This window comes from Lonchura striata, chromosome 1, assembly GCF_050655825.1.
Source record: "Lonchura striata isolate lonStrDom1 chromosome 1, ASM5065582v1, whole genome shotgun sequence".
In the NCBI taxonomy this organism is placed as follows: Eukaryota; Metazoa; Chordata; class Aves; order Passeriformes; family Estrildidae; genus Lonchura; species Lonchura striata.
The window spans coordinates 25,529,966-25,648,578 of NC_140703.1; the positions used below are offsets into that span (position 1 = coordinate 25,529,966).

The following is a 118,613-nucleotide window of genomic DNA, read 5'->3' on the forward strand; positions in this document are numbered from 1 at the left end:
TACATGGCAATTTAATTTGTCTTAAGTCTCAGGCTCTACACATCTTCAGAGCATTATTAGGAATGACTGTATCATAGAGAGTAATTCACCCCGGACTACATTCACCAGCATAATGCCAAGTGCTACATGAGTACAATCTTTTGCTGCTGCATCATGATATACAGAACAATTAAGTGAATGTGGGGGAGAAGTTATCTTCTTTTAACCTCCAACCTTTTTTCTGCTTCAAACGTGGACTGAGACTGCTATTTATCTTATAATTGTATGGGAATACATTTATTGATATGCCTCTAAATATTTTTTTAATCTGGTTATTTATATCTTGGTATATGAGACCACATAATCTTGCCAATGTTCTTTCTCATGTGTTTATTACATGTAAAACCAAGTAACAGTTCTAAAATATGCTATCTATTCTTTAATCTCTGTCTTATGTGTCAGGCAAATAACAGCACTTATCTTTAAGGGCAGTCAGAGAGTTTAAACTGAGCCAAAATGGCACTTGATTCATTGTGGGGATTTTTTTGGTGTGCATTTTCTTATTGTTGGTAGACTTTAGGGAAGACTCAAAGGTCTTTCTAAATGTTGAATCTGAATATTTAATATTAAGTCATTTTTGGCTGAAGCAAATTGAGGCATTCAGAAATTCAAAATACATCATAGGGGTATTTCCAGCACTGCAGTTGTATGTCAATGTCACTGTGCACTTATTTTGCCCTTACTTTTCCAGCTTGTCCATAGGAAGGTTGTAGGAGATCATGCCAAAAGTCTTTAGGTCAAGGCACACAACATTGCCTGCTCTCCCTGCTGCACAGAGCAGGTCCAGTCACTACCTTCATTACTCAGTCACTGCTGAAGCCCATGTTATTACTAGTTAGAATGCTTCAGTGACAGCATGAAACACAAAAAATTCCTCACAGAAGTAAACTTAGTTAATTTTCTGGAGCGCACAATTTTCTCTCACTTACAATGTGCTCTTTGTCTTCCCCAGAAAATGCTTTTGTTTTTCTGGATGACACCCAAATCCGGTATGTTTTATTGAAGGCATGTGACTTGATCTGTGTCTCACTGGGCAGGGGCCCCAAGCCCCTGGATCTTGGATCTGCAGTCTGCTCCAGAATAACCTCCTGTCCTCAACTTTACATGTCAGTAAAAAGCACAGTTTGATGATTGCTCTGTGTAGTTTCAGTTATGAGATTTCCATAATCATAATCTTTGCCTACCTTTTTTTTTTTTTTTGAGGAAAATCTCTTTATGAGGGCCCGAACACAGACAAATCATCAGTTTACATCAGGCCAAAAAGCCACATAAGAGCAACTGGATGCATGGATATGTAGCTGGAAACCTCTTATTTTCCTGGAAACCTTCTTATTTTCCTAAAAAATTATGAACATTTTTCTAAGCTGCTCCCTGCCACTTGTTGCCCCAAAAACAAACCCCTATGACATTCACTCCTTTTTCCCCATTTCTTCCAAGAGCAGATGAAGAAAGGTCATTGTGATACTTTCTCTGCTGTGAGTTTGCAGTGACAAGGAAATCTGAAGTCAACCCCTGTAGGGAAGGCTGGGCTCCAGGACAGCTTTGATGTTTGGAGACGAGAGATCTCTGAAGGCTGCTCTTAGAATATAAGGTTTATTACGGATGGTGAAAGGTCTTGCTTGGAGCTGCCAGACGCAGCATGTGGCAAGGCCTGAGGGGATGGGGAGAGACAAGGGGTAGAGAGGATGCTCTAGGAGAGGGTGGAAGTTCTAAGAGAGGGGAAGATCCAAGCGAGCGTCTGGCCCCTTGGAGACCCCTTATCAAGGGGCTTCAAGGTGGGCTGGAGCAAGACTTGGGCCAATGGGGTCACAGACACTTGATGTTTCAGGGGAGGATTACAGGTGTAGGATGAACCATACATTTTGGGGATTGAGATGGAACAGTCCATTTGACTTTTGGACTTATCTGTAGGTAATAAGGGTATTGTCAGCCCGTAGGGGGGATTGTTTTCATCCTGGCTGTATTATTGTGAGTCTTCTGCCAGGCAATTATATTTATTCATCCTTCCCAACAAACCCCCTGACTGGCCCTGTCCTTCTGGAAAACTTCCAATTCTTGGAGAACACCGGCCAATATCATTATATTGTAGCTCCTGCTGTGAATATTCTTCCTTTATTTTTCCATTGAGCTGCTGATTAGCGGCCTGCTCCTAATGCAAATGTCCAACAGCAGTGGGGATAACAACACTCAGAAGCAATTGGTGTGCATTTCCCTGACCTCCATGTGTTAAGAGATGGACAGAATGGAGCTGGGTCTGTAAATGTGAAAGGAGAAGTTTCATGGTGCCGTGCCAGCAAAATCATTGTCTGAATCCTGCTGGTGTCCTGCAGAAGCCTCCTCAGGCAGGGATTTATACCAGTTTATTGGCTGCACCAGGGAAGGGTGAGAGACAGCAGGACAGCAGTAGAAAAGCTGCACAGGAGAGGGAGTGCAGTGACACAGCATTTCCTCTGAGGTATAAAGCTGGATAACTACTGCAAAGGTTACTGTGCTAAGACTGAAGAGCAGGATTTTTTGATCACCACTGCTTAGATGAGGAGTTTGGCCATGGTTCCTTCAGTAGCTGATGCAGATCTGAAATAAGGCTCACAAAGCGGGAGAGATGGGGTCCGGCCTGGGTAGAAGCAGTGAAGGAACAACAAAGATCTAGGTCGTGTTCCAGCTTGGACTTCTCTGGTCTCTGCCTTCTCCTTCTCCTTGCACTTGTCATGCAAACTAACTCAGCCTTAAAAAAAGTATTCTTCCATGGTTCAGAGGCTTAGCAAGGGCAGTATGTCATCAGATGAACAACTGAAGTCAAGAGTTCCCTTGTGACAGGACCAGTAAGATGTGTTTAAAGACACTAACATTCAAGACCTGTGTTCTGTGGGCTGCAGGTCTCTGGATTATGCTAAGAGATAAATTAGTGTGAGGATTGAAATAATTCCTCAGAATTGAAATAAGTTCTATGCTTCATGTAGCACAGAAATAACTGTTCAAGATCAAAAAGATGATTTTTTTTTTTTTTTTTTGTAGCTGGTGAAACACTTCAAAATTTTTATAGCAAAAATAAGAGTTGCTCAAATTTATCTTCAGATCTGTGTGGTCATCCTGGGAAGGCTGCTGCTCAATTATTACACACAAACATTCTTTTTTTTTTTTATTTTTCTAGAAGGCATGCTACTTAATTACTACAATACAAGGCACCAGAAATGGAATTACCTAATTTTATATAACATGAGTTAATTTCCAATTGCATATATGTTAGATTTGACCTTGTACAGAAAGGTTGATACTTGCAAGCATGGTAACAGCATCTGTAGTTGCACTAGAGAGAGGATGGAAGACAGAGTTGACAGGGTTGGAGAGGATCCAGCTTCCATGCTGTTCTTCTGCACAATTACACTGGCTGCACCGTAGATGTCTGCTTCCTTCTTCTGAGTGCTCTGCTACTGCTGAGTTCTTGCTGCAGGCCACATCACTGACACTTAACAGGACTTTCTTTCATCTCTGCTCAAGCCCAGACATCTCTGCAGGTGGAAGCTGCCTCGGTTTGCACAGGTTTGACATTGTCCTAGGAAACAAGGCACCAGCACTGTAAGTGTGAGGACAAGGCTGTTGTGTGAATGCAGTTTTGGTTTCTAGGAGTGTAAAACCAGAATTCCTCCCTTTTATTTGTTAGAGAAACCCAATATCATAAGGCTTCATGTCTGTGGTCTCCAATGAGAATGACCAGAGCTGGCCATGCTCCAGCCAGCACCCAAAGGAGAGCTGCCAAGAGCCCTGGCACAGAGTGGAGCTAAAGTGTGTCTCAAATACAGTAGTTCTGCCTCTGTGGTGTTTGCAGAGGAATTCAGGGCAGCAACTGCACCTTGTGCCAGAGTCCATCTTAGGCAGAACAATCAGCCAAGCTGCCAGAAATCCCCAATAGTTACAACAGCAGCAGACCTGTTCATCTCTCATGTAATACTTCCTGCTGTCTATACTGACCCTACCTTCCCTGGCTTTCTTTACCTAGCACAAAAGAGACCGAAAGTCTGCCTTTGAGCTCAGATGGGTATTTTGCTGCTTCTTTAATCTTCATAGCCTGGCAATTTTTATTCAGAACCCTCCATCAGGTGGAAAACCCCTAACCATTCCCTTTGTATTTTTTCTTCTGAATAATTTGTGGGAGCAGGAAGAGCCAGGTGTGGACTCCCCTCCCTCCTGTCTACCTCAACGAAGCTGTTCCAGTCCTTGGACAAACCTCCATGAACATGTGCAGGACTGATGGGTTTGGGACAGACTGAGGTGACTGTGTATGCCATGAATTAGCACCAGAAGTCCTTCTAAACTTCTCTGGACTGGCCAAAGGGGTTTGTGTATATTGTGTCCCATACATACCTGTTAAAGAAGATGTAGAGCTCAAAAGCAGCCAGCAAGAGGAGACTCATGAGGCCAGAAAGGCTGATGACACAGGGAAGAAAGCATCCACTTTTCTCTAAGGAGAAAAAGATGCTCTTTTAGGTACATCTCACAGACCCTTTTTCCCTTGTGCCTTTGCCAGGATGGCATCTCCTGGACAGTGCTCTCTGTGTGCTATACTTTAGAGGATGATCTAAGGCAGCTGGAATACAGTGCCAGACACACATCTGGGAAGAAACAACATCCCCCCAAGTCTTTGATAGAGGAAGCTTGTCTTTCACTGTATGGACACTCCTGCCCACAGCACTGCTGAAGGCCTTGCATGTGCATCCCAGCAAATCTCAGCTCTGATTCTCTTCCAGCTGAGTATTTCAGTCAATTACCTATGGCTGCCCACAACATCACAGTAACATCTTCAACTTCACTCCCTAAAGCCTTCATCTACCAGCCAGCTTTGGGAGCTGTAAGCTGGCTTTCACTCCTCCTGTCACAACCAATGTGGAACCAAACACTTAGGAACATGTAATGGCACCACTTGATTACAATACATAGATCTCGGTAATCGTACCATTGACACATTTGTGTGTCATGACTTTTTGAATTAATCCCACCTTTCCATTCATCCCTGGAGGTGGATGTAAATCCACTGCATCTGTCTCCTTTACAAAGGGCCTTACAGTTCTGACAGTAGCTGTGTTTATCTTTCCCCCTCCCAGCAAATTTCTTGCTGGAAACTCAGCTGTACATTTCCTGCTGCAATCCTGCCAGTGCCACTCCTGTTTGCTTGGTGCAGGAACAGAGGGCTGCACAAGGCTCTGAACACCAAACACACAAAGAGAAGTTCACCTGAGGGACAGCAGCTATGGACTGGCTCCAGTTCCCAGCTGGGTGGGACACCATGCAGGTGGTCACATTGGTGACATTGGGGCTACACACCATGAACTTGCTGAGAACAGTCACTGTCCCATTGTCGTGGCACTTCTCCTCTGGAGGGGAGCTGCTCTCTGGGAGCCACAAGAGCTGAGCCGGTGGCTTCCCCACTGCTGCCTCGCACACGGGGCTGCCCTGCTCATCACAGGACAGGCTCAGCCTCGGTGGGGCTGCAGAGCACCAGCAAGGGGACATGCATAGAGTTACTCTGGCATAGCTGGGCTGGGCTGCTCTTGTTCTCCACCCAAAATGAACCCAAACTGAACCCAGTGAAAAGAGGAGAATAAGGCTGGAGGTCCCATCCCATGCCATCCCATGCCATGCCATGCCATCCCATCCCATCCCATCCCATCCCATCCCATCCCATCCCATCCCATCCCATCCCATCCCATCCCATCCCATCCCATCCCATCCCATGCCATCCCATCCCATCCCATCCCATCCCATCCCATCCCATCCCATCCCATCCCATCCCATCCCATCCCATCCCATCCCATCCCATCCCATCCCATCCCATCCCATGCCATTGCAGCAATGTGGGTCCAAAACACAAGAGAGGAAGAACCACTCTCTTTTTCCCTTTTGCACAACTCTTCCCCCATCCAGCTGAACCTCATCACAGCTCTGTGATGAGCTCATATCCTCTGTGTGTACACGGGAAATTGCTTCACACCTGTCTTTTCTAACTAGACAGTGGAGAAAGGGAACAGCAGAAGGGAGAAGAGTTATGGGGAATAAGGAGAAAGGAGACACAGAGATACTCCCAATGAAAGGCATGAGTTTATCCCAGCAAGAATCACAGAATGGCTTAGGTTGGGAGGGACCTTAAAGATCCTCTAGTTCCAACCACCCTGCTGTGCAAAGGGACACGTTCCAAAAGACTGGGTTGCTTCAAGTCTCACCAACCTGGCCTTTAATGCTGGGATTTCTACAGCTTCTATGGACAATCAGTGTTCCAGTGCCTCACTGCCCTCACAATACTGAATATCTAATCTAGCCCTCCACTCTTTAGTTTAAAAAAACCAGCTGCACCTTTTCACATTCCTTACCCAGCATGGTCAGGTGGTAGGTGTTGTGGAAATTCCCTTCTGTTGTTGCCATTTCACAGCTGTAATTTCCCTCCTGGGTGATTCCCACTTGCCGTATCTCAAGGGCAGGAGGCAGACCTGCTCGGAATGTCCAGTCTATGTTGTCACTGCAGTTTGTTCTGTGTGTCCTGTTTGTATCAACCCTGTATACCAAGATGCAAGGGCCTCCAGCCTTGGGGGTTATTGTCCATTTTAGCATAGTCATATTTCCTTTGAGAGGGCAGGTGAGAACTGAGCTGTTACCTACAGTCATCACTAACACTGAGGAGTTGTTCCCTGAGGAGAAAAAAAGAGAATGTGTGAGGGGGAGCCCAGGAGTTGTGGTCTGGACTTCACAGGGAAATGTCTGCAGTGCTACAAACAAGTGTGAGGCCATGGCTGTGCTCATCTGCACATTATCTGTCATCTCTCACTACAGCTGTGGGTTATGGATTATCAGCTCTGGATTATCACAGCCAACGCTTGCAATACCAATTTCCCACTGAGGGTCATCTTAGTGTGTAAGACTGGATACTGGAGGAAGACTCTACTCCTGTCCATTGTCTTCAGCATTTCCACATCCGAAGACTCTCCTTGTGTGAGCAAATCCTCCTGTGGGTTGCTCACAGGACCTAAAATACAGAAATATGACTATTGCCTCTGGCCACATGACAGTGGCTTTTCTCTGTAACTGTCGCTGCCAACAAAATAAACTTTTACTTCTGCATTCATGTGAAATCCAACACTGTGTGCAAAGGCCTTGTCTACACCTCTCAGGCATTACACAGGTGCACATAACACTGGTGTTGTTCTGTGTAGGAGGGAAGGATTTGCCTCATGTCTCAGGGTTTTCTTATACGTGCATTAGTGTTGCCTCCATGTACAAAGGCAGCCTCTTTTGTGAGGCACTTGTGAGACTGAGAGGAAAAAAGAGAGAAAGAAAGAGTGAGGTTATAATCCAGTGTAAAGAGTAGCTGAGGAAATGGGACTTTTGTGTCCTCTGGCTTCTGCTGAAGTGAAAAGCAAGCAATCCCTTGATTTCACAATGTTTGTGAATGAAACTTCACAATTAATGGGTTTATAGGAATAATACCCATAGCTGTAGTCCAAACAAACCTCTATTTAGCACTTCACTCATTTCCTCTTTTAGTAGGTGGCCATTAAACTTTGGGACAGTAAACCACTGATCTCTCAGTTCTCTGTGTCACTGGTGGGACACAAGTTGCTGGTTTTTTTTGGCTGAGTAATGGTTTTAGTGGCAGTCTGAAAGCTGTGTGTGAGGAGAGTATCTCTCAGGTCCCTTTTCCCTCAGCATTACTTCCCAGTCCAGCAGCAGAATTAAAGTGTGAAAACATTCACTCCACTTTTGTTCTGTGTTTGTTTCCATCAAAAAGTTCCTTCAGCAATTTGTAAAGATCCCTTCTACCAGGCTTTTATTTCCCAGAGAATTGTTGAGTACATATCACTCTAGCACCCTGCCTTTTCCTCCCCTGCCCTTATCAGAGAGATGGTGCCAAAGTACCACCAGAAGTACCTGCAGCTCCTGTGATTGTAGCTGGTGAGAAGGACAATGGTGCAAATGCTCTTCCTGACAACTTTCAAAGTAGTCATTGCTTTTGTGTGTGAGAAGGATTTCTTGCACTGTCCAGCTTGCTGTGAGTTCTCCAGCATTCCTGAAGCCAGAGCCACTGTTCTTCCTCTGCTCCTTAGAGCCCCACAGTACAGCTACAAAGAGACAGTTCTTCCTAGCATGAGGCTTTTTCTGGTAAGAGTTGGAGAGCAGAGAGAAAGTGGTATTGGTATTTGATCTCTTTCCTGTGGCTGTCCAGCCTACTGTCTCCAGTGTTACTGTGAGAAGACAAAGTCTACAGCGGAACTTGCACAAAGCCTGACCAGTGTGATTTTTCATGTTTTGATTGGATCTTGCTGTTAACAAAATTTTTAACACAAAGCTCTCATCTATATTTGGCAGGATTATTGGCACAGATCAATTATGACATCAGGCAGCTCAAGCTAGGGACCTCAAAAGAGGGACCAGGAACAAAGACACCCCTGGACAATTATACCCTTACAATCTGATTCCTTATCCCTCACATGACAGTCTGGATCCACAGCAATATTAGGGGCTGGGATCTTCTCACTCTTCACTGGCTCCCTGCTCCATTACCAAGTGGCTGCTACATGATCATCTTCACATCATCCTAGGTCAGTGCTGGTGGGGATGTGTCTCGGTCCCATAGTCCTTGTTGTAATATGGCTGTTACAGGTCATAGCACAGAATCATGGAACCAATTAGGCTGGAAAAGACCTCCAATATCATTGAGTCCCACCTGATCACCACCTTGTCAGCTACACCATGGCACCGACTGCCATGTCCAGTGGTTTCTTCAACACCTCCAGGAAAAGTGACTCCACCTGGACAGTCCAATTCAATGTCTAATCACCCTTTTTGTGAAGAAATTCTTTGCAATGTCCAACCTGAACCTCCCCTGGCACAGCTTGAGGCTACATCCTCTTGTCCTGTGGCTTGTTGCCTGGGAGAAAAGGCCAATACCCACCTGGCTATAACCTCCTTTCACATAGTTAGACTGATAAGGTCCCCCCCACGAGTGTTTTCTTCTTCAGGCTAAACAACCCCAGCTGCTTCAGCCACTCCTCACAGGATTTACTCTCCAGAGCCTTCACCAGCTCTGCTACCCTGCTCTGGACACACCCCAGCACCCAATCTTTGGGCTGGCCACTCTTGCTATTAATATTAAAGCAATATTTAAGCTCCTAGTTACCTGCGTAACTGTCATGAATATTCAGATTATTATCTCCACGTTTCACTACAATCCATCTTTGATTTACACAGCATATTTGTATAGTTAAGATAAAGCTCAGCTTGCAGCCTAACAACTATGTTTATTTCAAGCAAACACCTATTCCAAATAACACCAAATTTTCAACACTCACAGTAAGAATTTTATCATCAGGAATTAGGGGAAGGATATTTTTAGTTAACCACTTAAAGGATGCTCAACATATTAAGAGCAAAATCTCTTGAAAAAAATTCCTCATTCTGCCCTCTCTGTTCTTCCCAACATATGTAATAGACAAAGACATTTTCTCAAAAAGGTACTGACAATCACTTCTCCCATGCAAGCAGTAGGGTAGCTAGGGATGATGCACATTTATATTACAGTTCTTTTCCTCTGGTAACAGTACATCTACAGTTACACCAAGGCTGCTTGTTTTGTTTTGTTTGTTTTGTTCTGTTTTGTTTTGTTTTTGTTTTGTTTTTTTCAGGTTTTTATACTGTTTCGTTTCTCAATATATTCTGGAGAATATACACACATGAGTGAGCACTGAGCTATGGGATTCTGTGTAGAGCCACAAGAGTGCCTTTAATTTATGCAAGATCCCTAAAGGCCTTTCCCTAAACTACTACTGTGTGTCTTGCCATGTGATTAAGATTGCTGCCTTATACCAGCAAAGACAGCTTTCCTAGATGTAAGATGTACCTCCCTGGAAATTAATGTACTGAGTTTAATTTTATCAGAAAAATATTCACCTCCCCTGAAGCCATCAAGCTGAAATGAGATGTTGATTATTTGACTGTTCTAAGAACAGAACTGTCCCCCTACAACTATGGTCAGAGCAGATTTATGTATTTATGTGACTGTGTGAAATGTGATTGCAAGGGCTTCCATTTTGTGGTCAAATAGATGCAAGACACCCATAACTGAAGGGATTACTGGCAGGCAGACAACCATGACTTCCTTCACCCCACCCTTCACCCAATTTGTGGGTGCTATTTAACTGAGAGGAGACATAGCATCCATAAATGACTCCAAGAAAAAGCTGGGTGAGTCCAAAGAGAAAGTTATACAACCTCTATTTATACTTCTTATGAAAAGACAACAGCAGCAATATACAGAAATCCTCATCTCGGATGTCTTGTTGCTTCAGTTATACTTTCCAAAAAGTCAATTAATCTCAGATAGCAACTCTGTCTATTAATCTCAGATAGCAACCTGCACATTGGTCAACACTCCTGCTTCTGCTGCAGTGCCAGGGGTTTGGAAGTGAAGTGCAACAGCCATTACTCATGTTTCAAGGCAGGTCCAAGATGCAAAGATCACACGTACATCTGTGTGGTGTGAGACATACCATAGTTTCAATCACACAGTCTGTAGGTAAGGTAGTTCAGAGCTAACTGGCAGAGGCAGCATGAAATAATGGTCCAAGTCATGAAAATCAGAAGATTTTAGGGTTCTAATCACTGGGGGTTTAATCATGAGCAACAGACCCAAACACCTGGAGAATGTAGGGTCATTTTAGAAATTAAGGCAGGAAAACTCCTGATAAATGGGGAGAATTCCCTGAAGTATAGGATGCAACCTAATCTGGTTATTTCAGGGAAATGCCTAATGGTTTTGGGTCTGGGGCTTTTTGCTAAAGATTCTGCCTCATCTCTGATATTCAAAGTGATGTCTGGAAAATCATGTTTGTATTTCTTTTATTAGCCTTTTGGGATTTGAGTCTGTCCACAACACAGCAACTTAGTTCATGACTGCGTACAGTGGAAAGGTTGTTCATGGGTGATTTGGCAGAGGGAGGACTGGCAGATTTTTGGCTTTGGAAGTCCAAATTCTCAGTCCAACACCAAAACTGGGGCCAGACAGCATGGCAGTATTGTGTCAGGAAGACCACTGCTGTGAACTGTCCCAGGCAGTGGATCCAAGCAGCTGTGCTGCTGGACCTGGTGGTTCTCCAACCACTGCCAGCACAGCCCTGAAGCTGGTTTCAAGTGTCCTTTGCTGTTTGTTTACAGCTCAGCTCAGAAGGCTTCTGTGTTCTGAGACCCTGTTCTAGTTCAATTCATAGCTCACATTCAACATGAACATGACATCCTGTTTCCTTTATGCTCCTTCTGGCTCTGGATGTACATCACACCTCCAGAAGAGCAACCTAGCCTCCCCCTGCACCCCCCATAATATACATAACAAATTCTGGGTTTAGCTGCCATCCTGGACATTTCAGAGCAAGCTGCTAATGGTCATTAGTGGTTCAGCCCCCAAGAAAGCAGAGTTTTGCAAAGATTGGCTTCATGCTTCTGCTGGTGTGTCTGCTGCTACAAGGGTTTCTGTCAGGACCCATGTTATACCTGTGCTTTCTTCTCCATCTCCTGCTCAAAGCAAGGAACAGCACTCACCTTGAAAAGTTCTTTTTCTTTTTACTTAACAGTCAAAAACCCCAAAGCATTTAACTTTCAGAGATGTTAATTGTTTGGTTTTTTTTCCTAGTACTGATGTAGTAAGTTTGGGTCCAGGAGGAAAAAAAAAGATCAAACTTAACACAGATATTGAAAAGAGAATTTCAGTTCTGTAAAAGCAGTGGAAAGGACTCTTCAGCTGTGGCTAGCAGTGTTAGCTGCCACATGAATAATAATGACTCTCTCTTTCATTACTTCACTATGGAACCTTTAAAAAATATTTTCCACTATTGTTCATAATGAGTATTTTAATTTTTAAACTATTTTTTGTTACTATCCAGCCTGTGAGACATCTGTAGCCCTCTTGAGACTAGAGACACTTTTTCCTGTCCCCAGTCAAATAGTTTGCATAGAGGAAAATGCAGAGCTTCTTAGCATTTTATATAAATAATTTGGCCTTTAAAACTCCATATCCCAGTAATTCTAGTTCCTAAGCCATCTTCCAAGTGAAAAGAAGATAATATGTACTTTAAGGGGAAGCACAGATTCAGATGCAGTCAGTAGTGCTGTTAATGTCACAAAAGAAAGCAGGCAGGCTGGTGTGTTCACCCTGTCCTTTGCAGCATGCTTCCTGGTGACAATATTTGGTCCACATTTCTCTTGGTGGAAATGAAACTCAAGACCTCAGCTGGTTTTGGTTCACGGGACTTGAACCAACCATCCCAAATGCACCTCACTGCTCTCCCTGAACTCCACCTCCAGCTGGTCTCACAGCTACTCTTCAACAGATATCTGAAAGAAATGATGGTTTGGCCTGTCTCACAATGCTGGGATAGACAAGATCAGACAAGACAACAAGATCAGACAAGACAACAGCTCCGTGCTCTTGACTATTGTTTGGGATTTAGGTCAGTGTCAATGGTTATAGATCCCTCTTTCAAACTCCAGAGGAATGATTGTCAGAGTTTTTAATGTGGACTAAATTACTTTTGTAGTAATTCCCTAACACTTGAACTACATAACCAGCAACTGAAAAGAGACATCTGCTACCACAGATATGAGCCATAGGCAATGTCAGTGTGAACGCCTGATGCTTGGCAATAGCATGCACAACAAAATGCAGAGTCTTTCAAGGGAGATACAAAGCAGGCTTAAATGTTTTTAATTTACCATCTCTGTCCACAGTAATCTGCCATCTTCCATCTCCATATGGTCTGCCCCAGAGAACCTAGGCTGCAGTTTGGCCCAAGAAAAAAAACCAAAAACAACAACTTTTGTTGAAATGTACAGTTCCAGTCTCCAGGTTTTAGATGTGGTTTTACTGAATGCTCTCTGCTAAAATTAGAAGTATTCAAAAGGTCCTATACCACCTTAATTTTTTTCCTGCTACCTATGTAGTTACATTAAAAAAAGACTTAATTAGTGGCTGGGACCCTGGCCAGTGTACTAGGCATCCCTGTTCTCATCATCACACCTGCAGATGTGGTGTTAAATGAATAGTTCTGTTTCTCTGCTGCCTTCCCTCATGCATCTGACCAGCTGTTCTGGGTGTAATGTGCTGCAGAACATGTGCCTGGCAGTGGTAACTATTGCAGGGTACTTTGAAGCAGGCAAGTCTGCTGCCTGCAGCTGTGAGCTGTGTGGGACTCTGAGGCAAAAGTAGCTGAAAGCACTTGTTCTGCTTCGTGTGTCACAATTTGGCATAGAAATGAGGAAATCTGGCTGCTGGTGTGGTTATAAACATGTCTGTCTCCAGCCAGTGATTTTTTTCTGTTAATAGATTCACCACAGATTTCAATTAAATTAAGTTGCTGCTTCCGTACCCCAAAAAAGGAATAGCAGTGTTCCTGAAGTAATTCTTGAAAGTTTAGCCTTTCTTTTTCCTGCATTTATAAGTATTTGTGCCATAGGCAGCGGCAGGAGAGAGGTCTGTCCTGTATAAATAAAAGTCATCTGTAGATTTTTTTGGGAGCACTCTTCTAAGTATGCATGTAGCAGCCAGTGATTGTTGTCTGTCCTGAGCTACACACATTTGAGCTCTGTCTTACAGTGAAACAAAGCAGGTTTTAAGAGGACTTAATTTACAGGACTGAGGTAGAATACAGGGGTTTTTTCCCTAGGTTTACCCTATTAACCTCTAACTGTTAAGCACTTTCACTGATCATAAATTTGAGAAACAGCTTATGGATTTCAGTATAAGTTTGTCTTACTACAAAATATTCAAAGCTGTCTCTGAGAAACATGTATCTTATTGTATGCTCTTTTCTTAAGGGATCAAAGTTCTCTCCCTATAGCTTTGTAACTGAGCTCAATACAAAGAAAGTAGGATATAGCCTCTGTTATCTTCTAACGGTCCTTCCTGGCCTTGAATCTATTCATTGTAACAATTAAAGCATCCAGACTTCCAGGCCTTTAAACAGAGAGCTGTTTAAAGAAAAAAAGGGGTCTCTGTCTCAAAGGAAAGGCAGTGTTCCGCAGGATGTCCAGGCTGGCCTGGGTGTAAGGTTGAACATCAGAATATTTTCATATATTTACTTTTATAAAGATAATGATGACATTTACTTTCATTTGATGGTGTTAAAATTGCAGTGCTTTGAAGCTGAAATGTTTCAAGGACATACATTTATTTCTGTGGTTTTAAAGCCCTATGAATTGTAGTCCTGAAGGAGAACAATGTAAAAAGCTTTATGTGTATTTTTTGATAGGAAAACAGCACTCTGATACATATCAATTAACTAGTAAAATTCAGGGGTCTTCTTACTATAGAGTGAACACCAGTGCCAACAGTTTTGTGGTTGCTTTAGGTCTATTTTATTCAAAATAGAATTGACCTCTACATAGTTCTCCTTGAAGAAATGTTTTTTTGGGGGTTTTTTGGGGTTTTTTTTCTCCGAAAAATTTTCTTCACTTATCAGAAGAGCGCTTGGAAAACTGCATTTTCTGGGAGGTGGATAGTGCTATAGGACAGGGCTGCTTTGTCCTACTACCTGGCCAAACAGGGCATCATCAGCACACTGAGCCCTCAGCAGCTCCACAGTGTGGCTGGCCTTGGCCTGAGAACAGACGTAAGACACGGAGCTGAAAACATGATACAAAACTGGGAGGAGCTGTTGACTCGCTCAAAGGCAGACGCCCTGCAGAGAGACCACGATAAATTAAAGGACTGGGCAATCACCAACGCTATCAAGTTCAATAAGGGAAAGGGCCAGATTCTGTATCTGGATGGGGCAATCCTAGATGTATGGACAGACTGGGGAATGAGATGCTGGAAAGCAACACCATGGAAAGAGACTTGGGGGTCCTGGTCGATGGAAAGTTGAAGCTGAGCCAGCAGTGCCCTGGAGCCAGGAGGGCCAACCCTGTCCTGGGGCATCAGGCCCAGCATCACAGCCGGGCAGGGGAGAGGATTGTCCCCTCTGCTCTGAGCTGGGGCCTCACCTGGACTATTGTGTATAGTTCTGGTCACAAGATAAGAAGGGTATAAAGCTGTTAGAGAGCGTCCAAAGTGGAGCAATGAGGATGGAGAAGGGCCTCAGAAGGGCTGAGGTCACTTGGGCTGTTCAGCCTGGAGGAGACTGAGGACAGACATCACTGTAGTTCATCCTTGTGAGGGTGAAAGGAGCGGCAGACACTGAACTCTTCTCTGTGGTGACCAATGACAGGACCCGAGGGAATGGCCTGAAGCTGGGTCAGGGGAGGTTTAGGTTGGATATCAGGAAAAGGTTCTTCCCCAGAGGATGATTGGACACTGGAACAGGCTCCCCAGGGAAGTGGTCACAGCACCAAGCCTGACAGAGCTCAGGAAGTGTTTGGACAACGCTCTCAGGCACATGGTGCGATTTGGGAATGGTGCTGTGCAGGGCCAGAAGTTGGACTTGATGATTCTTATGTGTCCCTTCCAACTCAGCACATTCTGTGATTCTACAAGCAGCCGGGCCTGGGCAGCACCTCCGGCTCCCGGGAGCCGATGCGGACGGCGAACGCACGCCCGGTACGGGGCCCTGACAGCCCTCGGCGGGGCGGGGGCAGCTGCGGCACCGACCCACAGTCGCGCTCCGCCCCGCCCGCCGTCCCGCCCGCCGCCTTCCGGGGCGGGCTGGGTCCCGCCTGCAGCCGCTGGGATGCTGCTGGCCCGGGCTGGGGGTGCTGCGGGCTGGGCCACGCCGCCGCTGGCCGCCCTTTCCCAGGTGCTGCGGCTGGAGCGGAGCCGCCGCACCGCGATCGTGTTCCCGTTGCAGAAGCTGGAGCGGTACCTGGCGCCCGGCACCGACACGGCGCCGTTCCGCCTCTTCCAGCCCGGGCTGGCCGCCCTGCAGCGCTCCGAGGCGCTCTTCAGGTCCGACCGCGGGCACCCCATCGATTACGTGAGCTCCGCCGTGCGCATGGACCATGCCCCGCCGCCGGCCCTGCCTGAGGTCAGGCGAGCACTGCTCCGCGCCTCTGGCCGGGACCTTGCCGGGGCAGCGCCTTCCTCCCTCCCGGGCCACCCCGACCTGGGCTGAGCTGCGCTGCGGGGATAAAGGGGTGATGGAGTGGTTGTGCGGCTGTCAGAGCGCTGCGCAGTATGTGCGGCACTTACTGCTGTTTTTTTAACAAGTCGTTTAGTTGTCGTTGTTCCCCGTTGTGCAACTCGGCAGCCTGACATGTCCGTGGCTGGGAAGTGACCAGGACTGGCTGCAGCGAGAGGTGTAGATGTGCCCTCTCTGCCTCTCCCCCTGCAGGTGTGCTTCATCGGCCGAAGCAACGTGGGGAAATCATCTTTAATCCGGGCCTTGTTTTCACTGGCTCCAGAAGTGGAAGTTAGAGTGTCAAAAACTCCGGTGAGTGACTTTTTTAACTTCCCTCCCCCTGGGTCTTAGGCTGGTACCAGTCCAGAGGATAGGGCTGAGAAGGGTGGGAGAGAAGAAGCTCTTGAGTAGCCAGAAAAGAAGGAAAGTGCCAGCTCTGGTGGCCATCCTCATGGCTGGCACTGGCCTTGCTCTAGCCCAGGAAGAGGCAGAAGGAGCCCAGCCTGGCTCTTCAGGCAGACAACAGAGCTGCACAACTTGAGCAGGTGTGCTGTAGAGACCTTTGAGAAGAACCAAGCTCAGCGACCCATTAAGGTATTTTTAGTCCATTTTATTATTAGAGCCACGTAGGATTGCTGCACAGGTAGGAGACCGGGCAGTTTAAAGCATTCTCAGGGGGCAGGGATCTGGTATAAAGATACTTTGCAGAGCACCTCCTAGTGTATTGCTTAAAGCAGCTTTTTTAGAAACCACCTCTGTGCCTTCATCTTGCCTAAATCCTCTCTTCAGGGCCACACCAAGAAGATTAATTTCTTCAAAGCAGGGAAGTACTTTACTCTGGTGGATATGCCAGGATATGGCTATCGCTCCCCGCAGGACTTTGTTGAGATGGTGGAGGCCTATCTGCAGGAACGGCACAAGTAAGGGACCTACCTGTACATCAGCACAGGGCAAGCCAGACAGACACCCCTATACCCCTATACAGTGTCATGTAATGAGGGGAGAAAATGCAGAGGGGTAGCTGCTTCCATCCACTAGTTCTGGCATCATTTCCCTGGAATCTTCTGCAGTGTCATTCATTTATGCTCAGACAGATCAAAACAGCAGAAAAGATTGAGATGCTGCTCCATGCTGACCCTCAGTTTCCATGCATGACTTTTCTTGGCTCTTCCTATCCCCAAATCCCACGTTACTTATTTTTGCTTATGAATGTGGAAGTAGCAGAGCAGGCATGAAATAATGGTGACAATTACTATTGCTTGTATTTCTGGCAGCTTGAAGAGAACTTTCCTATTAGTTGATGGTGTAGTTGGACTTCAGAAAACAGATCACATTGCAGTAGAGATGCTGGAAGAGTTTGGGATTCCTTATGTGGTAGGTAATGCTTCATTCTTGGGTTGGTTATAAGGTACAGGTAATCTAGAAAGGTGTGTACCCTCCACCTGAGCTTAGGCAACTTGTCCTACCTAAGCAGTAACCCTATATTGTTAATAAAATAGGTTTATAATGTGTTGAGGGAGACAAATAGGACCTAAGAGGGGGTTTTATATGGTTTATTAAATATATTTTTTTCAATGCTCAGCTTGAGCAGCTGGAAAAGGTGCACTCCTTATGCAGGCCGTAGTTTTGGTGAACTGTGTTAGACTATTTTTTCCCCTAGATATGACCTTTCAGAGCTTTCAGACTGCTTTGTAAGACCGTTTAGGACTCTTAGAGATGTTCCAGATTAACAGCAAAATCATCTTACTTTCTTCTTTGAATCCTCTTTTTCTGGATCCATGCAGGTGGTGTTAACAAAAATTGATCGAGCTTCCAGGGGATTATTGTTAAAGAATGTACTAGAGATCCAGGAGTTCGTAAAGAAGAGCACTCAGGGATGCTTTCCTCAGCTGTTCCTGGTCAGGTAAAGCTCCTCTCCACTGCTGCTGTTGCCTTTCTGGTGATGAGTTCAGTAGGGCAAGATACCTAAAACAAGTCTGTCTGCTCTAGAAGCAGCACCTCTCTGCGCCCCAAGGATAGAAGGTGGGCTGCTGATGGGGAAATATCCTTTTTCTTCTTTCCCCCTTCTCTGCAAGTGAGTGAAGTTTGTTTCCAGGTGCTTCTTCATTTGACCATTCTCAAAGCAGAGCAGCAGTTCCTGTGCAGAATGGTAGCAGGCCTTCCCATTTTATTTGGAGTTCTGGTAACAGTAAGAGCTGTAATTGTTGGATTACATAGCCAAAGTGCAGGCTTTTCCCAGGGTGTACTGTGGGACATGTAACTGAGCACAGCCAGTGGCTATTTGCCTTTATTACTCCAAGACACGTCAGTATGTGGCACTGAACATCTATGACTCTTTTTCTACAGCTCTGTGGAGTTTTCGGGGGTTCACTTGCTCAGGTGTTTTGTAGCCCATGTTACTGGAAACCTGCCTACTGTAGAGGCCAGCTGAAAAGACCTGCTGATCTGCTTGGCTCATCAGGAACAAGAGGTACCAAAAACAGGTCTCGATTTTGTTGCAAATAACCCAAGTTACTATTATGGTATTTTTGAATAAATTAGTATTTATATAGCTAATTTTTTTCTTTATTAAGTTCATCAGTTCAGGAAGTTTGCAGTATGAATTAATCCAAGTTACTATAAAACTGTTTCATAAAGCCTACGTGATTGTGCCAAGGAGAAAAAAAGTAGGTAACCTCCATAGAGAATGGAAGTTTTAATACACCATTTCCTCTCCCTACACTGAAATGTTAAAAAATCTACTACTCCATGCCTTACCTCTGCTATATTTAAGATACTAGATACAGTCTAGTAATATTAATAAAGAGGCATTTAATCTAGGAAAGAAAAACTACAGCCCTAACATTAAGCAAGCCTAGTTGAACTGAATGATACACAGAGGCTTACTTACTTCTCTCAGCTGGGATTAGGATTAGGATAGCAGGGACCAAAAACTACCTCCTCTGCAGCCTACCTGCTCTGAGGCCATGCATTGTGGAAATAGCTAACCTGTTGTCTGTGAAAGTCTGTTTAACGTCTTGTATATTGTACTTTTGTAAGTCCTCTGTGTCCATTAGGTGCAGCAGGATGGCATGCCTTGCTTGCAGACATTGAATTGTCCCTGTTCCACAAGGATGAAGGAAAGAACACATCTTCTATGGGATCTGCTTTTCCATGAGTGTTGACTTGAAACAGAGTGGAATAAAAGACTGACATCTAGAGGAACCCTGTCCTGCACACTTGTCATGAGTCAGTGCTGCATTTACCTTCTGTTTTGAGATCCAGCATGAATTTCTGCAGCACCACTTGGATGAATTGCCAGATCTGAGGCACAACATCCATGATCTGTAGTGGCTCTACTCTGGCAGCTGAAGCACAGCACTGTATGCTTTAGGGGAACTCTGTTCCACAGCAGCTAAGAGCACCTGAAGCTGTCCAGTTAAAAGGCAGAACTGGACAAAACGACAGCCATAAATAGCAGCAGTCATACAGGAGAACTTAATCTGAAGCTATGAAGTGCCTGTGTCAAACCCTGGCACTCAATCTTTGTCAGGTCAAATGTGGTTATGCAGTTGTCAGTTATTTGCATTAAGTGTTTAAACCTCAAAAAGGAAAGTTCTTTTCTAAACCACTCTGATAGTGCAAAAGGACTAGAAATACCAGTTTCATTATGCAATTTCTTGTAACACACTAGTTATGAGACAAGATCTGTTTTCAGCATACATGTAAGAGGAGAATATGAGGAATACAGTAAATATGGCTCGCTAGCTTCTGCGATTAAACCTGTAATTCTGTTAATATTTTATCTCTAATCCCAAAATGCTGCAGGGCAAACCAGCCCAAGGGATGCATGATCCTAGAAATGCAGTAGTAGCTATATAGATGGAACAGGTGAAAGTGAACACTTCAGGAAAGGCCTTTTTGTAAATCCTTTAAACCAGGATCTTCCAAAAACATCGGCCTTGTCAAGGCTGTAATTTTCAGGGCCTCAGCCTTGACTGAAGGGCTTCTGAAAAGAACCCTGAATATGTAAAAAAGTGCAGTTCTGGTTTTAGTCCCTCTTCAGAACAAAACCCCTTACATTTCATTACAGTGCTAGGAAGTCTTTTACTAACCACTTAAATACATTAAATACGTCCAGTTAATCCATTTTTATAAACAAGCTGGATGTGTGTGCATGGAACATTAGGTACCATCTTCTCCAGAAGAACCAACTTTACCTCTGGACACATCATGGTTTTATTCGGAAGCGCTTCAGATACTGGAATAACTCCTGCATTTTGCTCTTAGCTATTTGCAGGAGAGAACACTAACAGTTTGATTCTTGAGTGTGACAGTGCCCCTGTGGCAAAACAATAAATAAAATCAAGTCCTCCCCCTAAACAGTAAAATTTATTTCAGTGCATTTGTGGGAACAGGGATTGGGTACACAGGTGCCTTGACACACTACTGGAGGTTTTTTTGCCAGGTTCTTAAGGTACCGGCTGAGTTGCAGAGTGAGGAGCTGCACTTTCTCAGCCCAGAGACACAAAAGATCTTCCTTTCTTTCCCCCTCATTAATGAATGGTGGGGTGGGCTTGGCAGCATGCTGATACAGTAGAGCTCATTTCAGTTTTAAATTCAAATGTCTTTAGTTGTTTGCAGTGCATAAGCTTCACTCAAAGCTCCTGTCATTACCTGGTAAAGCTTTGCCTCTTCTACAGCTGTTACTTACAGAAATCATGTTGAGTATTAGCTTCCATGGAAAAGGATTTCATCTTGTGCGTCTTCCCTGGTCCTTCAGCAGTACTTTGTCCATTTTCTTCCTCTACCATGTCTTGGGTCTGGTCTGGTTTTGTCTGTTGCCATAACTGACACTACAAAGGCAGTATTTTTGCAATAGTGTCCAAGATGAGAACATTGCAATCTGGACAGGTGCACTAGTAGATCAGTAAAAACTGGTTGGATAATCGAGCACAGAGCATAGGAGCCGGTGGCTCATACTCCAGTCGCATGGCAGTTAAAAGTGGAACACGGCAAGGATCCATTCTGGAAGGTGTCCATTTTAGCATTTTTATGAGTAATCTGGAGTAGGTGCATTGCTGGATTCACCTACTTGCAAGATTAAAGCTAATGTGCCTAGGGCACCAGAGTGAGGGGAACAGTGGGCATGCTCAAGGGCAGGGCTGGAGCAAAGGGGCTGACAGCAACTGTATGAAATACAACAGGACTGGAGCAGCTCCCCTACAAAGACAAGCGCCTTTGGGCACTGTCCAGAAGGTGGAAACCTCACGGCAACCTTCCAGTATGTGAAGGGAGCCTAAAGAGAAGCTAGACGGGGCCCATCAGGAACTGTGATAGGACAAGGGGACAAACCGAAAGAGGAGGCTTATCTTGGGCAACTTGGTCTCGTGGGAGGTGTCCGTGTCCACGGCAGAGGGGTTGGGATTAGATGATTTTTAAGGGCCATTATTCCAAATCTTTTACATTCCATGATTCTGTGAACATGGGCAAGTGTGCCTCGCTGAAGGGAAGGAGAAGCCCCTGCCAACCGAACAAACCGACTGTGCAAAGCCACCCTTTCTGACCTGGTGGCTGACCCTCTGTGGAGCAGGGGGGTTAGCAGACACTCCCGAGCTCTCCTTCGAGCCCCGCTATCCCGATCTAGCCACCCGCCACTGAGTGTCGTGGCCAGGTTGGGGCAGCCGCGCCCGCGGCCGCGCGGGGCCGACGCCCGCCCGGGCAGGCCCGGCGGCGCCTCCCGGCGGGGCCGCGGGGCGGGGCCGCGCTGCCGCAGCGGTTCCGGGCCGCCGGGCGGCCATGGCGGATGAGGAGGAGGACGTGCCGGTGAGTGCGGAGGGCTGCCCTCCCGGGATCCGCGGCCAGCCGCGGGAGGAGAGGCGGCGGGAAGGGCCGGGGCCGGACGGGCGCTGACCGCGGCCTCCCCTGCGCTGTGCCCCTGTAGTTCGAAGAGGACGCGGAGGACGCCGGCGGGGGCCTGGACGGTGGGCAGGGCAGGAGGAAGCGGCTGTTCTCCAAAGAGCGTAAGTCGGGCCGGGCCACTCAGCTGAAACCCCGAGCTGACAGCTATGGGGTCCCAAAACTCATTTCTTAGCAAAACAGCGGCTTTCATAATATGCCTTGGCTGCAATTGCAGAAATCTGCCATGTAGACCCTCCCCCTCAAAAATACTGCTAGTGCATCCTCTAGACATAGCTGTGCCCAAAGTTAGCTGCACTGTTACTGTGCAGTGCTTTGCAGCCTAAATGAGAATTCAGAGAGCCTGTCCTCAGACATTATTTTCTGTATGTACAGCTCCTGTACCTACAGGAGGGCTTTTGTTGTCTTATGTTTATTTCCTGTATGTTTCCTCAAGATTTGTCCTGCCTGACAGATGAGAGTGCCGTCCTGGTGCAGGAATGTGCAGGCTGGTAAGCTCTAACTAGATGTGTGCAGCACTGAATGGATGAAAGCCTCACACTGAGTGTTTCTTTGTGCAGTAAGGTGCATGATGTATGGATTTGGGGATGACCAGAACCCTTACACAGAATCAGTGGACATTCTTGAGGACCTGGTAATAGAGTTTATCACTGAAATGGTAAGTCAACTCTAGATGGCACAGTCAAAACATCCTCACCAAACTTTGCCTTTTTTGAAGGTTAATACCTCCGACTCAAATATTGCATTATTCCAGGCCCCAAACTCATGGCATTAATAGGAGAAACTTAAACTTGGATTTTGTTTTCCCAAGATTAAAGTAAAATTTATGCATCTTGCTCCATGTGGATTTAGAACACTGAAGGCTTTAAGCAGCATTTAGATTAATATTGTAGGAGGGGAGGTACCCATCTGACTTTGGTGTTCACTGTATGTGCAGCTGACAGAAGACAAGGTTCAGATTTGAAAGTCAGGTTTTGTTTGCCCAGTGCCTGTACATGGATAGGAACTTAGCTCTGCCCTCCAAAATGAATGCATTCTTGGGCCTGAGCCCATTTCTCTTCCAGACCTAAATGCTGTTTCTAAGTATCCAAACATATCCCTTTGTTTTGAAAGGTTGGTCTTTCCTATCTTATCAAAATGTTCTGCACTGGCCTCTTATACAGTTACTTCATACTGCTTCTAAGTTGTGCCTAATTTTCAGCCATTCTGCAGGCTGAATGTCCTATGTGTAATCTGTCCTTAGTTTTGATACCATTACCTGATACATTTGTAGTGGTTATGTTTGGGGTGTAACTGACAGGCAGCTCGGGACATTAGACTAAGTCCATGGTTTACTGGGAAGTTCTCTTGTGACTAGGATGATGGTGCCCAGAATCAGCAATTGCTTACTCTTTTATTATAAAATGTCAAGGAATAAAGTGGAATTGAGACCTTAAAAAAGCACCATGGCAAAGGAATACTGTTGCCTTTTTTTTTCTCCTCTGACAGACACACAAGGCCATGTCCATCGGGCGCCAGGGTCGGGTACAGGTTGAGGACATCGTCTTTCTAATACGCAAGGACCCCCGGAAGTTTGCCAGAGTTAAGGACCTCCTAACTATGAATGAAGAACTGAAACGAGCCAGAAAGGCTTTTGATGAAGCAAACTATGGGTCTTGATTCTGTGCACAAGCTGTACTGGGGCATTATTTGGGCACCTGCTGCCAAGTAAGAATTGAAGATCGCGCGTGTTGTTTGGAAGGGTTTTTTAGGATGGAGGTCACTGTTGGGATGTCTACCCTCACTCCCAGCCTTTTCTGAGAAGTATTCAAGCAGCTGAAATGTTACGTGACTGTATGTGGTATATTTAGGTATTTTTATACCATTTGATGAAATGAGAAAAAGCTCTAAAAGTTCCTGCAGTGGCAGGAGTCTGTTTCAGGTAGGCCTGTGTTTTATCAGATGGCTCAAGGGTTGATGGTTCATGATTTTCTAAAATTGTTTAAGTTGTCACTGGGTATTCCTGTGATAGGAAACCCTGAAAATGGATCTTGGTTATCTGTATAAAGACCTTAAACTCAAACTACTATCAAAGTTGTGCTCTTTGCTCTGTACATGCTTTTTGAATAAAACATATGTTTGTGCCCATGTTTTGTAACTAAATGTACATTGATCAGTTCATACCACGTGGGTAATACAGGCCACAGCTGTGCTTTTCCCTACTTCTGGAACAGCTTGGGGAGGTAGGTTCAGTTAACTCCTGATTTCAGAGCAAGCGTAACAAATGCTGTAACAGCAATAATACTGCACATCAAGGCTGTCCCCTCTACAAGCAGCACAGAAGGAAGGGTGTAAGGTTTGGAAATGTGTTGGCAAGTCTTTTGTCTGAAGCAGCAGTGAGTGATCAGCTCTGCAGCCTTTCTTCCATGGATGGGAATTATCTGCACTGTGGATTTGACAGCAGCATTTGACACGTGGTTAGGCAATAGAGAGGGGACATTGAGTAAAGGTAACAAAGTCAGTGTTCCTGGACAAGGGTAGGTAAAAGGATGGTGACTATCCCTTTATTTGGAACACCCTTAAAAATATAAAAATCAGCCACTAAAAAAAAGCTGGTTTACAAAAACATAATAAAATGGTTGTTACTTTCTTAACAGAATTCACAATGTGAGTTACTGAGACACCATTAGTGTTCAGAGGAGTTTACTTCAAAAACCAAAATGAAACAAAACACTAGAATTACTTGACCCCTTTCCTCCTTCAAGTCCAGGTTCAGACACCTATTGCTGCAAAAATAGAATCAATATCTGTGTTCTCAGCAGCTTCTTTCCACACCGGGCCAGGGCTTCCTTCCAGCAGCAGCCCCTTGGGGGTCCCCATTGTGCTTAGTCTGGCATGTCCTGTATCAGTGCTGGAATGTTCTTCCTGACTTGGAGACCCATCTTGGTAAGCTGGGAGGATGAGTGATGCACTGTTCTCACACACCCCAAAAGGCTCCAGAGACTTTTGCCCACCAGTCTTTGGAGCTGTCTTCAAGAGTGCAGATGATCTGATCCTCCTTCGGCACAGCCGTGCCCTGAGGCGCTGCCTTGGCCACTGCCTGTGTTGTGACCCATACAGGAGGTATTTACAGACAGATGTTTTGATACAGCGCAGCTTTTTCTTCAAGCTTAAGGGAGCAAAGTGTACAAAACAGAACTTTATCAGCTACTGAAGTGTTACTACATTCAGAATTTGGAGAGATTTCATAGTTACTCATTTCTATCATTTTCCTTATCATACCAGAGAAACAGAACAGCACCTTGTACAATAGTAGCCAAGGTAGTTTTAACAGAGACAATCCTTGCCTCGTACATTTGTTACCATAAAACATGCAGATCATTTAAGCTGCATTTTCATCCTCCCTCCTAAGTACCATACATTTGTCAGCCTTTTAAATCTTTTTTAAATCACAAGTGAATTAAACTAAACAGAATGCCCATGGTGAGAGCACCCAGTAACCGGAAATAGTGACCCTGAGTTTTAAAAGAATGGCTTAGACCACTGTGTTTCACTATACTATAGCAAAATACATAATATTAAAATACAAAGTATTAGACTCAGAAATCCCACACCCATACAAAAATACCTGCATCCTTGAGCCTCCACATGGTGTAGCCGGTTGCTTTTCAACAACTTGTTACGCAGAAAATAAGCTTCTGATTTGAATTTGTTGTTTTTGCACCACAGAATAGCTTTTCTGAGTGCCTCTGACAGTTCCCCAAATGATGCAGCTGTTTTGACCATCTGTACAAGAGATCCAGCATGCTGTGATTTTGCTATCTGAGATGAAAGTGGTGATGACTTTGCTTTAAAAGGTGTTGATGTAATGCTTAGACCCTGAAAGAAACAGTAACAGAAGGAGTGTTTTAAAAAGATCATGTGTCTGATCCTTTTTTCTGGAATTTTTGTGAGAACATTCCTTATTTTCTAGTTAGAAAAGGGAAGTGCAATCTTGTTTCATGGAATACAAAAAGAAAAGGCAGATATTTAGAATTTGTATTCCTGTCTACTACTGACTTGGTCTCTGGTCATTTCACTTGACAAACAAACAAATGGCCAAATTCCTAAGCAGAAGTAAGTAGTGATTGATTTCTGTGCAAAGTGTCCACACTAGCCTGAGTTGTTAGACAAGCAAAAATAAGGCAGGAAAAGGGGACATTTTCAATCAGGGATATCATGTTTTAAGTGTTAGTCTTTAAAATACAAAAAAACCTACTGTGTAAAAAAAAAAACCAAACCACCAACCTAACATGTAAAACAATACCATACAAACCTCTTGTGTTGGATGTCTGGATGGCCTAAGCAAGCTCTTCACATCAAACGCTGGGTGCTTCCCTACAGAGAGAGAAGAGATTTCCCATTACAACACTGAGATAGTTTTATTTCTTTGCACAGAGATGCCACAGAGCTCTCAGCAGGCTCCCACCTGTACTCAACATTTCCAAGCAAACTCAAGGGGACTACACTCGTGCATTGCAGCTGGCAAGGAACGAAGAGCATGCGGAGGTTTACAGATGGCTGCAAAGGAGAACTTAATGGATAAAAGGTTCACACAAGCATGTAGATGGCTGCAGTCACTGGCCATAGCCCTGCATGCAAAAGAAGATTTGGGCACAGTTCAGAACCAGCAAGTGCAGGATACTTGCATCCTGTACCTTACAGCCTTACCTACTCTTGTATGGACAGCAGACAGCTTCTGAGGTATGCAAAAGCAGGAAAGCACAAATAACTATTTTCAGGACCTATATACTGCATTCATTACCTGCTTCTCTCCAGGCTGCATCCTGTTTGAAACAACCCCCAAAAATCATGATACTAACATTATCCACAGCTTTATAAAGGCAAGGGCACATGCAGCATTCTCTTCTTCCAAAGACAGGGAGTTTGTACTAGAACCACACTGTGGGTAGAAGTGCTTGGTCCTGTTGGACAGAAGTTGCAGACAGTCTCTGAGATGTCAGAAACAATTACACTGGCACAAGGCTTTACCTCTCCTGGCTGTGGGCACCACAACTGTCTCTCCAACGTCCATGGGGCACAGGATGCTACGGTCTTCCATGGCACTTGTACAGGTCTCAGATTTTCTCTTTTTCCCAATCTTTGATACTGCCTCTGGCATTGCTGGGAAGAACTTCTTCATCCAGCTGGTAGATTTTTTTGTTGTAAGCATTTTAGCCTTTTGCTTCTTTGCCTCAGAAGATATGTTAACCCCAAGGAAGTCACTGATATCAGAAGGGAAGGTAAACCCCTTGATATAAGGGGTCTGTTGGGTCTCAGATACCAGATGAAGCATTGTTGACAAGGCACTGTACAGGGACACGAGGGTCTGCAATACACACCTGTACTGAATCCTGTAGACAGAGGACAAAAAGGAATGGAGTCTCCTCCAGCAAAACATGATGCTCACTGAACAACTACCTTCAACTCAACTGTTGTTTTCCCTGTTTCCACTCAGTACAAATTTACCTTTTTACACTCCATCACCCTGCTTTCCTTAAGTCTGAACTTCAAGGAACTGTTCCACACCAGAATACAGGAGTGACTTGTAAATTCCTGATCAAGAAGCCCCTCCGTTTCTGTAGAGTTTTGCTGAGTGTCACACTTGGGACCCATCAGGTTCTTGGGTCACATCCAAGGTGCCATGAGGTCTTCACACCCAGCACCAACGCAGCCCTGACACCATACAACTGTCTGCTCTTTGTTTCCTGGAGTTAGAAGATTTCTTGTGCCACAGAAAGTTGCAAGTTGTTCTAACAATGTTGTTACTCCTTCAGCTACAGACAGCAGTTATTCTCCCAGATGGAGAGAGACCAGAACATCAATTTCCCTAGAAAACTCAGTGGTATAATAGAACATGTTTAACCCAGCCTTTCCATTTCCCCATGAGGCAGGACTTACTCCTTACTGCACAGAGTACCTGGTGTTTGTGGCAGGTTGACACTAACACTGTGATTTCATTAAAGCTACATACAGTTTGCTAAGATCTAAGAACAAAGCCATCCATAACAGCGTGTAAGAAGTCTCTCTCCACCTGTACAGCTTTGCAGGTGCTAAAATCGAGTCCAGAGGAATGGAGTGACCTCTCTTCTCCTACTCCCAACTGAATAAAACTCCCTTAGCAGCCAGGCCTAATTACAAGCCCTTCTCCCTGACAGGCACATCAAACAGACACAATTAAGACAGACTTTTGAACACACAAACCAGAGCCGGCTCAGGAGCCCCGAAGCCACAGTATTCAGGAGTATGAATTCCCTCGAGCAGAGATGTTTAATGGACAAGCTGAAGATCACAGCAGTTAAGGTGAAAAAAATAAACAGCATGTAATGAGACTTGCTGAACACACCAACGAGAGGTAACTCACAAGGAATAATCTGGGAGATGAGTATCCAAATTTTGGATTGCTGAAGGTCAGAATAGCTGCTAGCCAAACAGCTTGAGGTCCCTACATAATAATTTGAAAAGAAGGTCTTTGGCTGTCAAAGGAACTTAAAGTTCCACATATGAATTGCACAGTTGAGTCCATCAGCAATACAGGGCCTATATGAGGTGCTACTGGTGAACTCTAAGATCATGTTTTTGTGGTGAAGAAAGGATACAGAAAAGCTTTACAGCAACAATCCAGCAGACGTAGTATGAGCTTGCAGCCTCCCAATACCTTCAGAGCCACAGTTTCCAGCATAGGCTGGCTGGGAACTAAGCACTCTGTGTGGGCTTTGGATGCATTTTTCCTGTGTTGAGACAAGGATGAAGAGTTGGTTATGATCTAGTATCCTCTTCCTTTAGTTCTGCAGATTTGAGTTAATGGATAGTACAAGATATGGGATCATGACACTTACTTGGGAATCAGTTTTACCAGAGTTTCCAGGCAGCCCACCAGATTCATTTTCCATAGGCGCTTCAAACATTGCTCTACCTAGGAGAAAAGCAAATTCCTTTGACTGGTATTTTGAGAGACTGAGTGCCCTGGTCTAAGAACTGTCACTATATTAAATGACACCTTCTCCTTATCAGTTAAACAGCCTACACTGCAGGTTTGTGTAATGGCATGTTCTGGGACCTTTCTGTATCTGCACTACGATGAAAAACATTCCTTCATCGCTCTACTGTAAATATAGAATTAAGTGAAGGACTGGAGTAGGCCATGTTTAATTGGTGCTGCATGATTTCCCTGCTGTATACAAGGGCCTATACTACTGGATGTCAAGAAAAAAAACACATAAGCAAATCAAGAAGGTAAGCACCATTCCTGCTCCAATTCAAAACAGTTCTTTGAAGATGCTGATAACCCCTTTCCTGGAAAACTGACAAGGTCTTCATTTTTCATCTTAAAACAGAAAGTATCTAATAAGTAGGACAGGATTATTATTCCTCCCTCCCATTATTATAATTAGATGAGAATTATATCCCTGTATTGTTCATGTACGCAAAGGTATAGAATTGTACCTATTTTGGGTCTCAACGTGAGTATCGGAGACCAGGGCTGGAAAACTGAAGTTGCACTTGCTGCACAGGGCCAAGAAACCCACTGGGCTCAACCGTGAGAGAACAAAAATGCACCCGCTCCCAAACTTTTTTTTGGCACGATGCTCTGAGCACAAAGTGCTACTCCACAGGCTTTTTCTGGGGGCCGGGAGTACCCAGCTGCCGGGTCCCTGCCGCCCAGGCGGGGCTGGTGCTCACCTGCCGCAGGGCCAGGTAGGGCCGGTGCCGGAGCAGCCTGCTGTGGTACACGTAGAGCACGGCGCGCAGCACGCGGCCCTCGGCGGCCGGGCCCGGCCCCGACAGCCGCTTCCCGGCGATGCCGCACCGCCGCCGCAGCGTCGACAGCAACCTCACTGCGGGCGAGACCCGGGCACCCCCTCAGCGCCGGGCACCGGCACCGAGCGCCGCCTCGGCGCCCGCCGCCGCTCCGGCCACTCCTCCGGCTCCCACCGACCGACCACCCACCGTAAACACTCGGGAACGGCTTCAAACACCCCCCAACCCCTCGGCACCGCGCCGGGACCTGTGGGGTGCTGGGCCGCCAGCGGCACCGTGGCGCTGTTGGCGGGCCAGGGCACGTCCAGCCGGTTCCAGGGCACGTCCCGCCCGTCCCACGCCGCCCTGGGCGCCGCCATCTTCCCGCTGCGCGCGGCGAGCCCCAGCGTGGCCAGCACCATCCGGGTGGGCCGGCGGGGAGAGTCGCGGGCCGGACCAAGTCACCCCGCGGGGGTGCGCCATGGCCCGGGGCCTGGCGCTGACGCGTTGCAGCCCCAAATGCCGTAAGCGAGAAGGGAAATAACTATAAATAATGAGTGTTATTTACACTTCGAGCCTCGCAGTTCTCCACTGTGCGCCTCGGGAGCTGTGGCCGTGGTGAGCCAGCGCAGCAGCAGCAGTGGATGGTGCAGGGGTGTTCTGGGGATGACCCCAGTCCCCAGCCCTCAGCTGTGCCCTCCATGTCACACACAGCCCTCAAAGCGCTGAAAAAGCCGCGGGATCGGCTTCACACCTGGAGCCATTCACATCCAGACCAGACGATAAGAGTCTGAAGATGCACCGGGGAGGGTTCAGGTTGGACACAATGAAGAGTGTATTCACAGAAAGGGGGATCAGACACTGAATGGACTGCCCAGGGAGGTGACGGGGTCACTGTCCTCGGGGGTGTTTAAGGAAAGAGTGGACATGGCGCTCAGTGCCAGGGTGTAGCTGACACTGGTGTTTGTCACAGGTTGGACTCAGTAATCTCAGAGATCTTTTCCCACCCAGCTGATCCTGTGATTCTGGGATATCGGCATTCTTGGGCAAGGAAGGGCCTTGCTGCCCGTGCCCCGGGTACCCTCCTGGCCATCCCAATCGCTCCACGCGCACAGCCCCTGCTGTTGGAATTTGCTGTGCGAGGGGCCCACTTGCTCCTTGGGGCCCACTGCAGATGCCCCAAGGAGTTGATTGCTGTAATTTATTAGTGCTATTGGAATAGTTTCCTATCAAAATAATTTTTGTGGTGTTCTGAGTTCTCCTCCCTCAACTACAAGACATTTCCTGCCTCTTTCCTCCCCTGCCTGAAGTTGAATGTACTCTTTTTCTACTTGCAAATATTGGTATAATTAATATAATTTTTAGGAACTAGTTAAATGGAGCACAATTTTTGTACACGCTTACCTTCTTTGGATTCCATTTTGTTGTATACTTACTCTGTTCTTTTAAGAAATCTCTTACAAATACAAATCAAGTCATGTGCCTTTAAAAAGAGCAAAAATTGGCATAATTGGTTGCACCTGTAGGTAAGAGAGATAAGAGCAAATCAAGAGCTAGTACTGATAAAAAGCTGCTGTGAAAACTTGCCCAGTCTGGAAAAGGAAGTTTTAAGCTCCCTAGGCTAAAAGTGGAGGTTAGAGGTAAAAGGAAAAATGGAGCCTCCAGGCTGTGAGCAGAGGATCACAAAGGTCTCTGTAGCTGAGCTTCTGAGGTGTTTTGAACGTGCTTTAAGTGAGGAGCAAGCCTGGGCTATCTGCTTCCAGTGTTGCAGGAAAATAGAGCAGCTGGCCCACAGCCCACCTCTCTGTTCTGTGTTCATAAAGGGTTCTGAGAGCATCTTTATCCATGCTGATGGTACTGCTTCCTTCAAGGTCTACCACAAGTCTGGTAAGAGCATAGGTACCTGCAGATGCCAAGGGTTCTGAAATGTGAGGACAAAGTAGAGGAAATTTCATTTCCTCTGCCTTTTTTGGTTTTCTTTCCCCCTCTCTTCTGGGTATGTTGTCATGAAGCTATTCTCCTGCCTGTACTTCATTTCAGAGGACTGTAGATGAGTGATAATACAGATGTATGACCTACTAAATTCTCTAATAGTGCTCTGTTGAATCATTTGGTTCTAGGGAATAGGTGTGATGAAAGCCTTCTACTACTTAATGTTATTTGAAATAAATAGTCTGAGGCTTTGTTATATGTACTGCTCTATTCATCTTCCAGTGTATGGTTCCTTTGTTATGATAACTCTTGATTGGTACTTTCCCTTTTTTGGTCACTATGTGTAGCCCAGCAAGTGGTAATAACTGTGTTATGTAGGGCTGGGCTGGGCTGCAGCAGAGGTCAGTGCTAGGCTAACTCTTCATGGACTAGAGTGGGTAGTAAAGAAGACAAAGATCCTGTGTCTCCCCTGGAGGTTGGATATCAATTAGCAAACAACAAAATGCAGTAGCTGTTACTTTGGCTAATGCTCACAATAACATGAGTCTCCTATAGTGTTTTCCAGGACTCCCCAAATACAGGCCTACTTTCCCCAGGTAGGACTGACTTTAGTCAGAGGAGTTAGTTACCTTAATAAAAACAATGTTTACTCTTCCCCTCTCTTGAAAAGGGCTCTAAAAGCTGGCTGCCAATGCCTGTACAGCTGTCTTTCTCCCCTTATCCTCATTTTTCTCTTTCAGATGTTGGCAGCATTCAGCAGTCAGAGGACAAGGTAAGCCTGTGTCTCTACCTTCATTGTGTGTGCAGGTACAATCCTGTTGTAGTAGAAAGCCTGCTCAGGAGATGCAGATGTCTTGTGAAAGTATCAAGGTGCTTGAATTTACTGTGAGAGTGACTCCTCTGCAATCTGGAACAGGAAACAAAGTGCTTGGACTGAACTCAAGTAAGACAATGGGACTGGGAAACAGTGTGCACAGATGCTGCCTACTGTGGCATAGGCCACACTCTTGTTGTCCTAATGACAGATATCTTAGAGGTACCAGTTAAGGCCATTTAAAAGCTTTAAATCAGCTTAAGTGGGAGCAGGGGCGGGTATTTCTCATCCTGAGAGATGTTCTCAGTCCTCAGGAGCAGAGGACTATGCACACATGGCTGGAAAGTAAGAGCTGTGATGTTCTCCACAACACTTTGTGCTGTATTGCTTCCTTGGTCTCTGTCTGTAGCTGTTGGAGTACCTGGGAAGGGTGATCTATGAAGCCCTGGACTGGGGAATCAACAGCCAAATGGAGCGAGAGCTGAGTGATCCTTTGGAGAAACTGCTGTGGCTCATGTTGAAGCTGGATGACAAGGCAACAAAACCACCAGTCGCCCTGCAGGATGTTATCAAGGTTTCCTTGTTCCCTCTTAGTAAATATAGCAGCTTTAGAGGAGTTGATGGAATAGCGCTGTTGACCAAGAGGCAAGACCATTTCTGAGAGAAAGCTGGGTGGCCTGTTTGGAGGACAGAGAGGGAACATTGGCTTTTCCATCAGAGGGAAAAAGCAAAACTATTTAAGATGTTTGTAAGTGCCCATGGAAAATAATTAAGAAGGAAGACTGAGTATGGCTCTCCCACAATTGTGTATACAAAGTCCTTCTGTACACAGTTTCCAAATTCATTACCTAGAACACTGTGGATATTAAAAAACCTCCCTTTCTATAGTATTTGGCTTTTGCAAAGGTTGGGATTTGAATGTCTCAAATCAAACAGATATTTTCCTCTCAGCCATAATTTAAAGGTATGAGAAAATTCCCATCCCTCTGTCTGATCAGGGCAGGGAAAAAGAACAGGGCAAGTGACTCCATCTGCTGTGGGTTGTTGTTCTTTGAACTGGAAGCTTCCCCTTTCGAGTGCTTGTTTAAAAGCACACTTTATGGAAAACAAGATAAACAAATTACACACCTACATCCATTATTGTACGTAAAAGATTGGATATCTTCCTTCTTTGTTCTTTTGTATCTGCAATAGAAAAACAATGTAAGTGAAGAAGATGATTTTTAACCATGGATTGAAGAAACAGAATCTTTCTTTATTCCATCCTACCATGTTGGGTTTTTTTTAAATTTCAAGATCTTTTTTAAATAGCTTCACTTCTTTCAGGCCTGTGAGGAGCACTTGTCCAAGCCTTCTGAGGCTACCAGCCATTATGAAATGACTTGTAGGAATCTGTTTATTGAATATATGGAACTACAGGAGCTTGTGACCTTCATCCAGACCTCCAAAGAGGTATGTTGTTGTGGATGATAGATAAATATGATTGTTCATAAATAATACAGCTAGGATGAGAACAGTTCTCCCAGCTAGCCGGATGACACCCCTGCCTTTGGATGGGTCCTGGGGTGAAATGGACTGTTCCATCCCACCCCCCAAAACATGTATAGTTCACCCCGCACCTCTATCCCTCTTCTAAAACATCAAGTGTCTGTAACCCCGTTGGCCATGCCTTATTCCAACCCACCTTGAAGCCCCTTTATAAGGAGGCTTCGAGGGACCATGTGGGCTCTTGGAAATTCCTCCCCTCTTGGAACCTCCTCCCCTCCTGGGGCTTCCCCTCTCCTAACCCCTCCTTTTGTCTCTCCCCTCCCCCCCACTCAGGCCCAGCCACGTGCTGCGTCTGGGAGCACGAGGCAGGACCTTCCTGCACCCCCAATAAACCTCTTTCCCCAAGAGCAGACTTCAGAGATCTCTGCCTCCTTTCATCTACACCGTTCTGGAGTGTGGTATTTTCTACAGTATGTTTAGGATTACCCATTAGCTGCTATTCCCTCTACCTTCACACACTCACCAAGTTCTAAAGTAACCTTCTCATTGATCTAGAAATGGAGCACCTGGATGAAATTCTGTTTTCACTATGTGAATAGCTGTTGTCTCTGGACCATTTTTATTTATTGTAGCATTTGAAAGTTTAAGTGTTTGGAGCTTCTTGGCTTTTCAGATAAACGGTAGTAATTTATGCTGGATAGACAGGAAATCACTGAGGATTGTAGAGTGCTGACCTCATATGCTTGCTTTTCTCAGAGACTGAGAAAAATGGATATGGAAGACTGGATGAAAAATCCCATGAAAAAGAAGAAAGCCCAAGATGTAAGAGATTTTTCTTCATTATGGGGGGCTGGGGTTTTTTTGGTCAGCATTGGCTCTCTGAGGCTTTCCATTGATTCTTCTGTGAAAAATAGAGGATGAGCACAAAGTGAATTACTTAGGTTGTTCAGGAGCCTGAGTAGTTAAAGACTTGTTTGCAAAACAAGCTGGGGAGTGAAGTTGAAGTTAAACTATTTCATATGTCAACCGCACATGGGCTTTTATTCTATCCAAAGACTGTCTTTGTGGTCCAACTGAAACCACTTCTAAAAATGAAGTTGGAGGCAGTCTTTGGAGTAAATGCCCACAAGTAGTTATGCAGGCTGTTTCTTCCCACAAATGAGCCCCAAATTCTAGCTCTTGGCACTAACTGACACCTGCCAAAAGCAATCTGTTCCTTTCTCATAGCTGGACTGAAAACTCCCAGAGAACTCTTCCGTTGTTGATAGTCCTGGGGTGGACTAGTTCATTCTTATTATGTGGGATATCTGTTGGTCAGGACTGGCAGGGACTGAAGGCCAGTAGCACTGTCTATCTTTGTGGTTGTGCAGCTCCAGCAGCTCAAACAACAGAGTGAAGGAGGGTGAGGAGATGTCACTCCTACCTTCTATGCACTGCCTTTCTTGGCTTTCCTTCTGTGCTTCCATAGATGTTGGACTGTGTGTTTGGGGCAGGGAAGGCAACTTACTGTGTTTTTTTCAAGGCCCTACACAGTTGGGGCTCAATCAGAAACAAATAGCTCTTCAGGCTGGAGCTCTGCCCAGCATAAACAGATGCTCTGTAGTCTGGAGTCTGTGGAGACAAACAGCAAGCCCTGAGAGACTTGTGGACTGACTCCCTTTGTCTAAATAGCACTTGCTTTGAAGCGTGCTCAAACTATTCGTATGAAAATGTTTGTGAAATGTGTGTTTGGGCATATTCTCAATTTTGTGATCTATTAAAATAAACTGGCAAGCTATCTCAAACCACAAACTCATCAGCTGCTGTAGCTCTTTTCTGCAGGGAATACATGAATAAATACATGGGCTTTGCCGTGTGGCCTGAAGGCCAGTGTATTTGGCCTCTGCTCCTTCAGGAGGCATGAATTCCAAAAACTGGATTTCTGTTGCAAATACTCAGCCTCTAGTTTCCAAGTCCCCACCAGTTGATTGCATTGCTCTGACAATCTCTTGATTTTAAAATAACCAGGATGCCAGCTTCTCTGGGGTCCCACAGCTTAGAGCTGATGTCTTGAGTGGTGCTAAGCACGTGATGTGTTCTATGGACCACACTTTTTTGTGTTGACTGATACAAAACAGATCTTCTAAAATGCAGACCACAGCCTAACAGCATGCAGTGTTGAACAGTTTCAGCAGAGCTTACATGTCCCAAGTTGATGTTCACCTTGAAATCTATGCAGTGAGATGTGTTAGAAACACAGCTGTCTTAGCAATCACCTAAAGGGTTTAGAGTATTGTAACATTTTGTGTTGCACTTCATAGATTGTGGAAAGTTAAGGTGGCTTTTGACAATACATGGGATGGCAAAAATAGAGTAATTGCAGTGTTCCAGTCAGTAGGGAAATAAAAGCATGAATGATAATGTCACCAACATCTGAAAAATGTTTTGGGTGTGTAAGTTGCTCTGAAAGGGTCAGCTGAAGGTGATTCTTGTCCCCAAACTAATGTGGCAGTATTATAGCAGAGAAGTCTCTCTTCAGGTCATGTTTCTTAGTCAAGTTCAGCCACCATGTGAAATACAACTCTATAAAGTGCAAATGTCTTGGGGTAAGCTATTTCAAAAGTCTCTATTACTGATGAATTTGCCCAGACACTTCTGTGTGTTCTCCTATACAGTATTAAATGTAGCCTAGGAGATATGGCAAGTATTTGGTCATTCTTTGAGAGTTCTGCTTTTCTGGAGTTGAGGTATGACTACCAAATCTAGGCTAAAAGAATCCAACAAAAATACTTGCCTTCTTGAGGGCAGCCATCAGTCAGAGCTTGCATAAGACTCTTGTGTAATTATACCAAGATATCTGAAGGGGTAAGTAGAGAGAAGATGCTTCATGCTGTAACTAGAAAACAGAGAGAAGCCTAAGACAGATACTTTGTTCTGAGGCAGTTTTCTAAAATGTTTTGCTTCCCTTTCACTGTTTATAATACAATGACTTGTTCTTACTCAATTTGCCACTGGGATCTAGATAAGATGTTGATTTAGCACTTCCATTACAATATTGTCTAAACATGCTATTGAGTTGATTACTGTTTTTTTTCCTGTCTTTAGCTTTTGTTGGGTTATACTGCATGCCTGAACATCCTCAGATACTAGTACAGAAACAGGATGAGCAGATGTCAGGGTTTTTAGCTTGCGTCTCTAGGCTGAGACTGCTAACCTATGCTGCTGTTAAGTATGAGATCCTTTGTCTACTTGTCTTCCTCTTTTGTTTCTGGACAATTAAACCCTTGGTTTTCCAAACATTTGGAGGATTTTCATGGTAAGATTTGGGATTCCTAGGAACCAGTATTAAGAAAACACTCTGACACCCGGAGCACTTGCAGAAAGAAAATGGGTCTATTTATTCACCTGACAGCAAAAGCTGTATTTTGCTGAAATACATCCTTAATGTTAATGTCAAATTTGGGAATAGCTGGCCTGGTGAGCCAGCTATGAGTTTCCTTGTTGTAAATTAACTTCTGCAAATAAAAGCAATTCTCTGCTTTGGTACTGCGCTCTGATCTGGAAGTGAGTAGAAGGGCATGTTAAGGACACAATTCGGTGTTTCTGAATGACTGCAGCTGCTAAGGGTGCCCTGTTACATGGAGGGAGTGGATGCTGCTCTGTGAGTTCTAGCCAACTACTGACTTGGCCCTTGCTGGTTTCTCCAAGGCATCTCCAGAGCCCAGTGTCATCTGTGAGCTGCAGGCTGGTGTGAGGCTGTGCAAGGTTGCTGAGCGACCACGGCGTTGTGCATCTCCAAAGGAACGGATTCACTCTCCCTATGAGCTGCTTTTGGATGACATTCAGCACAAGAGGTACACCCTGCGGAAGGTGAGTGACTGGAGTCAGCAGACAGCTTTAGAAACTTCTGCTTTACTTCCTTTCTGAGCAGTATGTGTTGAGACCTCTTCTCCAAAGGTGTGTCTTTTTCAAAGGTACATCAAAGTCCAGAAGTGTCTGGGGCTCCCTCTGAGCTGCAGCTCAACATTAGATCACCCTGTTTGTCCACCCAAGTACTTAATTGCCAGTAACTTTAAGTCAGGAGTAGCCACAGTTTCATGAATCGGGACTGTAAACCTCTTCTTCCTCCAGGGTCAACCACTCACTTCCTTGCAGCAGTTTTTCTGTCCTGTGCACAACAGGTTCATGGAACAGTCTTGGTTCCTTGTGCTTTCCACCTTGGACACTTGAGCTGAGCTGCATCTGGGACCTTTACTTGTTGCTTTGCCTTCCCACATGCTAATACTTTACGTATCAGTTTGTATTAGGGAGGGGTGATATTAACCATACTTAACTTTTGAAAATATCCTCCTGCCAAACATGGTACTAGAAAAACGGCAATTGACATCTTTGTAGGAGAAAGATGAGCAATCTTCCTATTTCCTCCAGTGCTTCTTGTGTGCATGCAAGTGCAGAAGCACTTTTGAGGCTGTTCTCTGCTCAGCCTAAGGCAGAGGCCTCTGGGCAGTGCACTTCACCACTTGGTAAGTGAAGATAACCAGATACAAAAAATTGTCTGGGGTGTCTCTAAAGGCTTGTGATGCTCTTTGCTTGCTGCAGCTTGTGCTGGGAATGATGAGCAGATCTAAAACATTGGCACAAGGCCTTGTGGCATTGGTGTGCTTTGCAAACAGACGTCTTGGCAGAAGATGAGACACAACTCTTCTTGTAATAAAGAGCAGTATTACAAAAACTGAAAACTTTGCATACTGCACCAGACGGCAGCTTTTTTTCCTCTTTGTTGGTGCTGCTAGAGTGTAGTAGATTTAAAAGCTTCAGCTAAGCCATGCACCTCTATAAAATCCCAGCTCGTGCTTGGCTTGACTGTGGCTCCAGCCTCCAGGTAATGCTATGTCATGTTTGCAAATGGTATCTTGATGGATATATAAATTAATAGTATTGGTAAAGAGATAGTACATTGCAAGGAATATAAGCTAGTTATGATGTACTATGTATTTATGCACTGTGCAGTACAGGACTGTAACTCAAGGTGGCAGGATGATTTGGGTGTTAATTTTCTTGTTTTATTTTATTTTTCTTTCCCTTTTTTTCTTTTTAGCGACTCTTTCTTTGGCCCACGAGAAGTACAAACGTGTTTGAAGAGTAGTAGTCAGAAATGCTGAAAGAAAGCAGAGTGCTACTGCTCAGGTCTTTGTGAAGTCTCTTAAACTAGGATTTCCCCATCTGCAAAGCTATTTTAAAGCTTCTCTAGCAAACAGTGGTCTAATTTGCAAATGAATGAAAGCACAGCTAGTGTGGGGAGCTGTAGTGTTGTCCTACCTGCACTCCCATGTGTTCTGAAGTTGTACACACAAGTGAAAGTAAATGTCACAGCCTCAAAATACGAATAAGTGAACAAGGCAGTTAAAGCCATGCATGTGCCATTGACTTTTTTGTCAGTTCTCCCCTTTGCAGCAAGCACAGGGCTTGATGCTTCACATGAATATCTGCCCTGCAATTCTCTCTTGCTATTGTTCCTAGTTTATGTCAGGCTGTAATCCAGCCTCTCGGACTCTGCCTGCTGCTACAATTCCTGTTAACCCATTCAATTGCTCTCCTCCCTGGAGCTGAGATTTTACTGAGGAATATGATGTGACCATGGTGCTTGTTGGGATCACTCCTGACATTAATATCTGAGTGCAGGGTTTTCTAGCTGCTTCTCAGAGCAGTTGGGGCTAGAAGGCTTTGTGCTCCTTGTGCAAGCCTCTAAGGGCTGTGCAGTACTTCTGATTGCCTCTGGTTTGCCACAGGCAAGTCTTTCCCTACCAAAACTCCATATAAGGAAACATCATTATTCCACACTTCCACTCCTTGTTTTGTTTTGGGGGTTTGTTGTTTTCTTTGTGGAGGTTTGTGTTTGTTTGGTGTTTGGTTTGGGTTTTTTTTGTTTGGTTGGTTGGTTTTTTTTTTGAGGTGGGTTTTTTGTTTGTTTTGGGCTTTTTTGTTGTGTTTTTTAGTGCCTTCCCCATCTTCCCTGTTTCCAAATCCTGACTTGTATCATTCACTGTGAAGAGTGTTTAGGGAGCAGAGAAAGAGCATTACTTCTGGTCTTTCAGGTGACCATCAAACAAAAGCACGAGGCCCCCAAAGTTGAGGTAGCTGCTCTCAAGTCTCATCTAAAGCCGGTAGGTGACCTGGTGCTGTATCTGGTGATAGCGAAACAAGGTAATTCTGGAGGTAGCAGGACATTTTGAAGCAATATAAAGCAAATACTTTAGCTACTGGTGAGGGAGTTATATTAACCATACTTAACTTTTGAATAGACCCTCCTGCCAAACTGGTACTAGAAAAATGGGAGTTGACATCTCTGTAGAAGAAAGGTGACTAATCTTCCTACTTCCTCTACTGCTTCTTTAATTTGTAACATTTTTTGGTCTTGAAAGAGCTCCTGGAGTTCTTGATTTCAAATTTGAGAGTCACTAAGTTATTCTACTATGCGTAGTGCTGAAGGCTGTCTCATGTACAGGGCCCAGCACCCTCTTGGGTGACAAGCACTTGTAAAACAATGCTATTGCTGATGCAGTTGTTCTGTCACCACTGGTCTCCTTGCTCTGTCCAATGGTTCTTTGTGGTGCTATGCTTTGCCTGCAGATGCTGAAGGTGCAGCTGAAACAGTGTGTGCCACAGGAGCCCTGGTGTCATGAACAGCTCATGGAGGAAATAAAACAGCCACTGAAGGTTTGGGCAGCAGCAACAGCACAGGAAAAGAGGGGCAGGTTCAAAGGTACCTGCTATAGAGTTACCTAGTAAGCAAACAAAGTCAGCAGCATTAGCTAAAAATAATAGATGTCTTTGGAAATGAAAGCCCACTTATCTTTTCAATAACATTTGTAATGTTAGGGGTGGGGAGAAATACAAGTTTTGTGTAATAGAGCAGGTATGGCATATGAATAGTTATTTCTAAAAATTCTGCTTGTGGTTTAAGAAAACTCAAAAGATGTTTCAACTTGCCCTTGTTTTTATGAATGTTCACATTTGTCTGTCCACTAAGTGAGATTACAGGATTTTGACCATCACTTAAGAATAAAAAATTACATAACTACCAGGACAAAGCCAGGCTAAATCTTAATTTCCAATGGGTGGGTATCAAATGTATCATTTCCTTGTCCCAGCTCTAGCTCATCTAGTCTGTGAGTATGAGTTTTTTGTTCTTCCTCTCCCCTGCAGAAACGCTTGTGGCATCAAATACTGCCTTGAACTCTCCAAGCAACAATTTCTTACATCTACAAGATGCCAGTACTGAGTTTAAAACTGCCAACACTAAAACACAGCAGCTGGGAGCAGGAGCTGAGGTAAGGCTTTAGGTGAAAGGACTATGGAGAAGCATGCATACTTCAGGAATTAGAGCTGCAAGCATATACATAGCCTGGAAGGGCAGGAACAAATCCTGGTGTAGGAAAATTTGTCTCAAAAATGAACAAATGTGGTATTACTGGGTTCACTGAAGTCCTTTCCTCTACAGAAGCTCACTTCATCTTCCAACACTTCTGTTTGTGGCATGACTGCAACCTATAGGTACTGATCTCTTATTTCTGACCAGAGACAGCATCCAAGGGAATAGCCTGAAGCTGAATCAGCAGAGGTTTAAGTTCCTTATCAGGAAAAGGTGTTTCACCTGCAGGGTGGTTGGGCACTGGAACTGTCTTGTCAGCAAAGTGGTCACAGCACCAAGCCTACAGAACTCGAGAGGCATATGGACAGTGCTCTCAGGCCCACGGTGTGACTCTTGGGGTGGCCCTGTGCAAGGACAGGTGTTGAACTTTGGTGATCCTTGTGGGCCCCAACTCAGGATATTCTATGATTCTACAGAACTGAAATCTGCTCTGGTCTCTTAAAAGTAGATCCTGCAGAAGTTATAATAGCATGGGACTCTGGCCAACGTGGACCAGAATATTCCCACTCTTACCTCACAGTGAGGCATTTGATGCTAGATGTATTAATGTATTTTGATTTAATGTGGTATGTGAGCTCATGGAAGGAAAATTTAATGATGTATTTTGAGGAAGGAACTTCATGGGTGAATTCCCACTTGTCTGTCTGTTGAATTATTTTGGGAACCCCATTCTTCAGGAAACCACAATACACAGTCTTTGGGTTCTTTAACTCCTGGCTCTGTCATGAAAAGCTCGACTGCTTGGTTCTGGAATTCAGTCTGAGCATATTCTGAAATTCTGTGGAACAGAACTTAAGCCCTAACACATCACGTCTAGCACAGATGGTCTGGCATACAAACAGGAATCTGTTTTCTGTAAATATTTCTGCATGAAATGCTGTTGCCCAACTGAGGAAAACAGATATGAATTATAAAAGCAGAAAATGCTAGCTATATTTGCCCAGTCTGAGCTACTTAGAAGAATGTTCAGCATTGTGGTTGATGCATTACTGCTGCACTAGAAGGATTTTCATATGGAGACTAATATAATCAAATTTGGTTTTTGCTTTTCTAGACAAGGTAGAAACAATGCTGTTGAGATAAAGCATTGAGTTTGAATTGAATTAATTAGTTGGGTTAGTCACAGTCTCTTGAGCTGTTCTTCAGTTCCTATGTGTGAGCTGGAATCAAGAAAATGGTTCCAATGTATTCCATGGGTTATGTGGGGATGATCATGCAAAGTTGGTTCCTGAACAGATGCAACTTTAGTACTGGTATGCACTATTGGACTTGGGCAAGAGAGAGCAGGTGAATTGGAAACTTTACTAGCTTGGCTGGAATTTCCTAGCTATGGAGTTCAGGGGCAATTAACTTTATATTCCAAGAAGAAACAGAAAGTTTCTAAATGTGCTCCACTTATTTTTTCTCTGTGCTTCACTTCTGGCTGAGCCTTGAACATTTCTGATCAGTCATGAGTGTCCTGGGTTTTGTTAGGCAGCAGTACTTCCGATGAAGTGGCCTTGGTGTCTCTTACATGCAGATTATGAATATCCTGTCTTCTGGTCGACAGGAAACCACTCCCAAGCTGCCTGCCAGCACCTGCCTTTCCTCCACCAGGCCATCAGGAGTATCCTGCATCAGCACAGGTCAGTGCACTTCTGGCTGCATATCTAAACCAGGTGACAAAGTAAAGCCAGTGGCCTGATGGGCTCCCAGACCCTTGGGCTGGGCTCAATGTATACTTCTTTAATTCACCTGGAGATACTTTGCAGAAGTTCCAATACTAAATAAAGAGTCTGGAGAGGTGCCCTTATAAAATAATTTCTCTGCAGTTGACTGAAGCTTGTGTAGCTCCTGCAACTTCAAAATAATGATTGCATATCCCCAAAGGTCTGACTTGGAATTTGCAGTAAAAGCTAAATGAGTGGTTTGAATATTCAAGTAGAAAGTGCAGCATTTCATTTTATTAAACTAAATGGTGCTAATGAAGCCTCATCAGCACCTACTGACAAGCATAATTACTGTAACCTCTGCTTTTTATGTGTTCTGAGCAGATGGGTTGGAGGGGGAGAGATGTAAGCATTGCTACCTTCAGAAGGCATTGTTGTGCTTTTGAGTGTCCAGCCCTTAGGGTGAATACTTGGAAACTGACAGTGGTTTTCTGCACCCTAGAACTCTCTCTTTCTATCCAGGTCTTGCTGCAAATTGCACTCCTGCCATGAGTGCATCCACACCAGGAGACATGAAGCCTAAGTGTTTCCTGAGCACTGGCCAACAGCAGCTGCCTCCTTACAGAGGAAGGTCCAAATCTTTAGAGAGAGGCCTTCAAAGCAAGAAACTTGTAAGTCCAACATGTCAGCAAGCAGCCCTGGTCTGATGTATCTGGTAATGACTTGCACCTTGATCCTCATGAAAGCAGTAAGCATGCTTGGTTGCTTTTGTCTTAGGATATATGGTACGCCCCTCTGAAGCTGGTATGTTATTCTCTCCTTGGAGACATCTTAAGAGAAGACTGGATGCTGTAGTGTCCTTGTGGTGGCTTCCCTCTTTTAATGATATGAAATAAAGTTGTTTCTCATAAAAGAAGAGGAACATACCATTACATTACTTGAAAGTGTCCATCAAGGCTTCCTCAAGCAGACTTGTAATTGAGAGTGGAACTATCCTGCTTTCTTCATGTCCATTCCCTTTCTCTAGATTCTGATATTCTCACAAGTATCTTTTAAGCTGCAGTAAGGGACAATAAGTACTTAACAAAATGTGGATAGCACAGCATTAGTGACTTTTAAATGTATAATATATGTAGAATGAATTATGGCCACACCTGACAAGGTGTGTTGTGCTCTTGTCTCTTTCCTTCTGCATTCCTCCTTGCCCCACCTTGGCAAGTCTCTGACCTCTCTGATGCCTCTTTGTTCAACAGCGTGATGGGGGATGCAGGTGTGTTGGGGATTAAAGTACTGCTGTCTCTCCTGGCTGACCATGAGACTACAGCTTCCATTTGTATGGGGCCAGTAGGTCTTGGGAATGAGAAAGACAAGAGTGTTCTGCTGTTGAAAGGAATTTTGTATCCAGGAGAGGCCAGGGTGGCATCTGTTCTGTGGCCTATTCCAAAGGGTAAAATGTCTCAAAGGAGTCTGAAAACTGTAGCAACCATGCAGGTACCTGTAGTAGTTTCTCTGCTGGTGTTGTCAGAGTCACCTGATACTCTCAATCACAAACAAAATGAGGTTTTGGACAAAAATCCTCCTGATCCTTCGGGATCCAATTTTGAGATAACCTCCCCAGAGGGAAGTGCTTTCTTCAACTTTATCTGATGTTTGACTTCTGCCTTTCAATAGGACTGTCCCTTTCCTACCAAGTGCCCATCACCAACCATTGCTGAGCTGATTGCAACCAGATATGCAATGACGGTGCATGAAGTGCAAGGCCTCTTCCAAGGAGGTAGTGATGTTGTCTTTCTAAGACCAGAGGTATGTTTCTCCTCCTTGTCTTTGTGCTGCCCTTGCCTTTTCAAAAGCTGGCTGTTTTCATGGCCCTCTGTGCTGAACTGCAGAGACACCCTCTGCCTCAGCTTATTCTGTTCATAACAGCTGATCTGAGTTTGGCCTTAGGCTGGAAAAACTTTTCAGTGTTTTTTGTGCAGTGATGGCTTCTAATCTAGCTTAAGCTGTGTAAATTGCCTAGAAAGTAGCCCAGCCTTTGCTTGTTGCTTCTTGCAAGGAGCCTTGCTTCTGATTTTCATGCAAGGAGAGCTGACTGCCATGGCCATTGGTCAGCTCTGAAATCCCACAGTAAATAGCTGGAATTTGGTACTCCTAAACAGTGAAACAAAGGCACTTCACTCAGGCTCCCACACCAAGTTGTGCTGACTCAAACCACCTTAACAAGTAGATATGAAGGTGGGGGAAATGAGGACAGGGAAGGAGCTGTATAGCTCAGGACTGTTGGTTGTTCACGTTTATCAACTTCTGCCTTATCCCCGAGTCTCCTTTAGAGGGAGTGTGGCAACCACTCCTCCAGAGCAGATGTCCTGAGTACAGGCCCTTTGCAACACAGATAGGAGGAAGTCTGTGCTTCTTGGCTTTTGGATCACTTTTTTGCCCTCATTTATTTAGCAGTATGGACAGAGTCAAAGGTTCTACTAGCAGAGCCATGCTACTTCCACAAGCTATCTGATGCTCCCGAGACTGAATCCTTGTTTTCTTCTCACCTTACTGACCCTGCTTTAACTTGCCTACTCTATGACTAATCTAAAATGGCTTTCTTACCCACTGCTGGTTTTTTAGGTTTCTCAAGTTCTACTTCTCAAGATAATATCACTTCTGACTGCCAGCTGTGTATGAATGTGCTCTTTTTTATAAAGTTCAAGCGACTCATCAGCTTCCTTATGACTCATTTTTTGCTTCAGGATTGAATTCAAATTTGCCCTGATTTAATCTCTTTGGGATTGCTGCAGTCTACCTCAAAGAATGTCTCTCTTCTTCCTTCTCTCTTAACTGGCTACTGTTACACTCTTGCACAATACAGCTATTGTTTGCTCAAGAGCCTTTTTTTAAACTCCTGTTGTCTGGCAGCTACCCCAAACCTTTGTGTTATAAAAACACTGGCCTACAAGTAAGAATTTTTTTGCCTTTTTAGCATTTAATTCCTGTGTCTTTGCTATCCTTTATCGGACCTCTGTTATTGTATATGAATCTAAAGCCTTTAGAAGGTTTGTTTACATGCTTGCTTTTTGGCAGGCACATCTTTGGTACAAAGATGTTTCCCATTTGCATTCACAAATAACTTTCCTTTCCACAGATCTGTTTCAGCTGCCATAAGCAGATGTTTCTTAAGTGGCCTTACAAATGTTACCTCTGCAGCAGGTGAGCTGGTACAAAAGGACTGAATGAGGAGGGAGAAAAAGTGAAAGAACACTGCTGAGAATTCTCAGTATTCATCAGTTGTACTACTGGGTTAGGACCAGGTTGCTGAGCCCTCCAGCTTTGCCTTACTGCACAAGCCAGGCTGAAGTGTCTACAGCTGGGGAGGAGGTGGAAAATCTTGTCTCTGAAGTAGTATCTCGGTTTTAACTCTTAGTGTTAAGCCAGCAATAGCCAAATTTCCTGTGCTAGTATTAAATTAGTTTTTCTGAGATCACCTGCAGATGCACCAATCACTCTGTGTTTTGCTCTAAAAATTTGCTCTAACTTCAGTCAAGGGCTTGAACAAATTCTGAGAGAGGGTCTACACCAGCATCTTCTGTTGAGGACTGAAAAAGAGAACTCCAGACCTTGTGACTGAGAAAGGAGTTGAGCCTACTTGTATCCACTTACTTGTTAGAGGCTTTCTGCTCATGGGAGAGTGAGAGAAGGAACTTCAGGCTCATTAAGGCTAACTTAAATCCATTTGAAGTAGTTATGAAGCACTGAATTGATTATAAGCAGCAAGTGAACAACCACTGGAAATTGAGCAACTGTCTGGTGGTAGTGCTGGGTGAAGTGTAATGAGTATTTGCAGATAAAGCCTTGAAGCTATGATGTTGATACATTTCAGATTATTTAAACTACCAAAAATAGGAAAACTGGCAAACTGAATAGTGGAGTTCTCAGCTTGTTCACTTTGCCATCAAGTGATTATGCAACAATCATGGATTCAGACTTACTTGGGAATGTCCCCTGTAGCTGCAATACTGGTAGCTGCTGAGCTTTACTCAAATGATAATATTGGAGACTTTTGTCTTTCAGGTTTGTCTGCTGTGACTGCTGTATTAAGGTAAGTCTAGTCTTTACAACAGCATATGGGAGTTTTACATTTTCTGCTTTCCCCGCTCCTCACCTAGTCATAAGAAGCTTTCCTTCATTTCACTGATACCTCAAATCTACCCTCTAGCTTGTCTCCAAGAAAATAGAAGAGGGAATAGTATGATGTGTAAAAGTAGCCAGGGTGACACAGATATCTCTTGTCATACTCAGCTAAAACAACTCTAGTTGTCCTTTCTTTCATCCTGTGTAAAGTGGTTGGGATTACACTGGGCTCTATTTATACACAGGTCAGAAAGTTCACTGCATTAATGTCTACCTTTTAAATGCTCCAATAAGTCAATTGCATGGCATGCAAATTGTCCTGATAAGGAGGATGTGTTTCCCTGAGAACTCGGGTGACTTATGCTGTGATTCTAGATGTCCATGCCCTTCAGAACATGTGTACATCTCCCACTTCAATTACTAAGATTTTTGAGACTGTCTGGAGAGGAGGATCCAGCTACTCAGGAACAGAAGAGCTCCAAGTTGCTACATGAAATAGAGCACCAGCAGTATTTTGGGTAAGCTGGGACAGTGTTGTTCTATTTTTACCTTGAAAGATGTCACCAGTTATTTATGCACAGCTACAAACATGCAGACAGCAGTAGGTAATAGTGGGCTGATCAGCTGAGTGTTCTGTTGAATGGCTGGTTTCAGCTACTGGTCTAACTAGTCCACAGTTCTCTGGAAGTGTTGTGGATTTTGGATGACCCAAAGAGAGAAAGTGTAGGTGCTCTGAAATGCATTTTCTGTTTTAACGATCAGGTTTGTGACATGGATTTAGAAGTGTTCATGTTAGGCCAGACATAGAAGGTTCTTTGCAATAGCTTCATAGTATGAGAATTTCCAGACCCCATCACATTCTATCCCTCACAGCTGGAGGTCCACTACAACCCAGGGAGTAGCCCCTTTCTACCTAGACATGAAATATCCTAATTGTGGCTCAGGTGTAACTGACTGAATAGCGATGCCACAAATGGTTTCCAAGTCCCTCCATGTACATACAGACCCTTTCCTTTTTGTCTCCTGAAAATTAATTATTCCAAAAAGATTTTTTGGCAGTTCTGGGTGATAAAGACAACATGCATGTAAGTGAAATATACAGGACTGAAAACATTTATGTTCTTTTCTTTCCAAAATGGTTAAATTTTCTACTGGGCAAATTCATACCTTCTTTTTCTTCCTGTGAAACCATTCTTTAATGTAGCCAGAATAAAGACACAGTAGTTTCTGATTCTAAGGTTGGTACTTCAGTTGCCAAAAATCAGGAGTAGTGTTCATTACTGAAGTTAACTGCATGGGGCAGGCAGTGGTTTGGTCTGTGTTGCAATGCTGCAGAAGAGGCCTGAGAGACTGCATTACTGTCATACTGCAGGATGGCAAATAAATCCTACTGCATGAGGATGCAGCCATAACCCTGGACCAGACACACATATGCATTAGCCCTTTGGTTGATACATTGTCAATGGAGAGAAGCTATCAGCTGTTCTGGTGCCTTATAGCCTTCCTAAGTGATGCTGATTTTGAACCTATGCATTTGGCTAAATCATTTAGCAGCCTGAGAGAAGGGTGGAAGAGCACCATGCCCTCTAACAGAAACCTGGGTCAACTTTCCTGCTTTTGTTTTTCTCTGCCCCTCCAGTGTACCTGTTGTTTTGGAGCCCCGTGGCCTAGCACAGCCCCTGTGCTGTTACACAGGGACCACGGCAAACTGGCTGACTGCAGACATCTGTACATGGTGTGAGCAATACCTGTTGAATGTGACTTCCAGTCAACAGCACAGCATCCCTCTCAGGAGATTTTCCTGGGCTTGAACCAAACTGGAATGATTCTGCCATACATTTCTCCTGTCACTTCTTACATACCTGAAATAAATGAAACAGCTTTATGCACCTACTGACATAAAGGCCTGAATTAAAGGTCTCTCTGCTGGTTAGTCTAAGCAGGAAGCACAGTTAGCACTTCTATATTGTGAAGTATTCTAAAGCTTTGTGAGTTTTAAAACTGTTGTAATTCTTTTTGTGACTTGGTGAAAATAAATGTTGAAGTATTATCATGCTTCTAGCATTTCTTTCTTTGCACCTGCAGCTGTCATTGTTCTGTGGCACTTTTTGCATTCATTGCTGACCAGACTTCATCTAACGTACTGATCACAGGGAAACTTTTAACCAAAAAACCCCATTTGTGAGAGGCTTGGAAAGTGGAGCTCTCAGTTATGTGATCACATCACCATGTATTTTGCATACACTCCTTCCTTACTACTCATAGCACTTAAAGCTCACAGCTTTGCTGCATGTAAAATGGCAGTGACAGCTGCTCTGTCCACTTGCATTAGGAAGCTTGTTTTGATATTTTTTTTCTTTGCACTATCATGCTTTGGCACCAGAGCTTTCTGTACATCTCGCAGAAGTACCTCTTAATGCTGTCATCACCTGAAGGGCAGAGTTGTTCTTGAGAGATTCTTGCTCATTGCCTTGGCCTTAAGCCTTTGCCCTGGAATAAACTGGACTATTGCAATATTCCATAGATTTTGATGTATGTTTAAAACAAAGAATGAGATATTGGATAGTATGTTTATTTATCCCCAGGAATTGCCTGATGGAGTTTGCCTTGGTGAGTTTTGCAGGGCCTGGATAGACAGTGTTGAATGGACTTGTAGCTGGAATGAGTCATGCTGAAGAAAATAACAGCTGGGAAGGGCCAGTTCTAGATAGTGGAGAAGGGAAGAAAGACATGTTTAAGCTGAGCCCAGAGTCTGCATCCGAACTGCCAGAAGGGTCAATACCTGCAGCTGACTTGCAGTGGCCTGACTGCTTCCTCCCAGCTGCCTGTCTGCAAGCTGATGCCTCCTTGCAGGTTTGGGCAAGCTCTGCAAGTAAATGAATGTGGGGAAGTTGGAGCTTGAGCTTCCTTTTGGGGCAAGTTCAAGTGTTCCTCTTCCTTCAGCCAATTAGAAGGGGTGCAGCCTGCCTGCCCAGGTCCCCTCTTCTATGTGCCTGCTGCTGGGAGGCACATCCTTATCAGGCAGGTGTGCTCCTTGCAGGCTGCAGGGAATGGCAGCCAAGCCACAGGTGCGCTTGCTGGCACCATGGGCACAGTGTGGGGCCGGGGGCATGAGGCGCTTCAATACGCTTGCTGAGTGGGGCAGTTTAGGGGGCCAGAAATGAGCTGAGATCAGCCTGCTTTGAGTCATGCGTAAAGCCAAAATGCAGCAGCGGAGAGACAAGGTATCCATATGACACTGAGGCAGACTTGAGTTCACCTAGGGGGTAAAGGTAGTTCTTGGTTCTGTCTCTTGCACATCTGTTGTGGGGCCTTTCCCTGCTTGGTGACCATGACGGGGTAATGAAATGCCCTCACTTGCAGAACAGACAGGCAAAGGGGGTGCGGGGGAGCCTGTGCTAAGGGGCAGCCTGACCTTCCCTGATGTACCATGCTGCTGGGATAGCCCCTGTCCCCATCATTCCCCCAAGGACAGCGGTTGCGGTGCCGCGGGACAGGGGCAGCACAGCCTGTGTCCCCTGTGTAACCTGTGCCCGAGGGACACCGCCCTAGCCGGGACACTGCTGTCCGCCAGGGGGCAGCCGCGGGCCGCAAAACGGGGCTGCCTCAAAAGTGACGGATTTACCTCAAAAATAACAGCGATTTACTGTGAGTTTGCGGGTTTTACGTTGGGTAACTTCTTGTGGGTTCTTTTAGTAGGGGGAAATCTTTTTGAAGTAGTTTTTTGTTAGGGAAAGTAGATTTACTGGACTTTTTTGGTCTTTAGGTTTTTGTTTTATTGTTATTTTATGTTATGATTTTAGTATACTGTTTGTGTCTAGATTTTTTATGTGTGAAAACAGTACAAAAATGGTCAACAAATTTGTGTTAAAGTGATACTTAGATTATTTGTCTTTCTAACTTAATAACTGACTCTTAAAGACTCATAATGTGGATTTTTTTACTTAACTACAAGATACTACTTAAACCTAAGTAGAAGAAGGAAGAAGAAAGGGACTTGAGATAACACTCTGTATCTTCTATGTTGTACTTATTTACAATATGTTAAAAATCTTAAAACCTAAATTTCTCACTCATGTGACATACTAAACTACTCTCTACACTCTTTATAATCTATTTTACACTTTTGCGGTCTCTACTTTGAGGCTTAGGAGTCTTCTCTATGAATGAGGGTCAAAGTTAATGGTTTTTTGGGAGTCAGGGTACCCTAGGGCAGACAGGGAGATATTCCCCTTGTTCTGAGTTCCCACAATTTACCTCTAAAATAACACAGATTTTACCATCCTCATTTATTTTTATTTAATCTTGTCCTTCCTGTGGCACTTCCCCAAGTTGGGGAAGATCCTGTTGGCACACAGGGCCTGGGTGACGGAGTGGGATGGCTGAGGGTGAGGGGGAGGTGAGGCTGTGTGGGTCAGAGCCAGCTGGGACAGAGACACAGCCACACAAAAAGATTTTAGGTGCAGAGGAGAGGCGGGAGAGGCCTGACTGCAGGAACCTCGTGTGGCTCTCAGAGCAGTTTGGTGTTTGCCAGCTGGGAAAACGCACTCCTGCAGAATCACAGAATGGCTTGGGTTGGAAGGGACCTTAAAGAACATCTCACTCCAACCCTCTGCCATGGACAGGGACACCTTCCACTAGATCAGGTTGCTTCAAGCCCTATCCAGCCTGGCCTTGAACGCTTCCACATAAGGACGGTGGAGCACCTGGAGGAGAAGCCTTATGAGTTGTGGCTGAGGTCACTTGGTACAAACCTGCTTGAATAACCTCACCCAGGGCACTGCTGCCAGCACCTTCTTGTCCAGGTTAAAGCTGGCCATGAGTGGGGTTTCACCCTCCGTCTGGCTGTTTGGCTTAATTTTTTTATTATGTTTTGTTATAAAGGATAAACATAAAAGCTTCCATTTTACACATTAAATAAAACCATAGATGTAGTGTTGGGCAGGATTAGAGTTTAAAACTGGGCAAATTGGGGAAATGGTCTGGAAGAAACAGGAGGCAGTTGAATACAGAGAAGTGGAAGGTTGTACACTTGGAGCAACAATATGAGTGTACGGAGTATGGAGGAGGGAGTGATGGGTTAAGTAGCAATTCTTCAGGAAAAGGATCAAAAGCTGAATGCAAGTCAGCAATGTCATGGTGTTGAGGTGATGGAAAATAAGTTAAGGGGAGATGTGGCGTAATTGGATCCAGCCCAGCAGAGAGCAGGGAGAACAAGTGGAAATGGAGAAGCCATTACCTACCAGGGAAACCTGAAAGAACTGAAATTCTCTAACCCAAAGGAGGAGAGAACTGAAGTCTTTAAGCACATACAAAAGGCATAATCATTGCTCCTTGTCTGTGATGGAGGAGAGGAGGGAAAAAAAGAAAAAAGAAAGCTTAGGTCACAGCAGGAAAGGCTCAATTTAGATGTTAGGAAAAACTTTTTAATGACAGGGATAATAAAGAATAGACTGCCTAGGGAGTGGAGAGCTTTAAGATCAAGTTAAGCAACATCTGTCAGGCATGTCCAAGGTTTAGGTGATCCTGCTTGGGTTAGTGGAATGGACTGGTCTGACCTTTCAAGGTCCCATTCAGCCCTAATTTTTCAGTGGTTCTGTGGGCTGACATTAATCTTCTGAATGGTATTTAAACAGTCAGCAGCTTCTCTTAAGTAACTGCTAGCAAGTCTCTTCTCTTGCCTGCGGTTTAAAATTAATTTGATTTCCATGCATCACTTTCGCCCTCCAGCTCCCAAGTCCTGCATAGTGAACCAGCAGCTGAGTTCCTTGACTGCTTGTCAGTACATTCCTTGTGGCTCTCTAGCTATACACGATAAAAAAGAAGGATAGAAATGTTGCATATTGGTGGCTATGCCATCAGTGTGAGGGTGCCCTTGTTTTCTGCATTTATATGCAGGATATATGGTCCCCCTTCTTGAGATAGCTGAGTTTCATATATGGATATTTCATTTTGTTGCACCAGGGACCTTCCTTTCCATGTTGCCTGAAGCTTTCTGAGGCAGTTTGTCTTGTCCTGCCTCTGGCCAAGGTGGGCTGTTTCTGAAAGGACTCATGTCAGACCCTGGGCCTTCACTGTTGGTTTGTCACAGGAATCTGGAGCACAATTCTTATGAGGAGCAGCTGAGCAACCTGGGGGTATTTAGCCTAGAGAAAAGAAGGCTCAGAGAAGACCTTATCACTCTTTACAACTACCAGAAAGGAGGCTTTAGCCAGGTGGGGGTCAGTCTCCTCTCCCAGGTAACAAGTAACAGGACAAGAGAAATCACCAGGAGAGGTTTAAATTGGGAATGAGGAAAAATTTCTTTACTGAAAGGGTTGTCTAGCCCTGGAATGGACTGCCTGGGGAAGGGGCAGAGTCATTATCCCTGGAGGTGTTGAGAAACCCTGTGGATGTGGTACCTGAAGCCATGGTTTAGTGGTGAACAATTTGGTGCTGGGTTAATGGTTGAACTCAATGATCTTAGAGATCTTTTCTAACCTTAACAATTCTATGTTCTATGATAAGGTTTGTGTCCAAGCCCAGACACTGCCCAAGGTGTGTGGCGCTTCTGTGGAACAATGTGTACAATAACAGGCACTATAATTAACACATTGTCCACAAGTAATCTCTTTTCAAATGGTTCACACTCCAGAAAGAAGTCTGAGGTTGGCCCTGGGGTTGGGTGCCCTGAAGTTACTAACAAAGGTAAATTAGATTTTTCATCTGCCAGCAACAGAGTTAAGGGGGAGAGAAAACATCAGGCCATGATGAGCAGTAGTATCTGGTCTTTGACTAGTGCTGTTGGAAAACAGGAGAGTTGGCAAGTGTGTCTTGAAGGCAGTGTGTCTGCAATTGCTTCTTTTTCTGCTAAAACCAGAAAATATGGCATTTCCATAGCTGGGGAAAACTGTCCCAAAGGAGAGAGGGAACCACTGCCTGAAAGTCCTTTCCTTTGAAAAATAACTCCCTACCAGGCACTGAACTGCATGTATGAAGTGTGTGGGGATGTGACCCTGCTCGGTGTGACCATGAAAACTGGGTGAACATGGCACCAAGAGGACCAGCAGTACAGGAAATAGCCATAAAACCAAAAAAGGTTATCCATAGTTGGGAAAACACAAACTTTCCAAACCCGTGTTGCATAGTCCTTAGTTATTTACCTAAACTAGAAAAGGTGACATTTCTATAGCTGAGAAAAATCACCCCTGATGAGAGAGGGAACCACAAATATCTGCCCACAGAGAAGCAGTTCATTTCTCCCACTAATCTTATCCAGTGGTTTTAACCAGCCAAGATAATTGTGGGCCCGAAACAGGGGCCTTCACATTTTTTTTTTGTTAACAGAACAATATCTGCCTTATCTCTGCGTGGCAAGCATTAAGAATGTTATTTCATACGTGTCAGTAACATATAAAAAAATGAAGTGGCCACCACAGCAGCAGGTTGGAACACAGGGCCTTTCACTTTCGGCTCTGAGCTCCTTCTCCAGACCAGGCTGCCAGCTCCCAGGCGTGGGGGCTGTTAGTTAATAATGTAATACAACGCCACCCAAAGGCAGCTGGACTCCTACCTCTGAGCAACGCCAGGGACTTTATTTACAGCTATTTCACTTTGCCTCTCTTGATGATAGGAATGAGAGTTTCAGGTGTGCTCCCCTTTTAAAAAAACACTGTGAAATATGCATATGTTGAAGTGGGTTGTGCTTTTCTGAAGCCTATATCCCAAACCATATAGTAGCTGCTTTGTGCACAAATTTTACAATTCCACTCCAGTGAAAATGTATTTGTCAGAACCACAATAGCATGAATCTGACTCATTAAATAAGACCTCATTTTTTTAAGGGAATGTTGCAGAAATACAGATAGAGCAAGCTTATAAGGAAAGGGTGAAGCAAGCTTACTCCTTAACTGCTGCAATTTGGGAGAGGTGTTTTTGGAAGTGCTATAAAAATTACAGCTTTCTCAAGATATTCTGAATGCTGCTGTACCCTGGCAGATTTGGGGATAGGATGAGATTTGCCACTTAAATGTAAACTTACTTGAACAAAGCAATTTATGTGAAATGCAGCAGGATTTTTTAAGGTATGAGAAAATCATCACCTTTTTCATTTTTTGCCCAGACACCTGGGAAACTCAGGACCAGCTACACTTAAGCACTCTGCATTTCAGGCATTGCAAACTCAGAAGTTTTCCAAGTGAGGGGTGCTGCCAGCTGCAGTGAGCTTGATCTATGCTTAGCTCTGGAGCTGGAGCCAGACAGAATGCTGATGCAGTATGGCTGCAGGCCTTTCTGCTGTTTTTACTCTGTGGAGTTTTTATGAGACCATATCTGTCAAATGTATGTGTGAAGATAAATCAAACAAGAACAGCCACGGTTGTTAAATAAATGTGAAATCTGAGTGGCTTCCACCAGCACCTTGGTCCCTCCCCCTCGGCTGCCGTGTGCACTGAGTGTTTTATAGACACAGCACAGTGAAGGATGGCTGGTTATGAGAAAGGGAAAGCAGCGGAGAGGCAGCTCCAAGGGAAGGGGGTGATCTTGCAGGGGGAAGCAGAGAGCTAGAAGATGGGTTTGGGGCTCATGCCGCTGAAATATCTGGTTCTGGAAAGAGCCTGGTTTTAATCTTGATGACTTTTGAAGAAGGAGAGACTCAATAAATTCCATCAGAAATGTGGTCTGACTGCTGTGATGGCATCCAAAATGCAATGAAGATGGGGATTCAGCAGAGCAGACAGGAAAGCACTCCATGGAGAAGTGTAATGAGATAGGACCATGCTTGGAACTAAAGTGTGAACACAATGTTCCTGCACCTTGAATACCAAAGCACGTGAAGGACATTAAGCTTCTGCATGCCTCACAGCCTGCCTTCTCCTGGAAAGTAAAATCATCTTGACCTGATCACCACTCACATTTTCCCACTATTCTCCAAACTGTTCTTCCCCAGGGAGAAAGATGGTGCTTCCAAGGTCAGGGTTGAGGTTACTGACAGGTCAGGGAGGGCGAGGTCAGGCTTGAAGCTGACTCTCTGTACCAAAGCTGTCCCACATAGCAAGAGGGCCATGCAGTTTCCAAAGCCATCAATCTCCTCCCCATTTTCACCAGCTATTCACCTCTCCCAGTTTTAAGTGGAAGAAAATACAGCCAATCTCTTCAAGTCCCTGTGTCGCGCCTCTGGGAGCTGCATTCCTGCTCTTGAGTGCTCAGTCACCGAAACAGAATAGCCAATATATCACTCCCATTGTTTTATCTGGGAGTTGAAGTTGGATCCATGTATCTGAAGGCTACTGTAACCAGGAAATTATTCTTCTGATTTCTGACAATGGGGCTGCTTCTGCCACCAAGAAAGCATTTGTCACTTCTCCCTGGCTGCAGTGAGGTTGGGCTGAAGGTGCTGGTTTGTTCTGGCACACTGGAAGAGCATCCTTGCGAGGGGATGGGGACTCAACAGGAGTCAAGGCTCATGAACCATGTGGTAGCAAAGTGTACTGTGCTGGTGCCAAGGGTGAAGCAGGAGGGACTATGCCATGAGCTCTGAACATGGCCTGAAAGGCAGGAGTGTGGGACAAAGAATATTTGATGAGGCTGCTACATTTGTGATAACTCCCTCTATTTTTAACACTGATTGACATTAGGAGAGGACTTGACACATAGGAATATAATATCCTGCACATAGCAGCTTTTAGTGCAGCTCCTGGTCCTTCTGTGTATATCAGCAATGTTGAGCTGAATGAAAATAAATACTCAGAGATGGGTTTTGCCAGTAAAAATACACAAGGAAAGAGAATGTACTGTCAAGTGCATTTCTGATGATTTTCTAGTGCAATGAAAAATTATTATTAGCAATAATTAGCAATGCATATGAAACTGCCATTGAACAAATAATCTGTTAACACTTAAAAGGCCAGGAAAATACTTACAACAAATCTTTCTTCGAAAGTAAATAATTTAGATTGGATTTTATGAGCTCATATGGCCAGGTTGCTTTGTTGATGTGCTGGCACTGTTACTTTCAATAAAATCTAAATCAGCCAATTTACACAAGCTGAAAATCTTATTCCAAGTTTTCTATTGATCATCAGAGTCATTATTAAAGCTGAATATTTAAGGGAGGGACTAGGTTTTCATTCACTGTTGGAGTTGGGGATTTTAAGAGTGTGCTGTAGGTCCCAGTGTATAGCTTATACATGGAGTTCCAAGTGATTCAGCTGGCACTTACCAGCTGAAAATCTGAGTCTGTGCCTTCATGTCGAGGAACAATTAAATTCTGATCACAAAAAACAGAAACACAATTCAAAGGTCCCAAAGTATCATCCTCTGTTGACATTGCTGCGATGCTGGCTGCAGGCAGCTTCCTTCTACAACAGCAATAACTGCTTCCTCACCCCATCTCTCTAGTAGCACCAGGAGTAGCAAGCCCTACCTCCAGGGCTTTCAGTGCTGTTCCACCTAGCTATGCATCCTTCACCTTCCCAGGATAAGGTTGGTCTGGATGGGTGCCTCCTGATCCTCAGGCATTCAGCAGCAGCTGGAGAAATGCAGAAATCTCAGTGACACCTGCTGCAGATTAGGGACTGCAAGGGCAGTAAATGGAAACACACAGAGGGAAAATGAAGATTTGAGGGGCAGACTGAAGAAGGAGGAAGGAGAAACATCCTAGTATTCCTCCCTTCCTGTCCTAGTGAATACTCCTAAAAAGGCCTCCACATACAGGCCTTCCCCTCCCCCTCAGCTCCCCCAGGAGCTGAGCTCAGCTCCCCCAGCCTAAACCCAAATCTCTGGTCCCTCTCCAAACCCCTGAGGCAGGACACTGCTGTCATTCCTGACAGCTACCCAATGTTCTTGAAGCTCTCCCCTTAGGGAGGCTTCATGCCTGGACACTTTATGCATCGCCTCCATCTATTTGCCCTTTCTTGTGACATCAAGTTTGAATTTTCTTGTTTGAGTTTAAGCCTATTGTTATTTCTGTAGCTCTCTGTTTTGGGCAGGTAGAAGTGACTGGTCTTTCTCCCCTTGTTGCAATTTTTCATGAACTTACAAGACTTACTGTGCTAATTACAGTTTTTTTCTTAAGGTTAAGCTTTACCAAGACTTGGATTTTCCTCCCAGATTTTTCTCCAGACTCTGATGCTTCTTGGTTTTGTCTGGATTGTATTTATTTATTGTATTTATTTAGCCCACTTTTTTTTCTCTTTTTTCTCTTTTCTTTTTCCAAGAGTACTGCACTGATGACAAACATTTCAAGTTTTAATCTTCATTAAACCCTAAACCTAACTTTAACTGTAATCATAGCTCCAGTAATTCCATATCCATAATTGTATAGTCAGTTATTCCTCAGTTTGGACCCTCACATGGATTTCTACTACATCCTTTCCCTGATTTTTTTCCCTGATTTTTTATTGAATTTGTCAGGCTGTTGTTTGCTTTTTTTAAAAAATTGAATCCTGTCTTTGATGTCCCTGCAAATCCTTCCAGCTTTGGGCATTGTGCAAATTCAATAATCTTTCTTCTGGTCCACAGTTCAAGTCACCAACAAACTGCAGTTGGAGACAGAGACCTGTAAACCTCTCTTCAACAAGTTCCTGTCTGCGGAGAGGGAAGTCCTGCTCACAGCCTCCTGAGTACCAGAGCTGTGTCTGCTCTGCAGTAGATAGACCACACATTTCTTCCTGACTTAGGAGAATTTCATGCAAGACAGTGTCAAAGGACCCACTCCAGTCAAGATACTGACATCTGCTTCTCCTTACTGGCCTGTGAGGTCTGTCTGCTTGTTTTAAAAGGAAATTAGATGTGTTATTCAAGACCAGACTATGAAGCTAATATGTTGCTACTCATCCCATTACATTCCAGTTTCTTACAAATTGCTTTTTTCATTACTAATTCCACAATTTTTCCTGTAACTGAAATTGAATTAATTAGCCTATAATTCTACATCTCTTTCTTTTTTCCAAGGACTTCTTGATTTTAACTTCCCTAGCTTTTGCTATGCTTTCATATTAATTCTTAGTAAATCAACCTAGATTTCACTCTGTATAGATGTCTTCTTTATGCTCAAGCTCAACAGTGGCATTCTAGTCAGTTTGTTATTTTCTTGTACTTATATTCCTTTCTCTGCACTGGTGTAGAGCTTGCTTGGGCAAAACCTGTCTTGCTGCCTTCCCAGCTCAACATCTACCTGGGTGCAAAAAATCCCCTGAAGTCAGGGGACAGGACACTTGTCATTATGATGAGGCCCAGACCTGGTGACCTGTAGGCCACCCTCTGCTGTTGATACTCCTGTTTTCTCCCTGAGCTGTGTTTGCTACAGAATTTCACCTGGCAGAAGTTCTGGGCCACACGCCTCAGTGCTGGTGCCATATTCTTTCTCTCTCTTTTTTTAGACCTTGTCAGAAATTATTGACATGAATGAGACAGCCACATCTCCTGCCATGCCTAGCAATTACCCATTCAAGAGGGAAGGAATACTGAGGACCACTGGCAAACTGAAGTCTCCCCACTCAGTTACTTTTCTTACCCTTCAAAGTCAAGATTAGATCTGCATTACCATACTGGCAGTGAAGCCCTAGTTGAAGCCAGCTTTGGATAATGTTTGCTCAGGTGTAGTATCTTGGAGGTGATATCATTGCTGCTCCTTTCCCAGAAAATATAGTCATTGTTTGCCACATTTTAATTAAGTTTCCCCCTCTGTTCCCACAGCCTCCCCCACACAGATCTGAAGCTAGTTTTACAGTTTCCTCTCAGCCTTCTCCTTTGATCCTAAAGTAGCTGTCACCTCAGTACCTACAGCCCTTTCTTTCTCACCTTGGCCAGCATAAAATGTGTTTGTGTATTAATGGCTTTTTCCTCAGGGCTGACTCTCTTTACCGATCAGCTGGATGCTGGATGAAATAATTCTCTCTGCTGCTTCAAAAATATATATATATATATTTTTCCCTGCCTAGGTTTTATGTTCCATCCCGACTTCATTCATAGGAAATGGTTCTGTTTTAGTTCATTTTGTTTCAGGGGAATGTGAAATATTTCCAGAGAATAGGTCCAAGTTTAGTGCAGAAAGGTGCTACACAGACTTTGCCACCCACAGCCTGCTGCTGCTGTGCTGCAAGAAGCTGTTTCTTTCTTAAAGCCTCCTCAGCACCAGCCATACTCAAACGTAGAGTCTCTGCTCTGGTCAGCTGTGTCTGTGACCTGCTGCCAGTCAACTTGTCCTAGACCTGAACTAGAACTAACCCTTAGGTCTGCACATCTGGGAAAAACCTGCTTCACTAATCAGAGCTGTATTACAACAACTGAAGCAGGGCAGGAGCAAGCCTTCAGTTTACAGTGAAGAAAGTTTAAAATAGCAAAAAAAAAAAAAAAATAAACCCAAACCCACTTGACATAAATAAATGACAAAATATCCCCATGCTCAAGATCGAAGTGCAATTATGAATAGCACCATTTTTAGACTGTTGGGATAAAGTTCTGTAACAAAAGTTATTAATAAAATGCTTTGCCATGATTGTGGCTTCAATAGCGTGACTCAGAAACCTCAACCCAATGACAGCCTGTCTGCTGTAGAGCCTAATATGGATGCTGCATTTGGCCATGCCACAGCAGGCTAGATTCAAAGTGCTGGATTAGTTTGATTAACCCAAAGTATAAAGCAGACTGCATTTTCTCTGGTGTGCCTTCAAGTCAGAGCTGTTCAGCTCTGGTACTAGGATGGGACAGATAACAGGATCTGTCTTGTGGGCAAGAAGGATAAAGAGGGCTAAGGGAGGAGAGGGATGATGTAAGGAGGTCTGGAAGAGCAAATCTGGAAGGGAGGAGTGACAGCATGTGCAGTGAAGTGCCAGAGCAGAGTTGTGTGCAGTTGCACACAGGGACCCCCTGTGCTCCCCCTCGGCTCCTCAGAGGTAAAACCTTAAGCCTCTGTAATCAGGGACAGCTGCCGGCTGCTGAGCCAGAGCTCTGCTTCATCTCAAGGGAGGGAAGAGAAGAAGGCACAAAGATGTATGAGTGGTACACAAAGAACTGATACAGATTGCTGTCTCTGAAATGAACAAATTTTGTTCTCTAGTGGTTGCTGTAGATTAACTTTCAATAAAAAAGTAACTCACATTTGTAGGGAGGAAGGTCTAGAGAAAGTTTCTATGATTTTTGCCTTTTTTTTTTTTTTTTTTTTTTTTGTCATTTTGCTGTATTACTATGTCAACAGGCTCATTAAATCTTACTTCTATGGATCATTTTCAAATTCATGCTTAGACTGTGACCCAAAAGAATGAAGGAAAAAATACTTCCATCCAAAAAATGGCTGGCAGAGGTTGAACAAAATGTCTGCTTTGGGAATGAGCACTGTCTCTCCCTCTCTCATATGTATGCACACATACTCTTCCTGGGCAAATCACTGCAAATCAGGATTACTAAGAAGAGTTAAGGCCAAATCTGAAACAAGGAAAAACTCTGTCAGTAGAAACAGCTCAGCAGATGCACATTTATTACATTCACTCCAGCAGCACAGAAAACAAAACAAAACAAAACAATTTCTTGGTGCCTGTGTCTGATTTGCCTGCATGACCTCTCTTTCCTTCAATCCAAGTCCTTTCTTTCTGCAGATCTCCATGTATGGTTGGCATTCCACAATTAGGGAAGCATCAATAAATCAGACAAGCAAGGACCTCAGCTTTCCCTACAGCTTGCAGTGCTAAAAGTTCATCTCCAAATGCTCCCTCCTCATTGCAAGCAGCAGCCAGGGTGCTTAAGGTTTGCAAATAGGAACAGCATGGGCTCAGTGCTGGCCAGGCTCTGAAACTAGAATGGGAGGGGGCACAGATGCAGATAATATTGGGTTGAACTGAACACCATTAGATATTGGGCTACACAATGAGCCAAGAACTTGGGTGGTAGCTGTTGTTGTGAATCATGGTCAAGAAATGTTGTTATTACATTGGGCTTTACACTGGGTTGGGGCCTGATGGGAACTGTGGTGTTGGAACTCAGAATGTCTCTCAGACATTTTTAGAGGTTCCAGGCCTTGGTCAGAAGCATTTTAGACCCTGGCAGGCAGCTGGAAACAGCTGTGATTTTGAGTTTGAGCCATGAAATGAGTTACCAACTTTGGAGGTGGAACAAGCAGTCACAAAAGGTTAGATAGTATAGTAAAAGTAGTTACAAAACAGAGGGGAAATTTTTTTAGTATTGTACAGGGGGGTTTTAACACTTGTACAGGGGGGTTTTTACTTTGTACATGGGGGTCAGAAGTTCTAAGATGGAGGAAAGTGGGCTGATCCTGTTCTTCCTTCTTCCTTTTCCTTGCCTCCATGTTCTTGGTGATGCTGGCACTCACAGATTGGTTTAGAGTAGAAAAACACTTTGTAATATAGGCAGTAGGTATTGGGGGAAAAGTATAAACATGTAATACATAATGTATCATATAAAAGATAGCAGCAGCCCTGGGCGGGGGGAGAGAAGAAGAAGACAGCAGACAGAGAGGATGTCAGGGTGTGTGTGTCTCTCTGCCTGGGCTGCTGACCAAACAGCCGCAGCCCGAGAAGACAATCTTTTAGATAACTCACAAGAAACTGCCTTGAGACCGAACAGCTAAAGCCTGCGGAGTTTTTCTTTGGAAGCATGGGTTGGAGGAGAAATTTCACCACCACATGGGACCCCAGAGTAAGCCTGGGGTTCCCACACTGTGGGGATTCAGCTTTGCAGAACACAAAGACCAAAGAAACGCTCACGGAGCAAGGGGCCAGAAATGCCTGTAGGAAGAGGGTCCAGTGTGGCAGAGAGGATCCTGTATGAAGCATACTGTCAGGGTTCAGGTGCATAGGGAGCTTCTGTGGCACAGTATACCTGTCAGAGAACACCTCAGGTGAGACAGGCAGGCTCCAACTTTGGCCCCCACTCACAGCAAGGCTGTTTTCAACAGGTTGTGTTGTTTAGGTTGCGTTGTCCAGGACTCTGTCCAGTTCAATTTTGAAGATCTCCAAGGACAGGGATTTCACAATCTCTCTGAAACCTGTTCCAATGATGAAATATCCTACCAGACAAGATTTTTTTTCTTAACCTCAATGAATATTTCTCTGGTTACAACCTGTGCCCATTGTTTCTCATTCTCTCACTGGCCTCCTCCAAGAGCAGCCTGGCTTTGTCTTCTCTTTAACTTCCTTTAGCTAATTGAATACTGCAAATATATTCCCCCGTATCCAGGATTCCCTTTTTCCTCCAGGTTAAACAGGTCCCTTTCTCTCAGCTTCTGCTGATACACTCCTCTGTAGCCCCCACATCTCTTACTGAGCAGTAATTTTCCTCTGTCCCATCTATTTGGACAGTAAGATCTTTGGGATGGGTATTATTATTTGGCACATGCATGGCAAATGGAGTGGGGAGGCAAGGGACATGGAAGATCACTTTATAGCTTTCCCCTTGGAGTAATCCTATTCCCTTGCTTTGCTGGAGGTCAGAAAGGGGCTGCAATTAAAGCTGTGGGTTCACTTGGGGAGCAGGGCAGAGAAGGAGTGCAGCACCGAGTGCTTGGTTATGGCCTCGTAAATGCCCTCATCTTCTGAAACAAGATTTGCTATCCCTGAACCCTTCCTGACAAGTGTCTCTCCAACTCCACTTACATTGTACCCATGAGTGATAACCTGCAGTGTCCCTCATCAGCTCCACAGGTTTCCTATTATTACTCTGTTGCCTAAATCTATTCTGCAAATCAACCCCAGCTCTCCTCATGTTCCTTCCTTGGACTCTGCAGTCTTTAGGACAAGCCCTTATGTATTGAAGGGCTGTTAATGCTCCCTGTTAGTTTTCTCTTCTCCAGACTAAACAAACCCAATTCTTTCAATCTGCCCTCATAGATTATGTTTTCCAAAGCTTTTGTGGAGCTTGCTTCTGCACCTCAGAGGGCTCCCCAGCTTATTTACCCAGTTTGGAGAGTGCTGTGCCCAGCATCCTCAGTCCAACTACAGCGTAGTCATTTTCTCCTATGCCTGCCCTATGAATCTCTCATTAATGGGTCCCATCAACCTGTTTTGAAACAGCATGACAGTTTGACTAATTTTTTGTCTGCAATCTGGGGAGCTTTTCCTGCAGCACTGCTCTTTATACAATTAGTCCCAATTTTGTATTTGAGTTCCAACACCTCATTGTGGTATTTTATGCCTGCTCTTGTGTGATTTCCATCCTGCTGATTTGAGACCAATTCTCCAATTTATCTAGATTGTTTTGAAATCTGCTGCTGTTGCCTTCCCCTCCACACAGACCCCATGGCTGCAACTCCTCCCAGCTCAGTGGTGCACATAAATGTTATCCTGATTTCTCCACAATATCACTGATGCTGTGGTCCCTGTTATCTCCAGTTCTGTGGTCAGGCAAGCTGCTGAATCCCCTGGGGCTTGGGGCTGAACCCTTTCTGCAGCAAACACAGTTGTTAACCTTTTGGGACAGTGTTACAGTCAGCTACACACCTGTTTGTGGCAGGATTTCACATACCACAGGCTGTTGGTGGTTTATAAGGCATTTTTCCAGCACACCAGAGGCCACTGGATATTGCTGGGCCATGGTCTCTCTTGATGGTCCTCTAGGAGCAGCTCTGCTAATCGCAAAGGACTGGGGAATAAACTACCTTAAGGTCCACAGCTGTGAGAAACTGAACGGAGAAAATTATCCAGAGGGAAGTTTCAGGCAGAAAGATGCACAGAAGGATCAGACAGACTTCCCTTTATATGGCTTCATAAATGCCTGAAATACCCTGGCCAGCTGACAAGAGGGTGGTTATCCCAGAGTCCAGCCTTGGGACCTGGGGCCTTGCACCAGCCCTCCTCTGGCCCCACGAACTCTTGGATGACCCAAGAGCCCCAGGAAGCACCAGCCCATGCCTGGGATCAGGGGCTTCCCCACAGCTGAGCCTGGTTCAGGAGCCCTTCCCCGTGCTCCCTTCAGTGCCTGGCTGTCTCCAGGCCCTGGCTGCCAGGCTGGGATGTGGGTTAGCAGATTTTTTCCATGCTGTTTCTCTGGGATCCCTGACAGAGCCCATCAGAGCTGCCTTTTATCAGCACTGCACGCCTTAGTGAGCCTGTCATGACTCACACACAATGTGCTCTGTGCCGGATTAATCCGGCTGCTTTCATGCTCAGGATGTGGGCGATGGGCAAGGGATGGGGGTGGGCATGGGGACAGATGCAGGGCTAGTGGGGGCTCGGGACATGGGCAGACTTTAGGGCTCTGCAGTACTGGGGAGGAGAACTTTGTTTCAGTGTGATCTGGAGGGACAAAGAGACAACAAGCCCACAGGCACAAAAATGAAAGGAGAGCAACAGGTGGCATGCTCTCTTCCAGCTGCAGGTACTTGTTGCTCTGACTTTTTAGCAGGAGCCAAGCCAGGGGTTGTGCAGAGGTGTTCAGCCCCATCACTGAGTTTATTTGCACTGCCACACCCTTAACTTCCTTCCCTTAGCTTTAACTTCTAACTTCCCAAGTGTCCCAGTTTAAGCCTGAGGGAGCCAAGGGTGGGAGGCAACTCCTGCAGCATTCTTTACATTCTACTTATAGAATGTGCTGAGTTGGAAGGGATCCACAAGGATCATTTAGTCCCACGCCTGTGCTACACAGGGCACCCCAAGAATCACCATATGCCTGAGAGCATGTCCAAATACTTCTTAAATTCCGTCAGGCTTGGTGCTGTTGCCACTTCCCTGGGAAGCCTGTTCCAGTGTCCAATCACCCTCTGGATGAAAAACCTTTTCCTTATATCCAGCCTAAACATCCCCTGCCTCAGCTGCACCTCGTTCCCTTGAGTCCTGTCACTGGTCACAAGAGTGAAGAGATCTGTACCTGCCCCTCCTCTTCCCCTCATGAGGATGTTGTAACTGCTATGAGGTCTCCCCTTGGTCTCCTCCAGGCTTAAAAAACAAAGAGACCTCAGCTGCTCCTCAAAGGCTTCCCCTCCAGTGGTAGCAGAAGATGGCTCTTTCCATCGATTTGTAAAAAGGGGGAAAGAGAAAGGAACTCTGCCACCGCAAGAGCTCTGCAGACACTAAGAGGAGTTGATGTGCTGGGCGGAAAACAAACCTGAAGCTCCGGGACCCTCTTCCGTCCTCCCCGGTGTGCTCTCTAACCTGCCCGGGAGCAGCCGCGCTGCGGGGGCAGCCGGACTGCAGGGGCCGGGAGCCGGGTAGACTTACCCAAGGAACAAAGAGGAGAGTTTGGCAGTGGCTCGATGGACTGAGCTCAAAGAGTGGTCTGTCAGGGGATGGCATCTGAATGGAGACCAGAGGCTGACAGTGGCTGAACCCAGAGTTTCAGGGACGAGCTCTGGTTAACGGGAACACCCAGGTTTCTGGGAGAGCCAAACCGTGAAAGAATACGTCCTCAGTTCAGCACAATTTTCCACCACCGAGGAGAGAGATAGAGATTTCACCGCCGGAGCCCGGAGGGTAAATTGGGTCAGAGCAGGGTGGGACCCTGGCGGGCGGCTGAGCTACCTTTTTTTCTTTTCTGAGTTTTAACCACCGTCCGTGTCCAGATGGGGGCTGTAGCCTTGCATGTCCCTGGCAGCCGGGAGGCTTTTTCTTTTCTGAGGAGGACACAACCTCGCTTGGTCTTTTCCAGGGTAACTCATTCTGGAAAGCTCCTTCTCTTTCTCAGAAAGCTGCCTTTTCTACCCTCTCCTCCCTATTCTGGGCTATGGGGGCAGGGGGGGTCGAAAGGACGCCAATGGGACAGAATTGTAAGAGGCTACACGTCAGCTATGGGAGAATTGTTAACATCCTAAGAGAGGCCCTTCACATCCACGCATTTCGTCGGCTTCCAGCCGCATCGGGCCCCTCTCCTGTAGATTTCCCCCTCGGCTTCTGCGAAGCTTCCCCTTCCCTTTTCCCCACAGACTTCCCCGAACCTCCTCCCTTGGGGATGCCAGCAGCTGAGCCACCCCAAGCACCCTGCCGGACACTGTTATCCTCCCTTGGGGATGGCATTGGCCGTGCCTCCCTGGGCGAGGTGCAGTGCACCCTGCACCCCCTCCCAAGATGGCGCTGGCCATGCTACAGGGATCCCCTTTTCCTGCCTTGATCCTTCTCTTCCGCCCCAAGTTTTCCCGCTGGCCCCACCCCTCCCCCAATGGCCCTGCACCATCCTGCAGCGAGCCAGCCCCTGTTGGGGGGAGGTGAGGTTGGATTAATCCCTCAGTCCTTCTTCTGGCCCCCCCTCTGATGGGAGGGATTGCCAGAGGGGCCCCTCTGTTAGAGCACCTCCCTTTGTAAGAGAGCTTTCCCCTTTGCTGTGGGAGGGGCCCCCTTCGAAGGGAGTGGAGCTGGAAACCTGGACCAGAGCTTCACTGTTTTTTTTTCCCCTGAAAGAGTGGTGCCCAGGTTCACCCCCTATCCCATCTGCTAAATGTACCTTGCCCAAAGTTCCCTTATAATTTCAATACAAGTTTTCCCCATTGCTTGTAATAATTTGGAAATAACTTTTTGGATTGAGTTATATCTTATAGAAGGAAAGATCATCCTCTCTAATTATGGCCCACAATGATATGCCCACTTGGCAATCAAATAATCAAATTGGAGAAACCACATTGCTGTTCGCTGCCTGCCTCTGCTCTGCTAGAATTCAAAAAACCACAAGCATTGCATCACAAATCCTTCTTTCATCCTCAATACAGAATGTGTCTATGATAATTTTGTACCCTTTATCTTAAATTGTAATGTGGAAAAGATTTTTGCCCCATTCATTGTAACTATGATTGGTGTATCACTTTCTGATGTCTCTTTGTAACATTGCTAATTGTTTTTACCTCAGAACTCCCTTTCCTTTATGTAAATTCAAAAGACTGAGCTGCGGGATTTGTAATTTTCTCTTCTTCCCCCCCCTCCCCCATTCCCCCTTTCCCCCTTCCCCCTGCAGTCCCTTGTCTTGACCCTGCGTTCCCTTGTCCTTCCCCCTCGCCACGCGGTCTGTCCCTGCCCCCGGCCTTTCCCATCACTGTTTCCAGGGTTTCCCTGCCCCTGTCCCCTGCCTCCTGTCCCATTGGCCGCAGCTCAGGTTCCCCCTGCCCCCGGCACGGGGTATAACCGACGCTGGGTCGGTGCCCGTGGTCTCGGGAACACGCTCCCACAATAAACACGTGTCTGCACCCGAGCCCCGTGTCGCCCTTTCGTCTGTTCCCGCACTAGAACTGAGCCTCGCAGAGCTGAAGGGGAAAAGCGGCTGCTGCCTCTCCCCTCCTCCGGCCAGCGCCCACCCGGCACCGGTCTTGCTCGGCATCACTCCAGACCTTTCACCATCCTCATGGCCTTCATTTGGAGGTGTTCCAAGCCAAGTTTGATGGGGCTTGGAGTAGACTGGTCTAGTGGAAGGTATCCCTGCCCATGGCAGGGTGGTGGAACTGAAAGAGCTTTAAAATCCCTTCCAACTCAAACCATTCTGTGATTGTATGATTCTGTGAAGAGCAGCAAATATAAGACATTGCATGCAGCTGCTATTTATTTACACAGTATTTTATAGGTGGAATTGGTTAAGAGCAGAGTTAATCTTTTGTCCCAAAGCCATGAGCATGCTGTCGCTGTCTGACTTTGATTGCCTCCTGCCACTTCTTGAGTCCCTCCAGTTCCTGGCATATCCCATGTTATTTCTTCCACCAAATCATCCACTCAACCAACCATAACTTATCCCCAGCTTGTGGGCTCACATAGTACTAACCAAGATTTCCTGCAGGTCTGCTGCTCTGGAGACTCAACATGGTACTGGTCAAGCTGGGATCATGCTTTTATGTTGCTGCAGGTACATGAGTATAGTTTGGTGTTCATGTCCATTACACAGATCTATCCAACCCTAAGAGAAGGACAGACAGATTGTTTGCTAATTCATGTGCAAGAACATTCTTTGGTGCTGTTAATACTTTTGATTTAGATGTGACATTTCTTTGATATCTAAACATACCTGTTAAAGCAGATGACTCAGGGGGCTTACATGTCTGTGAAACAGGTATGTCTGAAGTCATGGTCCATGAACTGAGGGAGGACAATGTTTATAGCTCATCTTTCTTCTTTTCTGGACCGCATTTCCAAAGTAACTAGCATTTCTCAAAAATGTATTGTTTATAAAATGGATGTCTTCATAAAGGGCTGCCATAACAGTCCCCCTGAAATGTGTGGAAAGCTTGGGGAAATCTCTTCACTTCCATCCCAGTTACCTGCATGCTATGCAAATATGGGATCTCTTTCTGCTTATTTGTAGAGAATTATTTGTCTCTGAAATAAAGAACTGGGAAGCTGAGCTGAGAGAGTTACTTCTCCTAAAGGTAAAAAATACCCAGTAGTTTATGTTCCCTGCATAGTTAATTGCTGTGAGTCCATCATCATGGGCAATCAACATGTCTCCTAAATCATGTCCAAACTATGGCAATTCAAGAGGAGTGCAGAAAAGTAACATTTGCATATTCCAGACTCTCTTTGGAGCAAGTATTCCTATGACAAGAGCTGCAACCAGACTAGTGCCTTTTGGTGACAGTCACAACAGCTCAGCCAGTCACAGAGGAGGGAGCTCTACCCACTTCCGTGGTACTGATACACTTTGTAGGGCAGGTTATGGACATTGCTGCTGCCTACTCTGCTGGCACCTTCCTGGTGGGAATGCCACAAGAGGCAGGGCACTTACAGTCCATGGTGCCAAACACAGGGTATTTTGGAAGTTTTTCTACATCACATGAGGGTTTGGGGCTATCAGTTCAGCACTTGGTTAAATGGTCTAGTTGCTTTTTATATGAAGAGGTGTAAATTTGCTCAGGGGGCCCTGATCTGCACTGATATCTTGGTTAATGGTTTTGAAAGTATGCAGAATGGAAATCAAACATTATTGTGCCTTTCTGAACAGAGACATATGCTTCATATCCTAGTCAATATAAAGAAGAAACAGGAAGGAAGATGCAGAAAAGTATTTCTTGCCAGTTAAAGGTATTCAGTTGTGTAATACATCACCACATAGCTCTTTCTCGGTAGTTGATAATTTCATCTTCAGTCTCCAATTAACAAGGATTTTCATTCATCCTCATTAAGTGTAGAATGGAGAACCTAAAATAGTTCATTGTTCTAAAAGCCGCTTTTCTGTTCTGCTTTGTCAGCTTTTCCCTTTCACTTTCCTCAGGTGCAAGAACATGATTTAGCAAGGTGTTTAAACATGTCTTTAAGTTTAAGCATATAATTAAGTTTATTCCTATCCAGCAGCGCCTCTAAGCACATTCTTAACCATGTGCTTCAGTTTCTCCAGTCACAGTGAAGTAACCCAGCAATTAAGCAGGTGCTTTGCTGAAGCAGAGCCTAAATTACTACTTTTAGTCCTTTGTAAGGAGGGGTATAAATCCTCCTCCTGACAGGGGTGGGAGTGGGGAGGGATGTGTTTTATTATGATCCTCCTCTTTAAAGCTTGACTTGGTCTTGCAGACTGCCCAAGTCCTTCCTTGTGCTGGTGACCAGCTGGTAAGCGGCTGTCACCTCTCTGAGAACTGTGCCATGTACAAAAAATTCAGATTTACAGCAACATTGACAAGATCATCATCCCTTTTATGGAAATGCAGGCTGGTGGCAGGGATGTTGGGAGCTGGCTTGTGTTAACTCAGGCAGGGAGAGGACAGCAGGGCTGCCCCAATTTACACCTGCTGAGGATAGGGCAGCAAGGGAGGGAAAGGTTTTCCCTGGTTTTGTTTCACACCACCTTCCCACAGGGGCTGCAAAGCCCTTCTGTGGTCACTGTGCTGCTTCAGAATGAACACTGTCTCTGTTTAATTTTAATGCAGCCCATTAACTAAGCTGCCTCACTGCACTTTGTCCATCTGGGTCGTCCCATGCCTGCCAGAGATTTCCTTTCATATTATTCCCCATCGATTCAGGAGGCCCTTTGACTCACCCCCTCCCCTCCTCCCCTCCCCAGCCCATCAACATTGTGTTGCTCAGCCCTGGAACACAAGCTGCAGCCATTCCTTGTGTTCCACTGCCAACACAGAGAAGCATCAACCTGTGCAAGGATAAATTGCATCCGTGTTCCCCCTGCCCCAAGCAAATAGCCCTTGCTGCCTTAAGAAAGCAAAAAGCACAATGCAGTGAGAGACCACAGCTATAACAGTGCACACTTGTTAACCAGGAAAAAGTGAAGAAGAAGGAGGAGGAGAAAGAGGAGCGTAGATATAGAAACACCAGGGGCTTGGGCAGGAAGGGGTCTGGCAGCAAGGGAAGCAGCCAGACAAGTAGGGTCCCTCTGCTGCTGACATCAACGACAGGGCCCAGGGCCTGTTTGTAGTCATTGTTGGCAGCAGAGAGAGCAGGGATTTGCTTTTTTACATTCTGCTTTTCTCCTTCTTTTCCTGTTTTTGTTTGTTTATTTATTTGTTTTGGGTTTGTAGTTGTTTCTTTTGGGTTTTTTTTTGTTTGTTGGTTTGGTTTTTTGGTGTTTTTTTTTGGTTTTTTTGTATGTGTGTCTGTGGTTTATTAGGTTGATTTTTTGGTTTTGTTTCTTTTTTTCTCATGACGTCTGGGCTGCAGTTCAGCCAAGGAGGGCTGGAGCCGGGGAAGGAAGGGTGAATATGGGATTTTGCCCAATCCACTGATTCTCAATGGAGGCTCTAAGCAACACTCAAGGTGCTGTGAGGCAGCACTGGCCCAAAGGAAGGAACCTTCATGGGCTGTGGGGGAAAGGCAGGCAGTGGCAGTCATCCCTCCCACCAGGTGAGCAGGAGCCCAGCCGCTCTCCCCTCCCCCCAGTCCTATTGCCCAGTCAAATCTTCCAGTGGAGACTTTGGCCTCAAGCTGAGGCCAGGCAGTTGTGCAGCTCTGTAAGATTGAAATGGGTAAATAAATAGAGCGTACAGAGCAGACCTTTGGCTGGAGGCATGCTGGTCTATGCCAACTGGGGCTGTACGTGTGAAGCTACACATATACATGTGTATATGTGTATGAAAAAACACATTCCTGCATGGATCATGGGCTGTAAGGCTGGTGGCAGTGGCAGCAACTGTGACTTTCCAGCATGACCCTGCGCAGCTCCTTCCCTAAGCCTTCTGTCCCTGGCTAGGTGATATCATCTCTTCCAGGAAAACATCTGGTCCCGATTTCAGGCCTGCCAGCGACCGAGCTGCCGCTGGCCTTCTTGGCAATGTGCCCTACAGATTAATTACTTTCACAGTTGAAAACGTGCACCTTGATTTTCAGTCTCAATTTGTCTGGCCTCAGCTGCTGGCAGCTGGTTCTCATAAATGCCCCTTTTCTGCCAGATTAAAGAACCCTTTGATATCAGGACTCCCTCTCTCCCTTGAGGTGCCTGTAGATCAAATCACTCCTTGGAAGAACCAGGGAGATCATGCCTTTTTAAATTGCACACCGTAGGGTGGGTTGTCCAGACTTCAAACCTTTCCAGATTAAGCCATGTGGCATTAAATATCCTTTGGCATCCACACCTGTTCCTGCAGCCCTCACCAGCACTGTGAAGGGCTGCCTGCCAGCCCGGGCTGCGTGATGTCTTCAAGATGCAGACACAAGCATGCATGGAGTGACAGAGGAGCAGAGATTTGGGGGAGACCTGACAGATGCATTGGGTCATGGAGGGGCTTCTCCTTAGGTGTGAAAGGACCAAGGAAATAAAATCTTCCACTGTGTCTGCTGCTGAAGAAGTCATGGCATGCTGAGTGGGTCAGAGCAATTGAGGCTGACCCTCACTTGTGGGAGGGAGATTGCAAACTGGCCATAACATTGTGTACCAGCAGCCTTGGAGGAATAGATTCATCTCGTGGGTCAAAGGCTGTTTAGCCACAAAAGTCTGTATACGGAGAGAAAAAAAAATTGTTGGCTTGCAACATTGATTTTTCAGATTTAAACTTCTTGTGGTAGTATAGAATAAAAATGAAAAGGTTTTGAATGAAGTCTCAAGCTCACAAAGTGCAAAAACTATCTTCCTGCCCAGTTTTGCAATGAAAAGATGTTTGTGTCAGAAATGGAAAGGAGAGCTTTTGTTTGTTTGTAAGCTCTGCAGCCCAGTATTGCTGCTATGTTTATTACTCCCAGAGCTCATGCAGAATTTCACATGCACCTCCACTCAGCTGCTGGAGTGTAACCAGTGTGTAACATGCAGAGTTGGATGCTGAGACACTGCTACTCTACCACACTCACAACTCCATGGGGTTACAAACAGCTGAGATTACCGCCAGCTGGGTACAACCAGAGCTGGCTACAACAGCTGGGGAATATGAAACTCTGTCCTTGGCCAAGTCATTTGCAGAAGGTCACCCAGAGCATCTGTAGCATGTCAGGATCTGAACCCTGCTCTTTTAACACTGACTCGTCATCACAGAACCCTCTCCCAGGTGAGGCCACTCCTCAAGTGCTTTAGATCAGGCAGAGCTGTCTGGTCAGCCTTTCTCACTAGACTGCATTTCTGAAAAACAGGATTAATCTCCCATAGTTGTGTATTTTAATCAGAGCTACAAACCTTAAGCTGAGGGCAAATCAGGCCCCTACTGCCCATCTGATGAGAGTGGGAAGTAAATTCATAGGGTATCTCAGGAGAGCACTACAACAGACTAGTCCAATGCAGACCACAAAACTTGGATGAAAATTCACCTTTCAGGAAGATTTAACTTATTTAAAAACTTGGTATAGACTCCCATTCTGCAAACTAAAGCAAATGTTAAAAGTCTCTTTCGCCTACCCAAGCAGGACCAGTGCAATTCTCCATCCCACCGAGGTGCTAACTGGTAGGATCTTTCCTGTAGGCCTGTATCTCCTTCAGGAGAACTAGGGAGAGCACTTCAGTGTTGTGACATCAAACCTTTTCCTTTTTGTGTGGTGCTCAGTACTAATGGGAATGTAAAGGAGAAGAAAGGTCTTCTTTCTTGCCTCAAATCCTCCTACCCCCCATCCCAGTCCCAAGGGTCCTGTGTGATATGTGTTTTCCTTTCATCCCTGCCTGAGAAACTCAAGTTTCAGCATTAGCATGCAAGATGGAAGAGCGCCAGCATTTCTGGGAGGATTTCATCCCAGAGATTGCTTTCACCTCTTCCTGACTGCTTCCCCAACACTGACTGCAGCAGAAAACCCTGTCAGATTGTTACCTGCTCATGCCCCGAGGTGGTGAGCTGAATTTCTCAGCTCAGTCAGTGGTGTACTAAGACATGGTGACAAACACCTCTCACCAGAGGCCTCTTCCAGCAGCTCAGGTAAGAGATGCTCCACAGGGTGCATGGCAAAGGAGGGTGGAGAGGGGAGGTAGCTGCTTGCCTCACCCAGTGAAGAGGTGTTAATTAAAGTGACTATTTCAACTTTTTCAGCCCTGACATTCTTTGTCAGCCTGATGAGAACACCCATGACCCAAGTGGCCTCCCAGGAAGTGCTGTGTGAGATCCACTCTCCTCGTTGGCCACTCTTCACCATCCCCCCTTCGTCATCATCTCCCGCCCACCTCCCACCTCGGTGCAGCTAATGCATTTCCATTATTTATGAGACATCCCTTGGCGTTTCCAGCTCTGCCTTTCTCATTCTTACTGCTTTTTGCTTGCCATGTTGAGGTCCATGGCCCAGAAGTCAATATGGCTCAACACTCATCTACCAAACACTCATCTACCAAATCCCTTTAACTTTTCCTTTCTGGCATGGTTTGTTTTAAATGAGCAATGTGTGATGGTTGTACGTGGTTGCACGAACAAAGCAAAAGTCACAAGTTTTGGATTAATGGCTATGGAAGCCAGTGTCTTCTCAGGCTGGTTGTAAAATATGTAATATACCATCAGCAGTAACATGGACCAGAATCATGTCAATATATGGAAAAGAGAATTCATCTTTTCAGACACACTATTATTTTGAACACTCTCGTGTTTTGATGTTTTACCAATGAGGCAGTCAGCTGGTGCCATTGTGATTACAGGTTTCTTCTGTCTTGCTGTGCACAAGGAAACAATTTAGGACACGATGCATTTCTCATGTGACAAATCCTTGGCCATCACCAATCCCTTGCTCAGGATATAGAGCATTTTGTTACCAAGTGCTTGCTATGTGAATAACCCTTTCAGCTGCACCACAAGTAGGTTTGAACTCCTTGTAGTGAGATCACTCATTGCAGTACTGCTCCGTAGGGAAATGGGGACTATATTATTCTTTTTTACAAGGCCTGCGTTTGCACACTGACAGAGGAGGCTCAGAGGAATGCTTCTTCACCAGACAGCAGCCAGACCTTAGCTGCATGACCTTATGGCTCGCAGACAGCAGTTTTACTAGCACATCCAAAATAAACCCATCCTTTGTCCTGATGCAGAAACTGGCCAGAGGCTGTTTCATTTAGAAGCCATTCCTTGGACAGCTTATTCCTCCAGTGGCCTGGGAATGTTGTCAGTCTGTCCTGTGAACTATTTATCACATCTGCCTTTCGTAACACCAAGTTATTTTGCTGCCTTGTTCCCTCTCCAGCCCCCACAGCACAAAAATTACAGTGCACACCCAATTTGAGCCACACACAACTCTCCCAGTATCTTCTGCTGACCTTCAAGGATGTCCATGGGTTTTCCCACTGTGAGTGAAGGTTTCTCATTCCCACTCTAATAGCCCAGAGCTTGCTGTCTAAATCTGATTTTGAATTAGGCAAGGGTCCATGGTTCCATGTCAATGCCAAGATGTGGGTGGGAGCAGAGGGGAGGATTTTTTTCCTAGAGATTTGAAATCTTATGCTGTTTCTGAAAGATTTCATCTCTCCAGGAAGCAGAAGTCTCTCAAGATGAGCTATTTGTGCAAGACTTTGCCGTGTGGGCTTGAGCTGGAGCCTTTAGACTCAGCCAAACCAACAGACTGGTTTTTCTCTGGGTTGGGACCACTCAGGATCCAAACTTCAGGGGAAGATTTTGGTCCAAGACATTGAATCTGAGCTGCTCTTATCTTTAAGTGTTTCAGATGAAAGGATTGTCTGAGCCCATGAAGGCATGTGAAATGCAGTCACACTGACTTAGTTGTGGCTCCAGGCAGGGAGATGTGATGGGACAGCAAGGGAAGCTGCTCATGGCTTGGGTGGGTGCATGATGAAGTGACTTGACAAGGGACACACTAACAGTCTGTAGCAGAGACAAGGAAAAAATTATCTAAATATTGTTTTGTTATCCTTCTTTGATCCAGAGAGACTACTTTGGCTGGGCCAAATCCACAGCTGGCATAAGACCCTCCATATTATCCAAATGTCCAGGAAAGATACAAACATAAAGATTGAGTTAGGAGTGAGTGATCCCCATTTCTGACTGGAATTTATGACAGGAGCCAAAGCTGGAGTTCACATGAAACACATCCCATTTGAAATCACCAAAGCCAATGCCTGGGTTGGATTTTCTTCCATACCAAATATCAAGGCTGAAAGCGTGGGAATGGCTTCTCTTGAAATATATCTTATTTCCACGGTCTGGCTAAAGAGGTCCCTCACTCCCAAACCATTACAGCTTTTGTTTCTTTCCTAAATCTCATAGCACTGACGTTTGCCGTGAAATCACCGGGTCAACATCCCCCTCCTGGCTTTACTCCCCCATTCTCCGTGAGATTGCTGGGTTACACTCCAGGTTACACACAGGGAGATGAGCGGAGAATCCCCAGAAGTGACAGATAAAACGCTGCCAAATGAAACCCACCCCTGTTGCAGAGTCGTGTTTTAACCTTGTCCCATCCCTCCCCTTCTAGAAAGCCAGCCTGGGTGGGAAAGTCGAGGAGAAATAACATGTTATATTCATCCCAGAGAGCGGAGAGACGGGGGATTTGTAACTGGAGACCAGGATGGAGGCGGGGGAGAAAGAAACACACAGAAATATTGATGACCCCCTAGGTGGGCAGGTCGGCTGTCCCCGGCGCCCCTTTCACAGCACGCTTGGCATCTCTCGGCGCCGCGCATCTCTCTACGTGCGTGCCCCTGCATGCAGGCGCGGGCGGTGGCACTGGGGGGGCGGCTTAAAAAGCCTCGCTGAGAAAGGTATTCCTTGTGGGGGAGAAAGACGCGGGGAGGGAGAAAGAAAGAGGGCAGGCCCCCTCGCTTCCCACTGAGTCCATTTCTCCTGCTTTGCCGGAGCTGTCAGCCTTGAATCCCGGTGGCGTCCCGTAACTAATTGACAGCAATGGGGGCCTTTGGGAGTCGAAGAATACGCATCCTTGCTGGGCGAGCGCTGGAGCAGGGGCTGCGCGGGCAGCTGCGGGGGATATAAAGGGCGGCTTTGAAAGGCTTTGTGCTGCCCGCAGCGCGGGCTGTGTGTGGCGGGGCCCGGCGGGCCGGGCGGCGCGGGGGGAGCGCCGTGCCGGAGCCGGCTTGTCCCCGGGAAAGGGCCGGGCAGCGAGGGACAGGCCCCGGCTCCCCGAACTCCCCTCCGAGGGCGCTGCCAGCAGGGAGCTGCCCGGGGGCTCGCTCTAACTCCGGGGCCGTCGGGAAACTGGGGCTCTGCTTCTCATCCTGCCCCGGCCCAGACTGTAAAACGTGACCCGGCACGGCCGCCACGCTGCAGCTTCGAGAAACAAAACCCCTGCTGTGGCTTTTCTGGGGTTGGGGAGCGGGCAAAGAAATCTCCCCTCCCAGGTATAACCGGGCAGCTTTGTCCCTGCGCTTATCCTTCTCTTTCCTGAGGATGTTTTGATACCCACCACAGGAAGGGCTAGATTTTTAACGGGGTTTTTTTTGGGTAGTTTTTGTTTGTTTGTTTGTTTGTTTTTTGTTTTGTTTTTGTTTGGGTTTTTTTTTTTTTTTTTTGTTTGGTTTTTGTTTGTTTGTTGGTTTTTTTTGTTTTTTTTTTTGTCCTGAAACCAGTTGCACAAACATATCCCAGTGCCACGGACAAAGTAATGTCTGAGAGACATTTTTATGTTTTTGGCTTGACTCATGCAAAAATGCCCCATTGTCTGTGACGTTTTAAGAAGCAATATCTGATAAAAGTATTTGCACATTTACAGCTGGAGAGAAATAAATTAACCGCTTGCACTTGTCTGGGGTCTGTCACCTTGGAATTTAATAACAGAAGCAACCAAATGGGGACAAGTGTAGAAAAAACAGCTCCCAAGGCAGCTGGGCAAGGGTGCAGCTACCAAAGAAGCCCAGCACAAATGCAGAGGCAACAAGGGACACTTAGATTTTAGACCTAATCTGTACCCAGTTTTTGAGAAAATGAGTGTTTGAAAGATGAGCCATCAGTTCATAGGTTTGAAGGCCAAAAGATATTATTAGACCAGCTAGTCTGATATTCTGTGTTATAAAGATGAACCAAATTACATTTCTATTGAGCTAAATGTCTTCTATCTGACCACTAGCCACTTTTTTTTTTTCTTTGTCACAGTCCCTTTGTCTCTTTATTTCAGCTAGGCCCTATGAAAAAAATGCTTGGACCAAGCCAGTCAAGAGCTTCTGGGCATTTGGCAAAATGCATTTTTCATTCTGCATTTGCCTAACTTGAGTAGATGCTGTATTTTTGCTAGATCCTATGTGCAGTAATACAGCATAGGAAAGTCATATCCTCACAGGTTTGCTGGCTGAGCAAGGCAAATTGACCAGCTCTAGCCTAAAAGAGAGGTGCCCAGCTATTTCCCGGGTCAAGTCCAGAGGCCCTTGGAAGTACCCCAGTTCCCAAAACTGTTCATGCTATAGGTGAAGCAAAGAGTCCTCACTCCTTTCAATTGCCTGGGAGATACACACTACAGGAAATGGGAGCTCCATTTCCTGAGAACAATAAACAGCTTTTTGCTTAGCAGTAGGTCAGTATGGTAGTTACTCCATGGAGCCAGAGTGGGCATGTTAAATGCAGGGAGAAGGGCAAGCCCTGGGCAAGTGGTTGGGCTTGCTCAGAGCATCCAGCCCCTCTGGTACCCATCCAGCAGCAGGCTAGTGTCTCTGCTCATTTGAACTAATGGTATTAAAAGGCTGATCAACTTGTGCTGTTGAAAGAGGAGAAATGCTTGACTATCTGGAAAAGCAGTTCCTCATATTGTTGGTTTTTTTTTTTTTTTAAGAGGTAGAGAAAAACATTATTATTATTATTATTATTATTATTATTATTATTATTATTATTATTATTATTAGAAAAGCATACTTATCAATATTTTTGAAACATTTTTTTTCTGGTTTGTTTTTAGGAACATGGGTGATGGTGTTCATTTCTCCATTTCCCAAACACCCTTGGGGCCAATACAACTCTGTCCAAGCTCTGAAAGATGATGTTTGGCCCATCTAATAACCACTATCTTGAGCCCAAGCTCCCAATGAACTCAGGAAAAAGATTGACTCAGCTTAAAAGGGAACATGACCTTAGTCTGCACTCTGAACAATAGTTCAGGAATGGCTGCAGGCTGCAGTGACCTGTTGCTGCTTGTGATAGTTGCATCATGGGCTCTGGCAGCCCCAAGCATCTCTAGGCTCCATGTCTGTAGAGCACCCAGTGTGGAATCAGTATCAGTTTTCTGATGGATGATTCCACACATTGTGGCAGCAGATAAGTGATATAGCAAAGCCTGTCAGTGCAGGTGTGAGCAGGGATGGCACTGCTCTACCCCTGAAAGCTCTGGAATTTCAGGCAGCTATTCTGTCTGCAGAGGGGTCGCTGGTTTGTGTGGGAAGAAAGACAGTGACTGCTGGCAAAGACATCAGTTCAAGCCTACTGATTGCTCTCTCTCAGCAAAAATAATTCTGTTTCAGATAAGATAGTGTTGTTCTTTCCATGTGGAAAAATCAGAAAGGCATGCAAAACTCTCTCTCATTTTTCCCCTGCTAATTGCCTTGATTTTTGCTTCCACATTCCCAGCTGCTGCTCCTCTTCAGGTTGCCCTTTTTGACTCCCCGATTAACTTCTTTGTCCACCCATTTACCACTCGGGATATGGCGACCTTTGCAAGTAAATGTGCGCTGACGTCCCTCCCATTTGCATGCTTTTGTCGGGGCTGACATCTGCGAGATTCCTTGTGGTGGAGATGGGAGGGAGCCAGGTAGATGTGGGCTCTGAGCAGTGCCCTCCCCTGCCAGGGCTGCTGCCCACCTCCACTCTGTGTTGCTGTCTCCCCATCCCAGCTCAGTGCCTCAGCTTGACATGAAAGAATCACGGATTTTGGTCTGCACCTTCCAGATGAGACATGAGTGTAGGTGCAGCCTTCAGTCTCTGCTCTCTGCTGGCTCAGGAGCTCCCGAGTTGCTCATGGCACAGCTGGTTCTCACCTCCTCAAGACACAGACAATCTTTATTTCAGGTCAATTTGGACAGGCATTCTTGGTGAGAAAGCCCAGCCCACATACAGTGCCCCTTGTTGTGCCCTGGAGCTGCTGCTTTTTGAAATGGGAGGCTTGTTTGGAGAACACCCCCAGAGCCAGGACAATGCATTTGCTCCTTGTGTTACCTCAGGGTGCAAGAAGCCCTCTCTGCACAGCAAATGTCCTACAAGCCTTGCAGCTATGAGGGGGCCACAGACCGTTCCAGAACCTGGCTGTGCACTTCACATCTGAGCTGACAGGTGGGGTGGACACAGCACCATTTTCCAGAAGCAGGGCCTTGTAGATTTTTGAAGCAGAGACAGCTTTTTCCCAAATGATATCCCAGGCTGCAGCATAAAGGCCTTGTTTGCTGTGAAGTGGATTTTATTCTGCACAGAGTTTGACCGCTGGGATGTGGAGTGCTGCCTCCTGGGTCCATTGTGATTTTTGGCAGTATCTCTCGAATCCTGCTCTGAACCTCTCTGCTCTGAAGCTTTTCCGAAGTCCTTTAGAGCCCAGAGCCTCCACCAGAGATGTGAGATGCCAGTTAAGGTTCAGCTTTCCAGCACTACATAGGGCTTTTGGCTTTAATTACACAGAGCCCCCTTCCCCCAGCCTTCCCCTTGTTCCCAGCACAATGAGGTCAGACACCTGCAAAACTGAACTTTTAGGGAAATGGCCCCGGAGCAGGACAAAGGCATTAGGCAGTGGGGGACGGGGACGTGAGGGGCAGTCAAGCAGCTGCAGTGGAGGAGGCACAGCTGGATCCGTGCACAGCACTGCCTCCCTGCCTGCCCCCCTCATCCTTCTAGGGCCTGCTAGAGAAGCTTCTCCTTGAGAAAGCAGAGAGGTTTCTCCTTGAACTCTGTGGTAGCACCATAGCTGCTGCGTGAGAGTGCTTAGACAAGCTTCTTGCTGAAGGCCTCTTTGAACAGTTAAGGGAAGTGGTCTTGTTTGATGTTTATTCACTGGGCCCTTTTCTTCTTCTTAGTTTTACCCAAAGGGAGAGAGATAACTTTGTGGAGGTTAAAATAAATGAGCTCTACCCATCCTAGTATAGATACCAGGAATGGGCAAGTTCCAAATCCCGCCTTGCCTCATTTAGATCACAATCTTTCTTCCTTCACTGCAGGTGGAATGCAGATGGCATTACTGAGCTGTGTCCAGATGCTTGAAAGACTTGGTTCAAATACTTTCCTAAAGGAAAAGGAACAATAAGAATTGCAACTGTGCAAAGTGATATGAAGTTGTACTTACATGCTCAAGAGGTCTGTGAGCTTTACAGAGCACTCTAGGCAAATGAGTTTTAGTGAAAGCATATATGAGTTCAGCTATACCAGGGTTTTTTTTGTCTCTTCTCACTCAAGAGAAAGGAAATAAGAAGACATATCCATTCCTTAAAAATTAAAAATTATTTAGAAAGAAGCAAAGCAGAAAGAGAGCAGGACTAATAGACTGATAGGTGACCTATGTTCCCACCACTAGTCTGCTTCTCTGTGTTCCCATACATAAAACGGGAAGAAAAACAATGGGTAGATAATGAAAATGAGATGATGGATACAGTGGAGTAGGTGGATAATGAGGGGTAAAAAAATTAAAAGGGTCATCAGTTCTCATGTTTATGGATTCAGCTTAATATACTAAGTGCCAGGAGAAAATCTGTGGAGTTGTATCATTCAACTGCTTCCAACAAGATTTTCTTGTGCTTCCTACGGACATCAGGCAAGTGGATCTTGCCCAATAGCACCTACTTTCATACAGCACTTCTCCCTAGGTCATGAAGGGCATTGTATGAGTAATGCATGAGTATAAAAAAAGCATCTCTTTAATAAGCGATGATTGCTTGGAAGGGCCAAGTGAATTCCCCACCCCATAGAAGTCTACGATGCAGCAATTACAAGGCAGCAAGTTAAGCTGGACCTTCAGACCGTCTTGGATTGAGGATTTCCAGTTTAGGCTCCTTCTCCTTTTGGAAGGATCTGTTCTGCCCTGGAATTGTGTCAGGCTTAAAGCACCTCACTGGCACACTGTGGGAATTTTGCTGAGGGGTTCTGTGCCTCTCATCATCTCTCCTGAGGTACGACCCACTGTGTTGCAGCCTGGGCTGAGAGGTGGTGGTGAGGGGCAGGGATGAAGGGGAGGGGGCGGGGCGAAAAGTTGGTGAAGAGGGTAAAGGAAGCAACTTTTTAAATAAAAAAAATAAGTGATGAATAGATCTGCTAATCCCGGGAAACCTTGAGAATATAGAGCAGCGTCTGTGGAGCCTCCCTTTTTTCTTTTCTTTTTTTTTAATTTTCCTTTCTTTAATTTCGCTGCAGCACGTATAATCAATTATGGCTTGAATTGGGGATAAGGGGAGGGAAAGTACTTCAATTCATAAATCAATTTTATACGGTCATCAGTCAGGTTGTGAATGCAAATACCTCTGTCGGTTTAGGTTATTCAGAATTAATTGACTCCCACCGGGCTGGGCTGCAGATGGAGAGAAGCTTTCTCACAAAGTCTGCTCAGGCTCAGCATGGGGGCAGGCAGGCGGGCTGGCTTCCTCCTCCTCCTCTTCCTCCTCTTTCCTCTCCTGGAGCATTATACTATTGGCGTTGAGGAGAGTTTTGTGTGTGTGTGTGTGTGTGTCCCCTGTGTGAGAGGGAGAGATGCTTGAAGAAAGAAAGGGATATGCAAAGATTAAAGTCACAAGCCCCCTCTTCAGCCCTGGCCTGTGCAGACACTTTTATGTGATTAGGAATGCTTTGCTTTCAAGGGTTTGCTTTTAAGCCTTGAGCTTCTCTTGAACTTCTCCAATAAGAAAACAAACAGCAGTGTCAAAGCCTCCCCTGTGCCTGGAATTCGAGCTCGAGTTGTGTCATTAAAAAGCCACTTCGCTACTGGGGCTTTGGCATCTGAATCACTGTTTCAAAGCCCGTCTGGGGCAGGAGAGATCGAAAGTCATTAAACATCTAGTGGTTGTTTTGGTGGCCTATTGAAAAATGAGGTTTGGAGGGTTTCAGGGCCACCGGGAGGACATAGAACAAATGCTGCCACCTGAATCCTCCCTCCTCCTCCTGCACCTTCTCTCCTAGGACTGCATGGCTGAAACATCTGGCAAGCGGGGACTGTGTGGAAAAACCCCAAAGCATGGATTGTCTGGAGGGTGAAGAAGGCTGTAACCTGCAGCCCCTCTTTTCCTCCCCCATTAGCACTACCCAGGTCAGCACACATTCTGGGCTAAACAGTGGGGCAGAGCTGGCAGTGCACCACGGAGGGGGCTCTCAATTTCCTCAAACACTCCCCCACACTCCAGTCTTCTCATGGGACTGCACTCAGCCTGGAGGCTATCGCCCCACGTGGTACCCCAGGGCTATCACTCCATTCCTCTCCTAGCCCCATGACCCCTTCCCTCCTCCCTGGCCATCTCCCTTTGTCTCACTGGTTAGCTGATGCCATGAGTTCCCCCACACAAGGGACAGTCGTCCTGTTTTTTGCATGGTTTCACCAACCAGTCCAGGCCTCAGACTGGCTGGCATGTCTACCACATCAGCTGCTGGAGGTTTTTGTCTGGTGTTGTCCCTTCCCAGACATCACACTGATGGAATGGGTGGGGAACACCACTTTGTGACACTCCCTGGGAAAGGTAATTGGTAGGAACACCCAGGTACACGCCTTTCCCTCTTTGTTTTGGCTTGTCACACCTAGACTTTTTCAGACCAGGACATAGCAGCATCAAACTGCAGGAGCTTATCTAGAGAAGGAGGCTATCAGACATGCATCAGTAGATACCTGTGAGATCAATTGCCAAAACCAGACAGAGTATATAACCCTGTTTTCTTCCTGGGGAAATTGAGGCACGGATAAAGATGTGGCTCAATCCAAAGCATCCTATTTTAAAAAGCGACACAGCTGGGAATAAAGCCTAGGTCCTATTGTCTGCACTCTTGTAATGATGCTCACCAGGGCTCAGACAGCAGACCACCAGAGCTGAACACGTGGGGCACGTCCATGCCCTCTGCTGTACAATGGGCTGAGCACATCAGGCTCCAGCATGGCTGGAGGCACTGACACATTAGTGGAGTGCCAGAGATGACCCAGTGGAGCTGATCCCTACAATGCCATGGAAACAACAGGTCAGAAATACCAAAAGCTCAGAAGAGGCTGTGGAGGTAGCAATAACTGGAGAGGAAGCTTGGCTACACTCAAAGCATCCCGGGAGGAGGAGGAGGCTGCAAAGGAAGATGAAAGGAGCTGCCTGTAGCTGTCTGCAGTTAAGTGGGGAGGTGGGAAACAGTTTTGCAGTTCTTCAGCAGGAAGTGTGGGGAGCAGGTCTTGGCAAAGGGAAGCAAAAGGGAAAAGCAGAACTAAAGAGCTATGCAACTTCCACTCAATGCTTTCCTCTATTTTGGGCAAATCTGCTATTTGAACAGCAACCAAAGAGCCAGGTGCTTTGGATGGTCTTCTACAAGGCTCTGCCAACTTCACAGCACCCATCAGCTGGAAAATTCTTTGCTAGTTTTCACAGATGCAATTTTGTCAAAGTCCCTTCCCATGGCCCACTCTGCCCCTTCTGCCTCTGCTGCAGCCACAGGCACTCCTGCACACACCATCCTGCTACCCCATTTCCCCTTCCCCTTCATGATACACACTATGGACAGTCATTGATGAGAATATGAATGCCCCGAATTCCTCATCTTGTATTTTTTGCAATGAACTTGGCCCACAGTCTAGAGAAGGTAAACATGGGATTGTTAGCTCCATCACCAACCTGGAAGCCTTAGGGAATTCACTACGCCTGCCACATGCTGAAGTACAGCCCATTAGGAAGGATGGGCCCTGTGTTTGCAAGCCTGTCAAATCTTTCACACTGAAAATGAGAATTACTCAGATGAATCAGGCTCTCTTCTGCTGACGCTGTTGCACCTTTTAGGTTCCCCATGGTCAGCACATTGTCTCTGCTGCACCTTCTCCACATGGCAGTGCCAGGAGAATGTCCTGCTCTGGGGCTGGTGGTAACTGGGAGCACAGGATGGGAGCAAATTGTATGTTTTGTGCGTGGTGTGGGCGTACCAAAAAGCTTTTGCCATGTGGCTTTTCAGATGTCAACCCTGTCCTCCCTCTTCCTGTGACAAGCACCAGGAAAACCATGCATTAGATAAAAAAGTGTCATAATGGCCTTCTGCACGTCCAAGTCCCATCCACCCACCAGCCTGACAGTAACCAGCTCTGACTTGCTAAACATAGGTCTCTGGGGCCAAAAGCTGGAATGTGGGCTGCCTCTGCTGATCCTTGTCTAAATTTCCTGATGAATACCCCTGAGAAGATCTGCTTGGTGTTCATTAGGTTGGAAAGCAGTTAAAAAAAAAACAAAAACAAATGCCCTTTGGGATCTTCCAGCAAATCCGTAATATGTGAGAATTTAACCTATTTTTAATGCACTGACTGCTTTCCCCACACTCCCTTGCTGGCCCGAGGCTGGTTCATCTTTCACAGCCAAACAATGCTTTGTGTGTTTCTGTTTGCTCAACATTTAGAGGGGAGGCCTTTTCTCTTCAGTGCTTTCTTAGCATCTTTAAATCATGTTTATAAAGTCAAATACCTAAGTGACCAAAAGAGCGGCGAGAACTGCTTCTCTGCTCTGCAGGGTACTGAAATCTCCTCTTGAAGTCAATGGGGAGGGCCATGCTCTGCTGAAATCTTGATCAGAGCTGGAACTTTAGCAAAGGGGAGGAGTGAGACCCTTGCTTTACTACACAGCTCCTTTCACAGAGGCCCAGGGAAGGAGGGGAGAGGTGGGGAGGGGGGGGGGGGGTGGAATCTTTACACCCATGGTGGGACTTCTGAAGAATTTACAGTCATCTTTCCTAGAGACACTAAAGATTTTATAGCCTTGGTACCAGTGGTTACAGTGCCCTATGGAGCACAGAGTTGAGTGTATGCCAGGGACCCCTTCATCTCACCAGAGGCTGGAAGGTGGCCAGGGGCTTCACGCAGGGAAGTTTATTTCAGAGAGAGAAGGGAGTGAGGAAGCAGGAGGAGAGAAGAGGGGAGAGAGGCCGAGCAGAGGGGGAGAGGAAAAGGGAAAACAAAAGCATGTGAGACAGGAGAGTGAGGGAAAGAGGCAGGATGGAGAGCAAGGGTGGGAGAGCAGAGGGGGGCAGAGAAATGAGAGGATGTCAGCATGGGAGGAATGAGAGACCTAGAAAGGAAGAACAGAAGAGAGAAATTAAAGAGAGGGAGAAAAACGTTTTAGAAGTGGCAGAGGGAAGAAACATGAGATGAAGGAATAACAGAAAAGGAGCCAGAAAGAGGGAAAGGAAGAAATAGAAAATATAAGTAAACTTAGAAAGCAAAACAGGTTCTGAGAGCGGGTACAAGGGGTGGCTCAGAAGCACCTACAGCCCAGTCTCCCAGGCAAACCCAGCACAGAAAATGAGGCCTTCAGTGACTGTCCCCATTCTCCTGCCAAGTCTTTAAACTGAGAGAGGAGCCAGGGACCACTTCTGCATACCCAATTCTGCACAGACCTGTACACCCAGCGTCCTCTTGGGCAGATATTCACAAAAATGAATATGTATCTGTATATGCATGTATGTGTGTGCGCACATGTGTATGTACCCTTACACATATGTGCAGGCATGTCATGTACCCAATGCTATGACATCCATGCTTTCCCTCTCTTCACACTTCTGTGCACCAGCTGTGCACTCTCCCTGTGCCTTCACCTGCCTCCACAGCCATCCACACACCCAGCCTGAGCTCCACTCACTCCTCGGCTGGCTGTGAAACAAAGCATACACTTTGTGAAAAATGCTGAGGTTTGGCTGTTTGGGTTCATTCCATGCTGGGGAGAAAATGAGCCTTTAAGATGTTGGTTGTCCTTTTTTATTATTTTTTTTTTAATAAGGGAAAAAAAAATCAGACAGAAAAATGAAGCCAGCAAGTGCTCCACCCCAGAACATGAAACATGGACATACATTTAAGAAATGGTTTCTCTAACCTGGTGGTCTGTGAATGTAGATTTAATGATGATTGTGGTGGTCTATTATAGCCTGGTCATTTATAGCCCTGTGAGGCTATGCTTGAGGCCCCTAGCCCAAGAGTTTCAGTGCTGTCAGAACATTAGAGAGTCCGTTCCATGTTCTTTGTCCTAAGTCCAGCAAAATCAACATGCTGGCAATATCTCTGGGTGCAGTGGGTTGATCTCTGAGCTCTGCATCTGCTTGGTTTGCAGAGGGGAGAGTGTTTGTCCAGGGTTCCTACACAGTGGTGTGTGTCCTGTGAGCAGAGCCAGGCAAACCTGGGGCTCTTGGGCCAGAGCAGATATTGAGCTCCTGCCAACAATCCACTGCCCATTGCTGTGTTTCTAAAGCACAGTGTGCCAGCTCAGTCTCAGGGAGGGTCAGTGGCAATCATAAAACTCCCTTAAAGTGAACATCACCCTCAGAAAGGGGCTTGTAGCAGAGATTTTCTGTACTTTTATAGGTGTTGCCAGAGCCCAGAAAAGGTAGGGAACCAAAGAGTGAGAGACTTAACAACTGTGTATTGGGATGAAGAAGCAACAGTGGTTTGATATTCTATTCAAATCACTCTCCACAAGTTGTGCAAACTTTCTCCTGTTAGGAAAACACTACACAAAGACCCTTGGTGATGCTTTGTTAATGGGTCTCTCTCATAGGGACAGTAACCACAGCTCCAAGCTGGAGGATTCTGCAAACCACTAGAGGAGGTGGATCTGTGCATGCCACCACTGCAGGAGCATGTCCTGACAGCTGAGCACCATAGCAGGGCTGTGAGGGTGCCAGGGGAACATCCTTTCCATGTCAGTGTTAATGTCAGACCTCCTGGAGGACAGCTGCATGTTTTTGGACATTTAGGGGCATCCTGTCCCCTGCCATAATTTGGCAACAGTTGAGTATATTTGACTTAAAATGGATGAAATGTAAAGAGGCAAACCTCCAGTAAAACAGCTCTTGGGGAACACTTGAGGAAGGGATGCTTTTATTTCAAGACCTTCCAAATGCACATTTCCTTCAGCTTGTATGTCAGCCTTTCACTTGTTTGGCGGTGCTCATGTAATGCCATTGGTTTTTACAGCCTCCCTGTGAACCACCACTGCTTCAGAAATTCCCCTGTAACTTCTCTCCCCACACTTTCTTTGATTTTTTTTTTTTTTGCTTGAAATTCATAGTGTAAAGTGCTTCTGACAAGGCAGAGAAAGCATGAATCAATAGAATAACAGGAGTGCAAGCTGAGCACATGTTCTGTACACAGCAATGGAAGTCAAATTTACTTTATTTTTTTCTGTTCTAATTTGGTCATCTGAAGCAGCCATAAAGTCAAGGCCATCTGCTTTTGAGATGTGTGGTCATTTCTGCTAGGAGAGAGCACCAGCAAGCCTGCATGTCAGGGCAGGAATAGAAAGGAACTGGCCTTTGTGCCAAGACTTTCTTGGTAATCCAAGGAATTAACCCACAAAAAATGCTAAATTAGTTCAAACTATAGTCCAGAGGGGCCCTGGCATCCTCAAGCTATAAATAGAGAAGAGAAATGGATCTGATAAAAAGCCACATTTCTGGTAGGCTTGGAGGAATGCTTGTGTGTGTGCTTGGTACATGAAGGGAATCTGCATGGCTGTGCACAGGTCTTTACTCTGGGGCCATGCACTGCTGGCTGATTAAATCTTTTACTCCTGCTGGTGAATAATTATCCACCTGACCTGTTCCACTGCAGGCAGCAAGAATACCCCATTAGTGACTTCATCCCAAAAAAAGGGGGGTGATCACCCCTCATCTGGTTCTACCTGCCCTTTGGCAGCGATGCTTAGTCCAGAGGTTTCAGTGCCAGGTGCTGAGTGCTGACAGGAACGTCTCCAGGTCCAGGAGCCCCTGCGGGAGACCCGGCTGTTGCAGGTGGGGAGAGTGCTGCTTCCCAAAGAAAAGAGCCTGGCACCTTGGGAGGTGTGGCCCAGGGCCTTAGTTCTGATGTTATTCTGTTCCCTGATTTTGGAAGGAGCAGTGGAAATAATTAGGTCTCTTAATTTCTCTGAAGCAAGATACAAATACAGAAAAGAATACATCTCCCAGGCAGGGAGAAGTGGGGAATTAACTGCCTTTTTTTGGATGAGATCAGAGAAAGCTGATTTATGAAGCAACGAGAAAGCAAAGTGCTTTTATGGGTAAAATGTTCCCTGCTTATTTCCTTTCTGTCAGACTACGTTCCTCCCACGCTTCTGGCTGCAAGCTTGCTCCTTGGAAGCCTGTTTAAGCATTTCAGCATGTGATGATTTAACTGGGCATGGATTCTGACAGATCTTTGCAAATAACATCACAGGAGTTGCTGGAGGTGACAGCCTAACACCAACTCAGGGCACGTTCAGGAGGACAAGGCTGGCAAAGAGAAACACAGTCACCTCTGTGTGCTTCCAGCCTCTGCCAGGGCCCCTCTGAGCATCAGGCCCTGGGAGATGCCCCTGGCCATCCGCTGAGATGGGCTGTGCCTGGCAGCCTGCTCTAGCTGCTGCAGCCCTTGGAGGCGACGCGGCACCCAGGGCTCCAGAGCCGAAGCCTCATGAAGAGCGGGGGCGTTTGGTTACAGCTCAGGCGGAGCGAGGGAAAGCAGAACAGGAGAGACATCCAAGAAGCTGGGTGTGGAATGAGAAAGTTTCTGCAATCGAATTTCCACACACGAGGCTTTCAGCTCCTGCCAATGTACATATAGGAAGGGATGAACTCAGGGGAACTCAGGAGGCTTATTCCTACTAAGGGAGAATCTAGCAAGCAACTAGCCCTAAATTATAGAGTACCAGAACTACACCTGGGACATCTCAAGTGTTGATGGCCAGGCTGTGCTGCCTGCCCCGGTGGCATGGTGCCTAATGACAAAGACACCCACCTGTGACAGATCTAGCTGCAGAGCTGCATCTGCTGTGCCCACACATGCAAGTACAGCCCAGTTTTCACTTATGGAGGTGGGGGCATCAATACTGTCTGCACTGTCCAGAGGAACAAGTGGAACCACATTGGTGGAGCATGAATGTGGAGCCATTCAGTGCACATATGTAGCAGGTTTTGCACACCCAGCAAACCATTCTGGGGATTGCTGGAAGGCTTTGGTACAACTGGCTGTAACTTCTGCTCAGCCACCTCCCTGTTGATATCAAACAGAAAGAACTCCAGAGCACCCCCAAGGACACCATAAGGTCCAGGGATGAGAACAGTCCAACAGCTGACATACCTTCACAAGAGAAAATTAGCAAAGGAGGTGAAATGAAATCAACCCTCTATGAAGTCAGGCAAAACAGGAAAATATAGTTTAATAACTGATAATGATATAGAGAAGCCCCCACACTCAGACACCAAACTGCGGTAGGTTTACAGGGAGGAGGGGAGGGCAGGGGTGGGAGCTGGGGGTAGGGAAGAGAAAGCTGTACGAATTGACCTCTCTCCCCCCTGCCCCCTCCTTTTTCTTTAAATCCCCACCTAGTCAGGAGTGCTCATTAAGGATGGCTCTCGTTTCCCTAATTAGGCTGCCCCCTTCCCTTCACAGGGCTCCAGACCTCTGCCATTCAGCAATAACAAGAATAACAAGAAACTCATTATTTTACAACCTGGCCCGGGGAGGAGGGGAAGAGGGAGAAGATGGCTTTGTGATGTGCTGCTTGGAGGAAACAAGCTCAGAAAAACCTGGGTCAAGGGAGAAGTCCCTCCTGTTAGAGAGACCTTATCTCCTCTTAAACACTCTCTTACCCTCATGCGTGCCTGCACTAGAAGTAGGGCTATAAGGAATGAGGATTTGTTTGGGGTATTTTTTCTCCTTTTCTGCAGGCTCGTTCTTGAAAGGTGTATTTATTTCTAGCAATCATACATGCACTTGATTTTATGTGAAAAGTAACCTCTTGGGACTCTGACAAGGCATGAGCCATCCCAGCCCTGAGCTGGGGAGGAGGAGGTGGCAGCAGTGGCAGTGGGACACTCCTTGTGTTATGTGATCTATATTTGTCATTTGTCAGCGTGAGGGAGGTGGTGATGGTTTGCCGCGGGGAGGACAGCAGCAGAAGCCTGGTCTCAGCCCAGCTTTCCCAATTCCTTTTCCCTCTCAGATGCCGAGGCTGGGCACACTCACCCAGCGGCCAGCCCAGCCGTGCCCACGTGTGCGAGGTGCCCCCTCCAGCCACGTCACCCTCCCTGCTGCAATGGCTCCTTTGCGACTGGGATACCTCCATTCTGCATCCTGCTCCTCACCAGCAGATGTTTGATTTCCAAAGCTGCTGTGGAAAAAAGAAAAAGAAAAGTAAAAACAAAAACCCGTGCCTATTTTATACCCATGGAGCAAAGATGGAGGGTGAGTGAAATGAGAGCTCCCTGACAGACTTCTTGGATCTCCTTTACAAGGGGACATGTCATCATGTCATCAAGACATGACCTTTCCTGGGCATTGTGCTGTATAGCATCCCACCCCAGAAGCAAACAAGCCAAGCCAGCACGACCAAGCATGTGTTTAAGTGTTGTTCTGGATGAGAGGAAAAAAAATAAATGCTCGCCACCTTGCAAAATCAGACCCGCCTTGAGCATTTGGAATTAATTTTGTCAAAACCAGCTTATCATCTTCATAAATTGTCACAAATCCACTCTGTTTTGCAGAGCTAAATATTTCAACATTTTATGCACACTGCCAGTTGCACCATCTTTGCTCAATTTATGTCTCATTTAAATAACTTATTACATCAGATATTGGGCTTTTTTTATAGCTCAGTTTTTAGTCTCTTTCTCATACTCTCTTTAAGACTTTTCTAAGTCTTTCAAGATGTTCTTTCAAGCCCTCAGACCAAATTAAAACATCATTCACTACAGCTTCAACACTTAGCAGTTTCTCAGAGATCTGGCAAATACTCTTTGAAATACCTCAGAAGGAGAAGAAATACCAAATAATGTCTGCCTTAGCTTACACATTGACATTTGAAGCATGAATGTCCAAAGCTGTGCCTCAGAAATAGGTGCAGGCATGTAAGCAAGGGATCCTGAATTTTTCTGAGGTGACAAATACCCCATAATAATGTCTTGAGGGATTTATGATATCAATTACTTGGATTTCGCCTCCAAGCCTTTCTTACAAATGATGGTTCATATTGTTTTCTAAATTTGTGTTTGTGTCTTAACTCAGTTACATCTGCTAACGGGTTTGGATTGTCCTGATTGTAAATAGACAAACAAGTATACAAGTATGTATCTGCTGGGACTGAGATTCACTGTGCCAAACCCTTTTTAAGCACTCTACTCTTCCTCCCAAAGAAAAAAAAAAAAAAAATAGAAAAAAAGAAAAAGCCAAAACTCCCTAGATTTAGAGCAAGGAAAATTGTTTCAGCTGAAACCGTTTTCTTGGGGTAGGATTTTTTCTGCTTAACCCCAAAACTTTGGGTCACCTGAAACATTTAGCAAATTGACATCAATTTTGCTGAATTATTTTGACTTAAAGAAAAGGAACCTTGTCTGCAGGGATAAGAAACACCCAGCCTCCTGCTTAGTTCTTCCTTACTTTTATGGAAGTGTCCCAGAGTATCTGTCAGACTTAGATTGTTGTTCAGATTGTTGTTCAGCCTTTGGCTGTGATCAGCTTTCCCCCACCAAGAAACCCTTAGTGAGCGCACAGGCTGGAGAGAAGGTGTGTTACATCTTCAAGGACAGCCTGGGCTGGTGGAGCCTCTTCCAGCCTATGGAAATATTCAGGACTTTTCCTGCTGGTAAAATACAGCTTTGCTTTTCCAGTTACCCTTGCCCTCCTGCCAAGAGGGGAACTTGGACATTTTGTCTGTGCTGACCCTCCAGCTGGGGCGGGACACATCTTGGCCACGGCAGGAAGGAAGAGAGTGCCCCAAATCACACATCTGCTTTTACATCTCCTCTCACTTCTCCTGTTTCAAGCAAAAACACATGGCAGGTATCTTTACAAGCAGATGATATCTGCATTACACCAAGTGCTTCTGGATTGCACTTGGAGGGGAGCCCCAGACTTGCCTTCAAAGGCAGACTTGATCAAGACTGTACTGAAAGAAGCGGACATGGGAGTGTGGGAAAGAGCTGGTGTGCCATGTGCTGATCTGGAGGCATCAGCGTGGTTGCTCAGGGGCTCATGGATGAAAAGCACCTACCCCCTCTGTTGAAGCTGGGCAGTGCAGCTAGCGAGACACACTCCCAAGAGACCAGAGTCACGCTTGTGCCAGTCACACACTTTTCATTTTCTCCTTAGTCCACTTGTTAATTATGTGCTGCAGTCACATCTGGGTGGACCAGTTGCAATCACAGCTGCTGGAGTGGAGAGGCAATCCCTGCAGATCCCGCATGTCCTGGAGGTGGAGTTGGAGGTGAGGGAGATCTTACCTTCAGGCAGCTGCAGCCCTGGGCTGTAGGGTCACCTACACCACCATGCCAGCCATGCTGTCTTTCACATATGAGAGCACAACAGGAAGTGAAGTGTTCCCAGCTGGGAAAAGACAATTTGCAGCTATTCTGAGCTGTACTGGTTGGAACTCTCTTGTGAAAACAAACTTAGAGAGACATCCCTGGTCGCTATTGACTAGCACCACTAAGACAACACAGGCAGCTTTATTTGGTGAGAGAAGGGACTGAGGAAAAAGCCCCAAGTTCTCCTTCCACCCTGCTCTGCTCCATCCCTGTCCTGGGGTGCATTGTCCTGCTTTGTCCCCGAGAAGCACGTGTGTCCGGTAGCACCACAGTTATTTTTAGGTGACTTGGCTTGCATCAATGGTGGTGGTGGCTTTGGTGAACCGGGAGAAGCAGACTTTTCTCTCTCTGCCTTTCAATGTTTGGAAACAGTGAGGCTGCCAAGGCAGCCTGTCTCCTGCTCTGCACTCCCAGCCCCTGGAAAGTGAGAATGAGCCCTGAAAAACCTGGCAGGCTATCCGGAAAAGCTTGCCAAGCAGCCAGCAGCACCCTGCCAACACCAACGGCCCTTTGCTGCCATCAGCCAGGGAAAACTGGGGCAGGGGGATGTAGAGGGGAAGCAGCAGTGGAGGGAGAGGCTGGAAAATTGCACAATTGCACAGGTCCCTCTTGGGAAGAGCCTTTTCATTTCCTGAGCCTGACTCTGCATTTGTTATAGATGGTAGCAGCTTGGGAGGTTGGATCAGGGGGAGGTGGGGAAGGGAGAGGCATCCACCGCAGTGGCTCTGGGATTTCTCATACATGTGTTTGGGAGTGGGTCAATCTTGCACAGGGGAAGGAAGCTGTTAGCATTGGCCAGGCTTGGAGACCAGAGCATTTTGCAAGTGACAATGCAGACACTCTGGGCCAGGACACTTGTGGCTCCCCCTTGCCTCCTGACCCCTGGTTTGGCCATCCCTGGTGAGAAGGGGTGGATATATCTCTAGATGGGACAGAATGAAGTGGCAAAGGACTGCTACACCAAGGGATGCTGCAGGCCATAAGTGAGGCTGCATAGTGGGCAGCCCAGCAACTAGATAATGGAGAGGTGTACTATATCCCTGATGGAGCAAAGACCAAGTCTAACACAGCAGACCACTCAGTCAGCTGACATTGACACTGCTATTTTTGCCCCAGCTACTCAAATCTCACCTCTGAATGAAACCAATTGTTTTCTTGAAAAAGGAGCAGGAGGCATGTTTTTCTACCAAAAGCTTTTCAGATACCCTGTACCTCAGCAGGAGCAGTTAGGCCCTCAGCAAGGCAGCAGAGGCAGCTGGGGCTGAGGGACAAGTCTTTCTGAAATGCTGGCATCTGTTTCACCACAGACTCTTGTGAGAAGCCCATCCATAGGGCCAGCAGCCTCTCCTCTCCTGGCTGCATGCCCAGATAGCAGGTCCAGGGCAGGGCTGGAGCCTCCTTTTTCTCTCAGAGTCCCTCCATTCCTGGCTCTGAGCCGTGACACTGCCAAAAAGGCAAAGGACTCCAGTGTTTGAAGGGGAGGGAGAAGGAAAAGAGGAGGTGCAAGTGTGTGTGTGTGTGTTGGGGGGAGATGGAGACATCAGGTAAGAACAGACGAGCTTTCAGAGTTTGGCTAACACCCTCTCCAGCCTCTTACTCAGCATACGCAGGGTCCCATGATCTGAGTAGCAGCCCCTCTCAAGCCATTGTGTGCCTGACCTGCTTAAATAAACGGTGTTATTTTAAGCAAGGGCAGTCGAGCATTTGCCAAAGGTCCTTCTCTTTCTTGCTCCCTTTCTCCCGTCCTCCTTCCCCCCCTTTCCCGCTGCTTCAGTTTCCCCTCCCACCCCACTTTCCTTTACACAGCACGATTAATCCATCAAACCGAATGGGGGGGAGGAGGAGGGGCAATGAGCCTGCACTCCACTGAGCACTGAAGAGGCCCCCATTCATGGGTCAACAAAACCAGGGAGGACTCTTGGACTTAATCAGCCAAGGAGCGCTCCAGCCCTGGAGACAATTAACATCAAAGCAGTGCAGGAGAAAGAGAAGACGGGACAGCCAGGAAGCCTGGAAACCCACATACAAATCCTGATTAAAAAGGGAGGGAGGTTAGAGAGGAAGCAGAGAGAGGGAGAATGCTCGGCAGCATGCAAGAGAAACTGATCCATGTCTGCCTCCAGGAGGGGGAAACTGAGGTGCGAGGAGGAGGCAAGACTTGCTTGAGGCTGAGGTGTGAGGTGGCACCATGGGCTTGCTAAGGGCAGGGTCCTCATCTCCTGAATTCTGCTAAAAGCCCCTTGCTGAGGCTGCCCTGGGGTAGGAACCCACATCCTCAGCAGCTGTGGCATGTATCCCTTACACCAGCTGAAGTTTCATGTTTGTCATGGGGCTGGGATTAAGAAGCAACATGTGGCTGGGTGTTGCTAGCGTCCCACACCTCATTTTGAAGGTCATTTCCAACAGTCTTGTCATAGTATTGTCACGATTCACATAATTGATATAACTTAATAATACTTTATTGTTATCTTTGGGCACTATATCAAAGACTGTGTGCACCTAAACATAATAATCATATTTTGCCATTGTACCAGATGGTCACTTGACTGCTAATGTGAACTGGCAGTGGTCCCACTCAGTCCTGGAGAGCAGCAGGGGCTCTGTGGCAAGAGCCTGGCGCTCAGGCTGTACTGTCCATGGGGAGGGACAGCCAAGCCTGGAAACTCTCCTTGCACTGGAGCCTGGGGTTTAATTGCAGCTTCCTTTGGAAAGAAAAATGGCAGATGAAGTTATAGGTGAAGAAGGGCAGCTCCTGCCCCCATGGCTGTGGGCCCCCACACGCACGAGTGCACTGAACCGAAAAGAAGGGAGTTGCACACTGCTGAGAGGAAGGGTAATGGCAAAGGAGGCTGCAGGGCAATTTTCCAAAACTTTTGCTGCATGCTTCCCCCCCTTCATGGGCCTCACTCTGCAGAGATCTTTCCACACCTCAGAGCACCATGAGGAAATGTTAGGCTGCTAGTGAGCTATTGCAGCTGCAATTTACCATCTTATTGAGTTACCATGGGATTACTGAATGGAAAATCAGATCCATGCCACATCTTGCTAGCACATTCCCTCTCCTCAGCCCAGACTATTACGATGTCTCCTCCTCAGATCTCTGCAATAGGTAGTGCTGTTGCCACCTGCAGCTACAGCTGTGCTGAGATCTTACAGTCTGTGTCAGTGATGGGGTTTGCATTACTCCCCTACCATCACACTGACAAAACACCCTGGAGGTGCCAGACCCTGTTGGAGGGGAACAGGGTCTCTGGGCACTGTCTTGTTAAACGTGGCATCACAGGTCTGCTAAGAGAGCAGAACATACAGTACATGTGGTGACTCCATTGGCATTTCCCCTGACTGTTCTTGCCTGTTTGAACCAGTAAAATGTCTGGCACTGGCACTTTCTCCTGTGGTGGGAAAGTATAAATCCTTAGAGCTCAAAAGTTGGCACAAACCCACTTGATCAAAGTATGTAGAGTGAAGTGCCCTATGCATCATGATGGTCATAACTCCTGATCTGGGGGAAAGGGGCATTCTCGTTCATGGCTTTTGAGGAAACTCTTAAGAGGTTCAATTCCATTGAAGAGCATGAACAGAAATCATGGAAAACAGAGTACAGAGATCTGGAAAAGCTGGACAAAAACACTGCCAGCAGGACCCACCTCTTCTAGTTGAAAGATGACTTTCATAAAAAGAATTATTAGGTGGCCCAATGAAGCACTATGTTTCCATACCAGTATTTACCTCAGAGTACATCACTCAATTCATTTTATGTTTTTCAATGTGTAAATGTTTGCTCCATCCTTCTGTACACTTGAAGCCCTGATCTACACAAGTGTCACTGTTCAGGGACCAAGCTGACAAGCTTTCCTGATGCTGATCTATGTAGCTTTGAACAGGGAGTGAATATCCCTAGGTACAGGGATAGGGCTAAGTGCATTGTTCAAAAAGTGGGACCCTGAATGATGGGCTTGGGTCAGCATCAGGACTCTGGGCCAGTTGCAATTGGTGCACCAGGTTCTGCAGGAGTAAGGGCTCTTTCCAGAGGGGCTGGGGCCACAGACAGAGCAGGACATGAGTTAGGTCCCCCCACCTCATGAACACATACGTGGCAGCATGGCCAGGTCCATGCAGACAGTTATTCCCCACAGGAGAAAGGGGAAGTTGGAAGCAGCCCACATTTCACACCACTAAATTCCTTGTCCTGTGGGTTGCTCTGGAAAGGTTTGTCTGCTCTGGCTGGGTTTGGTAGCCACACAGCAGCTCTGCACAGATGGGTTCATGCCTGGCATTGTTGCCACCATGGGCAGACAGGCGTGGAGGAGGTGAGGGAGCACCGGCACAAGGGACCAGCTCTCAGTGTATCAGTTATATCTTAATTTCAGCTGTCTGGTTGTAAGGAAGAACAGGAAGGGGAGCAGAGAGTCAGTCTTGGCTTTTGTTTCATGCACTGAACTTTTGGGCTCCTCTTTTCTTTCTTTCACCCAACCTCTTTTTCTCAAAAACATCCACCCACATGCTCGCACTGCACTCACTCGTGCTTTCTTGTTTTGTCCTGTCATGGCTCTGCTCCAAGAGCTTGGAGAGTCTCTTGAAAAACAGGAAAGGGAGAGAGGGAGTTGTGTGGAGGTAAAAGACTATGCAGCACATTCCTTCACCTTCCTCCTCCTCTGCGCTCTCTCCTGAGCATCCCTCCCTTTTCCTCAGCAGCTACCTATGGAAAGTGACACTGTCAACAAATCCCCAGCAGGATCAGCCTTTGGTCATGCTCAGGCAGCTGGTTCCCATTAAATGTTCTCAATTGTGGAGAATTCTTTCTCATCTGAAATATTTTATTATTGCTTTTCCTTTCTTTCAGTTTCCTAAGGAGAAGGGAGGGAATTTGCATGTGTGCATGCAGTGAACTAAAAGAAGGGAATTTAGAACTCAATCTTACCACGCTCATGTGGAAGGGTGTGCATTAACCAGCTGCTGTAACATTTATTCTTTCTTACACAACCACTGAAGTATTGCTCAGATTTTCACTCCCCCACTGTCTCAGGTGGAATCCCCAAAGATGGGAAAGATGCTATTTCCTGAGCACAACCCCCTCCATCTGCTTGGCTGCAACTAAGGCAGGCCAAGATGAAAACTGGGCTGGGTTAACTGCGGTGGGAGGCTGAGAGTTATGGCATTCCCATTTTGCCCAGGTGCCACTGGTTTTGGAGGCTAAGAGGAATTACCTTGCTGGACAGTTTGTCAGTGCTCTCTCTCCTGAGCTGCCACATGTAAGACTGCTGAGTTTAACACATGTAAGCTCACTGAGAGCTTGGAGACCCAGTCCTGGGGAAACACAACAGGGCTGACAGGTAAAGCACCCCAGGTGCAAGAGAAGATCTATCTCTCAGTCTTTCCCAGGGCACCCCAGTATTACCCCTCTGCCTTGCACGGTGATTCTTTTGGCCAGCAAGTTTTCTCATTCATGCTGAACACAGACAAGTGATTTCAAGCCTGAGGCAGCCACTTCCTAGGTGATTCCTCCTTGCCTGTCATTCCCAGAGCTGTCACTTCTTGCTGTGGAGCTCCTGCATTCTGGGACCTCCTACAGGTCAGAAGCCATCTAGCTCCATACCTCAGATCCTGTGTGGGGTGGACCATGTCAGATCGACAAAGTTTGCCACAGGCTTCCAGCACTGTGGAAACTTTGTTTCCATTGGGAGGTGCTGAAAGGAGCAGTGGGCTCTAACAAGGAGGACCACGGATTTGCGTGGTTAGTAGACAAAGAAGGGCTCCTTAAGAAGAGAAAAATGTATATGACTGCATAAACCCACATTTTTTCTGAGACTGACTCATGGCCTAAACAGCATAGCTACTCCTAGGGTTGGCTGCAGAGCTGCCTCAGCTCCAAATGACAGAATGGGTTATGTAAATTTTCCCTGGTTATTGTTCAACCTCTGTTGCCTCTGAAAAGACAAAGAACACATGAAGCTCCCTGCTCTCTAATGAGAAAATGCCTGCACTTGGTTTTCTCCTCTGGAATTTCAACTCTTCCCTCTGCTGTTTGTTTCAGCCCTGCTGCCTGCCTGTGGCCTGGTGTGATGCCTGTAATCTTCCTCCTGGGACAAGAGATACGTTTCTCCTCACAGCTCATTAGTAGCAACCATCATATCATCTTCAGACATCTGAGAACATGTCCTCATCTCCTTGCTTGCAGCTGGCTTGCCAACAATCTCCCCACAGGGCTGGATGGCAGAGGATCCTGCATCTCTCCTGCCTTAACATGGACACATGAGAAACAAATCAATCCAAGTGCTCCACAGTAGGGATGTAGTGCTGGAAGGGATCTCCTATTTTACCATGTCTTGGCCCTCGCTATTGTCAGCAATCACATCATGCAATCTTCCGCACAAATGTGAAGGTCCAAACAATCCTAATAAGTTTTAAGATTCCCCCACTACCCCAATTAGTAGACTCTTCCAGAACTTGACAGCTCTGAGGCTTAAACCATTCTTCTTATTTCCAGTCTCAATTTATTCCTGGCTGGAGCATGCCCACTTGTTCTCATGCCAACATTGTTCCAAGGCTTATATAGCTCTGCTCCCTCCCTGGTGCTTATCCCTCTGATGTGTTTACCAAGAACAATCATATCCATTCTCAGCCTGCATTTCACTGGGCAAAATAAATCAAGTCTCCTGCCTCCCGATAGGCACTCTCCTCCCCTGACCGTGCTCCTACCCTTTGTCTGCATCCCCTCTCAACATTTCTCTTTACAGTGCAAATGGCGAGAAGTGGAAACCATTCTCCATTATCTGTGTTCTGAATAAGGTCCTGAGCAGCACTCCAGTTTTTGTAGGTGCCCCAATGGCCAAAGAAAGTCTGAGCGTGGGGATTTTTATAGGCACAAACTACTTTTCCCAATGGATTCTGGTTTTGACCCTTGAATGCTAAGTAAAGTAGTGCCTCGTGGCAGTATTTTGACACCACTTAGGAGCCAGCAGCCCCACTCTGCTCTGAAGCTGTCATGCATGCTCTTGGTAAAGCATGCAAGACTTGCTCACATTAAGATAAAGTTACTATTGAGGTTTTGACTCGTTTGGTGGCACTAGCTGTTGAGGTTGGGTCTCTGATTTCCCAGCATAGCAAGGCACCCTGAGCTGTATCACTGGATGGGCTTAGCAGAAGGTTGTGCTATCTGGTGGTTTTCTTACTGTGCAAGAGGTCCCCATAGGTTTCATCAGTGATGCTTTCCTGGATATTCAGAATTCCTGTGAACATATTGAGAGGCCCAAATAAATTACCTGAGTGTGAGTGTGCTTTTTTCATAACTTAGTGTGTATCACTTCATTTCTCACTTATAAAAAGTGTGCAAAGTGCAGATGACAGATTTTTAGGCTAGGATATGCTGCAGTAGAAAGAAACAAATAAGTCTGCTTTTCAGTTAAGCCAAACCTGGACTTCAGGGAAAAAAAAAAATAAAACATAACTGTTTTGGCTTCTCAAAGTATGGGAACTCAGCCGTGTTCCTAATTTTCCCTTACTGACAGCTGTCCTTCCGTTTCATTCAATTCTGTTCTGTAGATCTGAAATACCACTTCTTGCATCTTGTTTTGACTTTGCTGGGTTCCAAGATCTCACCAGACACATTTTGTACTGAAGCAGCACAGCAGAATGATTTCTCGCTTGATGGATTGACTCTCTGCTTGAGAAAATGTGATTCTGATGGAGTACCTGTGGTCCAAACTGATTTGGATCCTTCTCAGTGCCAGAGAAGTTCTGGTGTTGTACCACAGCATGCTTTGTGTCCTCACAGAAATGCTGAGGTGTAACACGGAAAAAATACTCAAAAACTTTAATAGCTACTCCCCCCCCCCACTAAAGTCTTTCGTTTCTGAAACCAAAGCACAGTAAATCAAGGAGTTCTGCCTTAAATGAACTCAAGTGCTCTTTATTTTTAAAAAAACAGCCCCCAAACCAACCAAATCCCCAAGTCCCCAAAAGGAAGAGGAGGAAGAAGAAGATGGGACCTCAGAGAGGATTCATAAATCACATTGCCATGGACCTGGTTCCTGCATTCAGCCCACCAGGCAAAGCGCAGCACCATTATGGGACTGATGGGCCACATGTGCAAGCATACAGAAGGCAGATGACTTGGAGGACATGTGCTCCCTCTGGCAGATACAGAACATGCTCAATCCCTGCCGTGGCCTCACTCGGTCCCTCCTGCCAAAAAATAAACAAGCTGGATCAAACCTGTCATGGTCTGGAAGTCTTCAGCTCTCCCTTTATTTTAATGTGGTGTGCGTGGTCTGGTTTCCCAGCATTTAATGCTCTGGCATAGTGCTGAAAGCCTGTTAATTTTCCACTTCTTGGACTGTGGCTTCCCACCTGGTTGTCCAGGGTGTGCCTGGACCCTAGGCAGCAAGAAATTGGAAGGAGGGGAAGAAAAGGGCCAGGCATTTCTCCAAAGCCAGACCTTGACAATATTTTCTTGGGGGACTTCTTGCAGAACTGCCCAGGAAGCCCCAGGAGGGCAGCACCTGAAGTCCAGAACACCACTGCATGACCCCCATGCCCTGAAGCAGAAGCAGCCATTGGCTGAGGGAGCATTTGGGCACAGAGAGCCAGGAAGGAGCACTGCAGGCTGTGGGGCTGGGCATGCCCATTCCCACATGGATCCAGAAGTACCTCAGGCTGGGTGCCCATCTCCTGGGGCACAGGCTGCTGGGTGCTGCCACCGCTTGGCCTGCACACCGACCGCAGACACAAAAGCATGGTCTGCCCCCAAATCCTCAATCCCAAAGCGTCCTCATTCTCATCTAAGCATTTTGAGGATTCTTTCTCCATTCTCCAAGCAACCAAAAAGTCACAGATATCAGAAGGTAACACCTCACATGTCATCCAGTTGCCATGCCCTTTATCTGGGAACAAGGGAAGTAGGTGGCAGATTAAATTAAAGGACAGGTTTTTCTGTGGTTTCCCTCAAAAAATCACTTCCTCTATTGCACTCCTGAAGCCTGAAATGCTTCTGTTGTCAGAAATGGCCTCAGGATGTTCACAAGGCTTTTCCTCGGTGTCCTCTGGTGGATACTCACAACAAGAATATTGGAGAGAAGCTAAATCTAGGTCCTAACTGTTCTGCAACAAGCTGTAGAGCAAGTGAACTTTTGTTTCCTGTGTACCTTGATACTGACCTGACAGTTTCCCAAGGCTCTGATGAGTTCAGAGTCAGGCCTTGGTCCCCTTGCCTTTGGCCCCCCAGAGGTACAGAAAGAGGCAAGTTTTGCCTGATACAATTTGGGCATGCCAGAATGGAATATGATATTTTTCTTTTTTTTCTTATTTTCTTTATTTGTCCTTATTTCAGGAGGAAGGAATCACTCTCATTGGGACTGTTTTGCCCTTTGTGTAAGGAAAGGGAAAGACAAATAGGGAATTCCAATGGGTTTTGGGGCAGCCAACACCTGGGTGGTGCATTGTGCTTAAAATGGTCTCCAAAAATAACTAGGAGCACAAAAGGGGGAAAAATTAATAAGGATAATTAACTGGTTTCCATCTCCAAGTGCTTTGGAGACATGAGCTAATCAAGTCTGTAGAAGCATCCAAGCACACAATGTCTGTAATTAGTTTGCTCTTCTACTTCCTCACCCCTTCCCCCATCAGATTGCCCATGAAGATTCCTATCAGACTGAACAGGTCTCTTTCTGCCCTTTCTGCAGAGGCCCGACAGTCTTGCCTTCTCTTCTCAAAGTACACTGTCTCTCTGTCAGTCTGTCTGCTTCCCTCCCCTGCTGGCCATGATCAAATTTCACTAAATGAATCACAGTCTAGTGGAAACTCCCTCCCAACTTTGCCAAGAATTGCAAAGTTGATGAAAATGGGACTCGAAGCCAAAGGCATTTCAGCACAGTGTCTTACTAGTTCCAACCAACTGGGTTCCCATTGCAGTTGGTTGCTTCTGGTTGTCCTGTTTCTGCTTTCAGCTTGGCACCTTTCCACCTGAAGCATCTTTCCCAGGATTATCATGATCATTACTTGATGCTGCGACACACCTCCAGGGCCCTCCTGACAGCTGCAGGCTTCCTTCCACCCCCAGTGTTTGGGGGTTTTATTTCTTCAATGAAGAGGACTTGTTGAGACCAAGTGTCCATCTATCCAGATCACTGGTGTAGGTTTAAACATCTCTGTTCCCAGTTATCTGGTGCAGTTCTGCCCTTTTACCTTCCTTCCCTCTCTGACAGTTTCATGGCTCTGCTGGTTCTTCATGCTTGACCTTAATGGTCTAGCAGAGCAGGTACCCCGTGACTGACAACCACAAGTCCTCTCCCAGGTGGGACCTGGATTATTTGTGGAACCCAAGGCAATGTAACTTCACTTTTCTCCACTGGTAGAATGAGTGTAATAAACTCTATTTGGGGAAGACATTAGATTCAATGCTGGAGAGGTGTCTCAAAATATAGAGGAACCACTCCCAGTTCTCCTGGGGCTCTCCAGCACACAGAAAGGAGGTTTCTTCATGCTACTCTTAAGCTAACTCCCAAGGACTTAGCAACAACCTAATTCTCGGCCCGGGCTGAAATGCTGAAGCAAAGTCTCTTTGTGTTGGTGTCATCCACATGTCCAGAAACAGACCTGTCCTCAGCCAGTTAAGCCTGGTGAGACATTGAGGAATAGTCCCTAGACATTTATGTGTTGATAGGAAGTTTTCCATCCCTGAGGCTCTGCAGAGAGGTCCCAGGGCCCCAAGCAGGACAGCATGCACACTTCCCTTTGGGGCTCTCAGAGAGGCTGCAGCCCTGTCTGACTGCTAACACAGCCTTCCTAGCCCACAGGGTGGCTGTTCAAGGCTGTACAGGAGCAAGAATATAATATATACACCATCTCCTTATTCTCCACCATCTCCTTCTTGCCTTTTGTCTTCTGTCCCTTGCTTTTTCCATTTGTGGTACCTACTATTCTATTTCCTCTCCAAATATCTTTCTTTTCTTAGCCTGCCAGCTATCACCTCCCCCAACCCCTTTCCCTCTTGTTTTCTCTCCTCTCCACCTCTGATCCACATCCAATCACCCCAGCTGGCTTCTCTTCTCCTGGAACCCACCAGGGATGTGAGACAGATGCTCTGGATCAACAGAAAGCCACGACTCAGCCTCAGCCCCCAGCTGGCTCCCAGCTCTTGTGTCCCAGCTTCTCATCAGGAGAGCTCAAGCCCTGACCTGGCTGGGAGGTGATAAAGCCCAGGTGTGCCTTACTGCCCTTCAGCCTTCCTGCAGGCGCAGGGAGCAGTACCCCAGCACAGGCATGGGCCCTCTGACACGAGAAGGCAGCATGCCCCTGCTGCTCTCATCCCACACACCACCACCTAGCCTCAGGGGACAACCACAAGCCCTTATCAGTATTCGGCCCCTTGCTGTGAGGAGGGATGGTTTCCCTTCCTGCATCTCCCTGCTCTTCCTCTAGCCCTCTGCTCTCTCCTTCCCTCTCATCCATTTCCTTTGACACTGGTCTCAGGCCCTCTGCCAAGTCTCAGATCCATTAGCGAGGTGCCTTGCTGACTGAAGCACAAATCAAGACGGATCCTGGTGCAATTAGCAGCTTCTAGCACCTCATCTGGAAGGCATTAGCTTGGTGCTTGGTGGGGGGAGGGGGTTATGGGTTGGGAGGAAAAGAGGGAATGGATATAGATGCCAAACAGAATAAATAAGCTATTTCTACCACTCCTAGGAGCAATCATCAAGCATCTGACAGCAATGCACGAACACATGCAATAACTGTCTGTGGGGGACACAGTTACTGTACCAGGCTGGTGTGACCCATAGGCCATCCCTCCTGGAGGATGTGGTTATCATGTCCACGTAGGTACTGAGATGGCATGAAGGTAGGTATGCACTTAGCCACAGCGTGTCGGTGATATCCCTCCTGGTTTTCCCTCACAAACAAAGGCTTGTGGTTATGGTGTCTGTAAGTGGACTTGGTCTACTTTGCCTTCCATCTGGCTCCCAGTGCATTAAAATCCCTGATAACATGATGATGAAGTGTCTGTCTTCTGAGTGAAGAGCCAAGATAGACTACCAAGTATTAGTTATTATGGCTTATTTGTGTGGTATGAAATGGACAGGGTCTATGCCTTTCTTAATGTTCAGCTCTTTATTAAAAAGTCAGCTCAGCAAGTGGCTGTTGTAGCTTTTCCAGTAGCCAAAGGGGGAGAAGGCGTGCAGAGTCTGTCCTTGAAGTCTCCGTGGCACACTGGTAGCTGGAGGTGAAGAGGCGTGCAGTCTGTATCTGAAGTCCCAGCAGACCATCCTCTCTCCTTTCCTCCTGGCACACTGGTAGCCGAAGGGTGGGGGGATGTGCAGAACCTGCTGCCAGAAGTCCACCAGCAGCTGTCCCCTCTCCTTCCCTCCTGGTAACACCAGGAAGAGTGTCTGTTTTCCTTGTGCCTGCTTCCCACAGCCCAGTCCAGTCTGGTCCTCTGCAGGTTATGGTGACAGATCAAACACAGACTAGGGATGGGGTTCCCTTTTCCCCAACCAGCACACCCATCCAACCCCCTCCACTGTGCCCATATTTTTCATTTAGGGGTGTTTTTCATCCCCAAAACCCCCTCCCATGATTCCACTGGATTATTTTGCATCCTGGTCCTAGTGTGGGTGGGGTTGTAGGTGATTCCCAGGAGCAATTGGCTAATTAACATTTCAATGTCAGTACTTAGTTTGAGCCAAGTGTCCCAGCCAGGCTGTTTTGTTCATAACAAATCCCTCCTCTATTTCTTTGATCGGGCTTAAGCCCTCATCAACTTACAGCTTTTGAGGGTTAGCTTCTTTGGGTAATTCTCTTAATTCTGTATGTCTGCTTCTAGCAAGTCTTTTTTAAAGTTAATTTTAAGTCTTTTGGTTCTTTAATTATTGTCCATGCACAAGAGGAGGTGGGTTGGGTGACCCTCTAAAGGACGCTTATTTTTATTAAACAATTACAAAGTACTTACACTTTGACAAGGGTACTTTAACTCAGAAGCGGTTATTATCACCTTACCGTATATCAGCTTCTAGCAAGTCTTCGTTAAAGTTAATTTTAAGTCTTCTGGTGCCTTAAATACCGTCTATGCACAAGAGGAGGTGGGTGACCCTGTTGGGTCTGGTCTGGCATCTGAGGGTGGCACTGGTCCTTTTACTCTGGGGATATGGATCCAGCCTTTTTCTTGGGTTCACACTGCAGTGTGTGTGGTGAGTAACACCTGCAAAGATCTTTTAAATTTGGGGGTTAGTGGAGTGGTGGTGTTCTAGGATTTTATTAACACCCAATCCCCGGGACTGATGTTGTGGGCATTGGTACCCTGAGGGGAGGTTTGGGGAAGATACCCCTTCTTTCTGAGGCCTTCTAGGGATTTTCCTATGATTTTTAAATATTTTGAGTTGCTGCCTCCCCTTCTAAATAATTTGCAGTACTGAAAGGGGTGGTTAGAAAAGGGAGTCCAAACATCATTTCATAAGGAGAAACCCCTGTCGGACCAAGGTCTTATTCTGATGCGCAAGAGAGTGAGAGGTAAACACTTGAGCCAATTCATTTTTGTCTCTTCAATTAATTTGGTTATTACATTTTTAAGAGTTTTATTCATCCTTTTTACCCTTCCCAAGCTTTGAGGATGCCATGGGGTGTGCAATCTCTACCTTATCCCCAGGGCTTCTGTTACTTAATGTAAAGTTCGAGCAACAAAATGTGGACCTCGGTTCGAGTCAATGTTATTGACTAGCCCATATTGAGGTATGATATTTTCTAAGATTATTCTTGCAACTTCTTGTGCGGTTTCCTTTTTGGTTGGGAAAGCCTCTACCCAGTGAGTGAGATGATCTACAATCACTAGGAAGTGCATGTACCTTTGCATAGAAGGCATTTCAGTGAAATCTACTTGTATGTTCTGGAAAGGTCTTAAAGCTAAGTTTTCCTCCCCCATGTGCTGTTTTTCTCATTACCTTTTGGTCAGTTTTCAGACAAATCGCACACCCTCTTGTGACTACTTTTGCCAGATCATATACTCCAATACATGAATTTTCTCGTAAAAAGTGGTCACACAAACTTTGGATTCCCCAGTGGGTCAATTCATGACTTGAACTACTATCTTTTTATCTTGTGGGATGATACTTACCCTTTTTTGGACTTGCAAGTCTCTTCTTAAGAGATTACTTTTTTAATTTGGCAGATAGATAAAGTCTGCCAAAGATTGCCTAGAATTCTCTTTGATTTTTATATTTTTGGCTATAGATGCTTAAAATGGCCTTCCCTTCACTTAAACCTCTCAGACCTTCTTTCCAATGGTGACTATTACTGGTAACTTGTGCTGGACTTATCTGCCCCTGTGTTAACTAAGAACTCAAAATCTTTATAGTGGGGACTTACTTCAAAGTTTACCAAGGGCTCTTCTTGATGGTTTATTGGATCTCTTCACTTACAGAACCCCTGACACCTCTAAACATCCCCCCTTGAAATCTTTTCTAAGACTTCTTTATGCATTGCTTTATCAAACTGAAATATAAGACACGTCCTGCTACAGTAATAGCACCTCCTGTTGCTTTGTGAAGCTTCAGGTTTCCTAAACTCATTGAAGTTCTTATTTGTCTCATATGATGGTGCTGGTTGGTCTTTTTTTTTTTTATTTTGATAGCCCTGGTCTATTCCAGCTTGACTTAGACATCAGTGCTGGCAATTTCTCTACTCTTACACTTTCTCGAGCAACTGCAACCATAATTCTGGCTTTGGTTTTGGCCTTTTCTTCCTCCCTCCTTAAATATATTCTTAGGGTTTCTAGGTGTTGGTTTAGCTGATTATACATCTACTGATATTGGGTTCCGTACTATGGCCACTCTCCCTGTAATTTTAACTCTGGCCATACTTCTGTACTCTTATCTAAACCCTTTGTGGTCTCCCAAGAATCCCATTGGTCTAACTATTGCCCTAATGGAGTGTTAGGGGGAATTCTCTTTGCTTTCTCTTTTGAAGGATCTGCTCCTTTGCTATAACCTGTTCCCATTTCCAGGCCTCAAAAAGAAAAGAAAAAAATAGCTTAAATGGTGCCCCCCTCTAAAATGGAATATATAGATATGCAACTATAGTTCATTTGGCTCCTTCCCACAACTTAGTATTTTAAATCTCTTGACTGAACTTAATCTCTTCTAGCTAACCTCCCACTCTTGGCATTTATCTCTGTCCCTTGCCCAGGATAGCTACTAATCACACTCACATGTATTGTCTTCTGCTTTCCTGTTCTTTTTTGGACTTCTTGATGGACTTTCTAGGCTTGGACCCCAGGTAGGTCTCACCCTAATTCTTACTTGGCCTTTTGCCCAACCTCCTTACTAGGCTTAGGAAGCTTGGTCTCCCTGCCGAGGTAAGGTCGAATGTCCTGCCGAGCCTTACACTCGAACTCCGGCCAAGTCCCCTCACCTAAGTCTCTTACTAGGCTTAGCCTGCTTGCCTTCTTACTCGCTTCTTTACTTGCTTGCTTACTCTGCCTGCTAGGACATGCCTCCTGGCTGCCATAACATGTACCCTGCCTGCCAGGACCTGCTCCCTGCCTGCCAGGACATGCCCTCTGCCTATTAGGACATGCCCTCTGCCTATTAGGACATGCCCCTTGCCTTTAGGACATGGCCCCTGCCTGCCAGGACATGACCCCTTCTTGCCAGGACCTATGCCCTCTCTGCCAGGATGTGCCCCTGTCTGCCAGGACACGCCCCCTTCTTGCCAGGACATGCACTCTGCCTCCCAGGACATCCTTCTCCACCTGTCAGGGACATCCCACCTGCCCTGCTGTGGACAACCCCCTTGCCCTGATTGCCAGGGACTTACTTTATCCCTAGCAAATCTCCACATGCCCAGAGGAGGGCCTTTACCTCTAAGAAGACACCTCAGTCACTCCTCTGTTCCATTCGCTTCCCCCTGTTCCCGGCCGGCCCCTTCGCAGCAGTCCGGAAACGCGGTACTAGCGGGTCCCTCTCACTTCAGGGGTCCGAGCTGCCGGCCCCCATCTCACTCACTCACTCGCTCGTCTCCTGGTTTTTCTCACCAATCCGTCGTCCATTCATGTTGCTCCTCCGTTCCACGTTGTTCCTCTGCATGGCTCATCTCATGCTGATCCTAGGGTCCAGTAGCCAGCAAATCCCAAGGGTCCCTCAAAGCAGGTGGTCAAGCCGTCCAGCTGTCCAGGGTTCCTCTTCAGGTATGGCTATCCCGGATGAGCCCCCAAATTGAAATGAACAGGGTCTATGCCTTTCTTAATGTTCAGCTCTTTATTAAAAAGTCAGCTCAGCAAGTGGCTGTTGTAGCTTTTTCCAGGTAGCCAAAGGCGTGCGGAGTCTGTCCCTGAAGTCTCCGTGGCACACTGGTAGCTGGAGGTGAAGAGGCGTGCAGTCTGTATCTGAAGTCCCAGCAGACCATCCTCTCTCCTTTCCTCCTGGCACACTGGTAGCCGAAGGGTGGGGGGATGTGCAGAACCTGCTGCCAGAAGTCCACCAGCAGCTGTCCCCTCTCCTTCCCTCCTGGTAACACCAGGAAGAGTGTCTGTTTTCCTTGTGCCTGCTTCCCACAGCCCAGTCCAGTCTGGTCCTCTGCAGGTTATGGTGACAGATCAAACACAGACTAGGGATGGGGTTCCCTTTTCCCCAACCAGCACACCCATCCAACCCCCTCCACTGTGCCCATATTTTTCATTTAGGGGTGTTTTTCATCCCCAAAACCCCCTCCCATGATTCCACTGGATTATTTTGCATCCTGGTCCTAGTGTGGGTGGGGTTGTAGGTGATTCCCAGGAGCAATTGGCTAATTAACATTTCAATGTCAGTACTTAGTTTGAGCCAAGTGTCCCAGCCAGGCTGTTTTGTTCATAACATGGTAGACACAGTCCCCAGATGAAATAGTTCTCATCAAAACTAGGAATCTGTACAGAATATACTGGCCTCAGTTTTTTTCACCCAGCATTGCAGATACCTTTTAGGAAAACCTTGGCATTGCTTTCTGCAGAGACCCAAGCCATCCCCTGCTGGCTTGCCAGCTTGCTTCAGGTTACAGCCTGTGTGCATGGAGGCTGTGACTCTTGGGCAATCTCAGTCCCAAACAACAGGACAGAATAAACATACTCAGAGTGCAGCCTTTGTGCTCCCAGGAAGGTCCCGCTCATTCACAGGCACAGCAATGCTGTCACACAACATGTCTCTGTGGGATTCCAATATTACTGACCATTAGAAAAGGTGACTGTCAGAACGAGAGAACCAAAGCCAGCCTGTTCATTAGCTTTGCTTTTCCTTTCTGATGGATCTCAGCTTTGAGGAGAAGGCAGGGTGGGAGTGGGGGACCTGGGGGCTGTCCTGGGTCCCTCTGTGGTGACCAAGCAGTCTGCTGTGACACAGGGCTGCTGGCAGCAGGTGGCTGGCATGGCTGTGAAACAGTGTTTGTTGAACTGGGAGCATTCTGGGGAAAAACCAAACACATCCCAGTAACGTTGTGCAGGAGAGCCCACCAGCCAGCAGAGCAAGGGAGCTGGCTTTTATTTATTCATCTGTGTATGATCCCCATGCCCACATGCCAGGTCCCCCTTGCCACAGCATGCACAGGCCATTCCACTGCTTGGGGCCACCTGATGATGGCCAGGGGCTGGGGAAGCTAAGGCTTCCTCTGAGCCAGTGATCTCATGTTATTTCTGTGCAGGCAGCAGCTGGAAGTAGCTGGAAACATCTCTAACAATAATTTTTTCATACACCGGCTGGTGCCAGATGATGGTCTGTGAGGCTCTGCTGGTTAATGAGCTCACACAAAGTGAGCTGCACCTGGGCTCCAGGGCCAGACATATTCTGAAGATTTCCAGCCCTGAAACTGTGGTGACATAGGTGTCAGAGTGCCTTGTTGAGGAGCGATAAAACTTGTTGGCTCAAAGAGTTGGGTACATGTTGTTACATTCTCTGTTCTCTGCTGTTAGCTCGGTAGGTATAAGGTAAAGGTGGTGTTGATTTATCCTGTCAAGAGAATGGAGACTAGCAACGGATGATGCTGGGTGAGGTAAGAAGGACAGTGCTGGAAGGACCCTGTGAGTGTTCTCTCTGGTTTTTGTACAAAGAGGCAAAATTGCAAGGCACGAGAGAAAGCCTGCACCTCCTCCTGCCCCATCTATGCCTCTTGCTTGCAAGCTGTGGCCAAAGTCAGGGATGGTAGAAACATGGCATTCACCCTTTCAGCATCCTTGTCCACTGACCCAATGTGACAAGAAGGCAGACCAGTGGTACTCAGTGTTCCCAAAGAGCAGCTGCACAGTGCTTGGAGGATAGCGTACAAGAGCATGTGGGAGCCTCCTCTGGGCGGCAAACACCAACTAGATGGGAGAGAGGCAGAAAGGGGGAGCGCATGTGCAATAAAGGGTGTGAGTGCCAAGGTGTTGGGAAATGCACCCATGCTGTGCCCTGGGGGTGCCACATGAGCAAGTGTCTGCCCTCCGTCTGGCTGTGAGTGACTGTGCCTTGCCTCCATCCTCGGAGGCAGAGGAGGACACCCGTGCACGCTCTGCCGGAGGCTGCCTGCACGCACTCTCTTGTTTTCCTGGCTGAGGCAGAGGGAGAAGGCCTGGTTTTGGTTAAGCCTCAGTCACACAAAGATGCCTTTCCTATTACTCTTTTGTTTTTCCTTCTAAGCAATGTTCCCACTCTCCCCTATTAGTGCAGCCTGTCCTGCCTGAGGGCTGGCCCAGGTCAGAGATAATTCAGGAAAGAAGAGGAGTTGTTGGGCTGTGGGGCTGGAAAATCCTCAACCCTGCCGAGAAGCTTTAGGAACCTCAGGATGTAAGAAGGACAATATTGTTGAGAAGATCTAGTAGGCCAGGATGAAGATACTCCAGTGGTGTAGTGCTGAGCATGGTAGAAATACCTAAAGAGTCAGTCATGGCATTATCATGACTGAATTTGGCACCAAACTTCAAATCCACAGAGGGGGAGTGGAGGAGGCGGAAAAGAAAACATGCAGAGACCTTTTCAAAACTCAAGACCACAAGAAAAAGCTTCCTATAAACAAATCAAATGGAAATATTTTTTTAGTTCTATAAACATTTCCCCTTGAAGCGTTCAACCCAAATATTGCATCACTGTGCTAAGACATAAACAAATCTTGCAGTGAAAGAGATGCACACCAACAATAGACTGGCCTCTTTGCCTTGTCCGAGCTGCGAGAAGTGCAAAAAACAAACAAACAGGGCCAAGAGTGACAATCAGAAGAGAGATGTCTGAGGAGTACTTGTTTGAATATTCAAGGGAGAGAAGAATCACACACCCCACCCCCCAAATCCCACTGAGCTTCAATAAGGAAATTCATCACCTTCAGGGACCTTAGAAAATCACAGCTCTGGCAGGTCAAGGATACCAGCCAAACTTGTCTTTCAAAAGCAAGGTAGCTTCTGATTTTCCCCAAATATATTATTTTTAAAAATACATTATTTGACACTAATATCTCATAGGTAAAGATGTATTTGTTTTTGCAGGGATTATAACGGTGATATCAAGAATTAAACTGGCCAAGCTGTCCTGTGTTTTACATCATTGTTGTACTTCCTATACAAGGAGCCAAGCCACACACCTATTGGAAGACTGTTGCTGTGAGAAGTAGTTAGCAGGACTTCAGCAGGGGCAGGGGTCTGGGTCTGGCTTTTTAGCTGGTAAAAATCTTTAGAGGCATTCTAGAAAGAATAATTTGGTGCCAGATTAGAAAATGTGAAGTACCCCACAAGAAACACACCTCCAAGGAACAGCAGCAAAAAGTGATTTTGCTCTATCAGAACTGCCATTTGCTTTATCTTCCTCATGTGTACGTACCTCTAATCCAGCTGTACCTCCACCATTTCTCACATTTTTGGGATGCAGTATGAACCTGTTGATGTCATACCTCTGAAAGCACGTGAAGAGATCTGCCTCCAGCCCCTCCTCTTGCTTCTGTGCCAAGGAGAGCACTGTCCCTGTGTGGGAAAGGAGAGTCTGTGTGGGAGAGTGGACAAGGACATGCTGAGTGGCACTAGCAGTGAGGGACTTGGTGTACTCACCATGACATAACTGTGCTCAGGAATTTTGGTGCTTCCTGGTGCCGTGTATTTTGAGTAATAGTATTGTGCTGGGACCAATATTTGGCTCATACCTCTAACAGACACTGTAAGAGCTGCCAGGGACCTACTGGCTTTGTATCTCTCATCATGAGACACAGGTGAGGAGCTGCACAAGACACTGGGTGGGAAGGAATTTCATTCTTGTTCCAGTTCACACAGGAGACACTGTAGAAAGGGCCACCAAAAAAAAAGCTGCTTAGCAATTCAGTCTCATGGAAAAGTTTCACTACCAAAAAGCTAGTATAAATTGAAACCTCTTGGGCAGGTGAACTGGCTCTGTATTCAGCTGAGATGAAACAGAAACATGGTTATCCATGATTCTTTGGGTGGAATTATACTGCAACAAGCAGACACAACTACGATTTCCAGGGGCCTAATGTCCCCCTTCCACGAGCCCTCCTGGTGCTGAGCCATGGTGTGCATGGTCCTCACTCTCAGCAACCCTGGCCAAGCTGCCTGCAGCACTGCAGGGGACAGCAAACCTTCTGAAACCATTTGATCTTCCTAAATTCTTGACAAAATCTTCTCCATGCATGCTTTCTTTGGTCTTGAGAAAATGGCTTCAGGTGGTGCTGTGGGAACTGATTTATGAGGGAAGGCTGACAGAACAAAGGGCCTCACACACTTCTCATGTTACATTGCATCTAGCTGGTGTGAATTCAGAGACATTTACACCCAGCTAGCTGAGGGAGAATTGGACCCAGACCCAGTTTATCTGTTTGACAACAGAGAGGATTAAAGACCTGCAAATGCTAAGCAGGGGTGGTCCAAAAATATTAGAATCAGAAGTAATGGAATGAAGTATACATGAGTAAAAGTTAAATTGCAAAGAAAATATTACAGCTGACATCCATTCCCTAAGCCAAGTGTTCTGCCTTCCACAAGATGCTTCTAGGTATGGCTTACATCAGTCAGAAAAGGGGATTAAATGGGTTTTGGGTTCAGCATGGTCTGGCACGCAGCAGGCAGACTAGAATGGCAGTATTTTGAGCACTGGTGTCTTGCAAGACTTCAGAAGGCAGACTGCATCCTTCTCCAAATTCCCACCCATATAGTCATACCTCATGCAATATCTAACACATGCAGTCAAATGAAATCGCGACAAACAGAAGCAGCTGGTAGAAATGAAAAATGAAGAATTTCAAAGCTTTGCCTGATTTTTATTTACCTATAACCACTGGCTGCTGCATTGTATCATGCAACGAAAGAATGTGTGGATTTCTTTTTTGCTCCCTGAAAGGTTAGTTTGTTCTTTGGATTAAAAAAATATCAGAAACACGAGGTTATATAACTTTTTAAAGTTAACCTAACCCTTGTTCTCAGAGGCTGTACATTCCTGAGCACCATGGCCTTGGCATCAGCCGTGATTCTTTCTTCTAATAGAACACCTAGCTCCTAAAGTTTTGAAGAAATACTGGTAGGTGTTCTGCTATCCTGCTCTTTAAAATGCAGTAGAAGTGTATTTGTGCACAGCCTGATGAAAAGACAAAGCAGGGCATATATGCCCAGAGGCACGGAGCTGTAAGACCAGCTCTCTTTTTGCCTTTGCCTGAGTCTCCAGATTGCAGTAGGGTGATGGTATTCAGTGGACACCATATACAAATAGAGAGGAGAGCATTAAGAGGATCCTGCAGATAGGCAATGCATAGCCTGGCTGACCAAAAGGAGAGGGACTCATAATGATTCAAACATCAGTGTCTGCAAGGCTTAACACCAGAGAGTTGAAGATACTGATGAAGATGATATTAAAGGGTCATATGAAAAACAAGGCAAAGTGCAGGTTGGTAAAATAACACTGTTTTGAGAGACGTGTCCTCCAAGTTAGACAAGAGCATTCTCCTTCAGGCTCCCCTAGCAGGGCTAGCCACTGCAGAGAGCAGGGGAAGGTAGGTTTAAGGAGAGTGACACCTCTGACATTGTGGGTCAGGAATGTCCTTTGGTCAGATGGTCAGCTGGGGAGAGGCTATCCCAGAGTGCATCCCCACAACATAGAGGCTTGCACCAGCCTTCCTCTGTCTTCATAAGCTCTTGGATGACTCCAGGAAGCACCAGCTCACACCTGGGACCAGGGGCTTCCCCACCAGCTGAGCCCACGGTGGGACCTGTCAGTACCACAGGGGCTTCCCCACGCTCCCTTCAGTGTCTGGCTGTCTCCAGGCCCTGGCTGCCAGGCTGGGATGTGGGTTAGCAGATTTTTTCCACGCTGTTTCTCTGGGATCCCTGACAGAGCCCATCAGAGCTGCCTTTTATCAGCACTGCACGCCTTAGTGAGCCTGTCATGACTCACACACAATGTGCTCTGTGCCGGATTAATCCGGCTGCTTTCATGCTCAGGATGTGGGCGATGGGCAAGGGATGGGGGTGGGGGGGGGCATGGGGACAGATGCAGGGCTAGTGGGGGCTCGGGAGACTGGGGAACCCCAGCCTTTTCACTTCCTGAAGTTAAGGACTTGTTTGAGGGCTGTTGCAGAGGACAGGGTAAGCACAAGCCTTAAGCAATGAAAGATGGAAAGGCAACAGGTGTGTCTAAAAGTAATAAGGGAAGAGAGATTGTAGGTGAATAATAGGTGAATAAATGGACTATAATGAAGAGAGAATGTGATGTAAAGGGAGATCTGTGTGCCTTAAAAGGTAAGCTCCCTTGTTGACAGACATGACAGGTAGCTATTTCCTGCAGGTGTAATTATCCAGGGACTACACTCCACCTAAAGGGATCTTTTCAGTCCTCAGCATTAACCTGGAACAACTTTAAGATGCCTCCCCATCTTCACTGTTGTTGTCTGTAAAACTTGCAACAGCCTACTACATATTAGGGAATCATAAAAAGTGTGAAATCCTAAACCCAGCAGTCTGTTTAGATGAGAATAAGATTCCCATCAACTACTGTAGCACCAGGTTTTCAAGCAGAGTCTCCACAGAGAAAACAAATTGCATGTGAGAAGAAAAAACCTGTTTTTTTCCAACAAAGCTAAAAATGGATACCAGGGGAAAAGGATCAGCCAAAGCCACCCAAGCAACTACTAAAACATCTCACACTCCGCCACAATTTCCAGCTGAAGGGGTGCACACACACAAAAAAAAACCCAAACTGATTCTTAAAGAGGTGATGATGCTGCAGTTTTATGTACATACATATAATCTGAATGCATATGCTAAAACATATACATCTTTCCTCCAATTTGAGAATCACAATGTTCATTTGAAGTGATCCATTCTATCTAATGCTTTTCACCCATGAAAGTCCTACTTTCAGCACCTACTGCCCAAGTTCCCATCTTCACTTGGAAGGGTGAACTACTTTACAGCACCCCGTCCTGTCTATCTACTGTACATGCCAAAAGTTTCCAAATAATTTCCCACTCAAGGGTGAGAATAAGCTTGCCTGCCACTGAAATATCACTGTATCTGGATAAAATACTGCACCTATTTAACTGCACAGAGCTATACTGTCACTGCAAAAGATGACATACGTGGTCTTGATTTTACATCCTATCAGGGGAGCATTTCTTATCATTATTCTGAGGTGGATTTTGGCAGTGAACCAAAAGGCAGGGGGCCATGTCCTACCTCTTTCTGCACACAGCAGGTTCATAGTTCTTGTCCCAGGACTTCCCACATCCAGCACTGGCAGTGAGGTGTGTAGTCATCATCACAAATTTGGTTATATTGGCTTTCACTGCAAGAGAAGTTTTAAACTGTAGGAGAGTATTTGCTAAGTTCAGAGGAAGGAAAGCAGGATTCTAGAGGGGGTGGGGGGAAAGGCTATTTATTTAGGGCATTTGTCCTTCTTACTCATGAAAGAAAGTTTTACCAATTGCCTTTGATAATTTCCCATTAACAAAACATTTTCTTAAAGACCCTGTCCTCCACTCAAAGTGTTCAGTGATGTTGTGAAACATTTGCCAAACACAAGAGGATCTCTCTGACTGCTGATCCCTGAACATTTTAAGACAAGGAAACAAGTGGACTTGGGAACCCACTGACTCTCCAAGTATTTCCTATCAATGACCTGACTACAGACAGTATGGTAACTCTTTACAACAACCCCTGTGGCTACATGGCATAGAACCCAGCTGGCATAGCTGTACCCATATGTAACACATTTTGTACCAATATATAACATATTTTATACCAATATATGTATCACTGCAAGAAAAGAGAATGATACCTTTGTGGGACTGTGTTTCTTTTGTATTGTTTTTATCATGTTTGAAACAGGAACAGTACTAATTAAACTATCTTGCTTCCAACCCCTCTCTCAGAGGTAGAAGCTAGCACTGGTTCACTGCAATTTTTTAAATTTCAAAATACATATGTTATACCTTGTGTGTGCTTGTGTTCATGCATGAGGGGTAACATATATATTCTGAAATAAAACAAATGCCAGTGAATGTGAACATATCATTTTTCTGTCTTACATCAGAATGAACTTGTCACGGCTAAGTCTATATCCCTGACTTGGTCCCTAGTGGTAAAACTAAACTGACATCAAGTTGGTTTAGTTTACGCCAGCAGAGATTTCCTAATATAGGCAGTCCTTATCTCTCGTCCTTTCATCCCACCCCCCCTCTTTAATTTGTCTCTCTGAGTTCTGATGACTGAATCACTTCCCCCTTTGTTTCTCTGATTTCTTTCTTAATCTTCTGCCCCTGAAAGATGCTTAGTTCCTGAATCCCTATACAAATACACTTTCCTTTCTAAGCTTTTCACCAGTCA

At 45.9% G+C, this 118,613-nt stretch overlaps 5 protein-coding genes across 15 annotated transcripts; 3 read left to right on the forward strand and 2 right to left on the reverse strand.

Moving 5' to 3' along the window:
- Positions 1-1,698: 1,698 nt before the first annotated feature.
- Positions 1,699-11,166, reverse strand: LOC110480790 (cell surface glycoprotein CD200 receptor 1-B-like). Of its 2 annotated transcripts, XM_085591601.1 has the most exons (6): positions 7,976-11,166; positions 6,402-6,770; positions 5,278-5,522; positions 4,704-4,713; positions 4,402-4,498; positions 1,699-3,592 (listed from the first exon to the last, which is right to left on the reverse strand). In XM_085591601.1, exons 1-6 carry the CDS (start codon positions 8,088-8,090, stop codon positions 3,523-3,525), a joined length of 906 nt encoding a protein of 301 aa, XP_085447727.1. In that variant the 5' UTR covers positions 8,091-11,166; the 3' UTR covers positions 1,699-3,522. The 2 variants fall into 2 exon arrangements, 1 of the variants encoding a protein (XP_085447727.1); XR_014958353.1 differs by lacking the exons at positions 4,704-4,713; positions 5,278-5,522; positions 7,976-11,166 and having other exon boundaries at positions 6,259-6,541.
- A 4,531-nt stretch (positions 11,167-15,697) lies between these two features.
- Positions 15,698-20,494, forward strand: GTPBP8 (GTP binding protein 8). The gene is made up of 7 exons (XM_021549033.2): positions 15,698-16,031; positions 16,338-16,436; positions 16,914-17,044; positions 17,399-17,498; positions 17,909-18,027; positions 18,471-18,594; positions 19,181-20,494. Exons 1-6 carry the CDS (start codon positions 15,738-15,740, stop codon positions 18,553-18,555), a joined length of 828 nt encoding a protein of 275 aa, XP_021404708.2. The 5' UTR covers positions 15,698-15,737; the 3' UTR covers positions 18,556-18,594; positions 19,181-20,494.
- Positions 20,495-21,894: 1,400 nt separating this feature from the next.
- Positions 21,895-24,149, forward strand: TAF13 (TATA-box binding protein associated factor 13). Of its 2 annotated transcripts, XM_085591587.1 has the most exons (5): positions 21,895-21,929; positions 22,048-22,126; positions 22,459-22,513; positions 22,583-22,680; positions 23,511-24,149. In XM_085591587.1, the coding sequence occupies exons 3-5, from the start codon at positions 22,477-22,479 to the stop codon at positions 23,679-23,681; spliced, it is 306 nt and encodes a 101-aa protein (XP_085447713.1). In that variant the 5' UTR covers positions 21,895-21,929; positions 22,048-22,126; positions 22,459-22,476; the 3' UTR covers positions 23,682-24,149. The 2 variants fall into 2 exon arrangements, with proteins under 2 accessions (XP_085447713.1, XP_021404659.1); XM_021548984.2 differs by lacking the exon at positions 22,459-22,513.
- Positions 24,150-24,525: 376 nt separating this feature from the next.
- On the reverse strand, positions 24,526-30,217 carry RMP64 (ribonuclease MRP subunit p64). Its single transcript, XM_031505629.3, has 9 exons — positions 30,049-30,217; positions 29,724-29,878; positions 28,880-28,956; positions 28,640-28,771; positions 28,245-28,322; positions 27,033-27,394; positions 26,317-26,378; positions 25,630-25,880; positions 24,526-25,170 (listed from the first exon to the last, which is right to left on the reverse strand). The coding sequence occupies exons 1-9, from the start codon at positions 30,200-30,202 to the stop codon at positions 24,774-24,776; spliced, it is 1,668 nt and encodes a 555-aa protein (XP_031361489.2). The 5' UTR covers positions 30,203-30,217; the 3' UTR covers positions 24,526-24,773.
- On the forward strand, positions 30,194-49,243 carry LOC116183947 (protein spire homolog 1-like). 9 transcript variants are annotated; one of them, XM_085591145.1, is made up of 17 exons: positions 30,262-30,398; positions 30,495-30,596; positions 32,453-32,484; positions 32,936-33,100; positions 33,853-33,978; positions 34,771-34,836; positions 37,702-37,863; positions 40,089-40,157; positions 40,624-40,756; positions 41,200-41,324; positions 42,945-43,050; positions 43,597-43,745; positions 44,746-44,877; positions 46,208-46,272; positions 47,134-47,161; positions 47,569-47,711; positions 48,833-49,243. In XM_085591145.1, exons 4-17 carry the CDS (start codon positions 32,996-32,998, stop codon positions 49,002-49,004), a joined length of 1,581 nt encoding a protein of 526 aa, XP_085447271.1. In that variant the 5' UTR covers positions 30,262-30,398; positions 30,495-30,596; positions 32,453-32,484; positions 32,936-32,995; the 3' UTR covers positions 49,005-49,243. The 9 variants fall into 9 exon arrangements, with proteins under 9 accessions (XP_085447243.1, XP_085447254.1, XP_085447267.1 ...); XM_085591142.1 differs by lacking the exons at positions 30,262-30,398; positions 30,495-30,596 and adding exons at positions 30,607-31,511; positions 31,604-31,667; XM_085591117.1 differs by lacking the exon at positions 30,495-30,596 and having other exon boundaries at positions 30,194-30,304.
- Positions 49,244-118,613: the final 69,370 nt, after the last annotated feature.

Excerpts from the sequence above, each read along its gene's own strand:
- TAF13 (XM_021548984.2), top strand. The coding sequence starts at position 21,903 with ATGGCGGATGAGGAGGAGGACGTGCCG. Across the intron at positions 22,127-22,582 it reads GCGGCTGTTCTCCAAAGAGC|TAAGGTGCATGATGTATGGA; the intron begins GTAAGTCGGGCC and ends TTCTTTGTGCAG. Across the intron at positions 22,681-23,510 it reads TAGAGTTTATCACTGAAATG|ACACACAAGGCCATGTCCAT; the intron begins GTAAGTCAACTC and ends CTCCTCTGACAG.
- LOC116183947 (XM_085591133.1), top strand. The coding sequence starts at position 31,433 with ATGGAGCCTCCAGGCTGTGAGCAGAGGATCACAAAGGTCTCTGTAGCT. Across the intron at positions 33,101-33,852 it reads CCCTGCAGGATGTTATCAAG|GCCTGTGAGGAGCACTTGTC; the intron begins GTTTCCTTGTTC and ends CACTTCTTTCAG. Across the intron at positions 41,325-42,944 it reads AGCTGGGAGCAGGAGCTGAG|ATTATGAATATCCTGTCTTC; the intron begins GTAAGGCTTTAG and ends TCTTACATGCAG.
- GTPBP8 (XM_021549033.2), top strand. The coding sequence starts at position 15,738 with ATGCTGCTGGCCCGGGCTGGGGGTGCTGCGGGCTGGGCCACGCCGCCG. Across the intron at positions 16,437-16,913 it reads TTAGAGTGTCAAAAACTCCG|GGCCACACCAAGAAGATTAA; the intron begins GTGAGTGACTTT and ends TCCTCTCTTCAG. Across the intron at positions 18,028-18,470 it reads CCTCAGCTGTTCCTGGTCAG|CTCTGTGGAGTTTTCGGGGG; the intron begins GTAAAGCTCCTC and ends CTTTTTCTACAG.
- RMP64 (XM_031505629.3), bottom strand. The coding sequence starts at position 30,202 with ATGGTGCTGGCCACGCTGGGGCTCGCCGCGCGCAGCGGGAAGATGGCG. Across the intron at positions 29,879-30,048 it reads GGCGGCCCAGCACCCCACAG|TGAGGTTGCTGTCGACGCTG; the intron begins GTCCCGGCGCGG and ends TCTCGCCCGCAG. Across the intron at positions 28,323-28,639 it reads TGTTGCTGTAAAGCTTTTCT|CTTGTCCATTAAACATCTCT; the intron begins GTATCCTTTCTT and ends TGTGATCTTCAG.
- LOC110480790 (XM_085591601.1), bottom strand. The coding sequence starts at position 8,090 with ATGCTGGAGAACTCACAGCAAGCTGGACAGTGCAAGAAATCCTTCTCA. Across the intron at positions 5,523-6,401 it reads CTACCACCTGACCATGCTGG|CCCCACCGAGGCTGAGCCTG; the intron begins GTAAGGAATGTG and ends GGTGCTCTGCAG. Across the intron at positions 3,593-4,401 it reads CTCTACATCTTCTTTAACAG|GACAATGTCAAACCTGTGCA; the intron begins GTATGTATGGGA and ends CTTGTTTCCTAG.